Source organism: Aedes aegypti, chromosome 2, assembly GCF_002204515.2.
Source record: "Aedes aegypti strain LVP_AGWG chromosome 2, AaegL5.0 Primary Assembly, whole genome shotgun sequence".
Classification (NCBI taxonomy): Eukaryota; Metazoa; Arthropoda; class Insecta; order Diptera; family Culicidae; genus Aedes; species Aedes aegypti.
In genome coordinates, this window is record NC_035108.1 from 85,035,270 (window position 1) to 85,151,480 (window position 116,211).

The 116,211-nt window shown below is 38.1% G+C and overlaps 3 protein-coding genes across 11 annotated transcripts; 2 read left to right on the forward strand and 1 right to left on the reverse strand.

The window, feature by feature from the left end:
• Positions 1-12,851: 12,851 nt before the first annotated feature.
• Positions 12,852-75,560, forward strand: LOC5568292 (2-oxoglutarate dehydrogenase, mitochondrial). 8 transcript variants are annotated; one of them, XM_021841412.1, is made up of 12 exons: positions 26,324-26,492; positions 37,031-37,251; positions 37,319-37,459; positions 42,420-42,623; positions 44,401-44,503; positions 48,639-48,701; positions 49,347-49,837; positions 49,895-51,510; positions 51,572-51,719; positions 51,786-51,940; positions 55,282-55,404; positions 62,577-64,305. In XM_021841412.1, exons 2-12 carry the CDS (start codon positions 37,159-37,161, stop codon positions 62,674-62,676), a joined length of 3,237 nt encoding a protein of 1,078 aa, XP_021697104.1. In that variant the 5' UTR covers positions 26,324-26,492; positions 37,031-37,158; the 3' UTR covers positions 62,677-64,305. The 8 variants fall into 8 exon arrangements, with proteins under 8 accessions (XP_021697108.1, XP_021697109.1, XP_021697103.1 ...); XM_021841411.1 differs by lacking the exons at positions 55,282-55,404; positions 62,577-64,305 and adding an exon at positions 75,243-75,560 and having other exon boundaries at positions 26,323-26,492; XM_021841413.1 differs by lacking the exons at positions 44,401-44,503; positions 48,639-48,701 and adding an exon at positions 43,508-43,628.
• LOC5568291 (RNA-binding protein 8A) lies at positions 75,505-76,273 on the reverse strand. Its single transcript, XM_001652117.2, has one exon. The coding sequence runs from the start codon at positions 76,112-76,114 to the stop codon at positions 75,617-75,619; it is 498 nt and encodes a 165-aa protein (XP_001652167.1). The 5' UTR covers positions 76,115-76,273; the 3' UTR covers positions 75,505-75,616.
• Positions 76,274-86,167: 9,894 nt separating this feature from the next.
• On the forward strand, positions 86,168-111,336 carry LOC5568289 (ATP-binding cassette sub-family B member 7, mitochondrial). 2 transcript variants are annotated; one of them, XM_001652115.2, is made up of 6 exons: positions 86,168-86,336; positions 88,025-88,220; positions 103,584-103,965; positions 104,142-104,296; positions 104,358-104,524; positions 109,751-111,336. In XM_001652115.2, the coding sequence occupies exons 1-6, from the start codon at positions 86,208-86,210 to the stop codon at positions 111,182-111,184; spliced, it is 2,463 nt and encodes an 820-aa protein (XP_001652165.1). In that variant the 5' UTR covers positions 86,168-86,207; the 3' UTR covers positions 111,185-111,336. The 2 variants fall into 2 exon arrangements, with proteins under 2 accessions (XP_001652165.1, XP_001652166.1); XM_001652116.2 differs by having other exon boundaries at positions 103,842-103,965.
• The last annotated feature ends 4,875 nt before the right edge of the window (positions 111,337-116,211 follow it).

Consider the following 116,211-nt stretch of genomic DNA (forward strand, 5'->3'; position numbering starts at 1 on the left):
TCTCAACCGCGTTGAACCACGTCAGTCCTTTCAAACTGCCTACGGGCAGTTTGATCCATAGTTTAAGGTGATTATAAAACGAAGCCAAACTTCGAATTTTCAAGTGCACAAGACTGGAGAATCTGACAACAGTTCGCGTTGAAAATCAAATCAAATTACTTGCTTGCTGGGTGTGACCAATGGGATAAATTTTCAACGCGAAGCGCTGTTTGGTTCTCAAGTCTTGTGTTCTTGAAAATTTGAGGTGTGGCTTCGTTCTATAATCACCTTAATCCCTTTTCTTTGCTTCTCAAACCTTCGCCTGCGAAGCTCAAAAGCACTGTCACATTGAGATTTTCTCATGAGACGGCGCATGAGCCAGTGCAGATGTGATCGTTTGAGCTAGTGCATTGCTACATGAGATCTAAAAAAATGTGTCTCACCATAGCACGTGCTCAGGCGCGCGATTATTTTTGTGCGCTCATGGCAAGCTGATCTCAAGCTCTTGATATGAAGCGCGTATACATGATGTCTGTTATTTCATCGTGTTACTGCAAGAATGTCTCTGCACCATAAAGAACTATTAGAAAATTGCATTGTTTTTTCATTCATTAAGGAGTAAGTCCGTGGAATATATAAAAGGGTATAAAATACTCTGTATCTGAAAAAATAAAGTACCCATCATTTTGACGTTCCCATATATCAGCAAATAATGGGTATTTTTTCCACAATAAAGGTTAATGCCGAGTTTACAGTGTATGCGAGATTTGTGGCGTTATGAAATTTGTGAATTTACCCTAGCTGTGATGTTAAATCCACCAAAATGGCTTTGGTGAGTGATTTTGACGGATAGCGCCGACAATTTTTGTCGCATAGGATTCATCGAATGTAGCGCGGTTGTTGCACCATGGCCAGATTCATTTCCCGAGCGCGTGCACGGAAAGAAATAACAATTGCGATTGAAAACAAATCTGTTGGGGAAAATCAACTGATGATAATTGTCGTTCTACTATTATCAAACGTTGCGTGAAAAAATATTGCAAACAATATTTTTAATAAAAATAAAATACGCAACAATGGTAAATCAGTCTGATGTATTCTGCGCAGTTCATACTTATTTTCCACACGCTCTCCTATAATTGTTTTTAATCCACTTCGATACCGTCAATCCGCCCCAAACTGGATAGCGTACAAATCACTCAGCTCAACGCAATTTATAATTATGTATTGAGTTGTATATATTAGTATATATTAGTTGTGGTGCTAAAGGACTTCTTGAAAATCCACTGAGATTCTTTCAGAAACTTTTCTGAAAATATTATATGTAGTTATTACTTTGATCAGAGAGATGATTCTTCCAATAACCTCCTTGGGACTTCCTATTGGATTATCCCGGAAACCCATCTTGGGTTATTATGGAATTCAGAATTCTTCTGCAAAAATCTGGAATACTGCGAAAATGATTTAATGCTTGCTTTCCAGTGGAATGTAATCTATTTCAAAAATCTGGGTTTCATCTGGGTTCGGGGATTCTCACAAAATTTCTCGGGATTTCTTCTGGAAATCCAACCGAAATTAATATTTAAATTCTGATATTTTCCTCGCAATCCTTCAGTATTTCTTCCGTGTAACTTATTGAAAGTTCTTCGAAAATTCCTCTGAGATTCTTTCAGAAAAATGTCTTAGATTATACCTATTATTCTGGAATACTCTCGGAAAGACGAGCCTATAATAAAAAAATCTATTATTTCACTTCACTTTCTTCCGTGCAAATTCTTAGAATTCTTTTGGAAGTTCCTCTGAGATTCTTTTGTAAATTCCAATGAAAATCTTCCAGAAATTTCTGTGGAATACTTCCGTAAATCCTGTTAAGAAACATCGAGATGTCTCTCGGGGATTTTTTTGAAAATCTTATTTTTATGGAAATCTTGCCGAAAATCTTCAGCAAATTTCTCTGAAATTCATCCGAAATTTCCTCTGAAATTGTTTTGAAATCCTCCTATATTCCTACAGATGTATTGTTATTGTTTTTATTGATTTATTGTTTCTGCCTGAGATAATTTTGAATATCCGGATTTTTTCTGGAAATTTGTGATTCTTTAGAATTTTTTCTAAGATTCTTTGAGAAAAAAAAAAACAGTGATTCTTCTGGAAATTCATAACGAAGTGTTCTTGATTTTGTTCGTGATTTTTAGGTGATTTTCATTGGAAATTTTCTAAAATCTTCTGAAAATCCCTCTGGAGTTCAAATAAAAATCCTTCAAGAAAACTACCTGACAGCCCCTGGGACTTTAAAAAAAATAGCTTTGAGATTCTTTGATTACTGATTTCTTTTTCTGATAATCTTCTGAAAGTTACTTTTAAATGGTTCCGAAAATTCCATTTGAAATTATTCCGTAAATCTTTTTGGAGTTCTTCTGGACATCGGAATTATCTGTGAATTTTCTTTGAATCTCTCAGGGATTCTTGCGAAATAACTTCAAGGATTCTTTTGGATATCACTGTAAAAAGCATTCAAAATACATTTGGAATTCTCCTGGGATTTTTTCAGATATTTGCAAAAGTACTTAAATAGTTCCATCTTAAATCTCCCAGATAATATTTTAGTGATTTCTCTGTGGTTCTTCTGTAAATCGACCTAGGTTTCTTCCGGAAATCCTTCTTTAACTTCAAAGCAATTTCCATAATACCGCATAATACCTTTCAGAAGGATAGTTTTAAGAATCCTAAATATTTTTCCCGATGAATCTCAATGCAATTTCTGGAAAAATACCAGAACGGTTGAATCTTACGAAAATACGGAAGAATCCCAGCAGAATTTCTTTAAAAATTCCAGCAAAATTTCTGGAAGAATCTTCGAAAGATTTTTTGAAGCCCTCCAACAGGATAACAGAAAGAAATCCAAGAAGAAATCTGAGAGATACTCGAAAGAATAACAGAGTTTTCTTGAAAAATTCAGGATGCTCCTAAATTCTAGAGGTAATTCGAAAAACAAATCTGCAGGAATCCTCAACAAAATCTAGTTGAATGGATTTGAAGGATCCTCAGAAAGATTTCCGAAAGAGTCCCAGAAGGATTCCCGAAAGAATGCTAGAAAGATATCCGGAAGAATAGGGCGATATTCAAAACTGAAAAGGCAATAAATGGCTCTTTTTCAGTGGTACAGTCAACTTTCGTTCGTTGCACTAAACCTGTAGTCCACTTAGTGAAAGACTTTCACTAATCGGGCTGAGTTTCGAGCTGTCAAATAACATAGAACAAAAGAAAAACGGAGCTACCAACATTGATAAATTGCGCCTTGTATCAGAAAGTGACGTTTGCCTTCGTTTTAGGTGGGCTATAGCCCAACTAACGGGAGCCCAATTAAAACGTAGCTCACTTGAAGATAGTGCAACGAACGAAATTCGACTGTAGTAAAAACGAGATCCTGAAGCAAAGAAAGCACCACGGAAGATGAACTAAACACAAAAAGTTATGTATTCACTTTGCACTTGATTTCTAATTACTACTTTTTTGATCCAGTTTCCTAATTGCAAGTAATTTACGTTTTTCATTATTTTCCATACGTTTTAATAGTTCTCCGACTAGGGTCAGTGTTCCCTTAGTGAACAGTCCCCTATAGTCGCACTAGTGGCTTTTTATGGCCGTTTTGCTATGAATCTTTTCAAAATATTTTTTGACATGAAGGTCAGGAGCTATTTATCTAAGTACCATTGATACACAGCTTGATTTTGTTCAAAAAATGATCGAAATAATTAGTTTTGCTTAAAATTTGAGCTCCTTTGCGCCTATAATTAACCTATTGTTCCTATAGTAGCACTACTGAGAGAAACTATTTTTTATTATTCGAAATAATGAATGAATTAAGTACTTTTTTTTACATCAAATGAAAGCTTTTGATCCGCACTTTCAAGGAAAAATATAAAAGCTTTGTAAAAATACGGTTTTGATTAGTATTTTGCCAACGCCGTGGAACAGAAATTAGAAATAGTGCTACTATAGGCACATGTATTCCTATAGTGGCACAAGCGATAATAAATGCAAACATATGAGTTTTCGCAGTTTTCATATTTTTCCCACAAAACCAAGATAAAAAGCTTTCAGATGATGTAAAAATAATGACGCTAGCGTTATTTTTCGATTTTATACGAATATTTGTTCTTAGCTATGCGGCTATTGGTACATCGACCCTACTATTCTTCCATGCTCTTGTGTTGAAAGTTTGAGAAATTTAAGAATCCAGCGTAGCGCGATCAGTGGGTGGAATACAAACAACAGCGTCGTCGCTCGGCGGCCAGTGAAAGAAACTGAATGTTCGAAAGGTGTTGCCTGTACTTTTTCCTGCTGGCGCCAACTGTTAGCGTTTAAGAACGAAATAAACAGTCGTATACAGGATTTTTGGAAGAGTGCCAGAAAAATTTCAAGGATATTGACGTAAAAATCTCAGTGGCATTGCTAGAAGAATTTCAGAATGATTTTCGGAAGCATCATCGAAAGCATTCTGAAAGGATTTCCGAAAGCATCTCAGATGTTTTCTGGAAGAATACCAGAGACATTCTCATAAGAATACCAGAAATATTTCCGGAAAAAAATTAGTTATTTTCGGAGGAATTCCCAAAGAATTTATAGTAGAGTTGTACATTTTTTGGCAAAATCTACTAAAAACATCCAAAAGGATTGCAGCAGGATTTTGGTAAAGTCTTCCATAGTATTTCCAAAACAATTTTCAAGAATTTCGAATAATTTGATTTCCAGGATTTCAAAAGTAATCCTTAAAGAGATACACGCTAATTCACCTACAGATTCCTGCAAAAAAAAAATCCAAAAGGATATCCAGAAGAATCACAAAGAGATATCCGAAAGAATCTCAGAAGTAATACCGGAATGGTAACGATTTTTTTTTTTTGATGAGTCCCTAAGCGATATCTGGAAGAAAAATCAGAAATAATCTCAAGATATCCAGAACAATCCCAGAGAGGATTTGAGGGACTCATGAGTAATCTAAGAAAGAATCCCGGGAGCAACCTGTAGTAGATAAAAGGCCCAGGTAAAATATAATATAAAATTTAAAAAATAATGAAAACTTGAATAAGCAGTTCTTAGGGCGCTGCCATAGTAAACGCGTCGAGCGATGCGTGCGCGTGTGCGAGCCCGCAAAGCAGAATATCAACAACAGGAAATCCTTTGATCGCATCGCGTTCGCGGACGCGGACGCGTTACTATGGCCGCACCGTTAGCGTGTTTGACATCCAAGTGATCATTATAATTTGCCCGGAAGAAAGAAAAAGGCAATATGAAAGGGGAAATTACAAACGGAAGAAATCTGGCTGTGCAAAATTGAGCGTCGTTCTCGAATTTACAGAGAGCGTGTTTGGCCGAGTGAGAGAGGTTTATACTCGGGCCGAGAACGGACGGCTAGGCGGGCTGGATGATAGCTTCGGATCGATTGTTGAATGCGAGTGAGAGTGTGGGATGGGAAAACGAGAGATGGGTCGAGGCCGGACTGACGGTGCGGCCATAGTAACGCGTCCGCGTCCGCGAACGCGATGCGATCAAAGGATTTCCTGTTGTTGATATTCTGCTTTGCGGGCTCGCACACGCGCACGCATCGCTCGACGCGTTTACTATGGCAGCGCCCTGAGGGTTCGGTTCGACAAATGAAAAGGTAGAAGGCGAAACAGTTGGAGGGGATATTTCGGGACGTTTGGCTTCGAGAAAAATAGCGCGGTCTCTCGGGAGAAGCTATGAAGCGTTCCGACCCGAAGCGTCTCTGACTGATCTTAGGATAGGTTCGTCGTCGCGGTGACGATACGGGTTCTTCATTCTGTTGACGAACGTTATAGAAGTTGTACGCGTTATTTTGTTAGTCAGAATTAGCTTCTGAGTACCACGTGGTATTCTCGTTTAGTTTAATCGGCGATTTCGAAATTGTTCGCGAAGAAAATGGTAAAACATTACGACAATGGCGTGGTGTACGCTCCCTTTTTAGTAAAAGCGGTCTAGTACGGCAGTGAATTGGAAAAAAAAGAACGAATAGTGTAGTGCTAAAAAAAAATAGTGGTCAATCGTCTAAGCCTAAACCACGTGGATGGCAGTTATTAATAGTGAGTATGATATTGAGAAAGTGAAATTGAATTCAATGTATGTTGTAAAGAATTGGTTCCTCAACATAATCTAAAGGAGGCTTTTAACTCCAGCTATACGATAGCAATTTTCTAGGAGGCCTCTCGCTCCATCCCTTTTTTTTTGTTTTTTTTTTGTGACTTGACGATATTAGGTTTTTGTTTAATTTTATTCTTCTCAGAGACCTCTCGCTCTGCAATCAAACAAAATTCCGCTTAGGAGACCTCTCGCTCCAGCCATTTCAATTTTTATCTTGAAGACCTCTCGCTTCATTTTTGTCTTAGAGACCTCTCGCTCCTTTATTCAAATTGAAAAATACGAAAAACTCATTCCGAATACATAGCTTCTTACTATTCAGACACTCTTATTAGTATCCATAACGACTTAATCTCATACGGTGCCTTGCACTTTGCAATCCTCTGCTACATAAAAACGATGACCACTTTCTAGCACTTAATCGATCACTAAATTCTCATGCATTCCTCTTAATTCCTCGTTGTACAATGTCGGAAACTATTCTTTACAACATACATTGAATTCAATTTCACTTTCTCAATATCATACTCACTATTAATAACTGCCATCCACGTGGTTTAGGCTTAGACGATTGACCACTATTTTTTTTTTAGCACTACACTATTTGTTCTTTTTTTTCCAATTTACTGCCGTACTAGACCGCTTTTACTAAAAAGGGAGCGTACACCACGCCATTGTCGTAATGTTTTACCATTTTCTTCGCGAACAATTTCGAAATCGCCGATTAAACTAAACGAGAATACCACGTGGTACTCAGAAGCTAATTCTGACTAACAAAATAACGCGTACAACTTCTATAACGTTCGTCAACAGAATGAAGAACCCGTATCGTCACCGCGACGACGAACCTATCCTAAGATCAGTCAGAGACGCTTCGGGTCGGAACGCTTCATAGCTTCTCCCGAGAGACCGCGCTATTTTTCTCGAAGCCAAACGTCCCGAAATATCCCCTCCAACTGTTTCGCCTTCTACCTTTTCATTTGTCGAACCGAACCCTCAGTCCGGCCTCGACCCATCTCTCGTTTTCCCATCCCACACTCTCACTCGCATTCAACAATCGATCCGAAGCTATCATCCAGCCCGCCTAGCCGTCCGTTCTCGGCCCGAGTATAAACCTCTCTCACTCGGCCAAACACGCTCTCTGTAAATTCGAGAACGACGCTCAATTTTGCACAGCCAGATTTCTTCCGTTTGTAATTTCCCCTTTCATATTGCCTTTTTCTTTCTTCCGGGCAAATTATAATGATCACTTGGATGTCAAACACGCTAAGAACTGCTTATTCAAGTTTTCATTATTTTTTAAATTTTATATTATATTTTACCTGGGCCTTTTATCTACTACACAACCCAAAGAATTATAGAGTAATTTCTGGAACAATAATTAATTTTTGTTTCATATATGCATAAAAATACTTTGATTCAAATTTATTTCTTGTGAAGCATTAAGTTTCATTGTAGACACAGCTCGTAACATCAATAATAATTTTAATTTATAAATTTTTATCCAGGTGAATTTAAGCACATACAAGTAAAATAACAGTTCAAATAGTAAAATACCATTCTTATGAGTTTTCGAGGATATGTTTGTTATTTGATATTTAAATACCGTCGATGGGGGTGACAATGGGTCTAGGGGGTGAGATTGGGTCAAAACGGAAAAATATGTTCTGTGAAATATTTCAGCTAATAACGCTGATATTACTAAAATTAATAATTCATATGTTAAGGAACATATTATTACACATAATTCATAACAATATACATTTTAAGAAACAGTAGTTTTTGTGTACTACATCAATAAATTTGCATGTTGAAACTAGATAAAATTTACAACATTAAATTTCTCCTGTACAAAGTATCACGCATGTACTCTAGCCTCTATCGTTGTATTAGAAGAATGTTGAAAGCCTTTTCATTACACATCACAGGTATTTTCCGGAATCTGTTTGATTTTCCCACAAAAAAATCATTTTTTTCGGTACGATGTCTAAAACATTGAAAATGGGGGTGAGATTGGGTCAAGCAAGAACGATAGTAAATGAAATTCCAAGTCCACTTTTTTGACATTTTACGGTGCCAGGTGTTCTCTTTTTTCATTAAGATGTGTTTATTCTTTCTAAATACAGCATCTCTGAAACAACAAACAAGTCTACTTGAGTATTCCGTGCATTGAATAACAATACAACGCATTTTGACAACTTCACAAACCAGCAACTGTGTTTCGTGCGCAGCAACATCGTAAATTTTTATCAAAAGGGTGTTTTTTCTAAATTTTATTATTTATCAGTGTTTTCATATTATAGAAACATCTCACGGAAGTACAAATGAGTTGGATCGCTGAAATACTGGGATTATGATGTCAACTTCTGCCTGAAATTTATTGATCGTGGAATGTCGCACCGAAATTTAACTTTTTGCGAAGGTTTAAAATAATCACTGTTTCAGCACACCTTTGGGGAAACTGAATGGGCTTTATAGCAATGGGGATGAGACTTTGAAGACAATTTGAGGGAAAAACCAAGAAAATTTATGTAAACTTGACGATAAATGTTAGGTTTACATATTTTTTCTCATAGCTCTTCAATTTTGAGTATAATCTTTCTTTTAAGTGGGTTTATCATACTTGTGAAACATCTTAGATATCTTTTTGTCATGTTTGCATCGTTTTTTGTCAATATTTTTCAGTTGTGAATGGTTTTGAAATCATATTCTCAAAAACAAGTTATTTCAATTACAGTGACCCAATGTCACCCCCTCTATGGGGTGAGATTGGGTCATTTTTCATTCACTTGTGGTGCCGCTGTGAATAAATGTTTGTCTTCAATTTGTTGAACAGTTGTTAATGTACCATCAAAGTACATACACACCAAATTTGAAGTTTATTTGAGTTCAATTGCGATAGTTATTCAAAAAATAAATCGCACATATCCCTTTTTGACCCATTGTCACCCCCAACGACGGTACTTGAATTATGCTGTATCAATATTGACAAGTAATTATAAGAAATAAGTATGTATGGAACAATAACAATTTTAATTTATCCCCATAATTGAACGACAATTTTAATCAGAATGAGCTCCCACCACATCATCCCTCTCAGGAGGATTTTGATTCCCTGTAAATATTTTTTGCGGTGATTCAGAATTGAAAATATTTATCAAATGACTATTGTAATCACATACTTGTTTAGTAACATGTGTTGTTATTCGATATTTAAAATAAGATTAGTTAAACCGAACATGTTGCTCCTTCGACAAGTACCAACAACGAGCACTGCTCTAAGTTATGAGATTTTTTCGTAATGAATAACCAGCATAAACTTTCTTCCCCTGTGTACTAATTATAACTTAAAATCATTTTAATTAAATTCGATATGTTGTCTACTATTTTACACGGCGACATGCTGCTTTAAAAACAAACTTTTACATCGATCAACCAAACCATAGAACATCCAACAGCGGAAAAATAATAACAACCGATCATTTCAAATCGTGCCGACTGCCGCTCTTTCCGTGCCCGCGCGCTTTCTGCAAAGCTGTCAAAACAGACTTTTAGGGTTTGTTCACAAATTTCATAACGCTAAAAATGGCCATTTTCGACACCCACCCACCCCCTCGTAAAGCTTTTTGTATGAATATTTCACAAATTTTGTATGAGCCGTAACAGTAACAATTAACAACGGCCCTCCTATCAAAAATCTGCGTTTTATTGCGGCGCTTATATTAAATCCACATCCAGCGGCGCCGGTAACGCGCAGAAGATAAGCCCCAAGCACAATGTGAGCGGCAGCACGGTACAACGGCAAAACGGCAAGCCCATCTTGTGCTACACTCTACTTGTCAAGTCAATGTTGAAAAGAATTTAGTCAACATGGGATTGATAAGTAAAGTGTAGATTAAGATGGTTATGCCGTTTTGCCGTTGTACCACGTTGCCGTTCACATTGTGCTTAGGGCTATATGCGCGCAATTCAAACGCAACGTCAAAATTCAAGTAGGCTTGGATTTTTTCGTCCTTCAAGGACACAAATGTTTCAAATTTGCTAAATCTGAAACATTTAATAATTTTCATTATCACTGCGACGGTATTGTGCTCTGCAAGATAAATCCACGCACGGTGTGCCAGAAACCGTTATTAACGCAAAAAAATGTCCAAGGATTTGACACCTACCATTTGAAAGATATAGTATTCAAGCATCTCCTCCGTGAATTTTAAAATATTTTAACGAGAAAATCAAAAGTTATCTTGATATGAAGGTTTTAAGCTGTTTTGGAAGGGATTTTTACATACTTCACAATTTTCCCCACCAGTACATCATTATTAATTTGTAAACTAGCCAAGTAACCATTAGTTTTGCATTAAGTATTCAAAACATATGATATTTAAGCATCATCTCTGAAAATTTTAGATAATTTCCTCGAGAATATCAAAAGTTACAATGATTTGTATATTTGCCATTATTTCTATGAAATTTAAATAAGAGCTTATTCATAAAGCTTTGCTATATTAAAGTACATCATTTACAAATAAAAATGTTTACAGGACTGACACTCGTATTTAAAATATATAGTAATCAAGCATCTTTGCAGTTAGTTTGATAAAACATTATCAAAAGACGACATAACTGGAGTACTTTGTAGTTTTGAAACTGTCTTTAAGATTTGTTTTTCAATCGTCTAAAATAATGTTCGCAACACGCATTTTATCATTGCGAAACAAATTAACTTAACAGATTTGTATTGTACTTGTACCTTTCATTCAAGGAAGACAGTGCTTCGTTGCAGCATAAGCAAATGTGTTAATTTTTGTTTCATTTACGGCGTTTTGCGGGGCAGTGATTCATTATGATCCAAAAAAACCGTATTGGTGAACCTGAATAATTTGAAAGTGGTTCCTTGTTGCTCAGTCAAGGATGGATTATCAACTGGTGAGATCGCTTTATGCTACTGTTCTGAATGGGCTTAACATGATTGTTTTTAATTTATTTGAACAACGAAGGGGATACGTTTAAATATTGGTTCAAATAATAGTTTGTAGTCGGTTATTGTCGAAATAAACCTTGTTTCATATTTTCAAATATTTAAACGCAACAAGTCTCATATTCGGTTTAATTTTACATAATAACGCAAGATCCTTGAATTGTTGGATACTATAAATATCGACTTTTCCTTTAGATACTGATAGATTACGTTTTAGATTGATGATGCATGATTCGTATCATCAAATCTTTGAATGATTCGTCATCAAATGTGTCCTCATATTGAGTCAGTCAAGATTTGTACACATGAAATAATTACTTTTTATTTTATTTCATTTATTATTTTGTTGACATTATTATTTTTGGAGAGAGGTGTATCATATTCACTGGATGCGATGATCTCTTGGACTCTTGTAATTATGCGTTTTGTTTACCAAGACGAATTCTCTAATATAACCCCTTTCCATTTTCCAAACTCCCAATGATTGTTCGTGGAAGTGCAGAGGACCCCAACAGCTTCTTCAGTGATGGCAACACGTAATACATTTATTCCATAATCCAAATCGACCTGTATTCGGACGTAGTCGGCGCCGATATTGCTTAGTACAGGGAATGAGAATTCCATTACTTACACACTGAAGGTGGTGCAACAAATCCTAAGCAGCATCCGTCGGTTCCTTGTGCAAGTATAGTTGCTTTTGTAATAACAAAGAAGCAGCAGCGGGCGGTCAATCACACTCTTTAATCACATTGATTCACAAGTTGACAAGAATTTTTTGGGTTTAGTAATGGTAAAAACATTGAACGTGCTAATTAAAAATATTCAATATTCGCTTCTCCAAAACTTCAAAATACTCTAATTATGCTGTCTTTTGATAAAGTTTTCTTAAACGAACTTCGAAGATGGTAGTCAACTATATCTTTTGAATGCCGAGTGTCAGTCCTATAAACATTTTTATTAGTAAAATATGTATTTTAATATAGCAAAGTTTTATAAATAAGCTCTTATTTAAACTTCATAGAAATAATGGCAAATATACAAATCATTGTAACTTTTGATTTTTTCGAAGAAATTATCTCAGATATTAAGAGACGATACTTAGATATAATATGTTTTGAATGCTTAATGCAGAGCTGATGGTTACTTGGCTAGTTTACAAATAAATAATGGTGCACTGGTGGGGAAAATTGTGAAGTATGTAAAAATCCCTTCCCAAACAACTCAAAACCTTCAAATCAAGATAACTTTTGATTTTCTCGTTAAAATATTTTCAAATTCACGGAGAAGATGCTTGAATACTATATCTTTCGAATGGTAGGGGCCAAATCTCTGGACATTGTTTTGCGTTAATAACGGTTTCTGGCACACCGTGCACGTAATGCGATTATCTGAAAATGTCGATATACCGTCGCAGTGATAATGAAAATCACCAAATGTTTCAGATTTAGTAAACTTGAAACATTTGCGTCCTTGAAGAATGAAAAAATCCAAGCCTACTTGAATTTTGAGGTTGCGATTGAATTGCGCGCATATCTTCTGCGCGCTACCGCCGCCGCTGGATGTGGATTTAAAATGAGCGCCGCAATATATCGACATTTTCAGATAATCGCATTACGTGGATTTATCTTGCAGAGCACAATATGTTTTCCGTGCGTTGACACCCCTCGTCGTCGATATTTCTGACATTTTGCTTTGCGTTTGGCTTTCGTGAACTCCGGCTGTCACAAGACCGCCCGCTCAAGCGCGCAGCTTTTCCTTTTCGTTCCTGTCATTCGATTCCATTCATTAGTCAGTCGTCATTGAAGAGTGAGGTGCTTGTGTTGATCTCGAGGTAAAAATAGGATTTTTTTCAATCTTCTGGGTGGTGCAACCGTGTGCAGCCTCTTGTGCAACATAACTGGATTTAAATTTCCGGTGGATCCTATCCGGGAAACTTCTGTACATCATTCGAATAGTGCATAGTGTGATCCGGTTTTGTGAGTGTTTCGGAAGTGGCCAAAGCTGGAATCTGTCGGTTGAGTTGTACGATTCATTATCCTTTGGCGCTAGAAGTAAGAGGTTCTGGGGCTGCCAGAATAGACGCAGAAAACCCTGACCTTGGAAGCGTCTATAGGCTGGTCCCGTTTTTTTGCACTCTCTCGCTCAAGGATTATGTAACGGTTTGTGGGACAAGTGGCGAGAGGGTTGCAACTGGCGGTAAAGCAGCTGTGGGACGACACTCTTGATGCAATATTGATTTTCACGTGCAGTCGGGAAAAAAGTATCGCGTAAGTGGATCTCTCTAGAACAGTGCCCTGGTTATTCAACAAGGTTGGAAAAATTTTCGCGACGTATTCCGGGAAACTGTTTGAAATCGTAAGTTTTAGTACATAATTTGTTTCCAAGCGGAGAAAATCTTTAGTGCAGGATGACGTTCGCAGCGGAAAAGTGAAAGGAAAAGGTATTTTGTACATGTGTCAACCTGGAGATTGCGACGTCGATTTTTCTTTTCCCGATATGGCCGGCTTAGGCGGATTACATATTTGGGCACTTAAATCGAATTCCCACATTAGAGTAAAACGTAAAATTGTTTACACGTAGCAAGCCTCGAAGGAAGGTCCTCAGGCAGCAACGTCTCGTGTGATGGAATCCCGTAGTTTGCTTTGATTGGATTAGTCGGAGAAGTGAGGTTATGTGTTATTTTGCATTTCGATAAAAACACCACGGTGGGAAATGAAACGCAAAAAGCGGTCAAAACAAATGCCAACTGTTAAACAGTTTCTCTATTACATTGTATTAACTTGCATTCTGTCTGATTAATTATCTATTAAGTCAGTTTATTGCATAAATTGCATGCGTGCCACAGATCATACAATCAAATTCCAAAACGATTCACCAGAATTTCATAATGTTGGGCAACATTCTAAAATGTAAACACTATTCTTATCAGCGATGTAAGTGGACTTCGTCCAGGCACTGCTATGTATTTGTGTGTACATACCTATATACTTTTAAAAGTCTAGACGCGTGATCACGCCCAAGTCGTGCCCCTTTTCTATCATGCGCGTTGCCTGTTTTACCATTGACCTTAACATTTGTGATAACGTTTTGACTTAAGCTACGGAATTATGTATTCATCATGTACGATGCTATCAATCACTGACTTTATTTGTTATATTCTTACTTGATTGTGTTTTTCCATAGATTTATACATTTTATACGTAGTAATGAATTAATTCCTATAATAATTATAAAAATGATCAAATACTTTAAGTATTAGGGTAACCAATATGTTTTAGACCCCTTATATATTTTGGACCCCCTGGGCCATTTCTCTGCAAATTTTCCAGTTTAAATCGAAAGACCAACTCAATTTGCATGACATTTGGAAAGATAGGACTAATCCGCACTTACATCAACCGTTTGTACAAAGAAAATGTGTTTATTTTATCTGAAATTAGTTTAGTTTAATCGGTTCATCCATGCAACCGGTAGAACACGTTACACACAGAAATTGAAACCGTCAGAAATTTTCAAATGTAAACAAAAACTTTTTTCAAATTTCTGGACTAAAAGCGTAGAATTTCTTCGGTTTTCCATTGTCAATCGAGTTATCAGAATATGGGCAAGCATATTATACAACCAGTATCATGGACTTTGTCGCCAAATGATAAAAAATGCCAGGGGTCCAAAATATATACTTTGAGGGTCCAAAATATATTGGTGTGTCCAAAATAATGAAAAACAGTGCCTCATAATTCAATTATTTTCGATGGTTTTTGGATCCTACATTGGGCATTTTTATCTCGTAGAGGAAGTTTTTCTCTACATTTTGGCATGTTAGTTGACTTTGTTACGCTGTGCAATTCATTAATTGGGACAAATAACTAAAATCACTTCCTTAGGGGGTCCGTTATCCTATTTCCTAGATTGTTTTGTACTTCTGTCCAAAATTTTCGCGGGTTGCCTCCAAGCTTCTGTGATCATTCGTGGATTTCTGGCGAAGTCTATTGCGGATTCTTGGGCTAGTGATTTATTGGTTACCGCTAAGCAGAAGGCCATAACAATAAGACCAATCTCAGACTTAAAATGTTGATGCTAAAGCTTTTGCATATTTCTCACATACTCCAATTGTTTCCTGACAAGTTTCAAAGAAGATCCTTGCAATGTTTTGAGTTTTGGGAAGAATTCAATCATAGATACTTTACCATATTACAGAGATTCTGCGACTGACTTTTCCTGATCTTCTGATGTGAGCTCGAAAAATGTCTCTTGTGGATTCCATTTCACTCAATGCTTATATCATTGAAACATAATTGATGATATTTTTTAGATTCCAGACGGATTAGGTCAGTGACAAATTTATCGAATAATTGATGACATTTTCACGGCAAGTTGCTCAACGCAATAACGTCTGTTGGAAATCTTAGCACATTCATTTCGACAATCTTCAATTATGTTTTAGCAAGAAGGTAAATTCGTCCGAAAGTTTTTTCATGATTGCTTTTCCAGAAGTTGATTGACATACATTTAGGTCGAAGGCTACATCATAATCGCCTTGTAGCAAAATAAAGAATAATAGTTTCAATGCACAACCTTCTAGGCACACACTGTATCGTTTTTCTATTTTCCTTTGACTCTCTCAGAGCTTACTTTTAAGTTTAGTGTGCTTATGAGAACTTTTACAGCAACTGAAAGCTTTCTTTGTCAATTGATTGTTTTTCAATATACATTTTTTGAAGACATGAATCATTTTTCCAGATGAGCAACATGTTTTTTCTTAAGAGCTGCTAAATAATTTACGTTTCCTTGTCCCTTGTGAATCGATACGGGGCAAGAGGACCTCTCGTTCTGAACGTTTTTGAAAAATATTTTATTATTCATAGAAAGTCGCTTCACGTAACACGTATCATTGAAGCGATTTGGGAGCTACAGGTATGTTCCGCTTTTGTCTCGTTCCGATTTCATCAACAAATTATTCCGTTTTTATCAACACAAAAAAATTGAAATTGTTCATTATTTTTAATGCTCAGAATATAACGATATAGCCTAAAGACTTACTTTGAAGCAATTCAAATTTTTATCAAAAGCCTCAGGATTTAATTTTCGACATTATGTCAGTGTGGGTGCTTACCCAAGTAAGCATCGACTTTGGTAAACATTGGCTTTGCAAAACGCTGTTGAGCCCAATTCAACTAGATCACGCTCACCAATACCACTATCAGGAATAGCTAACATCAATATTTTGGAAAGTGGTGTTAGTTTGCGTGGGCGTGCTAAAAAGGGCTCAACAGCAATGTGTCCTAAAAAAGGCTTAAGACCTCTTGGGCCCTTTTTAAATGTTTTTCCAGAATTTTCATTGGCGCGAAACCGATTCGCTGCCTTTTCTTGCCCGCCAATGGCCAAAACAATACGTTTGACGTTTCCGCACTTTTGAACCCGCTCGCACTTAGGGGCTGTCAATTAAGGGGGGGGGGGTCTGAGATTTCTTACGCGCCATACAATTTATTTTTGATTTTCATACAAAAAATCTTACCATGGGGGAAGGGGGGGTTGAAAAACCCCGAAATTTGTCTTACGTAATTAATGGACCGCCCCTTATGTGGGAAGGTGGAAACTGCGCAATATCTCACTAACTTGATAGGGAAGATTCAAATATGACGTCCATCGTTTTTCGGGATTTCTAGACCCCCTCTCCCCCCTCTGTCACGCTTTTTCCAATACCTAGTGCATGCCCTGTCACACTTTCGTAGACCCCCCCCTCCTCCAAATGATGGACATCTTTTTTGGATGACCCCATAGCATTTCACAGATTATAGCAAACAGCCATTGATTAGGTCCGACTCAAATGGGTAGAGAATGAGGTCCAACAAAACTTAGCTATTTATTGAAAGTTTCGGAATCTCCATTTAATAGGTGTGATGTTTCTCCGTTGACAACTTAAATAATAATGCTTACGGTCAATATCACGGCCTGCTATGTATATAATATACAAAACTACCACATCTCCTTTTCTTCAACAGAAAATGCACGTACTTGCGTTTATAGTTTTATAAATTTTGATAGAATCCGAAGGCTACATTAATTATGTTTTTTTATCTCATGAATTCTTTCCTTCTGCAAATTACCGATACAAGCACGAATTTCATCTTTTTTAATAGATCTGATCATTTCCGTTACTATAACTTTTTACTGCTGTCACATTTCTTTGTTCATTTTGCTGAACCTTGCAGATCAAACATGTTGCAACTGCTCCGTATTATTTTATTGCTGCCAGATCCGACAGTTCGAAACTGTCACTCTTGCTGCTCCCTTCTAAGGCGAGCATTTTAGTTTCCGCCGGACCCAACGGATCGTATCTGTCGCTACGGATGCTTGCACTTCTTTTCAGCCGGACCCGACAGTTCGAAACTGTCGCTGCGGCAGCTCCCTTCTAAGGCGAGCATTTGGCTGAACCCAACGGATCGTATCCGTGGTTACGGTCGCTCCCTTCTAAGGCGAGCATTCGGTTACTTTTTCTACCGGAGCCGACAGCTCGAAACTGTCGCTACGGCTGCTCCCTTCTAAGGCGAGCAATTCCATTTCCACAAGTTCCCTTTCAAGGTGAACTTTCTAAACAGCCTGACCCGACGGATCGAATCCGCCGCTAAGGCAGTATTTCATTGAGACCTCACTTACATTTATGTCAATCTTTTTGCGTATTAAACGAGCGTCACATTCCTGACTACGGGTATTGTAGCTATTCTGTTGACAAGGGATTGATTTCTGATAATAAGGAGAAATGCTTCAAGCTGCTGCTGTTCTTTCGGAATACTTCTTCAATTTGTAATTCAAGTTTGATGGCCATCGCAGACGTTGGGTTCACTCGTCGCCAATGTGATGTTTCTCCGTTGACAACTTAAATAATAATGCTTACGGTCAATTTCACGGCCTGCTATGTATATAATATACAAAACTACCACAATAGGTTTGCATCGAGGAAGAGAAAAAAGGACTGGAATGGCGGACAATTTGGTACTGGTTATTCCCACATAGAATGTTGTTCTTATGGAGGGTGGCGAATCAGGAACACCATGGAGGTGGCGAACTCAGGAACCGAAATTAAAATCGTGGCGAATACTGGTGCAAGTGGTCCAGTATTCGCCACCCCCATTTTTAATACAAAAACAATGTTTTTATATGTTCCCTGCTGAGCATGGATTAAAAGCTTTCGTTTAATGTATTGACAATAACGAAAGGTCGTTTGATTTATGTATAAACAATATTTTTCCTTAGGGTGGCCAAAACTGGAACACCTCCCCTACTTCTAGTTCTAAGCAAGAATTTAAACATGGTGTCAAAGTTTGTGTGGATGCTTCAAATACATTCCTAAAACTGATTTCATCATCCAAATGCGTATCAAATAGTTCATTTTGTTGAAATATTTGAATTTCTGTTTGATATTAGGGAATTCATTTGGAAAGTGCCTACCTAGGGGGCCGGATCGTATTCTTGGCATTTTTGATTCACTTAGGTAGGGAGGATTTTCAAAAGCTACTCAGCTCAAATTTTGCCACAATATGAGTCGTATTGAAATGCTTCTTTTTGTGAAGTTTCAGGACATTCGTCTGAGAAAAACCCAACATTATAGAAAACATATCATACAAGTTTCACCCGTAATTACGGTACACTTAACAATAAAACTTAACAAAAGCGTTTCCAACTAAAAAGTTCTATTTTGGTTTGTTCTGGAGTTTGTACACTTTTGTGTTTTCTAAACAAAAAACTAGAGCTTTAGTTTAGTCTAGGATTAGCCTATTCGTGGTCTAACGCAGTGTTGTTCAGACTCATTTCCCCGAAAATAACATTGTTCGAACTACGAAGCCACGAACTACTACAGCCATGCTCTATCCTCCTAAGATAGAAAAGCAGATGGTTAAGCTTGAGTACTGCACACAAAATCGATCAATTTTGATCCCGGAGAGCCACAATTCAAGTTTCGGTGAAATGAAATGAGTGAGTGAGTGAGTGCGAATCATTTCACCGAAACTTGAATTGCGGCCCACCGAGATCGAAACTGTCGGATCCCATGTGCAACACTCAAGCCCAACCACCTCCCCCTCCATCTCAGGAATACAACGCACAGTTATAACAGTTCATGGCTTCACAATTCGAATTTCGGGGAAATGAGTCTGGTCAACACTGGTCTAACGCAAAGCTAAAATGTGAAGGTGACGCTGTCCTAGAAAGATGATTAGTGCATCCCAGTCGCAGTTGGTAGTGATGAGAAAAGTCACCACAATCATTTTACTAATGAAATTTTAACAATACAAAGCACATGAAGTGTAAATATTCATTTGAGTTTGCAAAACTTTCGCAGTACAACCTCACATTTAATTGCTAATCGGATGTAATCGAAAAATACATAAAACTTACCTTGGCATAATAGCTCTCAGTTATTAACTGCGGAAGTGCTTATAATAACTAAGCTAGGAAGAAACCTCCTTCTCAGATGGAAAGTAATGCCACGAAGAAGAATAAGAAGAAGCTCCTAAACATTAGTACTGTACATTTATATGATGAAAATGTGTATTATTCTGACAAAACTGATGTTTTCCTTTCGAATTTGTAATATATTTTGTCTAAGAAAATTATTCCGTTTTTGTCGACTGAATATTGCCGATAAAAACGGAACATAGCTGTACAAAAATGTATATCGATTTTTAGGATTTTTTCGCAAATAAAACATAGTTTTTTTTATAGTAAAAAGCTTGTAGACTGCAAAATAAATCAATTCGATAGCCTCGTTGGATTCCTGTACATTAAGCCTAATTAAGTAGAAAAACAAAATGAGTGTTGCATTTTTGGCTAGAGAAAAGTAAACGCTGCCACTCCTTGCCTCGTGCAAAAAACATGGGGCAGAATAGATCACGGTTTTATCAAAGACGAAATAAAGACCTTCATGTCCCATGCAGTTGCCCAAAATTTTATGGCACATAAGGTAATAGAGCGAAATCTAGAATGCCGTGAAAAGTGTACTACAATCTGTCAAACTTGGGTACCTTTTGCAATACCAAGGGATCAAATGCAGTACTATAAGTGGTACCTAGTGATCCTTTATAGAGAGATACGCGGAAGTAAAATGGAATGATTTGGCAACAGACCAGCAGTGCGGAGTTTGCTCGGCGTCGAGAGAAATATTGTAACACGAACATGATTTCATCATTGCTAAAAAGTGTATTTTGTTTCGTTATAGATCTTTGAGCTACAGTTCCAAACTTATAAACAGCAGAAAAAATCAACAACTTAATATGGCATTGACAAAAATTCAAAAAAGGAAAATGTTTCATATTTTATGCTCTATGCAAAACAACTTTTACCAAAATAATTTCAAGCGGATTACATTACTCCTCAAAAAAAAGTTCAAAACAAACATAAAGCATGTTCGTTTGGCTCACGCTTTGACAGCTCTCGCTGCTCGATTGGCTCACACTTTGACAGAAATGTCAGCTTCCGCTAATCTCTCTTATAAAGGATTACTAGTGGTACCCACTCTGAAGTCAAGTGGGACGGACCTGGTTTGATTATTATTTGTCAACACACATTTTTTTTAACATAATGAACTTTCAATCGATTTTCATTGTAACTTACTTATGTCTTAAACAGGCCACGGAGAATAAAGATTCATTTGGTTCATACCATCAGTGCACCAGTTTCCGCTCGTGTTCCAGTAGCCCGCTTACACTGAAAAAAGATAAGTTTACACAACGTAAATTTGAAAACTTTAGCCGCTATACAATTCAAATCGACGAATAGAATCATACTGTGGACATTTTTTTGTGTATTTACTCAAATTACCTTACTTTTTGAACTCGTGAGCGGGCTACTGGAACATGAGCGGATACTGGTACGTTGACGGTATTCAGGAAGTTACAAACAGGAAACAGCCCTTCCTTCTTGCTCCGGGTTAGCTGGGACACGCTTATATGCAAAATATAAGTTGAAGCTCTTGTTAATTATATGGATGTAATTTGAGCTCCAACTACGATTTGACGCCAGCCGTTCAAAGGTTGTAAGTATGGAATTTACTATGGCAAGGCTGGTAGCGAAACACTTTTTTTAAGGAAGTCACTAAAAAGTCTCTTATTTTAATGCACTTCTACAAAAGTTTCTTTTTTTAACTTCTTTGGCCAAACATACCGAGACTAACTTTTTTTTTTATTAAAGTTATTCCAAGCTTCATTATGTAAATGATTCCTAATCCCCAAAACAACAGAGCAGTATCAAAATATTTGTTCAAGAAATTTTGTAAATTTTTGAAAGAATTAGCAACTTCTGATGCTTTCTAACATAGTTATTTTTAACATGGTGTAACATGATTGTTGTAGAACTTGTCTTTAATAAAATTTGGATTTCTCGTATTGGATGATGGAACATTTATCTTCTCTCGAATACCTTTTGAAATAAGCAGCTCAATAATTTGCTCTATTTATGGCATACATAAAAATAATTAAGCGGTGATTCTAGTTTGAATAACATCAGCTCTGTTGAAAATTTGCAACGATCAATGTGACCAACGAACTAAGGACATAGTCTAATGAAACATAAACCATTAGTTGACTCCACTATTCGTTATACTGAAGTAGCTGTCACTAAGTGTTGTCAAGCTAAAATAATTTCAACTATAATTCAGTACATTAACAGATTTGACGATTAAGGGTACTATTTTTTGGCATAGTACAAATAAACACGACTATGTATTTTTCAACAGTATGCAGTAAATCTTACTCACTTCAAACAACTGTATCTCAACGAAATGTCAACCAATTTCATTTTAACAGGTTATATTTGCAAAGTACATCCCTGTCCTTTAATTTGACGTTAGTAGCCCTTTTTTTTGAAAGTTTCGAAAATTTCAAAAACTCTTGGAAATGGTTAAGACGACAAATAATCCAAATGGAATCTTTCAAAAGGAAAATAGTTCGGTTGTTCCTTTTGGCCTCGAGAGGTGAAAATTTCAATAATACACATAATTTCATCCTATTCTACAATTTTGAGTCAATCAGTTTATTTGTATTTCATGCAGAATCTGAAAAATGAAACTGCTACAAACTCATCAAAAGATCGAAATTTTATGTTTATGTATTTCCATAAAGATTACTTTGAGCAACAAGAAAAATTGATAAATTAATCTTTCCAATCAATTTGGGATACTTTTGAGGTTTTGTTCGATCTTTATATTTTAGCGTCACTGTTGAATATTCTAAACTTCCTAAGTTTTCCTATGATTTTTTTTCCTATGTTCTTTTCCTTGAGCCTTGAAAAGAACTCATAAAAATCTCAGCAAGAACTCTCCGAGAAGCTTTTTTAACATTCCGTCAAAAATTTCACCGGAAATGTACTGAGAGTCATTACTACAAATATCTGCAGAAGATCTCTCCAGGTGTTCTTCTAGGTGATGAGGAAATCTGTTAAACATCTGTGGTACGATATCTGCTGATAATGTTATTACAATATTCTAGTAGTTCAAAGTTAAACTTTCGCAGTCGATATGAGAGGTCATCACGGCTCCTAGGTGACCGCTTGGGAAACCCTGCTTTACATGTTAACAACGTCACCTTGCAAATCGGTTCTCATCGCAAAACTGTCGCAAATGTCGAATTGCTTCGTGGTCTTCAGCAATGCTCTTTAACGTAAAATTCCTATGGCGTCGTTCATTGTAGTCTTAATGTATGACCCCTATCCAGGTTTACTTTTAGATTTTTATATACACGGGAAAAAGTTCTATGGTAAAAATAACTATTTTAACTGACTACGCCCATTCTTAAAACTACCATGGAAATTCAGTCCAATTTACTATGTTTACGGTACACCCCATCGCATTACTGGTACATTTGACAGAACTAATTTACAACAATCTGATTCCAACTACAGACATGGTAAAATCAAGCGCATTTCTGGTCTGCTGAAAATTGCCGGTGCGAGCGCTTAAGTTAACCCCCTAAAATGGTAGTTTTTACCGCACAATTTTTTTGCGTGTAGGTAAATGAGTGATCTTTAACGATTTTTTTATTGCAAAAGTAAGTTTTTTCCATAGTAAATCCCATATAAATCCATATAACCTATATAACTTTTAACTAGCTAAAATTTTGCACAGCTAAGTTATTTTTTTTTTCAGACTAAAGACTCGATTGCTTTGAATACGCTGATTTTTTTACGAGTTTTTTCGTTTTTTTAAACAATTCGGGTTTTAACGTAATTTTTACGACGTAAGGACCACTTTTTGGATTGCATTTGGGTTCCATAATCCCAAATGCAATCCAAAAAGTGGTCCTTACCTCGTAAAAAATACGTTGAAACCCGCATTGTTAAAAAAAAAACGAAAAAACTCGTAAAAAAATAGTGTATTCAAAGCAATTGAGTCTTTGGTCTGAAAAGAATAACTTAAGTTTCTAATAATTTGTAGATTGGTACAAATTCATCAATATAAGCAACGTATTTTCAGTCCTAGGCATATTTTTGGACTAATATTGTTTGTTATATTAAAGTCACTATTTTGATTATTTTAGTTACTAAGTCACTATTATAATGCTGTCTGGCCGCTACCAGCCCTGCATGTTCGGAATTCGTATTTCTGGCGTAATTGCCGAATAGTACGAAAAATACTGTTCTTGTTATTTGAAGAATACACTGATTTCTAGCGATACTCCTTAAGAAATTGCTGGCAGAACTTTGAAAGGAGTGGTCGAACTCTTTTTTGACATTACCTCCCCACAGTAGAATGTGCTTCTTAGCTGAGTGTCCTAAGAGCACCTTCACAGTTAGTAAGTAAGAACATTCTTTGCTAAATATGGCATTTTCGAATTCGTATAATGTGTGGTAGGCACGGAAAAGTCGAGGAAAAGATCCTATGATTCGACCTACAATCGAACCCAGACACCTTCAGCATGGCTTTCTTTTGTAGCCGCGGACTTAAGTTTTACGCTAAGAAATGTTGAACTCATGTAGTCCTGTAATATCTAAGAATTGTTTCAAGTATACCACTAGAAATTGTTCCCAACCTTGCAGGAATTTATAAATTCCTCCACGAGTTTTGCTGATTTGTTCTAAAATTCTTTTTAACGATATCCATTAATTATGAGTGGAAAAACAAGATCGCTATTCAAAAACTACTCTAGTTTGTTGAACAAACATTTACCACACCATCTTTTCTAATAAAACCTCCTCTGCGCTAACTGTTATCCACAATTGAATGTTAATGGAGCTTGTGACCGTCCGCGTTAACTGCCGATATTGATTGACCAAAAATTAGCGCTGCCAAAATTCTGATGCGCATATAAACTACGCGTGCAAAATAACATCTTTATCGCCCCGAACAGGCGATGCTCCATCATTTCGCATTCATGCCATTCAATGTGCGGATACCTACCCACGTTCACATGTGGTGCCACTGCACTGGTGTCTATCACCTTTTCTGACGTCGGCGTCGTTTCCTCCTTCAATAGCATTTGTGCAAAATTCTCCGTTCGGTGTTCCTTCCCGAAATCTTTTTAAACCAATTTTTAGGTGATACCGTCCCACGTACACCAATGCGCAAACCGCCTAACGTAATAATACCCGGTTTAGGTACAGTATTGGACAATACATTTGCATTGGTTTAATTTTGGTAGGTTAGATCCCGGTTAAGTAAATGAAAATAGAATTTAGTACTATACCATTAAATTCGACTAGAGTTTGTACCCTTTGACAGGAACGCGTATCTCGACCTGAACTGTAAGCCCGTCTTCAGTTTCGTGTTCTAGACTCGACTTCTAAACTGTAGGGGGAGATCCCCCAGTGCCGGACAGCACCCAATACCGGACAAAGTCGAAACATTGAGAAATCATGGTCCAATCAAGATGGTGTATTAGTAGAAAAGAAAGCTATTATGTAGACTAATGTTTGCGTAGAATAACACATCCTTGAAATAGGCATGCCTTTTTAAAAAAGTAGAAAAGTTTGAAAATCTTTAAAAAATTGACGTATTCTCTTAATTTTGAGCCTATTTAGTAATTATTTTGAATATGAAAAAAATACTTTGGATCACGCAAGCATGATCGAACATAATCCTTATTTGATAGTATGAATGTATTTTGCACCATAATTGAACTAAATATGGACAAATTACAATTTTCGTTAAGCACCTCCTGTCCCTCAGTTTCGGACAGCTTGATTTGTTATATGATATCTTTGTAATTATTGCGTCAGTGTCTCAAAATACTTTCATTTTTCATGGGTTCCGTCGATCATGGTATCAAACATGCAATAAAATTAAGAAGAATGAACATTCAGAACAACATCGTATAATGTGCTATTTTTCATCATATATGGAAGAGGTTTTTGATAGTCATCTTGCAAACTAAGCAAAACTTAAATTATTCTTTTAAATGTTGCAAATGCATTGAATTGGCAATTATATACTATTCCTATAATAAAAACATTCAATGATGTTCAAATTTACGGATTTTGAGGCATTTCCAGATTGTGTCCGGTATTGGGTGCCACCTTTCAAGAACGATCAATTTGGTACTAAAATACATCATCAAAATGCGATGTCGAAATTCATATTTATATTTTCAAATTTATTTTTGTACACTATAAAAATGATAATATTTATCATAAATGGGTAACACGAGCCCATAAAATCAATAGTTTTCGAATTATGAATTTAGTGGCTTAAGTGTCCGGTACTGGGGGATCTCCCCCTACTGAAGTCGAGTCTGGTACACGACACTGAAGATGGCTTTACAGTTGTGATCAACATACGCGTAATAACGATTTGTCTAATGTGTATTTTTTGACGAAAGATTACAAATAATTATGTGTACATGTATTGAAACATGACATGAAAATGTCTTTAGCAAACTTGTTTATCTCTTCTAAATCCACAACTTTGCTGACGCTATTCCTTCACCTTTTTTAAGTTATGGCAATTATTGATTTTTATCCAAAAAATTTCTTAAGAACTGTGAAACTTTAATTCAATTCGGTTCTTGAACAAGGCTCAGGTCTAATCCCCTAAAGTTGATCATTTTGTATGGAAAAACATAAAAGATGCAAACGCATTGTCCAATACTGTACGTCTAATGATTCTCCTCTGATGTACAAAGCAAACTGCACACAGTGATGCGCCGTTTTTATGCCGATGTGTTGAGCAGGCCTCCCCAACACCGGCCCCATTTACCTTGGCGTAGGCAGTCAGTCAGTAGTGGTTGGCGATTGCTCAGTCAGTCGCTCTCCGATTATCGCCGCGCAAGCACACAAAACAGACCAGACCCCGAGACAGTGCCCATCGGACCGGAACCGATTGGCATAGAGCGGAATTTTTCGCGGTTACCTCCGAGCGCTATCAAGGATTCGACCGCAGCGAGATAAGAAGGTGCGTGTTCCCAATGTGCGAGTGCGAATATCGTCAATCTAGTTGTTGCATGAAGGTTTCGTGAATGTGTAGTGCCGTTGAGAGTTCCAGTTCGTATTGATCTTGAGAAAATCTGTCGAATCTTCATTGAGAAGATTGAAGAACACTATTATGTAACTACTTTCTTCACAGTTGACCGTGTCCGGAAACAAACTCAGTAATTGTGACTACAGTTTCTGGTGAATATCCGGTATGGATATCTCTTCGACGAGAAAACCTTGACCTTTAATGCGGCGGGGTTTTCTAGCGGAGTCAAAATTAATCGTCAACAACGGATCAAGGTCGAACGCGATTTTAGCCGAAGTTAGTTGCTGCCAGGGCCTGTGCATTAGGGTGGTTTAAAAAAAAAAGAATCCGTCTGCCGTATCTTCCTTACAATCTGTATGATGAAAATATAATTCTTCATATTTTTTGGCCATTTTGGTTTTATTAAATTACTCAACCTTTTTTGAAATTATGATTGAAAATTTTCTAGAAGCTCCAGAGAAAACTTGCAGATACTCTCGCGCAATTCCAAATAATTCCAAATAATTTTCCTCTAATTATTTCACCGATTCCTCCAGGTATAAGATATGGAATTTTTAAACTTATTTGTAATTTGTATCGCCCTACTGTGCATTGGTCGAGTCTCAGTATTTTCTCAATACTTTTTCGAGTCATTTGCTAATGGGCCGAGTATTTCTGCGCATTTTTCGTCTCGAGACGTTTTAAAAATAGCGTCTTTTCGCTCTTGTATATCTCAAGTGTTCGGTCAGCGTCAATGGCTTCTATAGGTAACTACGAGCAATTGTTGAAGCAAAACCACTTACATTCGGGTTATGTAAACAAACGTGAATCTCGGTTGATGTGAACCCATTCATTTCATGAGCTCATTTCTTCACAGTCTCGTCAGCTGATTACGATCGCATGAAGTCGCATTGCTACAGTAACTGGCGCAGCCGGTGCGTATTCCCCTGTCCCCAGTTCATAGTATGACATCATTTATGCGTCACCAGGCTGTGCTTCGTCATCGAAATTGGCGGGGAAAGCACACGACGTAAGGAAGGAAATGACTTCTAGAAATGTTACCAACAAGATCGTGCCTCCTTTCGGCCGAGTGACCCGCGATCAAGCCGAATCTAGCGATCAGTTTTGGGACGTTGCCAAAACCTGTTATTGGAACAAGGTCGGCAACTTTCGATTTGACGGTCAGTTGCCGTGTCGCGGCTCGGCTCTCGGTAGGATTGTTATTTTAAACTTGCAGTTTGTTCCGTGTTGTTGGTGATTTAAGCCGGTTCAAACTGGTTCTGCTGTTGTGCAGGGTAATCGATCATGGGTACGATCTTGTGGATGAAAATAGTTTACATTTATGATGCTTCTTCGCTTTGGGAACTCGAGTCTGCTGCACGGCTTGCAATTTTTGAATTAATTTGTCCCTCTTCAATGCCGGACGTTCCAAATATCAAACGGTGACCTATTGATTGTTAGTTCAGTTGCGGATATAATCATAAGCATTGTCGAACCTTATTATGGTTGAATGTTCGTTCTGATTCAATTTTAAAAGCAAAAGCTTGAATATTTGAACTACTCTATAGTTAAATTTGATGTTCAAGGTAAAGATGTCATGGAAATCAAACTTAAAAACTTCAAAAACAAAAATCGAAAGAATTATTAAGCTATTGAACTCCTCAAAGGAAAATCGTATTTTCACAAAAAAAAAACATTATGCTAACATAAACGTAATGAAACATCATGTTCTCTGAATGTTTAAGGATCGTTCCAACATCGTTTTCAACTCGTTAGAACTCGCCTCTCAAGACTTTTGAATTTGGAACATTGCACTCTGGAGTCCAACTTTCGAGCTTTAAGGAACCTTCAAAGCTCATTGACTTATCAAAACTTTCTGAAGACATTCAAATTTTGTAAAACAAGTTTCTCACTAGCTTCTCTAGGGAGCCCTTTCGGATGCTAAAAATTTTGGGTTCCTAGGCCAACATCAGAGTTGGTCTGAGCTGAGGAAGCAGCTTGATTTCTTCATTAGTTTAGAATAACTATTCAATTGTTTGATATGAACGAAAAGCACTCAGTCAACAGTTAACAGTTATTAATAACTGTGGAAGTGCTCATAAGAACACAATAAGCTGAGAAGCAGCGAAACAGGATTTCTCCCAGTGGGGACGTAATGCCAAGAAGAAGAAGATATGAACGAATGTCAAAAATCATTCCTGGATGAACTATTATTATTTAAAACTTGGTTTAAGAATATCAGTATGTATACTTTACAGATAGTCTTATACTTAAAAACCGTTCGCCGGATGCATAAAATGTTCCTTGGCATGGGAGTTAAGGGTGACTAGTTGAAAGATCCAAAATTCCCATTTTCTTCGTTCGAAGCCTTTTCTCATACATGGCCCGTTGACTGTCCTACCAACTTATCAATCTCACATTTTGGTGAAAAGGATTTTAAAGAACTCATACAAGATTCCACTACATAATTCCGGCAAATAAATGGTTTTCACATTATTCTAGGTGAATGTCAGACAGAATCATCAGCATGATTTTTGTTTAATCCTAGGTAACATTTCCATAGCATTTCAGAACAGAATTTGTAAATGAGTCTTTGATTGAATTCTAGGTACAGTTCTCACATAAACTGCAAGGTTTCTCGCAAAACTGGGCAAGATATCAAGTGAATCCTGGATATGCCTCTCACATGATCCTGGGCAAGAATATCAAATATGTAATTCTGATTCTGATAGAATCCAGTTCCGAGTTTTGGCAAAATTGGGCATAATTCACACGAGTTGTACTCTGAGGGTTGCATATGCCATGATTTGGTCAACTTAGAACCTTTGTATCTTTTTCAAACATTGATCGAAAACAATTCTTCAAGATGTATTCGATGGATAAACTAATGTAAGGATAACCATGGCCATCAGATGCCGGCGATAAACCTGATTTCTGAAAACATGTCTTATGTAGAAACATTGATATCTGCTTGGTTATGAGTTTAATCCCAAGTTCTTTCCTTGTAAAATGAATAAACGATGACCAACTTTCCGTGTTGCATATGAGGCGGTATAGCTAGGTTAGCTCTCGACTGTTGGAGGACGCGTCAATCTTGTCTTATGAGCATTGTAAACAAGTGTCGTTTTTCTTGATTCATGAATACATTTTAGGATTCTCACTCGAGAACATTATTATCGAATAATAAGTTGATGATACACTTTTGTAGTGTTAATTTGGAGTTCTTCTTCATTCTGTCAACTAGAGATTCCCAGCCAGTTATTCAAATATTTTCCAGTACGAGGTTGTAAATGAAACACAGATCGTTCCTGGAGATATTCATAGCAAAATTTAAAGACATTTCGACTCAATCTTTAGCACATTTCTTAGCGAACATCAATTCTAAATTCCTCATTCATTCCATTCAAACCACTGCTTTGGAGGGATGATTACAAAGCTATCAGTACGATTTTGATAAAATTTTCGACCAATATCTGTATTCTGTGATCCTTCATAGTTTCCTTTAATGATAAGAATACCTGAAAAGGTTTTCGAAGAGCTCCTTGCAAATATCTCTTGAAAGAAACCTGATTCCTCCTTGATCTTTGAATCTTATGATTTTTTTTCGGGTTTATTCCCAAAAAACCTCTAACAAAGTCCTGGGAATGTATTTGGCGTATACTTTTTGGACATTCGTTTTCGGAGTCCTGGATGAATACTTGGTGACTAGATTCTAAGTAGATTTAGTAGAGTAGAGTTTACAAGAAGCGACATGAGTTGTCTCACGTCGCGTCTTGGGAATGGCGTGTAGTTCTTACGTTAGTTCAAACTATTAAAATGAGTAGTTCTTCAGGGGGCATTCAATCTAAGATCTTTGGTAAATTTGTCCTGCTCTGGGAAGAACTGTGACAGAAGTCTGGCAAGACGATGATGTTGTATTTTGATTCAATCCAGTCTGATTCTTATTTTGAGATGTACATTAGCAAGATGTCTATTACCTGGGAAAACCTGGAATTCTCAGAGAATTTTATTGAACCTGGAATTCTAAGGGAATTGCTATAACAATCAGGGAAAATACTTTGAGGCAGAAATTCATGGCAACGGATTTTCGCGTCGAAATCCCCAAAACCAAATTCGGCTAAGCTGCTATCGAAACGCTCCTTGAGTTGTTCAGTGAGAATCTGAAATGTTATCGACTTCCAAAGACGTGATTGAATTTTATGAATAATATTTGGTCGGCGTTAAGTCAGAGTGGACCAAGTGACATTTTTCGTACTTTGAGAAAAATGGATTTAAAGTCTAACGCTCTGTAATTTTTGAACTCGTTAAAAAATTGGTTCAATATTTCTACACATCTTTGTGTTACTTTTAAAGAATATAATGTGAAGTGGTTATCATGAAAAATCATAATCCAAACCTCTGATAGAACGATTTTCTGATGGACTATGTGTACTTGGTTAACTCTGACTGAACAATTTCTAGGAAAATAACAATCATTCAATGCTTGCATGGTCAAATTGGGTGCATATCTCTATGAAAAACAGATTATCAAGACCTTTCAACATCAGTATCGTAAATTCTTCAATAATCCATATCGTCAATACCCAAACCAGTGCCAGCTTGAAAGTTAAGGTTTTGCAGGGTCAGAGTACTGAAGGCCAAAAATATTCAAATATGTGTTCAGTCAGAGTGGACCAAGTGAAAATTTTGAGTACCGACCAAAATATACTGGTCCAATATGCGGGTTCTAGCACATTCTATACATACACCACAGAACTACCATAAACTTCTATCGAACTCTGAAGGTGAAGATGAATCGAAGCCAAAGCTTAAATATTCAAGAGCACGGATCTGGAGAACCAAACATCCGTTTGAGTTGGAAACCTAATCGATTGGTCACCACCAGCTAGTGACCAATCGATTAAGTTTTCAGCTTAAACGAATGTTTGGTTCTCCAGATCCATGCTCTTGAAAATTTGAAGTTTGGCTTCGATTTATCTTCACCTGAAATTAACTCAAAAACTGCGATAATCAATCAGTATATTGCTTTTCAACACTTGGTCCGCTCTGTCTGCACAGAAATTGTTGCAATTTCTGACCACCCATCCAAATATGGTAAATGACCAAAAATCAAAATCAAATGCATCGAATTCAGAAATATTTTTAAATGTCTATTGATGGATAAGTAGAAGAATCATTCCATGTCGAGAAATCTGACAAATCTCTTGAAATGTTTTTCATTTCCTCGTATTTCTCAGCGCGCTGATCATTTTCGTTGATATGGTAATAAGTACTTAGTCCACTCTGACTGCACCTTTCATCGATTTTTATTGATCATCCAAAGTAAATTTGTTACATATTTCTCGCAGTATACAGCATATTCAAAATCTGATCAAAGTGAATCGGAGGTAAGGTAATTTCTCATCTAATGAGGGAATAATCCAATTTTCCAAGATTTGTACTTGGTCCCCTCTGACTTAACGCCGACCATTTGATCACTAGTGGATTCACATATCTTCAAATGCGATTTTTTGAATTCTTAGAAATTTGAAAAACAGGAAGGCTGATTTTGAGAAAGTAATCTGGAATAAGTTTTTTTTAGAAACGGGGTCTCCATTTTAATGCAAGTCTCTAAAAACTCTTGATTTTTTGATAAATCTTTGTCCATATTTTGCTTACAGTGAATACTGATGCAAAATTATGCAGGCTCCAGTGAAACCTCAGAGACTGTTACGAGACTTTTCAAATAACGCTTCAAAAATTTCGTCTCAGATTTACCGACGAAAAGCTTCGGGAATGATCCTAGTGGTTTCTCTGGAAATTTCGTCTGGAATACTTTCAGTGACTCCTACAGAGAAATCTTTAAGAGATTCCTATACCAATTTTTTCAGATATTCTTCCTGCGATTTTTAAGGGATTTTGTCCGATGTTTTCTAGGAGTTCCTTTATAAAATGCTGAAGGATATTATCCAGTAACCCTCATTCATCATGAGTGACTTAAAAACTTACACAAGTTGCATCAGACGTAACTTCAAAATTTGCTGGTTGGAGCGATCACTGATCATGTAACACTTCCTCATTTTATGAAACGGACGACGTAAAACCATTGGCAATAATGCTACCTCATTGTACATGTACTATCAATTTGGGATTGACTGATACTAAAGATAAGTGATTCCGCAATTCCCTATTGCACATCGTTGATCAGGATGGGCTTATCAAAAGAATGCGACAATCTATCATGGGAAAATCGCTGACGTATGTGTTGCATGATAGTACGACTGTACGTCATTAGGCAATTTTGTCATGTTATCGGCCAATAAACCATCCAATCGATGAAGGTAAATTGATAAACGCTCACTGCGGGGATGCACTTGCACAGATAATAGGGTTGCGGCACATCCTACACCTTCAATTACTTTTTATGGGAAGCATGATTAAACTGAAAATTGAAAGTTTGTTTTGCCATAGTCGATCTTCAAGTATTTTCTCAAACAAATCAGTTCCATTCAGTTCAGCTTCGCATTATCCATAACTGGTAAATTCAGGTTAAATACCGCTTCGGGTTGTTTGTGATGCTTGTTATCGCCCCCCATCACTTCTCGACGCTTCGTACCCGCGCGTAGTAGATATCACGTGCTTCACCAGTTCATTGCGGGTTGGTGCTAATAAACCAGATTGGCCCCGGTATCTTATAATACCACCCGACTTCTATATCGGTGCGCTCCTCAGACAATACCTACTCGTAACAATTTACCAATACAACCGCCGGTTATGTACTTATTGGTAGAATATGGATACGAATTTCGGAACAGATATGCGAGAGGAGTGATGATACGAGGCACGCTATGTCTGAAAAAGACGATTATAAAAATCGAATGTACATCGGGGTTTTTCTCGCTAGAGTTCAGTATTTGGGTTATATTTTCATAATCGGAAGGTGAAATTTTGATTTTTTCCACTTTTAAGCTATTTTTCATACTAAAACCCATGAAAATTCTATTTTCAACGCATTTCAGCCCATACAAAATGTATGGAAAAAATGTCACCGATAGAATATTTCAAAACCTTCCGATTATGAAAATATAGACCAAATACTGATCTCTAGCGAGAAAAAATCTGATGTACATTCGATTTTTATAATCTTCTGGTTCAGATATAGCGTGCGAGGTAAACGCCAGCGAGTCACGCGAATACCTATTTAACCGTGTGATGTCAGAAATTTCGCGGAAGGCTGTCATCTGACGTCATCGTCTTTCCGTTGGAGCGTGCGTACTATTCATCTCACATGACGGCGATGCGTCACCGGCTGATGCGTATGCGCACACCGCACTTAAGCCAGTTGTTGTTTTACGGATGAGAAAGACGCACGGGAAACAGATACCCTAACTCTTCAATGGGTTGGTTCTGTGAATGAATCGATTGGTAACAACCGAACTGACTCTTAAAGCCGGCTAATATTACATTTTCGGCTGAAAAGCTCGACAAAAATTAAGGGTTGTAGTTGATTAGATCTTGGTAGGGGTAATCTGTGCAAGATGAGTATCCTTTGTTCTTAAGGTAGGAGATTGTTGTAGATTTATAACAAATTATTTGCAGCTCTGATGAACGATAATCAATTGACATCTAGTCACAACTTTGTACTGAAACATTAACATTAGTACGTATATTTTGTGAAAATTGTATCGCTGTCCCAAATTTTGCATTTCGTATATGATTTCACTACGGATAAGTGATGTTTTTTATTATGAATTTACTGATACATTTTTGTTCATGAAGTAATAGAACAATTGTTCCGAACGATGATAAACCAGCACCCAGATGCGATAGGGTCACCCGTTCAGCGCACAGCAAGAGGCCACAGTAGAGGCAAGATTCAATCATGCGGATGTATTGCCTTCTGCTGGAGCTGTCACGCTGGATGATTGTATTGAACTTAACTATAGACACACACAAAACAGATTAAAATCTACTAAAGCTAGGAAGTGAAACTGAATTAAATTAAAACTATTTGCTAAATTATCAGCTAAAATTTGTACTTATAATAGCTAAACTTGTTGGACAGTGGAAAAACACATCTAGGACTAGAAATGTGAGTAGCAAGACGTAACACAAACATGAATTTATAAACTAATTAACGAAATAATAAAATTACAGCTATAAAGCTGACTCATGCACCATGCAAACACGAGTCATGCTATAAGAGGTCCGAACACCTATCGCTGCTGTCCCAACAACAATCTTTTCTGGACAATCTGAAACATTATTTTTATGAACTTCAAAAAACAACTCTATTGAATAGAGTGTCTCGTTCAACAAATAATAAAAAAGCAATGTAACAAAATGTGTTCTAAACTCTAAATAGAAATGTAAACATGCAATTGAAGTTAAGGCAATATATTTTTGAAGCTTATCATGCCCCGTCTACCCCTAAGTGTTAATTGTGAATAGAGAAGCAAAAAACGGAGATCCCATTTCGTGTAACGAGTAGTGATTAGTGTTCATTATACAGCTAAACTGATCAGACGATCGTTCCTGAACTTTCGTGAAATTGATCCGGTAAAAGGTAACCACCATAATATTTGCCATTAGTTAGATCCTAATTGAGCAATGACTGAGCACAAAGTGGAAACCTTCATCAACTGCTTGATAACTGCTATCAACGGGTGTGATGGGGCGCCGAACAGTTTGCACAAGTGAATTGGATTAGTCACTATCTAACGTTGGCGCTAGAAGAAGACGAAGAAAATTGCGCCATCACAGTCATGTGGACATTTCTGTACGAGAGAAGACATTGCAGCAGTATTTGGAACGGAACGTGACTCTGGATATCTTTGTTCGCAAATTATCGTGGCGCAGTGAATTTGTAGTTTAAACAGTGCATTTGTTCAGGAGTGGATTCCAGAGATTTCAGTGGAAGCGTGCAAGGCAAATTGTTCAACGCAGCTACTAACTAGTAATTATAGAAATTTCAATGTCAAGGTCTAGTTTATGAGCAGGTTCGTAGCATACCAATATAGGGTAAGAGATCTATTTTCTGTCCTGAACCAATTTGGAATTGGCTCAAATAAATATACCTTACTATTTTGAAATTTGATTGAAAAATGCCCATGGAAAATAATGTTGACCTAAGAAATTAGTATAGGCTTTTACCCCAATTGACGTAGATTCGCCAACGTTTATAAATACATACTTACGTAGCATTGACTGATATTATTCTACAGTTGCTTGGCACTGAGTCTCGTTTCCCTCGAGCTAACAGTCTCGCGCAACTTTGTTTTCGCTCATAAATATTCAACTGGGAGACAACAGTCGTTACTGGTAGAACACCCTCCACTTTGCGGTCAGCTGTTGTACCTAGCCTTTGTATACTAGATAATAATCGATATGATTAAAAGCGAGTTAAGGTTTCAAATATTAATCCATTGACACTTGCTTGTTATTAGATCTCAGGCCTTGACCGTCAATAGAAAATTCCCTTGCTCGATATTTCGGACCGAGGAATAGAGGGAACACGACACCTTCGGTAAATATAGCGTGACGTAAATATTTTCAGATGGACAGAAGCATTGACGTCAAGCTTTGCCCGTTTGAAAGATAGAATTCTTTCAGGGATGTTTTTGCGTCTTGTTTTTATTTCGGAGGCCTGGTAGAATACGTCCCATCAGGTTGTTCAAAAATAACTTTTACTTTCTTACCCATCTGGTGTGCTTGTCCACTTTTTTGGCTGCATTGCTGTGAGTAATTAATTACGTCTATGGAACGTGTTGAACGAGCATTCTCAAGATCAATGTTAATGCTAGTAATGATTATAAATCCGGTTTCAACGAGGGCTTGCGAATAGCTTGATGTATACCGACAGCCACTTAGTTCCAGGAAAACGTACATTTTGGCAATAACAGTTCCATTTTGAACCTGAGATAGGAAGATCAGAGGTTATTTCATTTTCGCTGCGCTTGGTTACTTGATAACCCCATAAAAAAGTTTCGGGAATTCAGTAAACAATTCGAGTAGATGAACAGTTAGCGTTAGGCGAAGATAATTTTAGACCTTTTGACTGAAGTACCTGTGCAGTAAAATCCCTTACAATTTATAACAGTCTCAGCGAAAAGTGGGCGTGCATTATCAGCTTCAAGCCCGTTGAGCCCTTCGACCTTCTTATCGCGGGTAGTTTGAATAATCAACGATCCATATGATTGGATTGGAATGTCATGTAATACCCAACCATAACTAAACACATGTTCCTCTGTGCTGAAGCAACGGATTATGTTTACTAGAACTGCTGAACTGGCGACGACAGCTGATAATGAATCGACCAACTACACAGAACGTGGATCCAGGCGTCCCACCGGAGATCATTATTTCTAGTTTATGTTCATACGGCTTGAACAACGCAAACGAATCGAGCAAATTTATAGCTTTCTTCAATCACGTTGCACACGTTGTTGCGCATTGTGCGCATCTCAACTACTCTCCTAGCATTTCCTAATAACGACTATTCTGTTATCCCACAGACCAAGTGCCGCCAAGAATAGAGGGAGAGAGAGCGAACCCAACTCGAATTCACAACTTGAATCTTCGGCAACAGGTTGACAGGGGGCTATCCGTACTATTGATCGCCTAGGACTTTTGCTACAGCAGGATGCATCGCGCAAGGACAGCTCTCCAGCTCATCGGCCATCCGGCCGGCCAGCAGAGCTTCGGATCCTGGTTGATCCGAAACCCATCGTCGAAGGTGAGCACGACCGGCAGCTTTCACAACACGCACGAATTGATCACGTTCCGTTTGTACTCTTTTGTAGCTCACCGGTGAACTGGTGGCGGCTTCGTCAGTCAAACTATACAACTCTGCTGCTGCCGAACCTTTCCTCAATGGCTCGTCGTCAAACTACATCGACGATATGTACAACGCCTGGCTAAGGGATCCAGCTTCAGTGCATGCGGTATGTATGAATTATGTGTGATTCATCGCAATCATGTTCATGGAATTGCTGAAATCTGAATGCTTGAGAAGGAAATAGATCGAAACAAGAGCATTAATGATTAGTCAGAAAAATGATTAACTTTTGCAGAGATTTTTATGGAATTTTTTTGAAAGATACCTACTAGTAGAATAACTATTTTATAGAAATTTTTCTGAGGTAAATGTGCAGATATCATAAGCGGAATTCGCAAAGCAAAATCTGAACATTTTTTTGTAAAATCTTCTGATTCATTTCTCTTATACCAAGACGTATACTGTGAAAATTACATAGTTAATGGAAAAGGTTTCCCTGAAATCTTTGGAATATGAAATGAAAAATTCTTTGAGGAAATACCCATAGAAATTGCCGATAGAATGGGTGTGACAAATGAAAAAGAGATAATAAGAGAATCCTTGTTTGAATTCTATAGCTTTTGGGGGTTGCTCTGCTACATCTCCACTAGTTCAGATATTCAGAAATTTCTTCAAATTTTTTTTTGTGAGGCTTCAGGAATTCTTCGAGTCACTGAGTGGTGACTGGTGAACTCGCCAACTAAACCATAATCTTTCACTACCCATATTTGCATGGTCGACGCTACAACAAGCACTATTTTAGCTGAGAAAATGCGTTTTTGTGTTCCCAGTTGCATTCTTGAATCTTTCATTTATTTAGATAAAAAAATCAGTGCATTGTCTAAAGATTAAAATTCAAAAGTTGACCGGGACAGATTTCTCTTACTTTTGTCATCTGCAAACGCATACGTCATTTTATCCGACGAATCAGTGAGTTTGATAAACGATTATATGGATGAATTGACGTAAACACCGAGTCACTGTAATAGAAACCTAGGTTGTACGTTAATCTATCCGAATAAACACTCTGCAAACCGAGTGTTTCTTCGGATAAGTTGGTGTATGTGCTAGCGAAAATACGTTTTCCTCTTATGGTTCTAATATTTCAGAACTGATAAGCGCTGTTCGCATGTCTAACCAGTGTATTATGTAAAGAATGCATATCAATGAAAAAATGCATTTTGGTCATATTGGCGCTTACGCCTGCAAATTTAGGCAGTCCAGTGATACCTGCAGATATTTTTTAGAAATACATCCAAGATCTCCACCATGATCCCTCCAAAAATTGCTCTAAAGGTTTCTCTTGCAATTCTAGAGGATTGCTCTGAAAATCAGGGTTTCTCCCATAGTTTCCCTCATAAATTCTTCCAGACATTTCCTGTAGCAATTCTTCTGGTTATTTACCGATTTCACAATTTGTTGCTTCATGAAATCTTCTGAATAATCCTAATTCATCGAGAAAATCCTGAAAAGGCTTATTCCATGGTTTTTGGAACAAATTCGCTCAGGAAAACTTAGGAGTTTCTTTTCCTGTCTTTTCTACTTTCTAAAACTATTTATAAATATCAAACCAAACTTCAAAAATTGCCACACAGAATCTTCGAGGAGTGGCTTCAATTCCGATCAATTTTCAAACATTTTCTTAAATAATTATTACATGCCTTTGTGCGGGAGCAGGTCATTTTTAGTACCAGCGAGTCACTTTTTAGTGACTTGGTCGCTATTTTCGACCTGGTTAATTAAAAGTCACTATTCGCAGCGAAAAGTCACTAGTCACTTTTTTTACGACAATGGTCACTAATTTCAGGCACTGACGATAAAAAACGGATAATCTACTTAAACTAATCTAGCAAAACCTATTTAATTGGCAAATTTTTGTTAATGAAACGAATGAATGACAAACGTTTTTGATCTCAAAATTAAAGCGTCAAGAAACGATTTTCCACAAAATTACTGATCACATTTAGGTGAACATTGCGTAGATATTTATTTTAAGGTGAAGATGGATCGAAGCCAAACTTCAAATTTTTAAGAGCACAAATCAAGAGAACTGAACATCCATTTAAGCTGAAAACTTAATCGATTGGTCACTAGCTGGTGATGAATAATCGATTAAGTTTTCAGCTCAAACAAGTGTTCGGTTCTCCAGATTTGTGTTCTTAAAAATTTGAAGTTTGGCTTCGATCCATCTTCACCTTAAAATAAATATCTACGCAATGTTCACCTAAATGTCTTCACTTTAATTGTTTGAAACATATTTTCGAGTGTCTCAGAAAACTTTGTGATGAAAATATTGTAAACTTTCGAAAATTAACTCAACTAATTTTAGAATTAAAGTTATATAATAAAACTTGGTTGAAACCCAAGACGCATGGATGACAGACCAGCTAAATCAATTGCTAATCAAAATTTCAAAGTAATTGTTGGTGAAAAGCTAGAAAAGATGTTCTCTCTATCTTCTGAAGGAATCGCACCATAATTCATACAGAGTAACTTCTCTGGAACTCCTACCATTTTTTTTTTTGTCGTTGGACATTCCTGAATTGACAGAATTGCTCGAGTTTTCTAATTGTTCTGGAAAAAACTCTTCTAATTAATACTTCTTAAGATTCCTTTCCTCTTCATTATCAAACTCTGTTTTTGGCTATAAATTGCACAAAAAAATCCTCGAATTTTCTGGGATTTCTTCTATAATTTCTATCAATAATATGTCCATAATGTCTATCAATAATATGTTGAATTCTTCCATAATTTTTATCAATAATATGTCTCAAGAGCTCGTCTAAAGATTGCAATTGAGAAATCTTGTTATTTGGCATTGGCACTTGGCATTTCGCCTGAGAACCATTTCCAAAAGAAGTTCTCTATCGACTGGGATCTTCCTATCTTTAGGGGTTATTGAAAAATGACGTCCATCTTTTGGGTGAAGGGAAGGGGGAGTTATTAAAAAAGACACCGACACGTTAATGCTTCCAGTGGACGATTATGTCCTTTGAAGGAAGCACCACACTAGACAACGGACTAGCATGCAACGCCCAGTAGCACAGTCGGAACGTATCCTGACGAAAAGTTTTTCCGACTGAAGCAAGAATCGAACCCACACTCCTTAACTCGATGCGGCTAAATGCTTGGTAACACTAACCGCACGATCGAGAAGCCCACAAATTAAAGTGTGACAGTGCATGTATTAGGTATTAGAAAAACGTGACAGAGAGTTGAGGGGGTCTAGGAATCCCGGAAAACGATAGACGTCATACTTGAATCTTCGTTTATCCTAAAATTTTGGGCTTTATCCCATAAGAGGTGCGGTCAGCAATAAAAGTTTCCATGCCCTTCATCTCTAACTTCAGGTTAGACAGCTTATTCCTTCAAAATAGTTTTCCATAAGTAATTGAAATAAGAATGGTAAAGTAAACTACAAAACAGTTTTCAGTACGCAATTTACGGTGTACGTCTCGTAAGGAAGAGTGAAGATCTCCAATGCTCTCTTTTCAACATACCGGGTGCCCCCGTTGGTTTGACCACATTTAATCTGAACACTTTTTAGTCTGTACCCCGCTAATTTGCACATCGTTCAGATTAAAAATGGTTCAAACGTTATATAGCTCATGGAACAGAGTAAATTGAAATGCAACGCTGTGGAACGGAGCGCAGAATCAAAACAAAACAGTGAAAGAGGTAACCAGATACACGTTTCTAGGGTGACTAGATGTTCAAATTAAAAATTAACCCCGATAGTTTGCATGAGGTGCCGTTTAAATTAGCGGGGGTATACGGTACTTATTCCTGGATATTGTAATTAAATTATCAAGAAATCAGCTGATTTCATTAAAGAACATTGTCTCTTCCCGGACACAAAATTGTTATAAAACATATTTCTAAGTACTTTTTCAAATTTTATATTCTTCATTCGATACAGTTATAAGAAACATTCTTTCGTTTTCTACCATTTTCTCCACTAATATTTGTAGCTTTCAAGTCACTTTTAAGTCACTATTTTGATTATTGATCACTGAAGGCACTATTATTTTGATGTCCGGTCGCTACACACTAACCTCATACGGTGAATTTCACCGTAATCTCAATATCAGAACAGCGTAATTCCGTCGAAATTTAACGGATTCCAGTGATTTTTCACGGTATACTGTAAAAATTTACCGTACTCCGTTAATTTATTTCACCGAACTGTTCAGCTGTTGAGATTTTACAGGAATCCGTAAAATAATTTAAGTGTGTACTATTGAACATTTGGCATGTCCGGAAATATATCTCTCCCTGATGCCTTTCTCCATCAAAACATGGTATGCTAAATGACCATCATACCAATTGGCCGTTATGCTAAATGACCGTTATACAAATGGCGTTATGACCTTACGCCAAATGACCCAGGCCACGTTTGTGCATAAATGCTCCAGGACTTCTTCGCATATTTTCCCCAGCATTTCATCCATGAGTCACTCCAGCAGGCTTTTCGAAAGATTTTTTGATTCATTTCAAAAGCAAATTTCCCAAGTATTCTTCAAAAACTTTCATTTTTTTTTCTAAAAGCTACAGCAATTATTTTTTCCAATTCTTTCAATTATTCTTATGTAAATTCCTTGGTTCTCTCGAAGGTGATTGATTGCACAAAAAAGTCTGCTGTTTTGCAATTTTCCAAATAATTCATATCAAGTATCTTTCACAATTTTCTCGGGGGTCCTGGAGATTCTTCAGGGACCTTTGTATGAGTTCATCATTGTTTTATCAGGAAATAGGCCAGGAAAAGTGGTTTACCTAGAATGAATTTATAATAGAGAACAAGTAAATTTTGTATGAAAATTGACAAGTTCATCCTAGCCTATGAATATTTCTTAACTTCTGGACTCAGTCCTGTGCCAATCGTTTTCAGTTGTCCTGTCCGATAAATGCCCTTTAATCGATGTCGACGGATTTCTCCGGGATCTCTGTTGAGTATTATCTTTGCTTGTTGTTCTTTCGGCATAGGACAACGTGACCAGCCCAATGTAGCTTGCCGTGTTTTATGCGCCTAACAATATCCATCTTTTAGAATACACCTAAACAATTTTGTTTCACTTTTCCTTCCACAGTCTTGGGATGCGTACTTCCGTAACAACTCGTACGAAGCGCCACCATCGCTGGCCCCGATCCCACGAAATCACGTTCCTGCATCTCAGTACCTTGGCAGTGCCGTGCCGGCCCTGGCCGGTGGCAGCTCTGCCGTCGGTACCCGCATCGATGACAAACTGATCGATGACCATCTGGCCGTGCAAGCCATCATCAGAAGTTACCAGGTAATTTGGTGCCGTACGGTGCGGTTTTTTGTGCTTTCGATTTGATTGCAAATTTCCCAGTTTGGTTCCGAGTTTTTTTTTTCTTACAGTCCCCAAATAGGTCCATAATTATGGCTAATTATTCCCAAATACCACCACAGTATAGATTTCCCGTTCCTCGTTTTTTGTACTAAACAGTTTAGGGAACAGTAACATAGCGGCACAATTTGTTAGTTTTAAAATTGTTTGTGTGTGTTCAATAAGAAACAGTCAGGTTCAGGATACAAGCTACTCACTTTAATTGTGCCTTTCGTGAGATAGAGTTAAATGTCGACCTTACTTGTACTGGTGAAATCGTAATGCATGAAACAATAGTGTATTGTTCAGGATATGTTTTTTTTCTCGGATGCACGGGTCGTCGGTCGTACACGTCATACCATATTCCACAACGATTTTTAGCTCCGACCGCTGCCGTAGTTGTATGCCATCACTTCCATCGACGAAACAACAGTTGCACCCTTAGGTTAATAGCTTAGAGTTTTGCACAACATATCCAAGTGTAAGTTCACGGAAACTATTTATGCTCAATTCACAAAGATTTTTCTAATATTTTATAGAAGTAGACTTGTGAATAAAGGATATACGTTTTCCCTGTACTACCACTTGATCACTTTAGTTAGTTGCACTTTCTTCCCTATAAAAGACCCAGAGTGTAGTACATGCTAAAATAACGATTGTAAACCTTTTAAAACAAAGAGTCTCAGATATCTGGGTAGTTCTAGAGTTGACGCCCATCCTTGGTCAGGAAAAAAAGCTGCTTCTGATTCAAACAAAACTCCTGCCATCCCGTTCCTAATGTGCTTTTCTAAATTATTACTGAACCAACAACCACCTTCACCCAACAGTCTCGTGGCCATCTGGTGGCGGATCTCGATCCGCTGGGTATTCTCAATGCCGACGTTAAGAGGGACCTGGAACACAACCTACGTGCGAACGAAAAAGTCACTCGCTCATACATGAACTTTGGTAATTTTTCTTTTTCACTCTCTATTCTAAACCTACACTTTATGTTATAATTGGCATTTACTTGAAATTGAGATTCGGAATTAGCTCTTTAAATATCTAGGTCTTGTCGTTTGTTAGGGATCGATGTTTCGCAGCGAATATCGTCGATACCCTAACAACTATATTTGCAAATGTTACACAGTTACAGAATCGGGTGTGCTTTTACCGCAAGGGCTTAACGTGTTTATAGTGTGATGGGTGGTCAACTTAACCTAGAGTAGTAAGGGATTCTACTTCAACAGCTCATAACAACAACGGCGGAATGTGCAGTGCGTTGTGGCGAATAATGTTTGGATTATGTGATCGTGTATTCGTAGTGTACTGTGGCGTCTAATAATTGTTTGTCCTGTTTCACACCTGTTAATATAGTTTGTTTTAGTTACTGGCCTTAACATTCCCAATGAACACTCCCCTCCAATAGAACACAACCTTTAGAAGCCCTATAACAGAATCCCCCCGATGAATGATTTGTGTACCGACCAATAAATATTGTATTTCTTTTCCTATTTTTATCCTGTTTCGTCACGAAATGCGCACTATTGATGGATTTACCGACAAACGATCACGACTTTCCCGTGCTCTCCGCGTTTCTGCATCAATGCTAATCCGCGCTCTGAAAATGACTTTGAACTCATGACTGCATAACAAACCAATAAAACTGGACGCATAACATTCCAATCTGATTCGCAAAAAAAAACGCATAATTCAAATTCTTCCAAATCAACCACCACAGATTCGGGGTCATAACATTTCAAAACTAGACCCGCTCGGCATTAGTAACGTGGACCTAGACGATAGAATTCCAACGGAATTACTGTACTCGTCCTACCGTTTCGGTGAGTATCAACTGCCACTCTGTGTTACCAAACATTCCAGAATCAAATCACCTAGCGTCCGAGTCTGCTTCGTTTGGGACGGTGCCGTTTGCCGTTATGACATTTGACATAAACACTCATCGAGTCTTTGTGATTCTTTGACATGGAAGGTCGTTTGGTACGATATTTTTAGCTTAACATTAACTGAAAGAATAACACATCATCCAATGAATTTAGAAAGCTTTATGCATCTCTTTTTCAAAATGCTTCTAAATTACTACTTTGCAAACGTTTGGCTTCCTTACTACTGGAAACATCAATGTGCCAAACGACTTTTATGCCAAATGACCATTCACCCGAACGGCATTATGACAAACGGAGTAAACCCTTAGTATTGTAGCTCTGAATAGAACGAAATACCCCGAAATCGTTTCTCGCTCATCTTCGGTCACAATCGCAACCAAATCATCTCTCAGTTTGCTGTTACCTCAAAAGTGATCTTCTTCCGAATTGGATTTTCGCTCAAAACTTTGCACTATGGATTAAAATTTGGATTACACCGCGTCTTGTTATGAAACGAAATTAATACGTTCAATCAGAGATTACCCGTCATTGGCACAAATCTGCGTTCAGCTTCCAAGTGATTATTTTATTGAGTATTGAGCAGGATTGTTAAGCGACAAATTATCGTCCGATATTTCAACGCTTACTCGATAATGATACAAGTTTCTCGATAACCTTCCGTTTACAGTAACGTTACCTTCGATAAAGCTGCTATATACTTCACAGTTATCGTCAATGACGCTAAAAAAACGTTAACCTACTCGATGATGACGATTATTTGTCGATTAACAACCCTGGTATTATGTCACTGCGAGAACCATAACTGTAATTTATGAAAAATGATGCAGGTTTGTGTCAAAAAAGACAATTTCTGATTGTCTGTAGTAGCTCATAAGCACGTTATTCCGACTTGTAATGGATATTTTAAATGTTAATGGTTTTCTCTTAGGGGAAGACATAATTTTTTGTTTCCTCTAAAAGGAAAAGTACGAACGCGTAGTACCGTCAGTGTACCAGTAGCCACTGATTTTCCTTGAAAGTTTTGATTTATTGAAAGATATTTTACGTTAAAACATCAAAGAATACTAAGAGAATATTCGCACCTTTCTCGTAATCTGTTAATAACGAAAAAAAACGACTATCTGTATTAGCTTTTCAAACAAAACAGCAAGGCAGTTACATTTTTCAGACATACGTTATTATACACACCAAAATAAGTTTTGAACTCGAGATCAGCTTTCAGAATGGCAGGTACTCCTGGCAAACGTTGTGGAGAAAAGAAATTCAGTTGAATATAGCATAGACATTTTTGGATGATTGTCTGACAATTTGTTTGGTCGACACCTAGAACGTGTTTATAATAGGTTATTTTGATGGATTGCTGGCAAAATTACTAACAATTTTCGAAACATTTTCATCTGATAATAAAGAAGAATGATCTCTTTACCTTTTGAAAAAAAAAATTATAATAACTCTTTCAGAAGCAAAGCCAGAAATCTCTAACTCTTACTAAAAATATTAAAAAAAAAACATCAACATGTTGAAAAAGACACATCATTTGCCTTAAATGAGCGTAGTCTATTAAATTACTATGCAAACGAAGGCTAACGTGCTTATAAGTAACTGAGAAAAGGCATTTGTGCTAATAGTGTCGAATGCGAATTGGATTACGTAACTAGCGAAATATCAAAACTTGTAAAAACACCTGCTCCTAATCAAAGTATTATCTGTTCTCCTACTGAGGTACAAAGCTGCGCAGTTTGGGTTTTGTGACAGTAACATATTACTTCAATTGTTTATCTTTACATAACATAGCGGACATATTTAAGTAGTTGATAACGACCTTGATGCATACCTAAATCTCACTTGTGAAATTATGAAACTCACTTATGAAAATCTGTACTCTTGTTCGTTGTTTGCATAGAAATTTCTTTTCTTGTTTTAGGCATTGAAGCCTACCAAGATAAGCGTTGAAAAAACAAACCGCTCAATTGAGTTTCAAACATTTGTTTGCTGAGGTGATTTACAAATTTGTTAACTTACAACGAAAGGCTCTCTTGAATCCAACAGATGACTGAAATCCGATACTACTTCCAATGACTATCACTACTCGCCATAGTTTTTTTTCTAAGAGGGATGCAAAGTATGGATTGAATAATGGCGTTCTTTGCGTCTCATGCTTTATCAACTCTTGAACCAAACGAGTACATCACCACCAGCATCATCATTACAATGGAAAAGTGAGTGATATTAACAATGCAATGTCAGCATTTTTTATTGTTATCAATCAACCAAGTTATCCCGGCAAGTTTCAGGATTGAACCGGTTTGGCATGAAATAAGCTATTTTCATGGAAGTTGCTAAATCACTCATAAACAACTGATTGCATAGAATAGAAATTGTTGCTTCAAGCAATCAATAAACAAATTAACGAGCCTTACAAATTTAACCTTTCGATTTTATGATTCGACTTTTTGAATTTTTCAAACTAATAGAATTTTTCCTGTGTCAAGCACATGTTTGTCTACAAGCTTTTATAGTCTGCAACTGCTGTACCTCTAAGACTAGTAAAAACTATGACAAAGTAATAAAGAAAGTTCTCTCAACAATGTTATAATACAATACTGTGAGAAACGTGATGGTTCTATAGCTTTAATTTTAAAGAAAATATATTTCAAAATTGATTTCTACAACACGAACACGACTTATAAATTTCAACAATAAAACAAAAATCGGAAATTCTTGTCTAGCGGACTTTGGGGCAAGTGTGCCATAGGGGCAAGTGTGCCACCCTTGCTTTTTATAAAAACTACAATATATATTTTCTCTTTGGGCTCAAACATATGTTCCCTTATAGTTCACAATACAATGATCAAAATATGATAAAAATTGCTCTATTTTTCACGTATTTACATCGACTTATGCAAAGACAACCAAATTTGAGTGAATTTTTATAAGTTTTCGTTGTTTCTAAATAGCATGATGAAAGGTAAATTATTACAAGATTTTTCTAAGGTACTGTACATCGTGAAACTATTCAAATGTGTAAGTTATTGTGGCATTTGAACGAAAAAAGTATTTAGTTTTACATATGAAATCCAATTTGGTTGAAATGTATTCTTATTGGGGCAAGTGTGCCACCTACTTTGTGAACAAAATTTGTTGGAGTGAAATTTATAAAAATGTAAACCTCATCAACAAAATCATAATAATAAACCAAAATGAGGCACCAGTAGTAGTTTTTGAAGTATAGTAGGGGAATAACTGACATTTTTGCCCCCCAAAGTGATTTTTTCTCAAAATATTCAATAATAACATGTTTTTTGGCATATTAAGTACCGTTTTACATATCTATATTAATATTTTACCGTTATTTAGTGCTGATCTAGTTTAATAGTAAACATATTCGCCGTAATATAAGGGTAATACATAAATTGTATTGAATGGAGACAAAAATAACCATTTTAGTTATTCGAATTGAGTAATAGGGGATTACGCATGTTTTCAACCTTGTTATAAGGTATCCCCTTATTACGGTAAATTTCAAATATTTTTTTAAATTATCGATTAGCGTCTGCTTTGATAGTAGAATTGATAGGAAATTAAAAAAAATCATTACAAGTAGAATTACATGTGATGTTTATTAGGTGGCCGTCTTGCCCCATATGGGTGGCACACTTGCCCCATAGTGTCGAAAAATAGGTTATTTTGGATGATATTTGAGAAGCTCCAAAACTAATATTTTTCAAATTATTTTCTTTTTAAATGGCACAGTGGTTATGGAAGGATGCCATACTAACCTCATGAGGCTAAATTGGTGCATTTTATAAGCTTTAGGCAAAGTTAGAGAACAATTTGCTTAAGGTGGCACACTTGCCCCAAATTCCGCTATTCAAATTTGACATTCATATTGGCAAACCCTTTGTAGAAACATACTCCTACGATAACTTACGATATGAACAGCAGTGGCAACTGCTGCATCCCATTTATCGGTATCATCATTACCGTCATTCCACCTTTCCCTTTTGTACGTACGCCGCCCCCGTTGACCTTGAAACACTGACACTACAGCTTCAATCTTTTACTTTTTGAGATAAGCGGATTCTCATGAGCTTAGGTGATGACGTTTATCAAACTGTGTTGACGATGATTCAAAGTAAGAAAATGACTTCGATACCGTTTCGAATTCTGTTTGTTCTCTGTTTCCAACATTCTACTGCCAGTTGTTTATGTGTTCTGTTAGATTATCAGTTTTTCTTTGGTTAAAGTTTTATTATTTTCTTTTTATACTGTAAATATATTTTCCTTCTGTATATATATTCAACTTTTTTGTTTTATTTCAATTATCTTTTTCGTAACCTCTTAGCTTCTACTAATTGACTATTGCTTTCTGGATTTTGTTTTCTTTATTTTTTTGTTATCGCAAATATTTATTTTCCGAGTTGGACACATTGGACGTTTTCCCACTCTCGAGCTAGTGTAGCCGCACAAGTGTGACGATTGTTATTACGCTTCTCTAACGCTTGAAACTTTTGTCTCATTGCACCTGCTCGGCTGAACTCTGTACATAACAAATTACGATCTGCAGTGAGAAATTTCTAAAAGACTCTTGGTACGAATTTCCGCGGGAAGTACACCCAATCGATTGATCATCCGATATCATCTTGAATCTGTTACTACATCACACTCCGAATTTCAATTATTATTTCGATAGTTTTACTTCTTTCTAAATGTCCTTGTGTTATTTATGAAACTAATATAAGTCATTGTTCTACGCTCCCATTCGATTCCAATCGCGCAGAGGAGGCCGACATGGATCGTGTCTTTAAACTCCCCAGCACTACTTTCATTGGTGGTAAGGAAAAGTTCCTGCCGCTGCGTGAAATCCTGAGCCGACTGGAACGTGCCTATTGTAACAAAATTGGTGTTGAATTTATGTTCATCAACTCGCTGGAACAGTGTAACTGGATCCGCGAGCGCTTCGAAACGCCCAACATTATGAACTATACGAACGAAGAGAAACGGCTGCTGTTGGCCCGTTTGACGCGTGCCACCGGATTTGAGGCTTTCCTGGCCAAGAAGTTCTCCTCGGAGAAACGTTTCGGTCTTGAAGGTTGCGAAATTATGATTCCTGCTATGAAGGAAGTTATCGACGTTTCCACTCGGTTGGGCGTGGAGTCGATCATTATGGGTATGCCACATCGTGGTCGCTTGAATGTGCTGGCCAATGTGTGCCGTAAGCCGTTGAACCAAATCTTCACCCAGTTTGCCGGTCTGGAAGCCGCCGATGATGTAAGTTTATTTTTAGTCGTCAATGGGGACAGTTTTGAACGAATAGTTTATTTTTAGGGCTCCGGTGATGTCAAGTACCATTTGGGTACGTACATCGAACGTCTGAACCGCGTCACGAACAAGAATATTCGCCTGGCCGTTGTCGCCAACCCGTCTCACTTGGAGGCCGTCGATCCAGTCGTGCAGGGTAAGACCCGTGCTGAACAGTTCTACCGCGGTGATGGTGAGGGAAAGAAAGTAATGTCCATCCTGTTGCACGGTGACGCCGCTTTCTCCGGACAGGGTGTCGTGTACGAAACGATGCATTTGTCTGATCTGCCGGATTACACCACTCACGGTACGGTTCACATTGTCGTGAACAACCAGATTGGTTTCACCACTGATCCCCGTCATTCGCGCTCCTCGCCTTACTGTACGGATGTGGCTCGCGTCGTGAATGCTCCCATTTTCCACGTCAACTCGGATGACCCAGAGGCCGTGATGCATGTGTGCCGAGTGGCCGCTGAATGGCGTGCCACATTCCACAAGGACGTTATTATCGATCTTGTCAGCTATCGTCGCAATGGTCACAACGAAATCGATGAGCCCATGTTTACGCAACCTCTCATGTACAAAAAGATTCGCGGTATCAAGCCGGTCTTGGATATCTACGCCAATCAGCTCATTGCCGAGGGATGCGTAACGGCCGATGAAGTCAAGAGTGTCAAGGACAAGTATGAGAAAATTTGCGATGAAGCTATGGAGCAAGCCAAGGTCGAGACTCACATCAAGTACAAGGATTGGCTTGATTCCCCATGGTCCGGATTCTTCGAAGGCAAGGATCCTCTGAAGGTTGCCCCAACTGGTGTTATTGAAGAGACCTTAGTGCACATTGGCAACCGTTTCTCCTGTCCTCCACCTAACGCTGCGGAATTCGCTATTCACAAAGGTCTGATGCGTGTGCTGGCTGCTCGCAAGGAAATGGTCGACAACAAGACCGTTGATTGGGCTCTGGGAGAAGCTATGGCCTTTGGATCGCTGCTGAAGGAAGGTATTCACGTGCGCCTCTCCGGACAGGACGTTGAACGTGGTACTTTCTCACATCGCCATCATGTTCTACACCATCAAACTGTCGACAAGGCCACATACCGACCATTGTGCCATCTGTATCCTGATCAGGCGCCTTATACCGTGTGCAATAGTTCCCTCTCGGAATTCGGTGTACTTGGCTTTGAACTTGGTTATTCCATGACCAACCCGAATGCCCTGGTCATCTGGGAAGCCCAATTCGGAGATTTCAACAACACCGCTCAGTGTATTATTGATCAGTTCATTTCGTCCGGTCAGTCAAAATGGGTCCGCCAGAGTGGACTGGTGATGCTGTTGCCGCACGGTATGGAAGGTATGGGACCAGAACATTCGTCCGCCCGCGCTGAACGTTTCTTGCAGATGTGCTCCGATGATCCGGACTACTTCCCACCGGAGTCCGAAGAGTTCGCCATCCGCCAGCTGCACGACATCAACTGGATCGTGGCTAACTGCTCGACACCCGCCAACTACTTCCACATCATGCGCCGACAGATTGCCCTGCCCTTCCGCAAACCGTTGGTGCTGTTGACGCCCAAGTCGCTCCTGCGTCATCCGGAGGCCAGAAGCTCGTTCAGTGAGATGACCGACGGAACCGAATTCCAAAGGTAATTGATATTGATGAGGGTTGCTTTGCTTCGATCTTGATAGAACTGTTTAATTCTACAGAATCATCCCAGATGCCTCCGCGGCTTCTGAAAACCCAACTTCGGTAAAGAAACTGATCTTCTGCTCCGGAAGAGTGTACTACGATCTCACCAAGGCACGCAAAGAGCGCAAACTGGACAGTGACATCGCCATCAGCAGATTAGAACAGGTAACCTAATCTCAACTGACCTCAGGTACCCAGATATTCACTTTACCGATTCTTTTCTCTCTTTAGATCTCACCCTTCCCGTACGATCTGATCAAGGCTGAGTGTGCCAAATACCCGAACGCCGAGCTGGTGTGGGCCCAGGAGGAACACAAGAACCAGGGTTACTGGACGTACATTGAGCCCCGCTTCGACACCGCAATCAACTCGACCCGCGACCTCAGGTAAGCTTTGATTTCACCCGCTTGCCACCAAAATTATTGCCAGTCTCGTCAGGCACGCCACAATCATGTGAATCCATCCAGAAAACGATCCTTCTCATTTGCTCCTACCATTCCTGCCCATGGTTGGTGTCATACATATTTGGTAGAATTCGGTTCTTTTTTTTGTAATTGGTAGTAGGTACGGATTCAAAATTTAACCTCTAAAAAGTATATCACCCTTTCGGACCAACCGTCAAACCCTACTCGTTCCCTGAAAATCATTGCGCTTTACCTCCAATCGATATGGCACAACCTTCACTCGCACTTCTATTTTGATCTGTTTCTTTCAACGTCTTTACGCTAATTTGTCTGTCGCCAATTGGTCGCAATCTAGAAGCACCATCTAAATTTTTCACGACTATTTTCCCTCTTAAAACTGCACAGTCTCTATTACTGTTATTTTTCAATTTCGAACACCACAATACTTCTTACGGTTAGAATCTTCCGTTTGGTGGTCGTTGCCAAGTTGAATTTCTAGTTATTTTGGTTCTAGTAGTTTGCTTTTTTTCGTTGGTGAGCGCTTGTCATATAATTATTGGTTAAAACTTTGATTTACGGATGGTTTACGGAGATAAGTTTTAGAAAGTACGTATCAAGGGGCTCAAGTTTCTTAATACTGCATTGGTGCGCTGGAACTAGATACGTGTGTAAAGACCAAAAAACAATACACCAGAAGCCGCGAATACTCCATTAAAACAATGTACATACATTTACCGCCGGTGAGCAGTTCAAATCGTGAACCAATGCGTCAAACCTTCAATTTCAACTAATATATCCTTGCGCTACACTGGATTGGATTTTGTACGTCTACAATCGAATTGGACCGAGAACGGTATCAAAATTTTGCTCGCAGCTTTCTTTTTGTATATGTAAAGTTTGAATTATTTTTTGTTAATCGTTTTTCCAGTAGTCACAACATGTGTTGATCCCCCGTTTGTCTCGTTTCCATTGCTATCCTAGTTTGCTAATATCTTCCGCGTCCGATATCAATATCATTTGGCTGAGTAATCATCAGCGCTGTTATGAAATCAGAATCGTTTCAATTCCAATTGCTGGTGCATGTAACAAAAGGACTCGTTATTCATCAGAAATTTGATGGTTGGTTGGTTTGACTTTATTAACGAGATTTTTAGCCCTAGGCTAGTTCATCCCGGGACCAACGGCTTTACTTCCCTTCCGAAGGAAGTCGTCACTATAACTTTTTACGTCATAAGTGACTATGTCGGGGATGGGATTCGATCCCAGGTCCTCGGCGTGAGAGGCGAGTGTTCTAACCACTACACCAGGTCCGTCCCCTCAGAAATTTGACTAAAATGTAAGGTATTTGGAATAACATAAAGTGTAATCTCTTGAAAGGCAGTTTTTTTGTAATGATTTACTATACTTTAGCAACATATGTAATGCTATTAGGGTCTAGGTTCTTTGGTATAAATCAAAAACAGACGTGCATTTCAAAGAAAGAATATACCTACACGCAAAAAAATTGTGCGGTAAGATCTACCGTTTTAGGGGGTTAACTTAAGCGCTCGCACCGGCAATTTTCAGCAGACCAGAAATGCGCTTGATTTTACTATGTCCGTAGTTGGAATCAAATTGTTGTAAATTATTTCTGTCAAATGTACCAGCAATGCGCTGGGGTGTACCGTAAACATAGTAGATTGGTCTGAATTTCCATGGTAATTTTAAGAATGGGCGTAGTCAGCTAAAATAGTTATTTTTACCACAGAATTTTTTCCCGTGTAGCTCATTTTATGCTAATCCACAGTTGGGATTATTCTACGGATAGCATGAGGTGATAATTGTCGGTCTCGTATAGCGAGGTAACGAATCTCGCCTCGCGTAGTGACCCTCCATTTGATTTACACGGCGAGTTGAGAAATGTCGCCTCGGTATACGAGACCGGAAATTCTCAGCGCACGCCACTCGTAGAATAAACCCAACTGTGTGCGTTGCATGCTAGTCCGTTGTTTAGTGTAGTGTGTGGTTTTGAAGAGCAAATTGCCCACTAGAAGCATTAATATGTAGTGCACTGCCGTGAATCGCAAATCAGTCCCATCTGTAAAAGTAGACATTGAGAAAATGGGCTCTAAAGTTTTCAAACTCGTTTTCCATACGAATATTCAAAAAATTCCAGAAGATTGTAACATGTTCCAATCTTAATAAAACTTTCACTGAAAAGCAAGTTCACTACGATATCTCTCCGAGAAAAATATAAAGATGATCAAAACAAGTTACATTTGTGTTACACGGTGCGAAAGTCTGTAGTATGACTGACATGCGGTTACTTTTCATTATGGGACAATTTGACTTGCTGTTTTTTTTTTTCCTATTTTTCCGAACAAATCATATTATTTCATTAGTTCAGCTGAAAGAGCATTGAAAGAGATGTTGAAAACTGAACTCAACTCAATTTTGAAGAAAATGCAGATGGGACTGACTTGCGATTCACGGCAGTGCAGGTGTCTCAAAAATTGGGAGAACACTCGGAATATGATCTAGTTTCAAATATTGCGATGTGAAGAAAAACGAGGGTTTGTACTACTTCAATACCTAGGTCAAGGCTATCAATCCTCAAATTAGGCTTATGGTTGCCCACATACAATTTGTATTAAATCGTCAATTGAATTCTTATTTTACTGCCTTATGAAAGTCCTATACTTGGAACAACTATATTGAGGGTTAAGGGTTTTTTCGTTACATGTACCAGAACAAGAACTCCAATGCAACAGAGTAGTTCTACCCCAGTAATTGCCTGTGCGTATCTTAAAAAGCGGCCCCATATAGTCAACCTCTCCCCACCATCACCTGCTCAACCAGAATTAATCGGAAGACAAACCGAGGAACATCCTTTCTCCCTCCATTTGCAGCGATGATGATGGCGATCTTGTAACGCGCACTCGAACTCAACTCGATACCGCCTCAAAACCCCAATCTACTACTGCAACCAACACAACAATACGATCGACATCGGCAACAGCTACAACGACATCCACCACAGCAGCGTCATCATCGCCCTCTTCTACTACCCCTTCTGAACCCTCTGTTTCTCCTGCTACAACTACCTCTTGGCTGGGTCGTCTCTTCGGATTCGGCAAAAAGCCGTCGACCACAAAAACCCCAGAAACCACCCCGCCCAAAACCCCCCGATCCCAATCAGAATCATCTAGTTCATTGAATAGTACTACCATCACTACCACCAGTACTGTTGCTGCGTCAGCAGCCACGCCCCCCAACAACCTGACTAATAGCCCCGTAAACGCAAGTAATAATCACCATAATCATAATGATAAACGTATTGACAGTGTGCAAGACAAGCTTGTGCTGCAGAAAACCGCCCATGGATTCAATATTTCCGAAGGAACCTTCAATACGCCAACCGACGGTACAAGAGGTCGCAAGGTGAAAATCTCATCGAGACCACTTAGGTGAGAGAACCCCGTTTTACTTCCTGCCACCGACTAGATGGTTGGCGCGCAGTGTCGTGTTGCTGTTGTTGATTTCTCGTTGATGATCTGGACCGGCCGCGGTCTCCTCCAGACCTCGGATCAGGCCTGCACTTTGTGCCTCTTGTTATGCTGTACAAATATCGAACATTCCTTTTAGATTTAGAGAGTTAACTTTTTTGCTACTACTCGCTCATTATATAATATATTACATAACCAGATGTAACTGCTGAACCGCTGACAAATCTGACCTGCGCATTGACTAAGTAACGTCAGACTTTATCGTTTCTTTTACCCCTTTTTAGTTCATAGTTTGCGCTTATGACATAACCGTGCTTGTTCGTTTGTCGATTGGCTCTAGGCTTTTGTTTCGTTTAAACTGCTGCACTGTTTCGATTGATTGGTTTGACGTAAATTGGCTGGCTTCTACTGCAGAAACTGTGAAAGTTACGAATTCATAGAAACTTTTTCAAGTAGATGAAAAAACCGAATTTAGTACTATACCATTTAATTCCACTAGAGTTTGTATCCTTTGACAGATACGCGTATTTCGACCTCAACTGTAAGGCCGTCTTCAGTGTCGTGTACTAGACTCGACTTGAAGAAAACCATCGTATGCACACATTATATATTAACACTAGGTATAACCGTATTTCCCTACCCATTATTATTTTTTAACTTAAAATTTATGAGCTTTAGGTACATTCCATCCCTCTTTTGTTGAAACTTTAAATGCTGAAAGGTACATCACGGGAACGATTAGTAGGTACCAAGTTGAATAGCCATGTATTGCCGTTGCCGTTGTCTCTGTTGAGTAGTGTCGTAGGTACCTGTTTGCAAATTTCCAGACTCTCCGCCACATCCAGTTTCCAAGGAGAAGAAACATTTCTCAAAATTTTGATATCGGCCGTCGTAATTGTATGTCCTTCTGAAAAGATATGTTCTGCCACCTTAGATTTGAAATCGTATGTCATCCCCTTGTCTATCGTCTTCTGAGCTTTTCCTATTTCCGCTAAGTGTTCCTTGAATCTAACCTCGAGAGACCGCTTTGTTTGACCAACGTAGACCTTATTGCAGTGGGAACAGCTGATTTTGTAAACACCAGCCTTGTTTAGTGTGTTTACCGGATCCTTGGTGGAGTCTAACGAAGTTCTAAGTTGGTTGTCTCTGCTGGAAAATATCAAATCGATTCCGAAATTCCTTAGCTTTGGGCGGAGCTGTTTGCTGATGTGTACGTCGTATGGGATGGAGACTCTCTTCATGGGTTCGGTGATAGGGGTTAGTGTCGTCAAAGCATTCCGAATTCGCTGTCTTTCCTTTTTGTCGATGATAGCTTTAATCGTCCTTTCCTTGTATCCGTTGATCCTTGCCGTCTCATAGATATATTCCAGTTCCTTGGTCTTTCCGTGTTCGCTGAGGGGTAGAGTCTGCATCCTGTGGATCATGTGGTGAAACGCTGCCATCTTATGCTGGAACGAATGATTCGATGTGTAAGGGATAACTCGCTGGGTGTTTGTAGGCTTCCTGTAGATTTCGAAATTGTAAGTTGAACTTTCTTCCCTGGTGACAAGTAGATCCAAAAATGATAGTTTTCCATCCTTCTCCTCTTCGTGGGTGAACTTGATATCCTTGTGTACGCTGTTGATTGTATCCAAAATTTTAGCCAGATCGTTCCGCTTGATAACGCTGAAAATGTCGTCGACATATCTCCACCATTTATCCGGTAATACTCCTTGTTTCTTTAAATTTTCCTCAAAATTCGCCATGAATAGTTCGCACAAAAACGGGGAGAGAGGGTTTCCCATGGGGGCTCCTTTCGTCTGTTTGTAGAAATTTCCTCGAAATTGAAAGTAGTTTTCGTCCATGCACAATCTTAATAAAGCTCATAAATTTTAAGTTAAAAAATAATAATGGGTAGGGAAATAGGTTATACCTAGTGTTAATATATAATGTGTGCATACGATGGTTTTCTTCAAGTCGAGTCTAGTACACGACACTGAAGACGGCCTTACAGTTGAGGTCGAAATACGCGTATCTGTCAAAGGATACAAACTCTAGTGGAATTAAATGGTATAGTACTAAATTCGGTTTTTTCATCTACTTATAGGTATTCTACTAAACAGCTCGAAGATTTATTATCAACTTTTTCAAGATTCTACCCCATTACCCCGAATTCCATTTCCCCGAATGCCATCATCCCGAATTCCATTACCCCGAATGTACCATAACCCCGAATTCCATCACCCCGAATGCTATTTCCCCGAATTTACAATTATCTTGGCATGATGATATTGATGACATTTCCCAATTATATTGGAATTCGGGGTAATGTTTTTCGGGGTGATGGGTCGTTCGGGGTTTTGGAATTCGGGGTAATGGCGTTCGGGTTAATGGCATTCGGGGTAATGGGATTCGGGGTAATGGGGTAGAATCATCGAAATAATCACGAAGAGTAATTGACTCAATGAATAATTCATCCAAATCATTATATTAAGTCATCAATGGAATATCTTTTGATTATGTCACGTACTTCGGGTTTAACGATATAAGGTTGTGATAATTGTTAGAAAGTCTGATTTGAACAACGCAGTGAAGGTTCATTTGTGCGTGATGTAATGAATAGATGTTACCTAACATACATCATGGTATTACATGCGTATATACAATAAGTATTATAATACAAATTTGAATAGTGTTTAATGAAATGTTTACTAATCTATCAAAATGAAATTAGCAAAAGACCAGATTTTTAAAAGACACAATATTTGATTTGGTTTTCGTAATAACTATAGGAGTACGCAATAAATAGTCAAGTTGCTGGAGAAATATCTGGTAGAATTCCTGGATAATTTCCTCAAAGACCAGCTGGATGAATACTTAAAGGTGGGAAAGAGATTTCTGGAAAAAGAATCTTAGAAGAATGCCTAGAAAATGACACACAGTGATCGGCGCCAAACAGTGAAAGGTGGTGTCTGTTTTGTTTTTGTTCATGGCTCGTTATCTTCAACGAACGATAAATGCCATACGTGTTGTATGAATGCTGGCGGAAAAATGGGATGAAAATATGGCTCATGTGTCAATAATCGTTAAATTTCCCAAAGCCTGATAGTGGGTGACCCATCATGATAGTGTAACTAGCATTGGGCGATTTTGAATCGATTTTTGCTTTCCGATTAATCGATTTTTTGAATCGATGTTTGAAGCAATAACTCCTATAAATTTTTCTAAGGGTTCTCTTTATTTGATTCTTTGATTCGATTCATTTTGTTGAAATCGTTAAATATTTCTTAATGAGTTTGTGGAATAGAAACCATATTTTGAATTAATCTTGAAATAGTAAATCTGTTCTATTGATTTTAGTAACAGATTTGATTGAAAGTTGCTGAAATCGAATGCAACTGCATGTGATTTTATTCCAAGCTTCATTAATGTCAATTTTCATCCAATTCGAATCGATTCGAAAACATCGTTTCTGAGGTTTCGATTAAATCGGTGAATCGATTCAGCAGTTCAAATGTGAATCGATTCAGTAACATCGATGTTCTGGACATTTTGCCCAACGCTAAGTGTAACTACTGTACACTGGACTTGTTTTGAAGTGCTTTAATAATATTATTGAAATTGTTTACCGGCATTTCGGTCTATTTTGCTCGAAGTAAGAGGGAGCATGGAGAAGAAAGCAATGAATACTAGATGGATAGGTACCGTAAGGGAACGGCGAGAGAAATTGGATTAGATGTTGAAGAGGGCATACCATATGAAACAGTATTACTTGAGACGTCCTTCTTTGTGGCTAACGTCCCCTATGGGAACGGCTTGGTGTGTTTTTAGAATGACACTACCAAGACAGCCTGTCTCACGGTCGATAACTTTGTATGTAGAAGTGCTTTAATATTGTCATATGTCCTTTCAGTTCACTATCAGCGCTATCTATGGACCTGCTGACTCTAATAGCACTCTTAACTGCATTCATTTGTATAAGGTTTGAAGGGGCGTTTCGTATTGCCCCAGTAACTGAAATAATATTTGTAGCATACCTTAATTGATCACGTTTAAGTATGGGTGAGGCATAACTTCAAAATTTGCGTCAGTTTTATGGCGAAGTTGCAGCTCTACTCTAAACTGTTAAAAATAGTAAGCAAATGAACTCTATTTCATTGTTTTGAACTTTCCACTAGGGCAATGCGTAGCTTTCCTTAGCTTAGTTTGTATGTAAGCAAAGCCATGCTAAGATGTTCGATTGCGGATCGGTCCAGGATCATACGAAAATGGCATCTTTGGCAAAGAAAGCTCTCAGTTAATTACTGTGAAAGTGCACTGTTCTAAGACACAAAGCTAAGAATCAGGTTCTGTCCCTATGGAGACTTGATGACAAGAAGAAAAATACTAGGGCCTAGTCTGGATACCCATAATAAAAAAGCACTGTTGGTGGATTTACAAGTTTTTTGTTGAAATTTCGATACACAAATAAATTTAGTCTCAAACCTCTTCCGTTTTAAAGATTCTTTTAAGGTATTTCTGGAAGAATCCCTTAGAAACATTTATAGGAATTATTAAAGAATTCCGTTAAAAAATTTCTTGTAGAGTCCCTGGATAAAATGGATGAGTGTTGGGAAGAATTTTAGGAGGAAGTTAATTGATGTCAATGATGGCTTTGCAAACAAAGTCTAGTCGAAACAAACAACAAACCTATAAACAGAATAAAAAACGAAAATTTGAAAAGTGTTTATAACGAAAATCAAGAATGACTTTAAAGAATTGTAGGACAAATCACTGGACGAATATTTTATTAAATTCCTTGTGAATTTTCTAGTAGTTCTTTTTACAATCTTTGAACAAGTCTCTGAAAAATGTTCTGTTGAAGTCCATTAGGGATACTTGGAGAAATTAAAAGAGAAACCTCCAAAAATTTCTAGGTGCAAGTTTTGTTCAAATTCTTCAGGGAATTCAAGGAAAAATGCAGGAGACATTCGCGGGAGAGCTCATTAAGGATTCCAGATTAAATCCATGGGAGGTTTTACGATGGAATTCCTTGAAAAGTTCCCGGAGAGTTCTTTTTTCTTGAGGAATATTCCAGGAAATCTCCTGGATATACACAAGGGTTAGTTTACGATTCACTCCTGAGAGTACTACAAACATTCACTGGAGAAATTCATAAAAGTTTGAGCAGAGAAATGTATGGACGAAATTAGGAGAAACTTTACGAGGAATCTTTGTAAAAATCATTGGAAGAATTTCTGAAACTCTTGAGTAATTCTAAGTAAAAAAGAAAAGTTTGACAGGAAAACCTGTCAACATTTCTGAAGCATTTTTTAGAGTAATTTTTGGATAAACTAATGGGGAATATCCTGGTGTATTATATGCAAGAACCGTGTTAGATTATCATGGAGCGATCCTTGGAACAACACTTTCAGGATTCTATGAGGGAACCCCTAAAAAATATCTGGTAATTTTCGAAGGATTGTTTATTCTGGCGACATCTGCTTCATCCAGAATTTAATGTTTTTTTAAACTTCTATGAAAAAAACAAACACCTATATAAATTTTTGGGGTCTACCCCGTTTGGCATAATGCCATTTGGCATACAGTCGTTTGGCATAATAGTCGTTTGGCATAATGGTCGTTTGGCATAATTTGAAAAAAGGAAGATACTGCAGTGGTACAGTACCATAAGGTGCGTCATAAAATTCCATGTTTTTTCAAATGACATGTAATAACTTAGGCGTTGGATATATTTTTGTTAAAAATGCGCCATAATATCCCGGACATAATGACCCCGGAAGTCATGTATGGTGCAATTCCAAAAGAGCTTTATTGGATATTGGTTTCCTTGAAAAAATGATGATAAGAAGTATGTCCTATCACTAACTGACAACGGAATCGTGAGCAGTTCATAAACACCCCTTTGCTTAATGGAAGGAATTTGATCAAATTCAATGTTTTTCACAATTATGCCAAACGACCGTTATGCCAAATGGCGATTATGCCAAACGATCGTTATGCCAAATGGCATTATGCCAAACAGCTATTATGCCAAACGACTGTATGCCATACGGCATTATGCCAAATGGGGTAGACCCAAATTTTGCTAGCTGATTTATCCATGGGCAGTTCTGGCTACATAATGCGCCGCTAGATCTAGATGATACATACAGTATTATCCTGAGAAGTCGACAAAATTACAATCCGGAAAGATCCACGATAAGCGGGATTTGAACATGCCTCCATCTGCATGGCCTTGCTGAATAGCTGCGCGATAAATAGGTTCATTTTTTTCTCTCTTTGATATTCCCTATACTGATTCCAATGTTTATGGAGCACCTAGCGTATTGGTTTGTTCATTTTTTTCCACGACTTTGAACAGACTAAATTTTACGAAAACAATTTAAAAAGTTTTAGTCGTTTCCCAATAGTAAATTAATTGTTTATCAATAATTCTACTATAGACTTTTGGAATAATCTGATAAGTATTTTAGTACCTAACTATTGCATAGTATTCATCTGATTCGGTTTGTCTCATGTTCCTCGAGTATCATTGGACCTCTGTAGCTACCATGGGAAAGAGAAGGTTAACAATATAAATTCGTTTCTTTTACATCCACTAAGGAAGCGTCTATTAATTACTTCACGCTGTTGAAGGAGAGGGAGATCTTTGAAAATGTCCATATACAACTCATAGAGTTCTACATACAACTTGTGAAGTATAGCGGATTGTAAAGTAATTAATGAACGTTTCCTCTAACTAGTTGATAAAAACAGCTGACTTCATATGTTCTATTTAAATATTAATAAGGAATATTAGACGTTAGTGTGCATTTTATAGTAAGCCTAATTTAAATATTATCAACATGCCAATATTTTGAACTTCAACAAGTTCCATTAACTGCTTCTAAATAGAGTGTACGTTTGCAATTTGTTCGTTGACCATTTAGATGATAAGTTCGTTAAAAGTATTTTTACTACGGTATCATGTACATATCATTCATTTATCTTAGTTCATAACACTTTTGTGAACCATGTTCAGCAAATCATAATATTAAGACATATCAAACGATTCTCTTCGAATACCTTCAACAGTAGGTTCTGTATGTAAATGACTTATTTTTCTATTGTTTTCCTATTTCTTGCTGCGTTACACTATTCGATAACAATAGCTACGTGGGACGCCCATGTTCGGCATCGACCGCCACCGGATCCAAGGCGCAGCACACCAAGGAACTGAAGAACCTGCTGGACAACGCGATGGCCTTGTAAAACACCTAGAACAGCACGAATATGCTAAATTCTCTACCCCTTTGGAATACCATCCAATGGACTTATTAGTATCCTAAACCACAGTTTAAAAAACTACAACTTCTACTAGTACTACGTAAAGATGAACTACAACACAAACATAGAGAACTCACATACAAACACACACACTTCGAACAGAGAAAACTTAATGCTATTAATGCTACTATCATATTTTGATGGAACTCTGCTATTTAGGAGATAGGTATTTATTCGAAGCAGTAACCTGAAACAAAATCAGTAATACCTATACGAAGTAGGGACTCAAGTTTGATTTGTAAAGTTACAAGAAGGACTATTTATTTATTGAAGTGTTTGCGCGGGAAGTAATCGAACTTGTTTTATATTTCTTTGTCATATGAATGAAGCTAAGCTACGCAATCGCAAAGTGTATAATAAAAGTATTTATCGTTAGGATGTTAGCGTTTAGTAGATGAAAGACACTGTAGCTGCGTGTCGAAAATTATTTTAGAAATTGAAACTGGTAGAACGGCACAAACATACAGGGGCCGTACGTGCATGTATGAGAGCGGATTCATATTATCTTTGTATAGGTGTGTTACAAGGATAACGGGCTGATTGTACGCCCCGGACGCTGTCCTTGAATGGTTTTGTTCGAGGGGCTCTAACGGAGCCAACTGATTTGAAGATTCACTTTTTTGATAATGGAAATAAAAAAAAATCGTTTGATATTACTCTGAAGTTTTAGAACCCCATACCTTACTTTACATCGAGATGTTTGAAATGGAAATGTAAGAAAATGTGCTTAGGTAAACCTAATATTGCAACTTCCTATTTTTTGTCCAAAGGTCTCAAGTAGTGCTGCACTTTGATCTGTTTCGTATTTTTAGTTACCCATAATTTCCTTGGCTTCTAGAAAAACTTATTCTTAAGCTAATGTAAGGAGAGTGATGATAATGTCTAGGGTTTGAAACAATAAAAATGCGTATCAAATCTAAAACAGTCGTCAATCTCCTTACATTTTATTTCTGGGTCGAATTAGTTTAGTTTGAAAGTTAGAAAATCGAATCTATTACGATCAGCAGTTCTGTCTTACGAACATTTTATCTAGCGGCTTTCATCCAAATGAAACTTTAAACTAGTTTGGCTAAACAGACAAGTAGTTTCCTTCGTGATCCTAACCCCAAAACGAACTAATCCTTATGTAGGTACGACATAAATGAAGTGTGTACAAACCGAACGTTGTGGTTAAGAAGTCTTTCGTAAAGTATTAGTAATGAAGTTGATGGGTGTAAAAATGAACTGATTCACCTTCTGGCGATTACTCGATGGAGCCAACAACTAACGCAGAAATATAAAAAACGTAACCAGCAATGGTGTGTGCTTAGAACGACTTGCATAAACATTTACTGCAGTTGTTTCAAATATTCACATTGTGTTTCAAGTGATTATTACTTTTTAATAAAATATTTTATTTGACGGCGCATCAATCTTACAATTCTAGGTTGTAATTATTTATTTATTTTTCAAGGTGTCCTACTACATGTGCAAATATTCCACTAGGTCATTTTTTAAATTGCAATGAACAAGCACGACGTTACAAAAATCAAAATAAAACACTGAATAAATTTACATTATTACCCATTTTATGATTTTGATATCACATGTTCCTTGTTTGCGAATGTCATACATATCGTTTTCATGACACATTCATCATATTTTATTTTAATATATTTTGATTTATACCTTCACGTGTGTTGAATCAACATCCCAATATCAAATGGTGCTGGTATTGATTGTGTTAGCGATAAAATTAAGAATTGAAAATTTTACCAAGCAAATCTACTAAATGATAGATTACAATATTTAATACCACTTAAAATGCACAACATCAATGATAAAATCAAACAATTGTACCTTGCTAAATTGTATGCCTAAAACATTCTTAGCCGAAAGCAGCAAGTACACACATGTGTAAAAATGTTTAAATTAAAATTCAGCTAGCGAACTTTCTTATCCCTTAAGAGAAATCTATTCCAAATGACAATTGCAGTACACAAACACAATCGTACTAGCGATTCATAAAACTTAGTTGTAAAAAGATCTAAATATCCTGTATATTTTGAGACATGCACTTACAGTTGTTAGACTTCATTGCGCACATCCGTGATATACAGAAAAATCGAAGAAGCGACAGTCGAGGTCGTCGATAAACCACGTGATTTTGAATTCTCCGCTCGCGGTGTCGTTTCTGTCGTTGTAGAGTCTTAAATATTTCTATGAATCGTGAGCTTCTCCGGTAACGAGATTTATGGACGGCCTCTTCCTTACCTAAATGTTATAGATATAGATTAAATACTTACAACATATGATTGCACCAATACAAAAGTGATATTAAAACGTGAACAGCTAAGGAAAGCATGAGAGAAAAGTAAACTAGAGACGCTATCAACGTGATTCAACTCTGGTGGTGGAATATCACATCCATCTTTGATCAGTCAAGCTGTCCATCTAAAATTTGAAATGACCCTAAATACCCTGTAGAAATTTGAACGGTAAGGCCCAATGCTATCAAAAATGACATTTTTACAGATCATAAAATATTCTCCACATACAAATAAAAGTAAAACCTAGAGCTATGCGACCGAAATCGAAATTAAATCGTATAGATGACTTGTTTTTTGAGGACCATTGGAATTCTTGGATTTAGATCGTCCATAAAAGACGTAGACCTCATAATGGATAATGTGACGAACCATATTTTAGATATGGGAATATAGGCTATGATAGGGGAAAGGAGTGTCCACATTTTTTTTTCGTATAGAAGATTGTAAACATCTCAACAATAACAAAATGAGTTTTGATTTTAGTGATTGTTCTAAGAGTTTCAGGTGCTATTAAAAATAACAAATAAAAGACTATCAAAAATAACAAACAAATAACTGCACATTTCTGTAATTATATTTTCAGCTTTTCGTGAATATCATAAAAACAGTTACATTAGTTCTGATGGCAAAATTTGTTTTTACTGTGCACTCCCGCTAATTTGAACGCTACCTTATGCAAACCATCGGGATTCATTTTTAATTTCAACTTTTGGTTACGCTATTCGTGATCAAACGTCAACATTTCACCGCAAAATAGCTAGTGTTTGGAGGTGATTTTAACCTCCAAATTGCCAAATAACCTCCAAATCATCACCTCCAAGTTAGTTCTAATAGCCTCCGTTATATGAAATATGGTGACGCGTCTATCGTCGCAAAATAACGTTAAACAGTCAATGGATAACATAAAATCGAACTTCTGGTTACCTCATTGGCTGTTTGGTTTTGATTCTACGTTTCGTTTCACAATGTTCCATTTCAATTCACTTCGTTCCAAAAGCTAAAAGACCATTCTTAAATTGAACGATATGCAAATTAGCGGGGTACATGAGCATGAGCATGAGCATTGATGAACGTACCATTCGTAGTTGCTACTCCGTGATTGACCAGAATAATCGGAATTGTACAAGGAACCAACAGCTTGGTGTGGTAACTGACGCCTGTCTACTCAACTCCGCGAAATAACTTTACGCGAACACAGATGGTATGCGTTCGCCGCAAAATCCGTTAACAAACTGAAGTTTGAAATGCCATCCGATCAGAACCCTTCCGCACAACCACTCTTTGGAATCAGTCTCGCATACATATTCATCAGCTATCGATCGATCGTGCTTTCCTTCACACCCATGCATTGAGTAGTTCTTCGCCATTCTCCCTCATTCATCTTTCTCTGCGATGCTTGAAGGTGTGTGTGCAAGCGTTCCATTGAACGCACATTTCTTTTTGCCTTGAAACAACCGAATGCTGTGTGTTTGGCATCATATTTGAGCCGATTCGAAGAAACCCGAACATGAGCTTTCGCTAGCCCACACGTCGGTCGTATAGAAAGCTCATCGTGTCAAGAACAAATCAAGAAACACTGAAACAATTAAGACCTTCTTTTTCTCATTGTGACATGCACGGTATGAGCATTTTATTTTTAATTTACTTTAGTTTTCATAATGCAGACTCTGTACACCACAATCGCTCCCATCTCTACTCTTAAATTGATACGAACATTTAAATAAAGACTAATCCAAGCTTAAATCAGAACTTCCATCCAAAACAAATTCTAATCCAATACGGGCTACATTCAATTTCGAAAAAAAATAATAATTCAGTCCTAGCCACATTCAACATTAATCCAACTTGACTCAAATTCGATCCAATTCACATTCAATCTGAGTTCAAATCTATCTTTATCCAATTCAAATACATTCCAATTTAAATAATCAAATATAGATAATATCCAAATTTACCGAAGATTCGATACTTATCTAGTCAAATCTAAACCAAATCAACATAAAATCAAAATACAATATTAATAAAATTTAATTCCAATTTAAATATAATCCAAATTCAATTCAAATCTAACTCCAGTTCCATCAAAATTGAATCCATATCAAGTCCGAACCAAAGTTAAATCCAACTCAAATCCAATCCAAATTCATTCTAATGCAATTCCATCCAAATACATTCCAAATCCAATCTAAATCCAATCCAAATCCAATCCAAATCCAATCCAAATCCAATCCAAATCCAATCCATATCCAATCCAAATCCAATCCAAATCCAATCCAAATCCGATCCAAATCCAATCCAAATCCAAACTGATCCTAATCCCATCCATATTCAATCCATTTCCAATCCAAATTAAATCCGTATCAAAATCTAATCCAAATGAAATCCAAAGCCAATCCAAATCCAATCCAAATCCAATCCAAATCCAATCCAAATCCAATCCAAATCCAATCCAAATCCAATCCAAATCCAATCCAAATCCAATCCAAATCCAATCCAAATCCAATCCAAATCCAATCCAAATCCAATCCAAATCCAATCCAAATCCAATCCAAATCCAATCCAAATCCAATCCAAAACCAATCCAAATCCAATCCAAATTCAATCCAAATCCAATCCAAATCCAATCCAAATCCAATCCAAATCCAATCCAAATCCAATCCAAATCCAATCCAAATCCAATCCAAATCCAATCCAAATCCAATCCAAATCCAATCCAAATCCAATCCAAATCCAATCCAAATCCAATCCAAATCCAATCCAAATCCAATCCAAATCCAATCCAAATCCAATCCAAATCCAATCCAAATCCAATCCAAATCCAATCCAAATCCAATCCAAATCCAATCCAAATCCAATCCAAATCCAATCCAAATCCAATCCAAATCCAATCCAAATCCAATCCAATCCAATCCAATCCAATCCGATCCAAATCCAATCCAAATCCAAACTGATCCTAATCCCATCCATATTCAATCCATTTCCAATCCAAATTAAATCCGTATCAAAATCTAATCCAAATGAAATCCAAATCCAATCCAAATCCAATCCAAATCCAATCCAAATCCAATCCAAATCCAATCCCAAATCCAATCCATATCCAATCCAAATCCAATCCAAATCCAATCCAAATCCAATCCAAATCCAATCCAAATCCAATCCAAAACCAATCCAAATCCAATCCAAATCCAATCCAAATTCAATCCAAATCCAATCCAAATCCAATCCAAATCCAATCCAAATCCAATCCAAATCCAATCCAAATCCAATCCAAATCCAATCCAAATCCAAACCAAATCCAATCCAAATCCAATCCAAATCCAATCCAAATCCAATCCAAATCCAATCCAAACCAATCCAAATCCAATCCAAATCCAATCCAAATCCAATCCAAATCCAATTCAAATCCAATCCAAATCCAATCCAAATCCAATCCAAATCCAATCCAAATCCAATCCAAATCCAATCCAAATCCAATCCAAATCCAATCCAAATCCAATCCAAATCCAATCCGAATCCAATCCAAATGCAATCTAAATCCAATCCAAATTCAAACTGATCCTAATCCAATCCATATATAATCCAAATTAAATCCATATCAAAATCCAATCCAAATCTAATCCAAATCCAATCCACATTCCATCCAAATCCAATTGAAAACCAATTGAAAAGCAATCCAAATCTAATTTCCACAATCCAAATGTATCTCAAATCCAATCCATTTTTTTTTTCAAACGCAATTCTAGTTTAATCCAAATACGATTTCAATTCGATCCATTTTAGTTCAAGATTCATCTCTTACAAAAAAACGAAAACCTATCGCTTCGAAAATGTCATCGCGGGGACCTGTCGCTCCGGAGAGTATCGCGTGTGCGTGCGCGAACGAATTGCCATCAAAGGATATTCTATCGCATGACGTGTTAACTATGACAGCACCCTAATTCGAAGACCTGTCGCTTCGAAAACGTTATCTTGGAGACCTGTCGCTCCAGAAAAAATACTGATTCGAAGACCTGTCGCTTCGAAAACGTCATCTTGGAGACCTGTCGCTCCAGAAAACAAAATCTAATTCGAAGACCTGTCGCTTCGAAAATGGCTTCTCGGAGACCTGTCGCTCCGGAAAATACATATTTGAAGACCTGTCGCTTCAAAATGTCATCTTGGAGACCTGTCGCTCCAGAAAAAATACTAATTCTAAGACCTGTCACTTCGAAAATGGCATCTCGAAGACCTGTCGCTCCGGTAAATACTAATTCGAAGAACTGTCGCTTCGAAAAATTATATCGGAGACCTGTCGCTCCGTAAGAGTTCAATTGCAAAGTGGCCGTTCCACATGAATTCAGTATGAAGAATTATCGCTCCATGAAACAACCGTATTTCCTTCAATAAATACCTACCAAGTTGCGCCATTGTGGTAACTGACGCCTGTCTACTCAACTCCGCGAAATAACTTTACGCGAACACAGATGGTATGCGTTCGCCGCAAAATCCGTTAACAAACTGAAGTTTGAAATGCCATCCGATCAGAACCCTTCCGCACAACCACTCTTTGGAATCAGTCTCGCATACATATTCATCAGCTATCGATCGATCGTGCTTTCCTTCACACCCATGCATTGAGTAGTTCTTCGCCATTCTCCCTCAGGGCGCTGCCATAGTAAACGCGTCGAGCGATGCGTGCGCGTGTGCGAGCCCGCAAAGCAGAATATCAACAACAGGAAATCCTTTGATCGCATCGCGTTCGCGGACGCGGACGCGTTACTATGGCCGCACCGTCATTCATCTTTCTCTGCGATGCTTGAAGGTGTGTGTGCAAGCGTTCCATTGAACGCACATTTCTTTTTGCCTTGAAACAACCGAATGCTGTGTGTTTGGCATCATATTTGAGCCGATTCGAAGAAACCCGAACATGAGCTTTCGCTAGCCCACACGTCGGTCGTATAGAAAGCTCATCGTGTCAAGAACAAATCAAGAAACACTGAAACAATTAAGACCTTCTTTTTCTCATTGTGACATGCACGGTATGAGCATTTTATTTTAATTTACTTTAGTTTTCATAATGCAGACTCTGTACACCACACTTGGGAGTAGCAAACCATCTTCACGCTAACTTCGAAGGACCCATTTCCTACTAAAGTGGTTTAACTCATTAAATGAGTAAAGTCGACTCACCCATAAAAGAGTATCGAACACAAACTTCAAAACAAGGGTATTTTTTTACTCCTGGTTAATTTTGAAAAAAAATGGGTGAGTATGCCTCATGTTTTTGCTGATTTTGGTGAAGAATTGAGACATTGGGAAATCAAGTTGAAAAACAAATCTCCGTACGTTCAATGATACAATTGTGCTTATAGAGTGTTTGAGAGTACCGTTTTGATTCATATTACGGACAGCTTCAAATTCCGGACACTCTCGTTTGTATGGGAAACATTTCACACGAAATGTTTCAATTTTCGCCGTCCAAAAGTTCTCATATTCGAGGCTCGTTTTATTAGGTTTTTTCCATGAATATCATTGCAAATTTATAATGCCCAACTACCTTAGACGTCTCTTAAGTGGTTGAACGATTTCAATTGATGATTTGACTGTTCCATTAATGATTATCATGAGCTGTACGTAATTCGAATCAAAGCGTCCGGAATATGTGGCAAAAGTGAGGGAGCGTCCGGAATAAGAATCATGAAAAGGCCACACGTTTTGATTTATTTAAATTTATTCAAGTTGCGGACGCGTATTCTTTACCCACCATCCGAAAGTTAAGGGCTTCCGACGCTCGATAACGCTAAAAAATTATACAGAATGATTTATTTTGTACGGTCCAAGCTGGGTTATACTTCACTGAGGCCTTAAGTGTCCGTAATATGAATCAAAACGGTAAGCCCACCCACTCTAGCTACTTCATTGGTAAATTGATAAAGCCTCTCCTAGGAATATTTCTCTCCTCCCATAGAGCAAGTGAAGTAATGACGTCATCATTATGATCGTCATCTAATTTGGATATTTTACTCCTCAGTAGGCTCTAACTCTTAAGGCAGGATGGTAGGAGAAGAGCCAAACGGATTTTAAAGTGTTTTATGTTATGTTAGCTGTAGAAAACTGTTTGTAAAATATTTGTAAATATATGTGGACTGTAGTTAGTAATAAATGTGAATGTTGTGAATAATATATATTAAGTATCGGACTATTTGTGTATTATTGTGGACAAAAGAGGAAGTTTTGGACCCCAAAAAGAAACGGAATGGCCTTAAACCCTGGTCAGCCAAGTCAATTTATGGAAGTGCAATAAATTACCTCCTATTCGATGTTGGGAAGGGTCCGGTAACCCAACATAGAGCTTAGTGACATTTGAACACACGTAGACCAGCAAACGTTCGTCATACACAGTTTGTTTTTGTTTTCCTCAAAGAAACTTGCACACGCTTTCCAGACTCATCAAAATGCATATGGAAATATTATCCAATTTGAAAAATTTACACCCGGATTCTGGGTGTTTTTCGAGACAGAGTGCATATTGTTTTCCTCAAAGGTTCACAACTACATCTACACTAGGGCACCCATACCATACGAGTCGCTCTCACCTCGGGTGACGTGAAACGATCATTAGGCCTTTTCATGTGACAGGTCCGAATATGCATTTGTTTACATTGGTGGAGGACCGGTGCATACACGAGGCTGTCTTTTTCATAGAAGAACTGTCAAAGAGCTTCTCGATCAGCTGTTTTGGAAAGTCATGTGAATAGGCCTATGCTAATCAAATGGGAGCGAGTCGACAATTGTCACCTCATTCGACTCGTGTCATCTCACACGCCGCGCAGAATAAGCACAAATGATTTTCAAGCCTGCGGTAGAACTTTGGCAGCTGCGGTAGAACTTGGCGGTTAATGCAGAAACGGAAAATATTCATAAAAATTGCAATACATGCCATGATTACAAATGAAACGTAAAACGAGTTCACCAGTTCATCCATCCGCGACTGTACAGTTACGATTTCGGCATCAGCACGCATAAGTTTGAATAGGCCTTTGCATGTGACAGGTCCGTCTATGCATTTGTTTACATCGGCGGAGGACCGGTGCTAACACGGGCCTGTTATTTTCATAGAAGAACTGCCAAAGAGCTTCCAGATCAGCTGATTTTAAACGTCTTGTGAAAAGGCCTATATAAAATTATTCTGATGACGCGCGAATGTAGCGCAAACTGAAAAAAAAAATCACTCCGATCGCACGAAAAACGAATCGGGAATACTTGGGCCTTCGCAAAGCACTCCACAAATTAGCGGGGTACAAATTAAAAAGTGTTCAGATTATTGCGGTTCTTTAGAAAATTTTCCGTTCTGCGAATGCCGCCAAGTACTACCGAAGCTGTCAAAGTTCTACCTCAGGCTTGAAAACCATTGTATCATTGACCGAAACCTGTTTGAGTGTTTAGAATTAGAGAACCAGACAACGAAGCGAGTTGCGACGCAGCAATGTTGGTCAAAAATCGAACTTCGCACGTTGGCAGGCTTGATAATTCTCCTCAACATCATCAGAGTTCGGTGACATACTCTAGAGCAGCGTGCTGCCAGTGCCTCTTTGCGAAGGAGCCAAAAAATGCTAAGCAGCGAGGCAACGAAAAATGAGCGAGGAAGATGCAGCACAAAAAAAAACCGAGTGAAATTCCATCAAAAAAGGGTGCTCTCACAACTCCCCGAGGACTGTCTGTTCGGGCGGCAGACTCGAGTGTTTGTTTGAAGTGTGAGTGATGGTGAGCATCGCAACGAGAGAGAGAGAGTGTCTGAAAAAATCCTCGCATTTTTCTGCACTCTCACTCGAATCGCTTGAGGATCTGTGTTGAAAATTTTGAGTTTATTTTTTCTCCTCAGAAAAACGGCAAAATCGCCTCCTCTTTGCCTCGCAGAGGAGTTTCTATCAAGCCTGCACGTTGGTTAACAAACGCTAAGCAGTATACAGTGACTCAACCTCATTTTCGTACTGGGCACTGTTTCCATATCAAGTAGGTTTAAAACTAATAAATGATTTACGGACTTCGATATACTTTATCAATTACGAAGGTCGTAGGTGTCATCTATTACTCGGCAATCATAATCATATTTATTCGCTCAAATCTTTAGAATAATGGAAAAGTATTGAATTCGTGTCTAAAATTGAACCAATCCCATATTCGTACACCTTACAAAACAAACATCAAACATACAACATCCAAAACTATTTTTTATGTGCTAGATGATTGCTCAATATCTTCATTACGTTGTTCAGATGTATTAGAGTACATTTGGAAAAAATATAAGTGGACATATTTGAAACTTAAGAAAATTTAAGTAAAATACCTCTTTTCCAATGTTTTTTTGCTAAAAAAAATCTAAAAAGTCGAAAAATAACGTAATTTTTCCAGGTTCACTTCATTAACAATTATTACTATGAATACTGAACGAGTTTCAATAACTTATAATCAGTTTTAGAGTACTTATGAGTGGTTATCGGTATCTCATACTTAACAATCTTGGTTAATACACGCAAAAAAATTGTGTGGTACAAACTACCATTTTAGGGGGTTAAATTAAGCGCTCGCACCGGCAATTTTCAGCAGACCAGAAATGCGCTTGATTTTACCATGTCTGTAGTTGGAATCAGATTGTTGTAAATTATTTCTGTCAAATATACCAGTAATGCGGTGAGTTGTACCGTAAACATAGTAAATTGGTCTGATTTTCCATGGTAGTTTTAAGAATGGGCGTAGTCAGCTAAAATAGTTATTTTTACCACAGAAGTTTTTCCCGTGTATAACATTTAGAAAAAATCTAACACCAAAAATTTTAGTCAATTATCTTCAGTTTGGCTCCTAAATAGATGTACATAATCCATTGTTAATGTTCCTATCTAAAAATTGCACAATTATTATTTTTATTTCATATTTTACTACCAAACATTATCATCGAGATTGATAGAATAAATATTATTGCCGTAGCCGCAACACATGCGTTATTTGAAATGATGAAAACAACACGATATATTCTAGTAAAAAGTATATCAATGCTCTCCACCCACTCGGAATATTTTGTATATTTTTTTATAAAATAAATTAACCGCAGAATAGGGTCATATTTTGAGTATAATCAGAATAAGAATTAAAAAATAATTGAATATTGGGATAACATCAATCATGTGAAGGTATGTACAGCATAGTGTAGGGTACTTTGTTGTAAAACGAAGTTCTTAGTTAAAATTCTTTCTGCTGACAAGTTTGAAACTAACTTTTCACTTTTGTTTAGAACAAAAATTCGGTTTACATTGTTTGAAAATAACATTTCAGAAGAGTTTTGAAATTATGACATAATCATTTTCTATACTCAAGGAGGATAATTTTTTTATGAATTCTGTAAACTTAATATATTTTAACCAAAACTCTTTTAGTGCTCATGAATATATTTTTAGATTGAATTCTACAACAAAAATAAACGCTATTGTTAGAATTATTGAATTTTATAGCAAAAACCAATGAAGAATTGTATTTCTAAAATTTTTACCTAAGTTTCATATATGTCCGCTTATAAATTGTCCAAATGTACTCTACTACGTCTAAACAACGTAATATAGTACTTGAACAATCAAATAGAGCATTAAAATTCAGTTTGGAATGTTGTATGTTTAAATTTTGATAGGTGTACGAATATAGGATTGGATGAATTTCAGACACAAATTCAATACTTTTCCATTAATCCAAAGATAAATGTAAATGAAAACATTTTATGGCTGTCAAATAATAGATGACGCCTATAGCCATCAATATAGATAAAGCATTTCAAACTCAATATATCATTTCATAGTTTTTTACTCACTTGATGTGCGCCAGTGTCCCGTACGAATATGAAATTGGGCCACTGTATAGACGTTTGGGATATTTCATCAAAAATGAAGACTTTTAGGAATTGCATTAAAAATGACACTAATTCTATAAAAAAGAAACCTTTTACCAGCCCTGCATTCTCCCAAATGTATGGCAGCGTCCATTTACGCTAAAATTGGAAATTTTTGACCACCTCCCCTCCCCCCTCCGTAAGGCTTTTAGTATGAAAAATTTCAAATTTTTGTATGAGCCGTAACGTTTGAGCCTACGCCCCCTCCCCCTATAGTTTTACGTAATTTGTGGATGCCGCCTATGTATTATCCTTTCTATTCTTTCCAGATACGTTGGAAGATCTTGTTCCGCTTCGTCGGCTACCGGCACCAAGGCCAGTCATGAACAAGAGGTTAAACAGTTCATTGATCAAGCCATGTTTTTCCGGTCGGGAGGAACCCCCGGTGATGGTGAAGATCCTGCAGCAAGAGATGAAACATGCCAGCCGACTTCCGAGATAACTATTGAACGCTGCCCCCCAAAAACTCCGGAGATTCCGAGAAAATCGTGCGTTTCTTTCAATAATATCCAACTGATAAATCAACCCTCGTTGTGAAGATTAGTGTGTAATGCTCAGTTTATTACATATTTCCTGTTAAATACAAATTATTCTGGGAGTCGGTTATTAAATTAATAAAGTTGAATATTACTCGCGCTTCAATTTATCTTCGCCTGCGCTCCCCGGAGGATTTCTTCAGCTTCTTGGGTCCCTTCACAAAGCACCAATCAACGGCGATGGTCTGTCCCAGAATCTCAGATGCGTTCAGGGCTTCCTTGGCCGCTAACGCTTGCTTGTAGGTTTCGTACTCAACCAGAGCATAGCCCTTCAAGAACCCGGTTCGACGATCCAAATTCAGATGTATGTTCTTGATGTCGCCAAACTCGCAGAACTTCTCCTGTATGTCGTCCTCCTGGGCTTCCTCGTGAATCGACGTCACAAACAGGATCCAACCCTCGACGGAACGTTGCGGACCGGGTTCGGCCTCTTCCTCGTCGTCCTGCAGCCGTTCGTAGTCGATGGCCTCGCGCGGAATGCTTTCGTTGCCAAATCCGCGTCCCTTTCGCTTGCGGGCCTTTTCCTTGAGCCGGGCGATGCCCTGGTCTCCGTCTTCGTCCACTTCGAATTCTTCGTGGTTGTAGATGTCGAGCACGTCGGCCATTGCGTTTGTAGGTACTTCTGGCTGATATTTGATGGGAAATAGGGACAAAATTTCACTTTTTTACTTCGGCTGCGTGTTCTTTTCACTGATGTTTGCAAACTTTCACGCAGATTCGCTGTCCGGCGGCGGAGTGGACTTGATTTTTTGACGGACGTGATTGAAGTACACGACGACACAAATGGTTCGTTTTGATGTCAAATTTCCCCATCGCACCCACCAGTTGAGGGTGTAAATTTTACACACTTTTAAAATTCTACTTGAGTAGGTTTTCGGTTAATTTTACATGGAAATATTTAGCACAGGCAAACAGACGTAACACTGACAAGATTTCCATCGACCACTTATTAAACGATCATTTCAAATTCGCTACGTTAAAAACTTCACAACTGGAGGCGCACGCATCGTTTTTCGCCTTGTATGACGTTCCACACTACCGCCATCTGCAGGTTTTGTTGCACGAAACAATGTTCCGAAACAAGTTTTCGAGTTGACCGTCGCGATAAATACTAATCGCGCAATACGTAGTATAAAAATTTCTTGCATAACCTATGATCTCGCTCAAAAAACAATTGGTAACCGAGTGTGTAGCTTGTTTTTACCGAGCAAACGAATAGATTTACACGTTATTCAACAATGTACGATGAAGAAAAGATCCTGCCCTATCTCCCAGAGGTGATAGTTTTCATCCTGTGGGCTATTCATTTGCTTATAAATAAGGGTTTATTTACAAATTTCATAACGCCAAAATTGGCCATTTTCGACACCCACCCACCCCCTTGTAAAGCTTTTTGTATGAACATTTTACAAATTTTGTATGAGCCGTAACAGCACTAGGACACCCACCCACCCCTTTCAGCGTTATGAAATTTGTGAATGAGCCCTAAGAGGCAACACACTCGGTTACCAATGGCTTTTAGGGCAAGATCACAAGTTATGCTAGATTTAAGCTTTTTCAAGTGGCAGAATTACTTGAACAAATGTTTTTCAACCAACTTTGTTATAATTCAGAGTTAAACGATTAGACTAGCAACCATGCTAAACGCACATGGTTTCGCTAAAACATAGGGTGATCAAAGTATTTTGGACGCGTATATTATAGTGGTCAAATTATATTGTAAATTGTGCACCTTGTCGGACGCGACGATTTGTAATCGTCGCCGGTGAAACCGTCGCCAGAATCGTCACCAGCCAACCAACCGCTGCAAATTTGACATTTTACCAGTCTTATTGTAAATTTTGCACCCTATCGGACGCGACGATTTGTAATTGTCGCCGGCAAAACCGTCGCCAAAATCGTCGCCAGCCAAGCAACCGCTGTGAATTTGACGTTTCACCAGTCTTACCAACACAATGGCAAATCACCTACTTTGATTTATTTTCTGGCATTTGACGTTTCCCCAGTCTTGCCAACACAAAAGCGAAGCACCTCCTTTGATTGGTTTGCTGGCGATGATTTATTTCAGTCTGTTCGAAAGTTGGCGGCGCGTTTTGTTGTGAATGAAACAGACAATACCAACACAACGGCAAATAACCTCCTTTGTTTCGTTTGCTGGCCACGATTTTGTTGGTCTGTTTGAAAGTTGGTGGCGCGTTTTGTTGACTATGAAACAGACAATATACACGCAAACAAATTTTCTTGTATAATCTATCGAATCCTTGGTAGAATTAAGAACTGCACCAACGATTTTCAACCGACTACAAAAATCTGTTAAGTTTACTATAATCTGGTGAAAATCATTGGGCAGTGCAGTAAATTTGACTATGTCCATAGTGGCGTCCACTTCAAAGCATTGTATTTCAATCCGTACAATCCCACCGTACAACACAGTGTGCTCAAAAGTATATGACGCTAAACTTCTCAAATCTAGAATGTTTCTAGTCATAAATACTACAACTCTGGTTAAATTAACAGAAGAAATTTTTTTGTGTAGTGATGTTGAATATGTGTTGGTAGAGTTAACAGATTAATGTAGTCGGTTGAAAATCGTTGATGCAGTTCTTAATTTTACCATGGATTCAGTAGTTTGTACAATAAAATTCATTTCAGGGTATACCCTGTAACACTATGGACTTATCCACGGTCTTCTTTTATTGTCGATTTTCTTTTTCTTTTCCGCACTAAATGCGGGCCGTGTTTACCTAAAATGACATCCGGACCAACATCCAGTGAAGGAAAGTTCACCGAATGAACATGAAGTGGATGAATGTGTAGCGAAATCGTTCATTTTCTGTAAACACGGCCCGCAGTGAAGGTTTTCTTCTCGCTGGAAGTTGCAGCTTGACGTCATCGTAGATTATTTCATATATGTTACTACACGGAGAAATATTTTTACCTAAATTTTGAGTTTACTTTACCCAAAATTAAGTATATCGATTATAGTTTCAACCCAAAATCTCTCGGTTTTCTCTTTCTCCCACACGAATGTTGTCAAAAATAGAGAGAGCTGCATCTACCCAATGGGGGAACTTTGGCCCAATAAGCCAAATTTGGGTAAATGCAACTTTTCTTATGTTTGGGTCGAAAGAACTCAATTTTGCGTTAAATCAACCCAAAATTGAGTATATTTTTCTAATGGAATTAAAGCCAAACTACCTAGTGGGGACCTTGGAAATTTAGCCAAAATTGAGTTATTGGGCTCAACTATTGCGTTGAAACAACCCAAAATTGAGTTGAATTCCGTCTCCGTGTATAGTGTTACTCAGTTTCTACACTGAACGAAATCCCCCGCCTCGAATTGAATGATTTTTGATTCATCCGAGCCCCATACCTATTTTCAGACACAATCAAGATGGTTTTCATCTTCGCGAAAATCAGCTGTTTACAAACCAGTCCGAATGAAAATCATTCAGTCTTGGAATGATTTTTAACCTTCAAACATATGCCTTTAATTGAATGATTGTCATACATACATGTAAACGATCCCTTTTCCATGTTAGTTATTAATTGAAAATAAATCAAATCAAAAGTTAAGCACTACAAAACGTTGTTGACATTGCTTTATATTTCTTGAATGTGATTTAAACTCATTATTTTACGTCTTCAGTTTTCATGAACAGATGCCGTCTTGCAACGAAAGTAATTGTGTGATGTAGGGGTTCCGGGGGCAGTATGGACACCCGGGGCAGAATGGACACCCCCTGTATCTGCGAATAATTTTACACTTCAGATACAAACAATATTTCAGTTGCCTGTCGAAAGAGTAAGTTGTCCACTAAAATTTCAGAAAAAATATTTTATACATTGATTTTAAACCAAAAAATGGAACATGATTGTATTGGGTTTAAAAATTATAACATTCTTTTAGAAAGAGCCGTAGAAAATAACTTCTAGTTTGGTTGACGTTTGAGAGTGGAATGAAAAATTTTTATTTTACATAATTCAATGCATACTATGTTTAATGTTCTTACATTCTAGTTCTGCACGCCTACTATTACTGACAACACTCCTCCTCGTGCGGGTCTTGATTGACTCCTAATTGCTTTCGCAGATTCTCCAAACGAACACGGTGTAGTGGTTTGGTCAATAAGTCGGCAAGCATCTCCTCAGACGGACAGTACTGCAAATTGATTTGTTGCTGTTGGTGAAGATCCCGGACAAAAAAGAATTTTGTTTCAATGTGCTTCGTCTTGCGTTCCAAGCGGTCACTCTCAACCAACTTTATGCAGCTCTGATTGTCTTCATATACGGTGATGGCTTCAGTAGATTGCTCTCCGATTTCTTCCAATAGTCGCTTCATCCATATGAGTTCCTGGCAACCCTCTGCTAGAGCTACCAGTTCTGCTTCGGTTGAGCTAAGAGCCACACATGACTGTTTCCTGGAACTCCAGTGGATTACGCCTCCTCCGAACAAGATTAAATGTCCGGACTTGGATTTCCGGTCTCGATGATCACCTGCCCAGTCTGCATCAGCATACATCGCCAGACCGGTGTTCGAGGATCCGAGAGTCAACTTAAAGTGGCTGGTTGCTCCCAAATACCTCAGCACTCGCTTCGCTTCATTCCAGTCTTGCTGGTTTGGACAACTGGACTTTTGCGCCAAGATCGTGGTACTTACTGCGATATCCGGACGAGTGTGTAATGCGACATAGAGTAAACCTCCAATTAAGCTCAAATATTGGCTATTATTCGGAAGCTGGTCATACTCCTCCTCCTTCAGTTGTAGGTATCCAGGATCAAGCGGAACCTTTGCTGGCTTGGCGTTTTCTAGACTGAACCTCTTGAGCAGCTTTTGGATATACGCCTGCTGGTTGAGCTTGAACCCGTCACGACCACGTTCCACTTGCATTCCTAGGAAATGACTGACGTCGCCAAGGTTTGTCATAGCGAAATGCTTTTCAAGATGGTCCAAAATTGATTGGAACTCCTCCTCAGTTTCGGTAACAACAATCATGTCATCCACGTAGATGAGAATGTACGTGAATGATCCTCCTTCTCTGCGTATGTACAAACACGGGTCGGATTTCGATTGGACGAATCCCATCGCCTTGAAGACGGAGTCCACCTTTTTGTTCCATACGCGCGCGGATTGTTTGAGGCCATACAGGCTCCTCCTGAGACGACAAACCGTTCGTTCGTGTCCGGAATGGAAGCCATCTGGTTGACGCATATAGATGACTTCGTCCAGCTCTCCGTTGAGGTACGCCGTCTTAACGTCTACATGCTTCACAAACCAATTGTTACGGGCGGTGACGGTCAACAGAGCTCGAAATGTGGCTTGCTTCGCCACCGGTGCGAAAACTTCATCGTAATCCAAACCAAACTTTTGCGTAAAGCCCTGTGCTACAATCCTCGCCTTATGCCGTACGATGTTGCCTCTTTCGTCCCGTTTGGTTTTGAACAACCATTTGCATCCTATTGCACGCTCACCGGGTGGCAGGTTGACAAGCTCCCACGTGTTGTTCCTTATTAACGCCTGATATTCGTCCTCCATTGCAGTTTTCCATTGGTTGGCATCTGCGGATTGCAGGGCTTCCGAACAGTTCCGGGGGTCGCCAGATTCCTTACTGACGAGACAGTTGCTTATCGTTGGGGTTTGATGCGTTTGTAGATTTGATGCGGGGGCCGTTGTCCCATCTGAAGATGTATCGCCGCGGGAATTGGCGGCTGGCCGAACGCTGTGCTGGCCTGCAAATTTGTAGGACGGTAGACCTTTGCTCGGAAGAGAAAAATCAAGGTACTTGCCTGGTAAAGCGCGCTCCCTGCCGCTGCGCCTCAACACCTGTGACTCGGGTGGATATGAAGATTGTCGCGGAGGGAGCGCAGTGATGGTCACGTCACCGGATGCATCATCCGAGAAATCGCCTTCGCTGGTTTCGACTTGCGAGAAGTAGTTTCAAGCTTCGGAATCATCAGAATCGTCGGACTGTACCTCTTCTTGATCAGGTCTCTCTTCTGGCTTGGACGGATTGACTACTTCATCAGCTGGTGTTTCTTCGAAATCTAGCCTGACAAAAGTACGTACCGGTGTTAGCTTCTTCGCTTGAACTGGTACTGAAGTGGATGCCTCTACGTGAGACGGTTCGCTGATGAAAACGACATCTCGGGACTTGAACACCTTCCTTGTTGCAGGATCGTATAGGCGGTATGCCTTGGTGTTTTCGTCGAAACCCACAAGTATAGATTCCTTGGACTTAGGGTCCCACTTGCGGCGCTTCTGCTTTGGAATGTGTGCCATGACCCTGGCACCGAACACACGGATGTGCGATAAATCCGGCTTGCGACCGCTCCATGCTTCTTCTGGCGTCCGCTTGTGCCCTTTGGTTGGGGAACGATTCACCAAATATGTTGCTGCTGCCACCGCTTCGGCCCAAAACGCCTTCGGTAGATTCGCTTCAAACAGCAAACATCGAGCCCTTTCGACAATTGTTCGATTCACGCGCTCCACCAAACCGTTTTGTTCCGGGGTATATTCCGTTGACGTCTGGTGCCGGATGCCTAGTTCCTTCAGCCGTTTCTGGAAAGACTTATTAACATACTCCTTACCATTGTCTGTTCGCAGAATTTTCAACTTGCATCCGGTTTGCCGCTCAGCCAGACTGTGGAATTCATTGAACGCTCTGAGTACTTCGGCCTCGGACTTCCTCTCCAGAAAATAAACGAATATGCGCCGAGTCTTGTCATCTGTAAACGACACGTAGTACCGACTTCCGCCCAGGGACGTCTCCTCCATGGGGCCACAGATGTCGGAATGTACCATTTCCAGCACCTCGCTGGCTCGATGTCCTTTTTTAGGGAATGGTAGACGGGACTGCTTCCCCATCGCACATATGGTACAATTTCCGGTCGTCTCGCTAAACTGGATACCAGAAGCTAAGTCTTCCTTCAGTTGCTTCAGACTGCCGATGCTCAGATGTCCCATTCTTCTATGCCACAATTCCATACTGCTCGTCGTGCATGCTAACGATGAAGCTGTTGTCGTTTTCTCCTCGAATCGAAACAGGCCTTTCTCCGTATCATGGCATCCCGTTGCTATGACGGTACCTGACGGATCGATCACCTTCACACCGCCAGCAGAAAATTGCACCACGTGACCACGGCGAACGATTTGGCTTACCGAGAGGAGGTTATTGGACATCGAGGGGATGAGTTTCACGTTGTTCACTTCTATCGGTGGGCACTCGGGACTGCACTTCGCTTTCAGTTTTACCAGACCAGTCGCAACGATGTTCATCGCCACTTTATCTGCTGCCATTACCGTACCGCTTGCTGTCCTCGGGTTCACCAGAAGGTTGCTGTTGTTGGTGAAATGGTCCGATGCTCCTGAATCGAAATACCACGCTTCGGAATCGACACTGTGGTTTGTCGATAAAACGGTATTGAACGCTGATCCTCGGTTTACCTTGCAATCTTTAGCGATGTGGCCAAACTTCCGGCAGCGCTTGCACCGGGGACCTTTTGGTTGCTCAGCTGGCCTGTCGGTTGCGCTTTGCTGCTTCCTCGCCGGTGGGCCCCGTCGTCCAACGAACGCTGTCTTGTCAGTCGTCGTCTGCACTTCCTGGAGTAATTTGGTTTTTATACTGTCGCCAGTGATCGCGGTTCCGGAGCTCTCAAGTGCCATAATCATGGGCTTATACTCCTCCGGCAGTCCTGCTAACAGCAAAGTTCCTACCCATTCTTCAGAGATTTCGAAACCAACGCCTCGCAGCTGATGAGCGGTGGAAACAATCTGGGTAACGTACGTGTCAACGGAATTGCACGAGTCCAACGTCGTTGAAATAAGCTTCCTGAGCAGGCCTACACGCCGGGTTAGACCGGTGTCCTCGAAAGCTGCCTCAAGCTTCGCCCAAGTTTCTCGAGCAGTCTTCGCGTCCTTCACGTGCACGTAATTAACGGGGTCGAGTAACAGGATTATTTTAGCACGAGCCTTCCTGTCCTTTCGTGCGTCCACATCCGGAAATGTTCCGTCAGGATTCGCTATCGGTTTCACGGCTTCCCAAAGATCTTCGAGTTCCAAAAATGTTTCAACTGCGAATTTCCATGTTGCCCAGTTCTCACGGCCTGACAGACGTTCTATGGACGGCAGCGTCGACGAAATTTGAACGGGATTTGAGTTTGCGGCTGGATCTCCGACTCCGCTTCTTCCTGCTTCACTTCTAGACATGGTCAAAGTTTTCTTCACTTCTTCACTGGGCCCATAACCTTTTAGAAAGAGCCGTAGAAAATAACTTCTAGTTTGGTTGACGTTTGAGAGTGGAATGAAAAATTTTTATTTTACATAATTCAATGCATACTATGTTTAATGTTCTTACATTCTAGTTCTGCACGCCTACTATTACTGACAACACATTCACACCTCACCAAATAAGGTTTCAGAGGCAAATGACTGCAAGTTGACCGAAAATGTAGCTCTTGACTGAATCTCCAGTTATTTATGTTAAATTCAGAAATATAGTAGATTTTTTTCTGCTACTTTGAGACACTGAAAAACTTATATGAAAATTTCCTGTACTGTTGGGGCAATATGGACACCGAGGGACAAAGTAGAGCTGTCACTTTAAAGAAAAGAAATGTAACTTCATACACAAAACTATCCAAAAGCAATTAAGCATGCAATGCAATGATTATGATTCGGAACCACAAATTGGTTGAAAATCGTCAGTTCTGTATTAAAACTAATCTGGAGGCAATATTTAAGGCATCACTACGAAAAATGTTGTAAATTGGTTTTAAACATGTTTTCAGTGGCACAGTGATCTATCGCTATGGTTTCCTGAATGTGTACTTCATTTTTCGAGGTTTGGGAATGATCGTGGGACAATTTTCCTATAAACGTTAAGGTGTCCATACTGCCCCATGGGGGTGTCCACTTTGCCCCGCTAGCTTGATAGTGACTACCAAATATGAGCTTTTGTTAAACCCATTTTTGCAAACAAAATATTTTTTTCAAAATTTTGCAACAATGTTTAACAAATGCTTGAGAACTCTAAAAAGCATACTGCACATTGAAAACTGTATAATATTCATGTCTTTACAGTCAAAATAGGAAAATTCCTTAGGGTGTCCATACTGCCCCGTGTTCCCTTATATAGCTCCATGGAACCCTTATACTCGGATGTTAGCGACCTGTGGTTAGTACACTGAACGGAATCTCCCGCCACAAATTGAATGATTTTTGGCTCATCCGAGCCCCAAACCTATTTTCAGACACATTCAAGATGATTTTCACCTTTGTGGAAATCATCTGTTTACAAATCGCGCTGAATGAAAATCATCCAATCTTAAAATGAATTTAGGCTTCCTAGAAGATGGATGAAATTGAATGATTTTCATATGAACATGTAAACAAACCCTGCTATGCTAGTTTATCATTTAGAATAATTTGAATTCCAAAAATAATAACCAATATTTGATGGTTTTACGTAAGATTAATAAGTTTATTCTATCGTTAGTATCAAAAACATCATCTAAAATCGCCTGCAGGAGCATAAGTTTTTGTGCAACAAACACTTCGATAGTCCAAACACAGCTCCATGATTCAATCCAAAACATAAGCGATTTTTGCATTATCTATATCAGCGGGTTGTGGGGTATCAGCGAATCGTGTGTCCTATAGGTTGATAAACACATGCTAAGAAAAGATAATTTTGTACAATTATTACAAACAGCATGCACTAATTAGTTATATTCGCTCATAAATACCGACCGCACCACGTTGCTACCACCATGTTTGTTTAAAGTTTACAAGGATGATTTGATAACTTGGATCATTTGGTATCCATATGTTATTTTAGACGAAAATTGAATGATTTTCGATATGGGACATGGAAGAAATTAAAATCCGTCATAAAATAGATGTTTTTCATCTGTGTTATCATTATTCAAGAATCTACTTATTTTCATTTGTATGTAAATTGAAAATCATCCTAGAATTGGATGATTTTTGTTCAATGGTCGTTGGATGCATCATATGTTCTCACATTCATTCAGTTTGAGGAATATGGAGATTTGCAGCCAAATGAATTAGGAATCATTCAATTTGCGGCGGGAGATTCCGTTCAGTGTAGGCACTCTTAAGAAGTCTAAAAAAAACCGCAAATGAAGATAAAATAAGATTTCAAGTGAAATTACCTGTAATTTCCACGCAGCAATATTTTTCAAACCACGCAGCCGACACCATGATGTTTACGTTAAAATTTGCAAGATTAATTTGACGTTTAGGAGCATTCCCTTTTCGTCTGATATATCAGACAGTAATTGAATGTTTTGCGGTATGGGACATGGGAGAACTAATAATCCGTCATAAATTGCATGATAATCATTTGTGTTATCACCATTCGATTATCTGCAGAATATCATTCTATTTTGTTCTAATATTCATCTCTAATTTGGATGATTTTTGTTCAATAAATAGTGGATGCACCATATTCTTTCATAGTCATTCAAAATGAGGAATATAAAGTTATATAACCATGTGAATTACAAATCATTCAATGTGCGACCGAAGGTTTCGTTTAGTGTAAGGGTTCTTTTAGCAACTCCACACACCGCGCAGTGGGTGCGGATGCGGGCACATCTCGTACCGCTGTAAACTGAACTCGCGCAACCAAACAGCTTATTATCGTTCATCCGTCACAACGACCCAACCGCGAAAAAATGGCTGCTCTGCTGCAACTAGCATCAAAACAAGTCTGCGGATCAAATCGAACTTTTCTGGAGAATCTTCGTAAATCTTTCGCAAATCCAGCCGTGTGTGCCGCAGGAACCTGTCAGCTTTCAAGTCGGGTAAATATCTCATTGTAATTCGGTCTTAATTTGGTAGATTTTATGCATTCGATCCGTCCGTCGCGTCTCAATGTTCGAGAAACCCAAAGAGGGAAGAAGAGATGGATCCTCGTCGGTTCTCTTTTTGATTTGGAAATCAGCTGATTGGTATCAAAACTCTTTATCACGTATACTTTCAGACGAACAACTGAGTCATCTCTTCTTCCTGCTTTTCGGGTGTGGAGCACGTGCAACTTGTTTGAATTACCCGGGAGTTATCTGGCCAGCAGAGCTCAAGGTTGCTGTTTTGGGACTTATGTAACTCTTATTTGTTTATCGGAACGAAGCTATGGGCCGAACAGGTCGGTTGAGGAAACGACGAGACAGCGGAGGAAATGCGATTCAATGCCTGGATCATGTGGAACTGTATCGGTTCATGTGCAATCTGGGCTGGGAGAACCAGGCGGAACTGAGGATATCGGACTTCCCGGGAACTGGAAAGGGATTGTATTCGAAAAGGCAAATAGTTGCTGGCGATACCATCGTTCGACTTCCATTTGACGCCCTGATAAGCCTGAAGAACATCGAGGAGGACGAAACATTTAAGGGACGTTTCGACGAACTGGTTACCGAAGAATTCTCTAAAGGAGATATACAATTTCAAGCCCTACTCGCATACTATCTATGCTACATTTGTTTGGAACAGGAAAGCGGTTATTCTGCTTACTTGAAATCGCTACCCATGGAATTCACGACGCCTTACTTTTGTAGCAAACAGGAAATGACTTGCCTCCCGGATACGATTTTGAAGAAGATGGTCGAACAAAATACGATTATCAAAGCCAATTTCTCAAAGCTCGATTCTGCCTTGCAAAAGGATTCATCCGGATTGGTGAGCTTGGAGCAATTCAAGTGGGCATATTTCGTTGTTAACACAAGAAGCGTTTATCTCGATCCTCGTTATGTGAAAGTTTTCCTTAAAGGTAGGAAATGTACATTCATGGAAAAGCTGTCTGACGAACCGAACATGGCTCTTGCTCCATTCCTGGATTTCCTAAATCACGACAGTGGTGCGAAAACCACCTCACTGCTCTCTCTATCCTGTAGAGTAGTCGAAAAAAGATTATCCAAGAATCAGCCAATTGAGCTGTTCTACGAATTGATAAGCGAAGTTCCATTTGCCCCCTACTCTCAGATATTCATCAGTTATGGAGTCTACAATAACGCAAAGCTTCTAACGGAGTACGGATTCTTCCTGCCCAACAACCACCAAGAATACATCGAAATCAGCCTTCAGGACATCAACGCCTTCATCAAGCATGACCCCGAATTGCGTCCGCTTAAAATACATCGGGAAAAGTATTGCTTTATCGCCGAACACCACCTGGAAGAGCAACTGTTCTTCGTTCCGGGCGATCTATTGAGCCACAACCTGGCCGTTTGCCTTACGATTCTCTTCGTCGAACAGAACATCTACCAGCTGAGAACGATTGCCTTCGGTGAAATCCCCTCCCTGGAGCCCATCCGCGATCTCGCCACGCGCCTGATCGACTACAAGCTCAAAGAATATCAAACATTATGCACTGGCTTGGCCTCGCTCTCCGAACAGTCCCCCTCCGGACGGATTTGCCACGCCTATCTGGACGAATGCATAAAATTTCTCAATAAAATCCGGGCCGAACTCTAACCCAACCCGTTTCCTGTTTTAGAACTTTTTCTCACGATCGAAAGCCCACCATCAGCATGATTTGTCATCAGAAAGAAGTGGACCACACCGCGCAGCTACCGGTTTACCATGGCTGCATGGAAGCGTTCGGACCAAAGCGACTAATGCGTCGCAACCTCCGTCGACGGCTTTAGGATCGAATGTGCTCGGCGGCATTTTCCAGCGGAAGAAGAAAAAAGGTACGGTATTTGCTTAGCAGTAAGTACACTTTGTTGGTTTTTGTTTTGGCCTTGAATCACTAATTGTTCTTAGTTGGTATATTAGTTTTGAGTATTCAATTTTAGCTATGTCAGTGCTGGTACGGAGTCACTTTTTACTGACTTGGTCATTTTTTTCGACCTGCTCACTAAAAAGTCACTATTTGCAACAAAGAGTCACTAGAATCACTTTTTTTTAGTAAAACGGTCACTAATGTTGTAATTTGATAATAAAGAAATTAAAGCTGGATTAGTTTCCCGAACTCAAAGAGCAAAGCAATAATGTTTCACAGATTGTTGCTCTTTTACATACATTCGCTCCACAGTTATGGATAGCACACAGACATGGATCAGAGCTATGGAGTTCTAATTACGCAGAACACATTTTACCTCAGTGAACCACAAAGCTATACAGCATCGCAGTCCATTATAACATGCTTAAGCACATTTTCTCTGACCGTAGGCAATAAAATGCCAACCACAAAAGGATCCTCCTCTTCCACTGATCCACATCTGTGGGATGGACAACGTTTGAAATTACGATAGACATCGACACTTTCTTGTAAATAATCGCAAATTTTGAGGTGTACACCCGAAAACAACTGAATTCTGCAGTTCCAGGGAGGTAATTTTGTTATGTACAGCGCAACCATGATTTTCATACAGATTTTATTCTTACCTTTGTTGATCCATAACTGTGGGGTGACTGTACACTTGGTTTGATTTAGAAATCAAAGCCTGAATAAAGTAGGGATTTTTGGTCAACTTTCTAAAAGTTTGTGAATATTTCTCAATTTATTTTGTCGAGAAGTTTGATTAATTTTGTTGATGCTTTTTGAGAATTTTTTCATGCAAAACTGGGTAAAATTTCAGAAATTGTTTTTGGCTACGAATATTTAAATGAAGTATTCATTGACTGAATAGCAAGTAAAGTTTTTAAAGTATATTTTGTCAATTAATCCCTCGATTAAAGCACGGTTTTCTTTTCGATTTTATCACGCCATGATAATTATATGATTTCAATACGATATACCGTAAAGTGCCGTAATTCAGCGCAGTTAACGAATAAAACATTTCAAACGCTTAATTAAAAATAAGTATTGCATCAACAAAAAAGCTTTATGGGTGGATCGCTAGCAAATCTGTTTTAGATTATGGCAAAAATATAAACTAGGCTGTATTCACACGTTACAATTGTGATTTTTTTGAAATAGTTCACTCGTTGAAATTGCTTAATTCCGCGCATTTTTTTAAAGCTTTTCCATATTCCGCGCAGAAGAATGCCTAATTCCGCGCACTTGCAAAACAATCAAATTAACATTAATTTTGTATAAGGCAGCATCCATTCATTATGTAACGCTGAAATTGAACATTTTCAACCCCCTACCCCCCTCCACAACACTTTTTGTATGAAAAAAAAGTAAAGTTTTGTATGAGCCGTAACGTAGACTTTTTTATAATTTTTTGACTATCACATGAAATAAGGATAAACATTCACACTTAAATCAGAATGGCGATCTCAGCTGTGCAAATCTCGGTTAAAGTTCGCTTGCTGACATCTCAGCAAAAGTGACGTTTGATGTCAGCGGCACCCACAGGTGCTGCTATAAACAAACTTGATTTTCTGCTGACATATCTAGCGTAACATTTGAAAAGGGCCTAACTGCAAAATGTAAACAAACTTGATTATTCATTATTCGTATCATTTTTTACGTAAATTATTCCTACATACTCTTACGGGCATGCAAAATGCATTATTAATGGTAATTTTATTCAAATTTAAAAGGGCCTATCTGAAAACGATAAAACTTAAAGGACCTAACTGGTCATAAAAGGGCCTAACTGAAAATTTCCATCAAAATCAGATTGGCCCTTCCGTGGATTTTTAATTTTCCTCCATATTTTTCAATATTTAGCCATTGTATAGTGTTTTTCTCACATAATGGAACCTAGTGAAATATTTGAAAAGGGTCTATCAGCATAACGTAAAAATTGAGAAATGCTCGATTGAAGATTCTGTAACATATTGATTGTTACTATTTTAAACTCATTGCTATCTAATAGTTTTAAACTTTTGTTCGACACTCATAGTCTATTACTGGGCCACGTAACGTTTTAAATCTAACATAACATAAAAACTAGTAAAAAATGTTGAATTCAAACATCATCGGCAGATAGGCCCTTTTACGAGTCTTCAAACCAGTTAGGCCCTTTCAATTAGGCCCTTTAATTGAACATGGTTTCAGTTAGGCCCCTCCAGTTAGGCCCTTTTATTTAACATAGTTCCAGTTAGGCCTATTGGAATTTGTTAATTTTATTGATTATTGAATAGATTTTCAAAGTTTTAGAACAAAATCAATCGATTATGTGAGAAAATCAACATTGAATATTGAAAATTCTTTATTGAAGATTCAGTACTATATTGATTCCTATTTCAAGCCCATTCTCTTTTTTACTAGTTTTATCATAATCTTAATGCGAAGTTAGTTGAAAAACTGATTTTTTATTCTGAAAAAAAATCAATTACATTAAAAATTTTGAATAATTTTTATTTGTTGCCTCTAGTTGTGGATCGAGTTCCAAAAGTCGCGATTTTCACAAAAACAAATTCGTTTGTTTTTGTAACAGCCCTGCAAGAATTCTTCTCATACTTTTTCTTGGCATTACGTCCTCACTGGGACAGAGCCTGCTTTTAAGCTTTGTGTTCAATGAGTACTTCCACAGTTATAAACTGAGAGCTTTTTTTGACAAGTTGCCATTTTCGCATTCGTATATCGTGTGACAAGTACGAAGGTACTCTATATTCAGGAAAGTAAAGGAAATTTCCATTACGAAAAAACCTGTACCGACCGGGAATGGAACTCAGATACCTTCAGAATGGCTTTACTTTGTAGCCGCTGACTTAAACTGCTCGGCTATGGAAGGCCCTCAAGTATAAAACAAGTAAAAAAGTGAATGGGTTTGAAATAGATATAATAAATAAGGTACTGAACCTTCAACCGAGAAAATCCAACATTTAGCTATTACATTGTTTTTTTCTCGCTTTATTTTATTTAAAAACTATGAAAATCACTTCAATAAGCAATAAAATCAACAAATTCCAAAAGGGCCTAACTGGAACTATGTTTAATAAAAGGGCCTAACTGGAGGGGCCTAACTGAAACCATGTCCAATCGAAGGGCCTAACTGAAAGGGCCTAACTGGTTTCAAGATTCATTGAAGGGCCTAACTGCTGATGATATTTGAATGCAACCATTTTCACGAGTCGTTATGTTATTTGAGATTACTAACGTTCTGGGCCACGTAATAAACCATAATGTAGACACACAAGTATAAAACTATTAAAAAAAAGTGAATGGGTTTGAAATATCAATAATCAATATGTTGCTGATTTTGTATAAAATAGTTTCCAATACTTAGCTTGTATGATATTGTGTTGTTTTCTCACAAAATCATTAACTGTTGTCGAAGAATTATGCAAATCACTTCAATAATCAATAAAATTAGCAAATTCAAAAAGGGCCTAACTAGTTTCAAAATTCGTAAAAGGGCCTATCTGCGGATGATGTTTGAATTGAACTAGTTTTACAAGTTGTTGTGCTATTTCAAATTCAAATCGTTGTGAGCCACGTAATAGACCATTATAAGTGTCGAACACAAGAGGTTATCCGAAAATGACGTCCATCAATTGGGGCCTTCTCCAATGGGGGGATGTACGAAAATGTGACAGTGCATGGATTGGGTATTAGAAAAAGCGTGACAGAGGGGGTAGAAGGGTTCTAGAAATCCCGAAATTTGGATCTTCCCCAAGTATGAAACTATTAAAAAGCGAATAGGTTTGAAATAGGAATAATCAATATGGTACTGAATCTTCAACCGAAAATTTCCAATATTTAGCTATTATATAGTGTTTTTTTCACATAACCGCTAAATTTTGTTCAAGATTTATGCAAACCAATTCAAAAATCAATAAAATTAGCATATTATAAAAGGGCCTAACTGAAACTATGTTCAATCAAAGGGCCTAACTGAAAGGGCCTAACTGGTTTGAAGATTCATAAAAGGGCCTATCTGCCGATGATGTTTGAATTCAACAATTTTTACGAGTTGTTGTGTTATTTGAGATTTAAAACATAATGAGCCACGCAACAGACTTTAATGGGTGTCGAACACAGGTATGAAACTAGTAAAAATGCGAATGGGTTTAAAATAGGAATTATAAATATGGTACGGAATCTTCAATTGAGATTTTCTCAATGTTTACGTTTTGCAGATAGGCCCTTTTCAAATGTTACGCTAGATATCAGCTAAAACTCTAGGCTATCAGTACACACTTTGTCAAGTGTGCAAATATTTGGCTATTTGACGTTTCAGACGTTTGCCTAACGTTTGCCGTTTGCCTATTGTTTGCCAAAGGTCAGTACACGGTGGACAAACATTTCACAAACTTTTATTTGTCCATGTTTGCCACTCGAGAACTGAACGGAGTTGCAAAGTTGACCAAATAAAACTTGTTTTGACATACTTTTGCAATATATATTTCCTCATATCTTCAAGTATTGGCTATTACAAAATTAGACAAATATTTGCACATCAATGTTTGTGCAAATATATTTGGTCAGTACACATATGACAAATAAATTTGTCAAAATTTGGCAAATATTTGCACATTTGGCAAAGTGTGTACTGATAGCTTCAGTTGCCGACCGCTCGGCTGTGCGGATCTCGGCAAAAGTATGAAAATTAGCCGAGCTCAATTGAGTGTGTTTGTTATAGTCTTTTCCTGAGACGAGACTCGCGAAGACGGTCTTCTTATTCTGTCATTGCTGAGTTTTTTACTTATTCCTCTGTGTTTGTATCAATCATGCGCAAACCCTCACATGAACATCCCAGCAAATATGCAATTGCGATTGCATCACACCGAAACATAAAAAGCCTTTGAAGTGAAATTTTATGCCAGAAAAAGTTGCAGACATTTGAAATAACTATAGTCTTATGTGTTTAGATTTATCAGCAGCTTTGGAAAAACTGCTCCGAACACTGAGGTTTTTATAACAGTTTATTTTGAATACAATACTTTTCAATTTTTCTGCATTTGGACGTTTCGCGACTGCGGAGACGTTGATATTTTTTCCTTTTCCTTGTCAGCTTTGGGGTTGCATGTTATTCCAGAAGAAATTTCAAAAAATATGCAGTTTGGCGAAATCGCCCCGACTACCTCTACACACTTAAATTATTTTACCGTAATCCGTGAATTTCACCGTAATCTCAACAGCTGATCAGTTCGGTAAAAATATAACACCGTAATTTCGTCGAAATTCAATGGATTGCGGTGAAATTTTACCGAAAACTGTAAAAATTTACCGTACTCCGTTAATTTAGTTCACCGAAATTTTCAGCTGTTGGGATTACGTTGAATTTCACGGATTCCTGTAAAATAATTTAAATCTGTATTTAATTCTGCACTGTTCATACAATAACAAATGTTTATGGACCTTGGTTTTGACAAACTTTTCCTCCCACCACGAATGACCACGTGGTTTCTGAACGGCCGCTAGTTTCCCTGTAAGAGGGCTTTCCCGATATTCCGGTTGTTTGCGAAACGTATTTATGCATGAAAATACTTCCTCAGATAAATATTCAGCTGTGAAGACCAATATAGCATGTTTTACTTGTTTGTTGTTATGTAAATAGCAGTGCGCGGAATTAGGGACTTATGAAAAATGACGTGCCCTAATGCCGCGCAATACTTTTTGGGATAAATCTCAATAATTATGCTAATATTTGATAAGATTTCATAGAAGCATCATGAAACACATCTGTAGCAAGTAGTTTCATAGAATATTGCATGAATAACAAAACATTTTCAATATAGAAATCACGTTTGTTTGTGTCCTACAGTCTTAGCACGGACGCTAAGGAAATTGAAAAAATGGCGTCTACTCAGACGGGCCTCCACTGATTATTTTTTTACGCCGCGAAAAATTACTCTATTTGCTTTTATTTGTGATTCAAATTTATTCTAAATCAAAGTAGCATCAAATGGCGTTAAAAGTTGCTGCAGTATTGCTGTGTATTTCCATATGTAAATAATTTTGTATGAAATGCGCGGAATTAGGCAATGCGCTGAATTAGGGCACTTTACGGTAATCAGATGATAATCCTAAAACAACCGTATTTCCATATTTGATCAATTTTATTTACTACTGAAAAACAACCAACATTTTTTGAACTGATTACGAAAAATTTAGCCTCGATTAGGTTTACCCTGAGACGAGACTCGCGAAGACGGTCTTCTTTTTCTGTGATTGCTGAGTTTTTTCTTATTCCACTTTGTGTTTATACCAATTATGCGCAAGCCGTTCAAACCCTCACATGAACCTCTCAGCAAAAAAAATATTGAGTTTGCATCACATCGAATCATAAATAGCCGTTTGAGTAAAATTTCATGCCAGCAAACGTAGCAGACATTAGAAATAATTAATCTTCTGCTTAGATTTATCAGCAACTTTGGAAAAAATTGCTCCGCTGACTGAGATTTTCATTAACAATTTACTTTGAACACAATACTTTTCACTTTTTCAGCCATAAAAACGATGGGCTGCATTTGACGTTTCGTGAGAGGGGAAACTGGGCTGCATATGACGTTGATATTTTTCCTTTTCGCGAGTCTCTCTCAGGGTTTACCTAATGAATGTTTGCTCTTTACTGGCATCTACCAGATTTGCTGGTTTATCTGAAACATACTTTTGGGAACTTGTAGAGCGTAGAGCGTTAAAACTCAGTACAGTGAAGCCTCCATGAGTCGATATTGAAGGGACCATCGACTCATGGAAATATCGAGTCATGGAACAGCAATCCTTTGGAAACCTGCTTCTTGGGACCATCATAGTAACCATGAAATTTTGTTTTTAGTATGGTTCAATGAGTCGATATCGAGTCATAGAACATCGACTCATGGAGTTATCACTGTATCTATAAACAATCCGCTTTCACTTTTAACCGGGAGATACAAACGCGAGCATGTTGGGGGTTTGGCATCTAGGCCGAAAAAAAAACAGGGAATTGCGAAAAGAGACGTGTTAATGGTTAGTACTCGGATTCAGTTTGGCTTTGTATTCCGCAAAATCTTAAGGTGATCTGTAGCTTAGTTGGTTAAAGTGCCGGTCTAGCGTACACACTTTACATAAGCACTTTACATAAAACGCTTTTTTTTCATAACGAAAGAGCCGAGCAAAGTTGTGGAAAAGACAGGGTTCAAGGACAGCTCTATTCGTATATTCTTCAAGAAATTTCTCAACTAGTTTTTACAATAATTTTTCAAATGATGCTCAAAGGAATTTCTCCAGAATTTGCTTCAGGAAATCCTCGAGCACTTCAATGTTACTACCTCCAGTAATTTTCTCAGGGATTACTTTGAACAATTTTCCAAATAGTATTCCAGGACTTCCTCCAAATATTTTTCACGGTTTATAGACAAAAGGTCGAAAATTATTTGCTTGGTGGAAATTTTTTTCTTCTTTGTCCTTTCTTTTTTGTTATTCTGTCCTTTCGATCTTTTGTCATAGATTCATTTTTCACTAACTTTTCAACTGAATTCTTCCGATCTTCCAATAGTTTCCATAGATTTTTTTTTCAGGGAAACCCGCAAAGGTTCATTCCAGAGTTCGAGGATTTTTTTATTCGTTCGAGGATTTTTTTTCAAGGAACCTGGCAAGAATTTCTACTCCATTTCTTCTGCGGTTATTCAAAAGAATTGTTCCAAAAAATCCTCGAGGGGTTATTCGAGTGAATCCATTAAGAACATTTCAAACAAAACTTGTATTTCATCATTGTGTTTCCCTAGATTTTTTTCTAGCATTTTATTTTATTAAATTTATTTATTATTTTATTACTGGAGTTTTTCCAAACATTTTTCAATGAATTACTCAGAAAATCCCTATGGAATATTCAAAAGTTCATTTAAGGTTCCACACCAGTTAACACTACTACTCCTCCGATCATTCCTACAGAGCAATTCTCGCTGAAACCAGGCCGCCATCGGCACCCATCGTTAGAATTCCAATTTTATGTCACTGATCGCTAGCTTTTGATAAAACTTAATGGTGGTCCTTTTTGTTTTCTCAAATTGGTGGACCCCTCGTACGCCAGCTAGCTAAACAGTTTGCAAAAAAGCCCATTTTTTTATAAATCTTGGGTATTTCTTCACGTGATATGTCTCATATTTCCCTTGGAACACATACCAAACTTAATGGCATCGTATAGAAAAAGGATATAGCTTTCATTTGAAGTTAAAAAAATCCGGCGGCCATTTTGAATTTGGCCGCCATCTTGAATTTTGTTAGAAAAATCGTTTTTTCACCATTAGCGCACCGCTCGTTTTGAGTTCTGAGATCACCATCAGAAAGCTGAGGAAAAATTGCGTAAGATAGGCTATAGAAACTAGGTGTGCAATGGTATTTACCCTATGAAATGAACGATTTTCTAAAACATGTTCCACGATTTTGACGTATATGGCGAGTGCAATCAATGCAAACATCATTTTTTGTACAACAAAGATACAAGTTTTCAATAGTTGGTGTATTTTTCGTGTCAGATGAAGAATAGGAGTATTATTTAGAGTGATAAAATCTGGCGGCCATCTTGGATTTTGACGCCATCTTGAATTTGACTAGTAGAATGAATTTTTCACCTTGATAGCACTCAGCATGTCGAATTTAGAGGTTGCCAATAAAAACAAGGTTACGTATACTCTTCTTATTATTCTGCATTTTCCTGACGTTACGTCCCTAGTGGAACCGAGCCTGATACTCAGCTTTATTAGATATAAATACAGGTTATTAAATAGGAATTTTCTTTTATAACACGATTTTTAATAACAGAATATTTCTTCGACATATCTTTGAATTCAGTTATTATGAATAAATAAATTTAATGAATAAAAACCGTCCAAAAACATTGATTGAAATAAACAAATTTTTTTTTACCATGTGCTTTTTTTGTCATCGAATGAAGTTTATAAATTGTGCGTTGGGACATTAGTAAGTTTTGTGGTAATATCTGTAGTTTTAACGTAAAACATTTCCAAAAGTGCATTAATTTAGAATGGAAATCTTAAATTTTTAAGCAAAAAAAATCCTTGATTTTCTGAATCATAAAGTATTGTTTTTACTAACACCCAACATGCATGTGAAAAATAGCGAAATTGAAAGGTGAGAAGCAGGCTTTGTTCTAATGTGGACGTAATGCCGAAACTCAGGTGAATCATTTTGAGTTTGGAAAATCTGGTGGCCATCTTGGATTTCGACGCCATCTTAGTTTTTAGCAGTTGAATGATTTTTTACCATCTCAGCGCTCTTCATGTTTAATTAATTAAAGATATCCGTTAAAAAACAAACAGATTCTTTATTTCTTATCTTATTTTAGCTGTTCAACAGATTGTTCATTTCTATCAATGGTTTTAGTTCAAATAAATGAAAGAATTAATGCTATTTTTCAACTCGCAGATATGCAGAACAATCATTCAGGTGGCAAATAAGCGTTAAAAAATTCTACTTGTTAATTTATTTTTGAAGCTTAGGGGCTGGCTCTATTCCAGTAGGGACGTAACGTCAGGAAAAAGAAGAACAAGAAGAATAGTAAGTGTAACGGTGGCATTAAAATTCAACATGTTGAGTGTTATCAAGGTGAAAATTCATGCTACTACTAAAAACCAAGATGGCGTCAAAATCCAAGATGGCCGCAAGATTTTTTCACTCAAAATAATACTCCTATTCTTCATCTGACTCGAAAAATACACCAACTATTGAAAACTTGTATCTTTGTTGTACAAAAAATGATGTTTGCATTGATTGCACTCGCCATATACGTCAAAATCGTGGAACATGTTTTAGAAAATCGTTCATTTCATAGGGTAAATACCATTGCACACCTAGTTTCTGTAGCCTATCTTACGCAATTTTTCCTCAGCTTTCTGATGGTGATCTCAGAATTCAAAACGAGCGGTGCGCTAATGGAGAAAAAACGATTTTTCTAACAAAATTCAAGATGGCGGCCAAATTCAAAATGGCCGCCGGATTTTTTTTAACTTTAAATGAAATCTATATCCTTTCTCTATACGATGCCATTAAGTTTGGTATGTGTTCCAAGGGAAATATGAGACATATCACGTGAAGAAATACCCAAGATTTATCAAAAAATAGGCTTTTTTGCAAACTGTTTAGCTAGCTGGCGTACGAGGGGTCCACCAATTTGAGAAAACAAAAAGGACCACCCTTAAGTTTTATCGAAAACTAGCGATCAGAGACATAAAATTGGAATTCTAACGATGGGTGCCGATGGCGGCCTGGTTTCAGCGAGAACTGCTCTACACATTTTTCTTAGGGATTTCGTCCTATATTTTATTCAGGAGTTTCTTCACAAAATCCTGCGGGATGGTATCCAGAGATACAATTGATTTTTTTTTTTCAATTATCTTAGCAATAATCTAGAAAATGTTATAAAATTTCCTCAAGAGTGAGTTCTTCTAGAAATCCTTATTCGTCAAGCGTGACTTAAGAACACGCAAGTTTTAACAGAAGTTACCCTAAGATTTGCTGTAGGAATACGACACGATTTTTTCAGCGATTTCTCGGCTTCCTGGAAAATTTCATTCACATTTCATTCCAAACTCCTAAAAGAATGCTTCCATTTTATTTTTCAAAAATTTTCTTGTGAAATCTCTTAGAATTATTGGATGACTTGCCAAAATAATCTAAGGGATGATTCCTGAAGGTATTCCTACAGAAATTTCTAGTTAAAATCTAAAAGAAAATTTGAAGGACAACTTTGTAGAAAATCCTGGGAAATCTTTGGAGACAATTAGAATGGTTTCTGGTTGAATATTCCAACATGTTTACTTGGAGGATGTTCTAGAAAAACCGATGGAAGAATCGCCGGTTAAAATCCTGGTGGACTAAGGGTTTTCTAGAAAAAAAATATCAGAAATAATATATGAAGGAATTCCAGTTAACATCCCTAAGGTGGTTATTCTTAGAAAAAAAAATCCATGCTTCATGGTTTTATTTTGAGACCTCCCAAAATTTTCTTTGAGAAATTCCTTAGACAAATTCTTGGAGAGATTTCAAAATAATAATAATAATCACAAAATGAGCTTCTAAAGAAAACAGTAAATCTCTTAAATAATGTTTTCTATTCATTCACCTAACCTGAGGAAAAATTAGTCGTAATGTCACGAAAAATTTCTAAAACAACTTCTCGCAATATTCTCTGATAAATGTCTGGTTGTATCAAACTCTTTCTCCTGGTTACTGTTAGGTTTCGTTTTGTTTTTTGATTACCGTTTGATTTCTTTTCGGTATCTTTCTGGTTCCTGGTTAGACTCTTTTTTCAGGAAAGAGTTTCTTTTTTAATTTCTTATTTTCAAGATATTCAGTCGCTACCAGAACTGCTCCATACACAATTTTCAAAATTATTGGATTATGATTAACTTTCTCTTTCCCACGACTTTAATCGATTTTTTTTCGGAAAAAAACCTTTTTTTAAAAAATGCCTGAACAAATGGGCTAAATTATTCGAAACCAATCCAGAACAAATTACTTGTTTTTCTACAGAAAACATATTGTTTATCAATAGTTTTACTATTGAAACTGTTAATTGAGTGTTGGTTAATTGTATGTGTATAGAATCTATTTTTGGCACTATTACATTGTATTTATCTGATTCAGTTTATCTTAAGTTCGCCGAAGATCGATGGAGCCCTATTCGAATGAAATTTAACAATCAGGGCAGAAAATCGCCAGATTCGTCACCGTGCGTCATCCAGTATAATAACTCTGGCATGTCGTCGTCTCGTCATCGACGAAAGAATGCACTACTAACTTCAATCCAAAATCGTCAACGAGCAATTTTTTCATCATTCCGCTTGCTACCCTTATACTCACTAGAAGAAGGCGGCGATTGTATATTTGCTTGCTTCGCACCAACCAACGAATGCCATCACATAATTGTTTGTATTGTCAAATGAACCCGCTCTCCTCATTATTTTGCGATAGCTTTGTTGATAAGCGCGTGGGGTTCATGATTCAGTGATCGTTGGTTCAAATCCAGACGCGTTTTTTTTCTTGTTTTTTTTTTCAAAAAAAAAAAATGCTCCTAATATATTGAAGACACGATTCATATTTTTAGTCGGCTCAGTCCTCCCGAACGAAGATTCGCCCGTAACGAAGGAATCGTATTTGTTCGTCATGACGCCGAGCCTATATGATCGGATCTCTGCGGCAAATCGTCATCCGACGCTGGTTGAGTGACGATGACAATGCTTTTTTTAGTTTCGTCGCCGGCTTTTTTCCATTCGACGGTGACGATTGTCTACCCTGGTAACAATGCAACAATCATACTAAATACACTTGAAAGTTCCGTTAAGTGCACGTTGATGAACAGATCTCTTACAAACGAAATCAAAGACTCCATCATTGGCAAATACAGTTCATTTGAAAAAAACTTAAATTTTGGTATTGTTAGCACCTTCATATTGGAATAGTTTCAGCATGCGTTAAAAAATTGCTATTAAATCAAAAATACTTCAAAATTTGTCATTAATTTGTTTTAGTCATATAAAATTAGAGTATTCCTTGAACCTGGAATTATTTTGTGAACACTGAAAAAACCTGGAAATATAAGGGAATTTAATTTAATTCGTCATCCCCTTCGGGACCTAAAATTACACAACGTAGGGCCTGGTCAACCCTGAACGAAACATCTTATCTTGGGTACATTTTTGCACATTTTAAATACGGTCTTTGTATTGAAACGTTTAGAATTTACTCCGACAAACAGATTACTTTTCTGTAAAGTGTTCTGCTGCAAGCTAAAATTAGAACAAAAAGGTTATATCACTATTGTTTTCAAATGAACGAAAAATTATCTCATAATCCGGATAACTGCAATAAGTGCGTCACAAAATAAGATGATTGTTGTTCAGTTGATTTGCACTTCATTGACTTGATTATTACTGATACTTTTTAATATTATCCTGCTCGTCGCTTTATTTTTAGCGGCCCACACATTTCAAGCACAATTTTACTGAATTATTGGCAAATATTTTCACTTAATATCTTATAGGATGGTGACCAAAATTTGGCAGACTCCTTGCTTAATCATTGATAGGATTATAAAATTAATTTGGATATGATTTTTACGGATAACTTGAGAAGGATTCTGATGAAATTCTCAGCAGGATTTCACAGACGGCTTGCCAAGATTTTCAATGAATTCGAGATATTATTTTCTAATATCCTGGGCATGGTTTCAATATAATTCTGGGTAGAGCTCTAACAGAATCCTAACAAGATTCTGACATAACTGAATCATTCTAATAGGATTCTGAGTTAGATTCTTTAAAGATCCTGGACAGTATGATCGAAAATTTAAAAACAAGATTTCGAAATTGACAATAAATTGTCGAGATTCTGAAGCAATATCACAGAAGAACAGATGTAACACTGATGAAGTTTCCATCGACCATTAATTTAACGATCCTTTCATATTCTTTATGTTACAAATCTCACAACTAGAGGCGCGCGCATAGTTTTTCTTCGTGTTTGATGTTTTACACTATCACCATCTGCAGGCCTTGTTGCACGAAACAGTGTTTCGAGGAACATGCTCACCAGATGATATCTAATGGTGTGAATTTGGCGATGAATTTTAAAGAAATTTGATCCAAGTGTTCCGTCTGTTTGTCTGTGGTAATACTATAGGAACAACATATTTGTAGAATCCTGGACAAGATTCATGAACACTCTTGAGTAGGCTTTCGGAACATGACTCGCACAGGATGTTTTCAGGATGTTCTTACCGCTCAACTTGAGAATGGTACTATGCCTGGAGTTACTCGTATTCCGGTGGGTCCCCGGGTCATGTCGATTGAAAAGAGTGATGTGTTTTTGTGCTCCTGTAGGTAGGCAAATTGCAAGTCACAGATTGTTTCCGGAATCGGCTATAATGTTGCCACTATATAGAAGAAGGATTCTGAATTAAAAAACGCATCAGTGTGGACCTTTTGAAAAACGATTGCATTGAATAACCATGTTCCCTGCATTTCATTGACCTACAAATGATCATTTTCGGGTCTAAAATATATTATTAGGTGGTCAATTTGTATCTAAGCTTAGTGCCAAGGTTATGGGAATGCATTTTTGTAAACTATTACGTTTGACATCTCTTTTCGAGAAAAGATGTTTTAGTATCCAACAAATCTATAGCCGATTCTTCCGGGCATTGAGTTCGTGTGGCCACATCTGGAATATTCTTAGCAATCGAAAACTTTTCATTTATAATGTTGAATATCAGATCTTAGTGATCTATGCAAATTAAAATGATTGCCATTGCAATTGAATAATTATTATCTTTAAAGATAAAACTAGATATGTATACACCGACAAAAAAATATTGGAATCCGTTATGTATTCGCTGAAGGGTGAGAATTTTGAGATTTTTGTTTCACTCAGGCCTATACCTACGGGTGGAGCCGGTGCTGTCGTGGATCAAACAACGAACGCTTACTCACAGCACAACTTTATAAGGTTGTACAAAACTGAATAATTTAAATTTGTGTATTGAAAAAGTGACCAACATACAAACATAAGTAGATGTTTTATAAACTAATGTACAGTGGCATAAATGAGAAACGGTGGGCAAGTTAGTAAATGCCCTTGCAAAACGATTTAGTGTCTCTGAATATCAATCAATTTTCATTTAGTTCTTGAGAACTATTCAAAAAATAGATTCGTTTGTCAGTGTTATTGTTAATGATATTATTTTTCCACTTTCCCATCCTTTTCACTTACTCCACTGTACTTTAACTAAGTATTCAATATGACACGTATTTTTTGTGCGCAATCTTGATTCAAATCAGGCCGAATATCAGTAATCGAAATTAGCTTCTTCAATAACTAATATGTTCTAGTTTGTTGTTTGTTGCTTGCACCCCCTCATCAGCCTTGTAGTATTGGACCGTTAGTCTACTCACACATGTATTTATCCATCCATGTAAATCCTTATCCCACGTAGCTCAGAATAATTGCTTCTCCCAAGTAACCAAGTTGGTTGCTCTTTAATTCGCCATGCGTGTTGATATAGTGCTATTACACATTCCTTGTATTAGCCCTATAAATCCAAAAAGGCGAAGTAGTGGACTAATGGTTACTTTGGCTGTTCCAAAATGCAAGCAATTCTTCCTATTCCTTTTCGTCCGCTCCTTGTAAACACTTTATCGACTTCTTGTTGATTTCGTCAGCTTAAGCATCTTCGGTCTCTGTTGTATATCTACACCCTCCGGTCTAGGTTTCCATAGTCGTTGTTCCCATTTGGCGGTACCGCTAGCGACGACGTTGCACACCTGTGCAGCGGCGAGTGGGTGCCACCGTGCTAGTAGTAGCTACGGTCCATTTCCAAACAGGGCTCCAGCCTTTCCTCTCCCGCCGCGGCAGCAACAGCAACAACTACAACACGAAGCTCAAGAACGGTGGTCAGGGAAGAAGTTGTTCGCAGATAGCAATAGCACTCCTCAAACAGAACCAATACGAACTTGTTTCCATCTAGGGCACCATCCGGCCTCCGGCGAGAGCATCGGTTCGTATGAGGGTCCGGAAATCACCGCAGTCGACATGATCAAAGCGATGGGAACCTACATCTGGCCCAAGGACGACGCCCTGGTGCGAAAGAGGTGAGTTATTGAGAAACAGAGAAATGTATCGCTAACAAGAGTCTGGGTCATTTGGCATAATAGTTTTTCATCAAGAATATTGATCTTTTGAAAGAAGAGATATAATAATTCTGGTGATGCCATACGGCCATTATTCCAAAAGGTTCCATCTCGCTAATGTTTGCCATTACTCCCAGAGTGCTGATATCGCTGAGCTTGCTGGGTGGAGCCAAGGTGTTGAATGTCTGTGTGCCTTTTCTGTTCAAGATGGGCGTGGACAACTTGAGTACCCTCAGCATGGACACCGTTCCGGAAGCGGCTGCCTCGATGACGATTGCCGTTCTGTTGGGATGTAAGCCAATTTCCATTACACTCTCTAAAGGCAAAGATTACTCAAAGTGACCTCTTTCTAGATGGCATAGCCCGGGCTGGTGCAGCCGGTTTCAACGAGCTTCGCAATGCTGTGTTTGCCAGAGTGGCTCAACACTCCATTAGGAAAATTGCCACCAACGTGTTTCTCCACTTGCATAATCTGGATTTGCAGTTTCATTTGAGCAAGCAGACCGGTGCCCTGTCCAAGGTAAATTGGGGCAAATGAAGGATGGCAAAACTTTATTATAGGAGTAATTCTCGCCGAAACCAGGCCGCCCATCCGCACATAGCGTTAGAATTGGTTTTGGGCATGAAAATTGGTGGACTCCTCGTAAGTCAGTTAACAATTTTTGATAAATCTTAGGTATTTTTCCATATGATGGCTCATAAGGGAGTTTATTTTTTAATATTCTCGGCAGCCTCAACCAATGCCGCGCTTCTTTTGAAACTCTCGGACATCAGCAGACAAATTACGTGTTTGTCTGTTTACATTTATGCACTGTTCAATCCTTTCGATTCGCACCGACAGACTTGTTAATAGCTTTTTGAAACGTTGTTACAACGCATCGAACTCCTCTTGTCAATGTGACTATTGTCGGCAGCCTCATTCTCTTCGGTAGCTTTCCCATAAGAACTGCAAGCGAATCTGTTCGGCAGCTCCAAATCAGTCGCTGGCGAGATTTTCGAGACAGAACAAACAATTTGCCAGGAATACCATCAATTCAAATGAACTTGAGGCGAAATCTCGCCAGTGGGAAGCTCACACAATAAAGAATTATCTTAATGTTTTCATTGGGGCGTTTTGATAGAAAAATACTGTGTATTTGGCATTTGAATGTTTGGTTGCCGATGCCGAAGCCGTAAGTCTCCCTACTTCCCTTGAAACAAATTGGAAACTTAGTGGCATAATATAGACTCGTATATCATAATTTCGCATTATGCATTTTACACAGTGCATTCTGTGCTTTCTGTTGGTGACTTCAGTTGGAAATACATCTATCGTTTGGTGTATTTACCGTAAAGTACCCATATTTCGCGCGCGTTCCTAATTTCGCTCATTGACATTTTAAACATGTTTGGCAAAATAAATTTTCGTTGGCTAGTATTTTGAATAATTCTACTTCAGCCATGGTTTTATAACATGCAATTATATACTCCAATATGTATCAACAAATATGGATAAAATGTCAGTGAGCGAAATTAGGAGCGTTCGCGAAATATGGTAGCATCACGGTACCACATTATGAACAAAAGGCCTTCCGCTGATTGTGAGCAGTGAAGCAACTCACATATCAATTTAAACTAGACAAGAGTTCAGCAGTTTTATCAGAGAGTTCGCTAAGGGGTACTTGAGAATTAAGAGAAATTCCATCAGAAATTGCTTTAGGATTTCATTTACAAATACCTTTTTCATACATTTCTCCAAAACTCCAAAGGAAAATTTATTAAAGAATTTCTGGAAGGATTCTTGAAGGAATCTTAGTTAGTTTTTGATGTTTCAAGCGATAATCTTGGTCTCCTAAAGAGATCAATGGCAGAAACGCTGGATAAATTTCTATAGGATTTAGGATTTTTTGAAAAATGTCTGACAGAATCTTGAAAGGACTTCCTGGTGGAATTTCGTTATCGAATTTTTCAAGGTATCTTAAACAAAATTCTTTGTTGAATTTGATATGAAGTCTGTAAAAAAATCACTTAATGAATTTTGAAGTAATAGGGGAAGATCCCCCAGTACCGAGCAACACTGAATACCGGACATCGTTTGAAAATGCAGAAATCATGTTATATAAGAAGAAAAGAAAGCGATTTTAAAGAGTAAGGAGTGTATCGAAAAATAGTCGCAAACTTTCAAAATATTCTCAAAAATAATGGGTTGAACCTACAAACAATTTTTTGATCAGAAATGCTTTACAATGTATTAAAAATGATGATGCGGTGATATTGTTCCAATAAAGTGGCATTTTGCATGATAATTTTGCAAATCACTAACAGATGTCGATGAAAATCTTGCACACCTCTGAAAAAATCGATATGTTAATAAATGTGTTAAATTTTAAGAAAAAATGGTTTTTGTTCATGCTAATATATTCTGTGCCACAACTCTCATGACATAGTGTAAAAAATATTTTGAAAAATTCATTAACAAACATTTGAGAGCAAATACAAAAATCGAAAAAAGTCGATTTTTAAGGACCTTGTTTTTTGATTTTTTCTTTCTACACGTTAATGGTAATATCGAACGATTGTTATGAATAAAAAATTGTTTTTTGATTGGAAAAGTTTCTATGCATATTTATGAAGTAACGTAAGCAAAAAAATTTACTCTATATAATTACCGCTGTATATGACAGAGCTTCAAAAGATGATTAAACGAAAGTGACTTTCTAAAACCGACCTTGTTCCAATAATTGAGCTTTTTTAGAGCAATAATTTATTTTTTTGATTTTTTTTTACGTGCTGTGTGAAGTAAACATATTTTCCGATAGAATATGCTTTTCATCCTATTTTGTTTGATATACATTTTGTTCAATACAAATCATCGAATCTTCAGAAGACACTTCAATAATGTAATTTTGTGCAAGATTTTATTTTCCATGCTTTATAAACCTTGTTCAATTTATATTAAAACTGCATATTATTCAATATTTTTTTAGCTGCTTCAATATTTGATGACATGATTAAGATTTGCGTGAAAAAAGCTTTTAAAAAGATGAACTATGCTCTGAGATATACCGTTTTGAATGTTTGCGACTACTTTTCGATACACTCCTTAATGTTAGCGTAGAATGACAAATCTTGCTGAACTGTACTAAAGGACCTAATCAACTATGAAAGATTCTCTTCTCTCTCCCTTTTTTTCGATTATAACTATGCAATACTAAAGCTTTTAGGAAAAACGTGAATTAAAATATAATGCAATTCTCGGAGAAAATTATGGAAAAATACAAATAGTAATACAATAAGTATCAGGTATCAGAAGGCCGGCTACAAAGGCACGTTTCCCGCCAATTAGGAGATTTGTGCCATCGCCATATTTGAGCCTATTTCATCATTTACCCGATGGGAACGAACAGATGGGAGTAAATTGGAGAGGGGTCCCTTGAAGAGACAAAATCGCATAAGCGAAATGAGAGCTTGTAGCTCCATACCACAACAGAGCCCTAAAAGGGCACTGTAATACGCTTGAGCGTAAAGAGAACCTATCCCGCCTATGCTTTGACAGATATGTTAAATATTAGCCACCCTTGGAGATTGTTCAGTAATATACAATTTTGTTTGACGACAAGACTCCAAAGTCCAAACTATTCCAATATTGCTGAGTTGCCGTCCCAGTTCGCATTTCGAAATTGGAATAGCTGGCTCAGGGCCAATGAAGTCATGCAATGCTCCATTACGAGCTAGCTCATCAGCCAATTCATTCCCAGCGATGGAAGAATGGCCAGGTACCCATACAAGGTTTACAGAGTTGACTGATTTCAGTTCCTCAATTTGAATTCGACATGCGATAACAAGCTTCGACCTTGAGTTGGCCGAAGCAAGAGCTTTTATAGCAGTCTGACTATCTGAACAGAAGTATATGAATTTACCCATTACGCGCTGTTGAAGTGCTGATTGCTCTCCACACATAAGAGCAAATATTTCCCCCTGAAAAACGATGCAGTTTCTACCAAGTGAGTAAAACTGATTCAGCCTTAACTCACGACAATATACACCAGCACCAGATCTACCTTCAAGAAGGGAGCCATCAGTGTAACATACTACATTTACAGACAAACAGACGTAACACTCTATTTATTTGCATCGCACATCAGAATAGCGCCAATTCTAATATTTGGTAGTTGGCCGACGAGCCACTCGTGGCGCTCGCATCATTTTTGTTCGAGATTGACGTTTTCTCACTACCGCCACCTAGTTCACGGTTGGCCAAATTAAGTATTTTTAGAATTGGGCGTAAATGTTCACGTGACTATGTTTTAAATTGATAATTGTTCTAGCTGTTACGTCTGTTTGTCTGTGCTACATTGTTTGATATACTTCTTTCGAAATAGCCAGACGTCCACTCTTCCCGTGGAAAGAATTGTGTGGAAATGTCCTGTAAGGAAAGTGACAAGCAATTGAGTGTTTGATCCTTTGGTCGCGTTGCTTGCTCTTGCGGGGGCGAGTGATGCGGGCAGGATCAATCGTGTTGCGCGTCGCTCGCGAGGCACGATAGTATATAAGAGTCGCGGATCGCGTGATTAGTGTTAGTAGTGTTTGATCCTTTGGTCGCGTTGCTTGCTTCTGTGGGGGCGAGTGATGAACACTTGTTCGGCATACAATTCATTTTTCGAGTAATATCGCGAATCCGGTCAGGCGTAAATATATCATGGATCACCTACTAAAGATGACTCCCAGATCCTTACCTTATCCCACTAACCCAATATCCTTTCCATGACAACTATGGAGATGCAGAAGACTCTTAGGTCTCTAAAACCAATGATTTTCTAACTAACATTCCTTCCCTTCCCCGATGACCGTAAGGACGTGACCGGCGCCGTTATTGACTGTTAAAGTTTGAGCTCTCGATTTGTGCACATTGAGAGTGGTAAGCTAAAAGTGGAAACAACGTGTGTGTAGAACTACGATTCACTGGATTTTTCTACAGTAGATCCAGTAGGCCCATAAACGGTAAGATCAAGGAAGTGCTTCTTGTTTAAGAAGTACGTGTAGTGGCACAACGTCGGAAAGAGCCTTGAGCGCTGCCGTGGGAGTCGTAGAGAACGCACCAGACATCGCCATCAAGCACATCCTTTGAAGATGGCCCAATTTTGATTAGATTGTTCTCACTTCGCTCTTTTGCCATCACACAAAACATCCATATGCCAATATCGAAAAAGACCAGCAGCGAAAAAAAAAGATCGGTCTCTATTGAAAGTCGCCAAAGGCGAAAAAGCACAGAATACAGTGTAAAACGCATAATGCGAAACCATATAGGTGATAATTTAAATTATATAGCAACATATTCATAATCCCACCCTGTGAGGTGGAATTTTACCACCGAAACTGGCAGTCCGTCGTGTTAAATCTTAGCCAATTGGAACAACCGCTACCGACAGTACGCGGCTATGTAAGCTGATCGAGAAAAGTAGGTTAGTATTGATGATTAACTTCTTACATGCCAACTTGCCTATAAAAAATATGGACAAATACAAACAGTAATACGACCAGTAATACTTGCCGTAATGTCACGAAGGAAAAAGGGCTAGTCAGATTCTCTGAGAAATCGATTTTTTTATCTCCTGGTTACTGCTAGTTTTCTTAGTTCCTGTTTGGCTCTGTTTTCTATTTTTAAGAACAGCGACAAAAATTTAAATTCTAACCGTATGTGCCGACGGTGGCCTAGTTTCAGAGAGAATTACTCATAAATACCAAATTTTTATTATTCTGTTCACAGACAATTGATCGCGGATCCCGGGGCATCAACTTCGTCCTCACCGCCATGGTGTTCAACATAGTTCCTACCGTCTTCGAGCTGGCGTTGGTATCCAGTATCCTAGGCGTGAAGTGCGGTGCGGCGTACGCAGCTCTATCCATGGGATGCGTTGGAGTGTACAGCGCATATACCCTGGCAGTGACACAGTGGCGCACGAAATTTCGAGTCTACATGAACCAAGCGGAAAACGAAGCGGGTAACAAGGCTGTTGATTCGCTGATTAACTACGAAACAGTCAAGTATTTCAACAACGAACGATATGAAGCACAGCGTTACGATGATGTGCTGAAGAAGTATGAGGCAGCTAGTTTGAAGACCAGCACCAGTTTGGCTCTGCTGAATTTCGGTCAAAATGCGATCTTCAGTGTAGCTCTGAGTACGATCATGGTGATGGCAGCCAATGAAATCGTGAAAGGCAACATGACCGTGGGTGATCTGGTTATGGTCAATGGGTTGCTGTTTCAGCTATCGATTCCGCTGGGCTTTCTTGGCAGTGTGTACAGAGAAGTACGGCAAGCCTTGCTGGACATGAGGACCATGTTCACCTTGATGGGCGTTGAAAGTGCTATTCAAACGAAGACAAACGCTCCCCCATTGCAGGTTTGTCGCGAAACTGCTTCGATTGAGTTCAAGGACGTTTGCTTCAAGTACAAGCACAGTAATGCCATTTTCGATAATCTGAGCTTCACGATCCCTGCTGGTAAGAAGGTAGCTATTGTCGGAGGATCAGGATCGGGAAAATCTTCCATGGTGCGTTTGTTGTATCGATTCTTCGAGCCAACTTCCGGTCAGATATTGATCAACGGCCAAGACATCCGGGACGTTGACTTGGATAGTCTGAGGAAGGCGATTGCCATCGTGCCGCAGGATTCGGTTCTATTCCACGACTCCATCCGGCACAACATCCACTACGGGGACCTGTCCAAGGATCAAGCACACGTTGAAGAGGCTGCCAGGATGGCGGATTTACACGAGTCCATTCAACGGTGGCCCAAACAGTACGATACCCAGGTCGGAGAGCGAGGCCTCAAACTATCAGGAGGAGAAAAGCAACGGGTGGCCATCGCTAGGGCCATCCTGAAAAACTCGCCAATTCTTATATTTGACGAAGCCACCAGCAGTCTGGATTCCATTACGGAGCATAACATTTTGAAGGCGCTGGGTCGCGCCACGGAACACAGAACCAGCATTTGCATCGCCCATCGATTGTCAACGGTTATGGATGCGGACGAAATCTTAGTGCTGGAGAATGGCCGCATCTGCCAGCGAGGAACACATGATCAACTGCTCCACAGTGGAGGATTGTATACCAAGCTGTGGGATACACAAAACAGGTTGTATATGAGCAGCGAAACGGTTGGCAAGAAAAATGTCGGAGAGAAAAACGAGAGCTAAGCTCGGTCCCAAGGAAACGTTTAGTGTTTAAAATTAAAAGCTTTATAGGAATGATTATATGAAAATATGAACCACTATTGTGTAAATATCTTATAGAATGTTTTATGTTATAATGCCAACGATGCTGAGTAAATAAATATGTTAAAAAAACATGATTTGTTGTTGGGTATTGTGCTCATCATAGCGTTGTCTGACTTACTACTAGTAAGCGATTTACTAATCGTTCTTGATACATTCTTGCCTTGTCGTAGGTATGTGGATGATCGTGACTAATCATCCCCTGCTAAAAGGTTCAGTATGGTTTTCAACACTAATTTACCAATTTTGCAGGGTTGGCAGTCTTGCAACTCGCCCTGTCCAGCGCACCCTTCCTAATTTCGCCACTTGCTGGATACCGGGTTAGCCGTAGTATTGCGAGCTCGTGGTTCATTTTCCACCGCCACATACTGTTATGTTGTGAGCAAAACACTGTCGTTCGAACAATTCAAATACTTTCAGCAGGTATTTGATTAAATGGAAGTTTTCTTTGTTTTTTTTTTAATTTATCACTTTTTATTTATTTTTTTTTAATTCCACGTGACACTTAGACACGTATTACTGTAATACCTCATTTAGAAAATGTTCTAGGAAATTTTTCTAAGAATATTGTTTAAAATACTTTAATGATTCAACTTTAACTTTCTCCAGCTCCATATACTATGGCAGACATTTTTCAAGAAAGTCTTAAGTCATCCTTGATTTTATCCAGTGATATTTCCATCGATTTCCCTTGGATTTTCTCCAAGATATTACTCCAAAGATTCCTGCTAACTGTCCTTTAACAAATCCTCCAGTTTTTTTTTTGAGAAATTATTCAGGAATTTATCCGAAGATGTTTTCAGGGAAATGCCAATTGTATTTTTCAGTATTTGAGCATCCTGAAAACAACCCAGAGAGGTATTTCCAAAGAAAATCCTAAAGTAATATTTCATACTTCTAGAAGTTTTTGTTTTAAATAGTCCTGCAGGAATATCTGACGGAAATCTTTTAAAATCATCGAAGCATTAGGACTTATAATCGAATGACGTTTAGCCGAAATTACATTTTGTCGAATGACGTTTGGTCGAGTGATGTTTGCACGAAGAAATTCAACCATATATGGACGGTTCAAATTACTTGATTGGTTACGAAATTACAGGTCGTCAATGTTAGGTGTTAGGTAGCTGGTGCTCGGTGGTCACAGTGACCAAATTCAGATCATTCGGAGGGTTTCCGAAACTAGACAAGTGTGCCTTTCATTTCAGAACTGAAATCGGACAACACACTTGCGGACTGTTTTAAATTTCGGTTTGAAAACGACTTTAACTACTCATATTCGCAAAACTTTCCCATCTATATAAGAATCCCGTAGTCCATGGGACCATTATTATTATATTGTTTGCGACGAACTCATTTTCTTAATATTAGCGATTGATTTTAAATTTACGAATTGCTCATAAAAAACTTGAAATTTATCGCACAATGTTTGAAAAACATATTATCTCCAATTTTGTAGTTAAATCATCAGCTTTTGAATGCGATATCGAGGGTGGTAGCGACTTAGTATGGTGAAATTAGGAACTTCAAAGACTTTTTGCCTGAAAAAAAACAACAAACAGGAATTAAGAAGAGCCCAAAAAGTGGCTAATAGGTAAAAAAAACAGTTACTAGGAGATAACATATTTATTCCTCAGCGAAACGTACCAGACGTTTCTAAAGGAATATTTTTAAAGATATTTTTATTTTTTAATTCATCATGACATTTACGGCCAGTGTTGCTCAGACTCATTTCCCCGAAAATAACATTTTCCGAGCTACGAAGCCACGAACTACTACAACCATGCTCTATCCTCCTAAGATAGAAAAGCAGATGGTTAAGCTTGAGTACTGCACACAAAATCGATCAATTTTGATCCCAGAGAGCCACAATTCAAGTTTCGGTGAAATGAAATGAGTGAGTGAGTGAGTGCGAATCATTTCACCGAAACTTGAATTGCGGCCCACCGAGATCGAAACTGTCGGATCCCATGTGCAACACTCAAGCCTAACCACCTCCCCCTCCATCTCAGGAATACAACGCACAGTTATAACAGTTCATAGCTTCACAATTCGAATTTCGGGGAAATGAGTCTGGTCAACACTGTTTACGGCAAGTATTACTGCTCGTATTCCTTTATGTTTTTTTTTTCGTTATTTCCTCCAGGGTTTGGTTCAGGCATTTGACATAATTGTATTCTACCGTCGTTTCTCTGGGACTTCCTCCAAGATTCTCTTCCAGAACATATTCTAGACTTTAACCATTATTTTCTCCAGGGATTTTTTTGCACTTCCTACAATATTGTCGTTCAGGATTTCTTTAAAATTGCAATCAGAAAATTCTCTAAGAATATTTTCAGAAAGCACTCCAGAGATTCTTACATGAACCCTTCTAGAAACCATTTGAGCAATTTCCCAAAGAAGTCTTCAAATTTTTTCAGTCATATTTTCAGCAGGAAATTTCACGGATTTTTTTTTCAGAAATTACTGTGTATCATTATTTAATTTTAGAACGAAATTCAAAAGTAACAACTTATGAAACTTGATTAAGTTACAATGAACCCTTTGATAAACTACCACAAGGGTCTCTGAAAGATATATTGTACTCTTTGGGATTTCCTAGGCTAATATAATAGCAAAAATTATCAATTAAATCCTGTAAACACTCCTTGAAAATTATCGTATGATGTGAAACCTTAAATGAATCCATAAACATTTTATCTGACAAATTACTCGAGAAATTGTATGGGAGAATTGCAGGACTAATCCTGGAATGAAATTCTGTAGAATTTCCTAGAGAAATGCCTGAAGGAACTTCAAGAGGAATCCCATCACTTGAGGAATTTCTGGAACGATCTCTGAAAGAGTTCCTGTAAATATGCTAGAAGAAGTATCTAAAGAAATCACTAAGGACTGTTCATTTTATAAAGTGGACACCTTGTACATGTTATATATTTTTGATTTTCAATGACATTCGGTTTTCTGTACATCGTTCGACTATTATTGTACAATTTATGATAATAAAAAGTCGACCAAAATAATTAAATTTCACACCAATAAGTAACAACGGTTAGAACGGTCGATTTTTAGGTTATCAAAATCAATGATTATAAAAAAAATGGCTGGAAAATTCGACAATCTATATTAAAAAAAAGGCTTGTAAGAACAGAACGAAAGTATCATAAATCAGAAGCCTGCTGAAAAATAACAAGTTATTTTTGCACAAACAATTTTCCAGATATCTCAAAATCATTTTTCATCGATTTTTTTTGGAAAAATATTTTAAATTTAAATGGAACAGATATGAGCAGAATGTTTAAGTTTAAAGTACGTCGCGACGGAAGTGCACGATTTAACTCTTTATTACCCAAATATAGTTTCTCTAGTAATCTAAACCAATTTTAACATGCTTTTTACTTTAGTTTTTTGCTGGAAGTAAAAGGATGATACATCAGCAAATTTGGCCATAAAGGATAAATCACTAGAGTGACCTAGTATCACAGAATGGTGGAATATTATTGATTTACCTTAAGCTCGACCTGTAGTAGAATAGTAAAGGATATCAACATACAATTTGTTCATAAAAAATGAGGATTTTTGTTTTGTTTGTTTTTGTGAAAAAAAGCTTAAATTTGACGAACAGTTTTTCTTAGGAGTTTTTGGAAAAACTATTTAGTTGTTCTACCAAAAGCATTTTGTAAGATTTTATATTTTCATATCATTGTAGAATAATAGCTGAACGATGTACAGAAAACCAATTACGATTTTATCAATAAATAAAAAAAATATGTAGCATAAACAAGGTGCCCACTTTATAAAATGAACAGTCCTTAGCAGAATGCTTGAAGTTTTTCCTAGAGCAAGCTGAGAAAAAAATCATGAAGACCATGTGAAATGGTCGCTAAGTTGGCAGCCGGATTCACTGCAAGCAGAATACGGTAAATAAAATAATTTAAGTGACTAATAAGCGGATAAGACGGCATAAAACGGGGATGAACCGACCTCGGTCGGAATTTTCCCATAATAAAGAGTCAATCAAGAAAACAAAAATAATTCAAGCTGAAATCCAAAAATTAGTTTTCATACGAATTTTTCAGATATCCATTTTTCAATATTTCAAGATTTGATTGGAAACCGAATCAGGTATTTTCTAAAAGTTGTGGAAGCGATGTAGGTACGATCAGGGGACTGACACGACTGTCATCCTGCATACATTTCGGCTCTTTCTCACATCGTTTTGGTACTTCGCGTTTTGGTACCCACTTTCTGGTCGGTTTGCCCTAACCTTGCTCCTGATTTTCGAGTATACGGCTCATACGCTGCTAGTGCTAGATTCTGGCAATTAAACATATCGCATTAAATCGTCGTATTTAAATACGCTTTTCATTTGTTCATCATTTTGATTATTGTTTACGCATCAGCGAGGTATCATTGATGTCTCCTACCCAGTGTTGGCCAGACTCATTTCCCCGAAATTCGAATTGTGAAGCCATGAACTGCTATAACTGTGCGTTGTATTCCTGAGATGGAGGGGGAGGTGGTTGGGCTTGAGTGTTGCACATTGGATCCGACAGTTTCGATCTCGGTGGGCCACAATTCAAGTTTCGGTGAAAGGATTCGCACTCACTCACTCACTCATTTCATTTCACCGAAACTTGAATTGTGACTCTCTGGGATCAAAATTGATCGTTTTTATGTGCAGTACTCAAGCTTAACCATCTGCTTTTCTATCTTAGGAGGATAGAGCATGGTTTTAGTAGTTCGTGGCTTCGTAGTTCGGAAAATGTTATTTTCGGGGAAATGAGTCTGAACAACACTGCTCCTACCCATAAAAACTTTGTTTTGTCCATCCCAAAATAATCAAAACAAGAACACTGGACGCCATGTTGAGTTGATGTTGGGTTGGTAATTATCAACCCCCCCGCGAAGTGACAGATAACGCAATTTTCACGTACACTGAACGAAAGATCCCG

Excerpts from the sequence above, each read along its gene's own strand:
- LOC5568292 (XM_021841411.1), top strand. The coding sequence starts at position 37,159 with ATGCATCGCGCAAGGACAGCTCTCCAGCTCATCGGCCATCCGGCCGGC. Across the intron at positions 49,838-49,894 it reads GTCTGGAAGCCGCCGATGAT|GGCTCCGGTGATGTCAAGTA; the intron begins GTAAGTTTATTT and ends GTTTATTTTTAG. Across the intron at positions 51,511-51,571 it reads GACGGAACCGAATTCCAAAG|AATCATCCCAGATGCCTCCG; the intron begins GTAATTGATATT and ends TTAATTCTACAG.
- LOC5568291 (XM_001652117.2), bottom strand. The coding sequence starts at position 76,114 with ATGGCCGACGTGCTCGACATCTACAACCACGAAGAATTCGAAGTGGAC.
- LOC5568289 (XM_001652115.2), top strand. The coding sequence starts at position 86,208 with ATGGCTGCTCTGCTGCAACTAGCATCAAAACAAGTCTGCGGATCAAAT. Across the intron at positions 86,337-88,024 it reads CCTGTCAGCTTTCAAGTCGG|AACTTTTTCTCACGATCGAA; the intron begins GTAAATATCTCA and ends TTCCTGTTTTAG. Across the intron at positions 88,221-103,583 it reads CCAGCGGAAGAAGAAAAAAG|GTTTCCATAGTCGTTGTTCC; the intron begins GTACGGTATTTG and ends CCTCCGGTCTAG.